The sequence below is a fragment of the Chelonia mydas genome, chromosome 2 (genome assembly GCF_015237465.2).
Source record: "Chelonia mydas isolate rCheMyd1 chromosome 2, rCheMyd1.pri.v2, whole genome shotgun sequence".
NCBI classification, from domain to species: Eukaryota; Metazoa; Chordata; order Testudines; family Cheloniidae; genus Chelonia; species Chelonia mydas.
The window spans coordinates 231,346,120-231,490,298 of record NC_057850.1 but is presented as its reverse complement, the minus strand read 5'-3'; the positions used below and the strand labels follow the sequence as shown (position 1 = coordinate 231,490,298).

The window sequence follows — 144,179 nt, the reverse complement described above, 5'->3', positions numbered from 1 at the left end:
CCATTGCAAAAACAGAAGGTGGTTGGCCCCCCCGTGTAGAATTAAAGTGTCCTCTTATGACGGGAGTCTCCAGGCCAGAGGATTGATGCCTTGGGTTAAAAAAGCTAAATGTGTTGTGGCTTTATTCTCAGTATAGACCAGCCTGATACAGGGTTGACCTCTTGTATCTTTTTAGAGGAAAATGAGTAAGATGCTCATGCTGAAGGTTCTCAGAAGTTAACTTACCTTGGGGATCTAACAGAAGTTTAAAGCCTTTTGAAAAGCTCCATGTCCCAATACTAAGTGTTTGTACACTCCCCCTGTAAATACAAGAATACTGTACAGAGTACACCTTACACCGTCTGTTGTACGGAAAGCAGCACTCCCCTCACTAGCAGCTGCCAAACTGCTAGTCAAAGAAACCACCACAGTCCACTATATTATTTGCAACAGTGTATCAACTTTTACTGTTCCCACATTTTTCTTGCCAATAAAACACAGACACCTGCACTCACATGCTTTAGAACAGTGATACCCAGACCTCAGTGGTTCAGGAGTCAAATTAGCAACCAACGTTACCCAAAAGAGCCACAAGAGTGTGAATTTATAGTTTCATTTACTATAGTACTATCTATTCATATTTAAACCGTATGACAGGGGAAATATTTATATATATTGTTCTCACCAGCAAAATGACTGACCAAGTATCATTTTATCAGCTACAACTGGTTAACATAGTAAAAGCATCCTGACTGGTTAATAATTAAATCACACAATGTTTTAATATCATGTGCTGCAAAGAGCTGCAGGAGACACATTCAAGAACCATTTTCAGCACACCAGCTTCAGTCTGAGTATCGCTGCTTTCGAGGTAATCAACATTGAACACTGCCAAAAGAATCATAGGTGCCAGCTTTTTCCTTTGCCAGGGGGTGCATAATCACCACTCAGCCCCTGCTCCACCCCACCTCTTCCCACCCCCTCCCCTCTTCTCCCCCTCCCTCCCAGCACCTTCTGCATGCCAGGGAACAGCTGATGGCAGAGCTACCAGGGAGGGGGAGGAGTTGATTGATGGGCTCCTGCCAGCAGACAGGAGGCTGGGCGGGGAAGAAGGGGGCGCTGGCTGCCAGTGCATGCTAAGCATCTGCTAAATTTTTTTTTCTGTGGATGCTTCAGCCCTGGAGCACCCACGGAGTCGGCACCTATGAAAAGAATTGTACTATATAGTTATACAGGCCACTTCCCGGGGTTAGCAAAACATTGGGGGCATTACAATGACTAGTGTGAGAGATTCTGGATAGGAAAGGGTTGTCTTGTACCAGTTTTCCCAAGGGCTGGTGCTGTGTGTAAGGGTTAATTTCTGGAGATTCGATCCGGAGATGGTTTACTGCTGATCAGCCCAGTGTGTTCTAGGCTAGGGCAAACGATGTGTGTTTCAAGAGAGGATCTTCCCTCTGCTATGAGAGGGAGAGGCTGGATCCCACTGAGAAAGCTATGCACCTGTAACAAATTAACCACAATACATTTAAGCTAAAATACTGGTGGAAAATATTATGGACACATTGATTTGGAAGGTCCAAGTTGTATTCATTGTTGAGGCTAAGGGGGGGGATAGCATGTGTATGATTTGTAACATAATGCAGGCTGCAGAAATTTGGAAACACCAGCTGTAGGGATCTCACTGGATGCCCAGAAAGGATTTAACATGACTAAATGGGGCTACCTGAGTGATATTCAGGTTTGTTTTTCACAAGACCTTTGTTGGTAGTAGGTTCTTCGCTGACTTCCCTCGCAAAGCTATAGGCAAAACTCAGCAGGGTGCAATTTCTCCTCCATTTTCATTGGGAGGAGGAACATAACAGGAACTAATTGGCTCTGATTGTACTTACTAGGTAGCTAGTCTTTAATACTTAGCCCAGTCAAGGGAGCTACACTGTCAACTTGCCAGGAGCCTAAGGGCCACATCCATTTTTGCATAAAGCAAGTAAATTGCAGCTACCTTAGTCTTGAATGAAGTGCAGGCTGTGGAGACCACAGGTTCCAGTATGTAATGCGTGATCCTAGGACTCGGATCAAGGTGAAGCATTGCACACTAGGTCCCGTAGTCCCCACTTTTTGAACCCCCTGGCTGCATTTGCCTTGAAGACATCATTTTGCTGGAGGCCGCTCTAGGGGAGTGGTCCAAAGCCCATAGAAGTCAATGTTAGGACTCACACTGATTTCAGAGGGCTTTGTGTCAAGCCTTAGCAGCACAAATTTATGACAACTATTTAGAAAGGCCAAGACATTCAAAAGCAGTTACCACTTTTACATGACACAAATTTGGGCTCTAGTGCCCAGAAGTATGCTAGGTGCTGTCCGGCACTGCCCCCAAGAGCTTACAGTCTAAAAAGGCAAATACCATAGTTATGACACCTATTAATTTTCAGCTTGTGCAGATAACATATTTCTGATGCCAGGTGATCCATAATCCTCAGTTCAAGTGGTATTTAACAGTACTGAGAGTTTTATCTGCTGCTAGCTTTAAAGGGAATAGAGAAAACAATAAGGCTATGCTTCTTAACCCTAACTTTTCAGGCGAATCTGACACAGGAAAATATTTGTCAATGGTCTGGGATCCTGAGTTTTTGCTAACGCTCCCCTCAGACTAAGGCTGGGTGTTTCATGTCAGGGTGTGATGAGCCCTCTTACCTACTCTGTGTTGGTTTGAATCAAAAGGACAAATGCTGTTTTATATTCATGTTCTATTCATGTCTTGGACAAAGTTCACACAGTGGAACTGGTTCATTATGCTCTATATTTGTTGATCTAAGCAAGGCAGAATGGATTTAGGCAAGTGATATTTAGCTGAGGTGCATATCATAGGTTGGGGGAGGCTCTGCCTCCGCAAACTGCCCTGTGTGGCCCTGCCCACACTCCACCCAGGAGGCTCCCTCCTCCTTGCCCTTCCCCCCTTGGCCCTAGCCCAGGCAGGCTGGCTGCTCCTCTTCAGGGAAGCATGCTCGGGATGGGCTAGGGTGGCTTCAGCTGAAACCTGGGGTGGCTCCGGGTGCCCAGTGCTGGGGGGCCCCTGGGCACTGGGGCTGTGCTGCCTGGCACTCAGGGGACCTGCCAGCACTGGGGTTGGGCTGGGCTGGGCTGGGCGCACTGTGGCTGGGGGAGAGGGGGGAGGTGCACCGCCCGCCACCCGCCCGGTGCTGGGGACAGGGCTGGCAGCTCTGGGGAGGAGAGGGGCCTCAGGCAGGAGCCAGCCAGGGCTAGCCTCCCAGAGCTTGCAGGTCACCTGCTGCCCATGCTGAGGTGGACTGAATGGTAGCTAATATTAATACCCTTTGATGTGGAATAGGGACATTAATACTGAGAGAATTATACAACTTTAGTAAACCTGTATTAGTCTTCATATTAACAGCACATGCAAATTCATTACCCAGGTGCTGGTCAGTTAAAGTTTAAAAAACTTAGGCACTCTTTTGTTGCTAGTTTTTTCCTTGGCAATCATGCAGAGAATAGGAGACAATTATCCTAGCTATGTGGAAACATGGACATTATTAGTAAAATAAATCACTCCACACACACAAAAAGAGGATAACTGGCAAAATGTAACTTATGCTCCACTTTAAGGTACTTTCACATTACTGGAGCCTTAATGGAGAATTCAGGACACAATAGTAATGTCTACACTGCAATTAGACAGTGGCAGCTAGCCCGTGCCAGCTGACTTGGGCTTGTGGGGCTGTTTTATTGCAGCATAGATGTTCGGGCTCAGACTGCAGCCTGAGCTCTGGGACCCTTGCAGCTCACGGGGTCCTAAAGTCTGGGCTCCACCCTGAGCTTGAATCCTTTCTACATTGCAATTAAACAGCACCTTAACCCAAACCTCTCGAGCCCAAGTTAGCTGGCATGGGTCAACTGTGGGTTTTTAATTGCAGTGTAGACATACCCTAAGAATCTGTAGAAACTGGTCATGAGTAAGAAAGTCTCCTTTTTGATGTGATTTAGCCTGTTTAAGAAACTGAGGATCTAAAAGGGATTTGTTTAAGAAGGTTACAGTAGGAGTAGCTGAATTGTGCCTATTGGTCTCTGTTGTTCTAGACCCAATTTCATTGATCTCTTTTTGGTTGCCAGGCAATAGATCACGATTGGAATGAAAAATGTCCCAGTGGTTAGAATTGTCCAAGCATGAGAGAGAAACCCAGAAAATAAATGTTGCAATATTTAGTCTCACTGTGGGGTACTAAGACATGAACAGTTCTTGTGTTTTCCCAAGTGGCTGCTCAAATATCTGTTACCTTTGTACTAGTGATATACAGCATGTTTGGACTGTACCTGCCGTTGTATTATATTGCCTCTCTCCTTTTTGTGAACTACTAGTGTGAAATAAACCCTTCTATCAAATATATTTAATGTAACTAAATCAGGTTTTCAGCCAGTGGAGAGTTTGAAAGGAGCCCTGCGGTCAGCTGACCACTAGTTTATAATGAATGGAAAATTCAGTTTAATGTGGAATTGGGAATTGGTGGGATCTCACCAGCGTGGGAAGCATCCAGGGCCATGCCCAAATCCATTTCAGGCCCTTGCCTCAGGGCACAATTTATTGTTCAAAAACACAACACTCATGACAGGTTTCAGAGTAGCAGTCGTGTTAGTCTGTATCTGCAAAAATAAATTGGTTAGTCTCTAAGATGCCACATGTACTCCTTTTCTTTTTACAACACTTCTGAGTTACAAAGAAAGCAATTCCCTGGAGGCTTTTCCCTTGCCCCTCTCAGTGCTATCCTTCCCTTAAGTCCCTTGCTGGGCCATCTGACAGCCCTTAACCCTTTCATGGTAGTTATACCCAGTCACGGGGACTTTCAAATCCAGGAAATGTAGGATGGTTCTGAGATGCTCTTCCGTTGACATAGGTACAAACCAAGTCTGCCTAGATACTTTCTAATTTTGTGCTCATGGAGAATGGTTGAAGTTACTGGTGTTGTGACTGACTTATTCAGCCCCCTGAAAATAAGCAATTGGGGATAAATATTCTTCTCGGGTTGCAAAGGTATCAGCCTCATTACTCTGGAAAGCCATCCAGCTCCTGCTCTGAAAATATTACACTAAGTATTATCTATAAGCTTATCTCCAGATTGCTTCTGGAGCCTGATGTCCAAAGGCTTCAATCAGGATCAGGGCCCCATGGTGTAAGACAGTTCTGACCCTTACACTAAGCGATGGAACCAGTCAAAAATTGTCATTCAGTGTAAAATGGCTTTTTTGTCAAAATGGAAACTTCTGTGGAAAATTGACATTTTCCATGATTTTTTGGGGTGTGTGTAAAAACTAAACCAATGAGGGGTTTTTTTTGGGGGGGGGGGTTGCAAAAAAAATTCAGCAAAAATGAAAACTCTTGTAGTTGCCAATTCTTGATCAGCTCTAACAATATAAGATGGGTGAAGTAGGAAGCTCTCCTTAAAACATTCACAGCACTTATATTTACATATAAAAACCCTCAGTTGCTACACCCAATTGCTCCTCAACCGAGCCTTATTTAGTTGGCTAATATGTTATTAATGTCCCATATCTTCAGTATACAGTAACAGCTGAATGCTGCCCCACTCAATTTGCTATACATGCTAGTGCCTGGTTTTCAGGTGGAATGTGGCTATGAAGCCCACACAGCTAGACACCGTAAGGCCAGACCACCTCAAAAAATTAAGTTTGTTTTAATCTTTTGTTTTTCCATCAAGAAATTACCTACACCAAGCAGTTAGCTCAACTGAGCAAATGGCAGAAAGAGACAGAGGCACAAACAGCTTCTCCACAAAAAGTAAACACTCACAATATTCATGATTTGAATGATGATTGCACCTAGCGAGCCCAAACGAGATCAGCACTCCATTGCACTAGTCACTATACAATCAATGAGTAAGGTAGTAAGAAACTGTACCTCTGCTGAAATGCTTGTAATCTAAATTGACAAGACAGAGACCAGGAGAAAACTATCATTATCCTCATTTTACAGATGGGAAATGGAAGCACCAACAGGTGACGTGGTTACACAGGAAGTCTGTAAGAGAACTGGGGACTGAACGCACATAGCTCAGGACCAGTCCAATGCCTTAATCACAACAGTGTTATGCTTGAGAAGGAGTCTGAAGGTTTTAGAAGATCTGTATTTATGTTCTCTCTCTCCCCGCCCGGAGTCAGAGTTCTGTCTGAGGCAGGATCAAACTGGACTTCTCCAGGACCACTTCAGAGTGGTTATCTGAAAGAACTGACCCATCAGCAATGGGGACGGAGTTACATTTCCAGCCCTCCTCAAATCAGAACTTCCCTTTCCATACTTATACATGGGAACAACTTCATTTCCTCCCACCCCCACAGTGGGTTGTCTTGTGTCTACCTTTCATGTGGAAAAAGCAAGTGTTCTGATCATTTATTTCCAACAGTGTTCAAGAAGAGAGAGGCCTCTTGTGCTCAGTGTTGCACAAAAACTGAGTGAAAGATGATCCACAGAGCTCACAATCCAGTGAAACCATTTAATTCTCTGTGCATACTTTGAAACTGCAAAACCAGGATGGGCCCGTTAGAAAACAAAGCAAAAGAGAAAAATGTGACATGTGTCCCACTGGGGATATGGATATATTTTTGCAGAAGACTGAACAAATAAATTAGTGGTTTCTTTTCTGATAATGTGAATACTCCCAGGAACACTGCAGATCCCAGTGAAGTCATCTGGATGGGGGTGTAATGCAGAGCAGATGTGCAAGTGCATGAAGAGAAAGCTAGAGAGCCCAAACCTTTCTTAAAACTCCCCCCATACTTTTATGACAATGATCTGCTTGATTATTATTGTTGGCATGGCTAATACAGCAGCCGTCTCAGCTCAGCTTCATACTGGAGAATCAAGCTACAGGCCCAATTCATTAAAAGAAGATTTATTGGTGTTAGAGGGTTTTGCTATAGATCTTGTTTTCATGAGCTGGGCTCCATCCCGTATTATGTATATGATTTACACAGGGGGAAGAAAGGAAAAAAAAATCATGGCAGAGGCCAAAGTATATGAGAAACAATTCTGAACAGGTTCTTGTGGTGTGAAGAGATTAGCATGGAAATTGGATATGGCACTGGGGGAGGAGGGGGAAAGAGAAAAATGCAACTTCCACCTGTCCATTGGTGTCTTGATACGCATGGCAGTACTGGGGTTGTTGCAGATCTCTGCTATTGTGCTGCTGCACTTTCATTGCCAGGAAAGGTGCAAAGAGTAGATCTGGCTGTACTCCCTTAACTCCCATTTCCTTCTAAATGCAACCTGTCCTCACCTTTGGGGACTGCCAGGCTAGTGATCTATTGTTGCTAAGCAAGCAACAACCTGTGTGGATTAGAGCTTGTTCTCATGTTTGAGATAAGAACATAAGAATGGTCATACTGGGTCAGACCAATGATCTGTCTAGCCTAGTATCCTGTCTTCCAACAGGATGTTTCAAAGGGAATGAACAGAATAGGGAAATTATAGAGTGATCCATCCCCTGCCAGTTTCTGGGACTGGATAACAATCAAAAGCTTAGGGACACCCAGACCATGAGTTTGCATACCTGACCATCTTGGCTAATAGCCATTTCATGAGGATAGGGCCATCACTTATCTAATTCTTTTTTGAACCTGTCAAGGTTCCTTCCCCACTTTGAACTCTAGGGTAGAGATGTGGGGACCTGCATGAAAAACCCCCTAAGCTTATTTTTACCAACTTAGGTTAAAACTTCCAAGGTACAAACTATTTTACCGTTTGCCCTTGGACTTTATTGCTGCCACCACCAAGGGTCTAATATATAACAGGGAAAGAGTCCGCTTGGAAATGTCTTCCCCCCCCACAAAATCCTCCCAAACCCTACACTCATTTTCCTGGGAAGGCTTGATAAAAATCCTCACCAATTTGCATAGGTGAACACAGACCCAAACCCTTGGATCTTAAGAACAATGAAAAAGCAATCAGGTTCTTAAAAGAAGAATTTTAATTGAAGAAAAAAAAGTAAAAGAATCACCTCTGTAAAATCAGGATAATACCTTACAGGGTAATCAGATTCAAAACAGAGAATCCCTCTAGGCAAAACCTTAAGTTACAAAAAGACACAAAAACAGGAATATACATTCCATTCAGCACAACTTATTTTATCAGCCATTTAAACAAAACAGAATCTAACGCATATCTAACTAGATTGCTTATTAGCCCTTTACAGGAGTTCTAACCTGCATTCCTGCTCTGGTCTGGGCAAAAAAGACAGAGAACCATTTGTTTCCCCCCCCCTCCAGCTTTGAAAGTATCTTGTTTCCTCATTGGTCATTTTGGTCAGGTGCCAGCAATGTTATCTTTAGCTTCTTAACCCTTTACAGGTGAAAGGGTTTTTTCCTCTGGCCAGGAGGGATTTAAAGGTGGTTAGCCTTCTCTTTATATTTATGACAGAACCCAATTATAGTTTTGGCCTTTACAACACCCCCTGGGAATGAGTTCCACAAGTTGACTGTATGTTGTCTGAAGAACTACTTCCTTTTGTTTAAGCCTGTTGCCTATTAATTCCATGGGGTGACGCCTGGTTCTTGTGTTTTGTGAAGGGGTAAATAACACTTCCTTATTCACTGTCTCCACACCATTCATGATTTTATAGACCTCTACCATATCCCACCCAAGTTGTCTCCTTTCCAAATGGAACAGTCCCAGTCTTTATCTTTCCTCATAAGGAACCTCTTCCATACCCTTAATCATTTTTGTTCCCCTTCTCTGTGCTTTTCCCATTTCTAATGTTTTTTTTGCTGAGATGAGGTGAGCAGAACTGCAAGCAGTATTCAAGGTGTGGGTGTACCACAGATTTATATAGGGGGTGTAGAAGGAAGAGAGCCTGAGACATAAGCCTGTGTATCAGAGGCCTGATATGAGGCAGGACCTGCTCACAGAATCTGGCAAAACCAGGGCTGATAATGCAGAAACACACATTACTAAGAAGTGCTAAGCACAGAGTACTCACACAAACACATCCCCGTTATCAAGTGGTACCAGGACATTCCCATATCAAGGATGGCACAAACATTCCCCAAGAATAACAGGAACACATTGACCACTCCTAAAAGATAAGGTCAGGATTACAGTACAGACTAGAGATGTTTTGATCGAACCAACATGTACAAGGTGAGGGGTAATAACTAGCCACGTCAGAGGCAGAACTAAACTTGTTCATATCATGGTATAAAGATGTATTTCAGAGGGAGTATCTTTGTCCAGCCAAGGGGTGGGGGGGGAATGGAAAGTCCCACCATTCACTGAGCTGTGTTCATTGTCATGTGTGTCTCCTCGTAGAGTCTACTAGGTGCTATTACTGTGCTTTGTCGACAATAAACCTTAGTAGCAGGTGCCTTCCACTACTAAACCAAGTCTTGTGGTTGTTGGGCAGTTCGACTGAGGTCTGCTGTGCCAACTACCTGCACAGAGCTGGGACAGCACACAACAGCCAAACATCTGATGACAGGGGGATTATGATATTTACTGTCTTATCTATCCCTTTCCTAAAAGTTCCTAACATTGTTAGCTATTTTGACTGCCAGTGCACACGGAGCAGCTGTTGTCATAGAACTACCCATAATGACTCCACGATCTCTTTTTAAAGTGGTAAAAACTAATTTAGACACCATACTTTTGCATGTATAGTCAGGATTCTGTTTTCCAATGTGCATTATTTTGCATTTGTCAACACTGAATTTCATCTGCCATTTTGTTGCCCAGTCACCCGGTTATAGGGGATCCCTTCACAATCTGCTTTGGATTTAATGATCTTGAGCAATTTTGTATCATCTGCAAACTGTTTACCCCTTTTTCCAGATCATTTAAGATTATGTTGAACAGTACTGGTTCCAGTACAGATTCCTGGGGGAAACCACTATTTACCTCTCTCCACTGTGAAAATTGACCATTTATTCCTACCCTGTGTTTCCTGTCTTTTAACCAGTTACTGATCCATAAGAGGACTTCCCTCTTATCCTGTGATTTCTTGCTTTGCTTAAGAGCCAGAGGTGAAAGTAAGCTGGTACACAGCCAACCATACCGGCAGGGGGCAGCTTCCCCAGGCGGGCAATTTAAAAGGGCCTTGGGCTCCAAGCCGCTGCCGGGAGCCCCTGGCCCTTTAAATCACTGCCAGAGCCCTGCTGCCGGAGCCCCAGGACTCTGGTGGCAATTTAAAGGGCCTGGGGATTTAAAGGCCTCACCCCTTCCGCCCAAGGGGGCCCCGCCCCACCTGCTCAGGACCCCGGCCCTGCATACCAGTAAGTCCCTTAAGTTACTTTCACCCCTGTTAAGAGCCTTTGTTGAGGGACCTTGTGAAAGGCTCTCTGAAAGTTCAAGTACACTTTATCCACTGGATCACCCTTGTCCACATGTTTGACCACCCCCTCAGAGAACTCTAGTAGATTGCTGAGGGATGATTTCCCTTGACAAAAGCCGTGTTGCCTCTTCGCCAACAAATTGTGTTCATCTCGGTGTCTGGTTGAAACTCTAGTGAAGCACAGATTTAACAATTTGACTGTACTGAAGTTAGGCTTACTGGCCTGTAATTGCCAGGATTGCCTCTGGAGTCTTTTAAAAATTGACATCACATTAGCTCTCCTCCAGTCGTCTGGTACAGAAGCTAATGTAAGTGGTAGGTTACATACCACAGTTAGTAGTTATGGAATTTCATATTTGAGTTTTTCAGAACTCTTGGTGAATCCATTCTGGCCTTAGTGACTTATTACTGTCTAATTTATCAGTTTGTTCCAAAACCTCCTCTGACACCTCAGTCGGGGAAAGTTCCTCAGATTTGTTATCTAAAAAGAATGGCTCGGGTGTGGGAATCACCCTCACATCCTCTGCAGTGAAGGCTGATGCAAAGAATTCCTTTAGCTTCTCTGCAATGGCCTGGTCTTCTTTGAGTTAACACCTGAATTGTCCAGTGGTCTCACTGATAGTTTATCAGAAGCAGGAAGTCTGCAAAACAAACAGCAAGAAAAATGTTAAGTACGAGTTTTTTGTTAGTTACTCTTCAAATTCTTTTTTGGCCTGCTTACTTATACTTTGACATTTGACTTGCCAGAGTTTGTGCTTCTTTCTATTTTCTTTAGTAGGATTTGACTTCCAATTTTTAAAGGATGCCTTTTTGCCTCTAATGCCTCTTTGTGTTTATTGTTTAGCCATGGTGGCATAACTTTCCAGAGATGGTTACAGGCATAGCCTAGCAGGTGTTAACAGTTTGTGTCCTTGAGGCTGTGTGTCCAGGGCACAGGCACTGAATTTCCAAGTGCTGGGGGTGCTTGACCCCCAGCTGTGTCCCAGGCCCCGCTCCAACTCCAGCCCCTTCCCTAAGGCCCCACCTCTTCCTGTCCAGTTCTGCCACGTCCTCGCTCCTCCTCCTCCCTCCCAGCTGCGAAACAGCTGTTAGCAGTGGGTTGGAGAGGTGCTGATCTGCAGGGCCCGCCAGTGAGATGGATGCGTTGTGGGGGGGAGAGGAGGGGAGGGAAGCTGATGGGGAACTGCCAGTGGATGCTCAGCACCCACCATTTTTTCCCCCTGTGGGTGCTCCAGCCCCAGAGCACCCACGGAGTCAGCGCCTACGGCCCAGGGTCTTTACAGAGGAAATACGTAAAATATTCTGTTTTTACTAAACCAGAATTCCTAGGATGAAAATAGCCTAAATATCTTAAATTGTAGCTTCCAAAAAATTCAGTTGGTGTGTGTAGTTTTTCCTTCAAGGATATCAGAGCAGAATGCACCAAACTAATACTAACTTCGCCCAAACTAAAACGAACAGCGATATACATCCCAGTATTATATCCTTATTGATTGGTCATGCTGTAGCCACGTGTCGATACACACCACATCTGTACTAGAAGTGTTTTTTGCCATACATATTAATGCAAAGTAGTTAAAGTTACATCTCATTTGTTTTTCTCTTAGGCCTGCAAAGTTTTATATGCTGTAGTGACGAAAGTGTGACAAGCCATTATTCTACAACAGTATTCAGAAAGCATGGGATGCCCGCTCTAAGGAGACCATCTAACCGAGGCAGTCATGTGCAGATATCGGTGAACACTACAAAATGTTGTCTGCAAACATTCATATGTTTAAAGGCAGTTCATTTTGACTGTATCCATGCCTCTTTGTGGTTCACTGTCCATGCACAGCCACGTGAACATATCAAAGGCCAGAATGGTTGCAGAAATTTTTAATGAAAACAAAGTGTGATGTGAAGCATTTCCTGTTTTTAATTTAACTGGTTTATGCTTCTCTTGTGTTCAGGAGCTGCTTTCCAGAGGACCTGCAGGTGTTCAAGGGCATACTGGAATTGTTTAGCCTTGCCAAACAGAAAACTAATCTAAAATTTGGGAATGTTCACACAGCAGGAGTTTTGAATTTGTAAGGCCTGGTATACACTTATAACTTCTACAAAGATAACTATGTTGGTTAGAGATGTGATTTTCTGCCAACAGCTATACCAGTAAAAACCCAAGTGTGGACAGTTTTACTTGAAATAAGCTATATCACAATTGTATACATTTCACAAATGAGAATAAGCTGTACGACTATAACACTGTGCAGTACTTAAGCACAGACAAGCTCAAAAGTGAACATTCATGCTATAAACCAGAATCTGAGAATTACACTCATCCAGTCAGCTTTTATTTCATTTGACCAAATCTGACTTGTTATGCTTTGACTTCTTATCACTTAAAATCTTTATAGTTAATAAATCTGTTTATTCTACCCGAAGCAGTGCTTTTGGTCTAAAGCGTGTCAGAGGCTCCCCTTGGGACAACAAGCCTGGTACACATCAATTTCTTTGTTAAATTGATGAACTCATAAGCTTGCAGTGTCCAGCGGGCGTAACTGGACACTGCAAGACAGAGGTTCCCAGGGTTGTGTCTGGGACCACAGATATTGGATAGTGTCAGTCGCTTGCAAGTAGCTGGGAGCAGCTTCCATGCCAGAGGCTGTGCGTGAACAGCCCAGGAGTGGGGGTTCTCACAGCAGAGCAGGGTAAGGCTGGCTCCCAGAGTCAAGGATTGGAGTGACCTCGCAGATCACTCATCCAGATACACCAGAGGGGAATGTCTATTCTCTATTCTATTTAGCTACCATGCTAACCTCAAGCCATATCCATCTAGCCGCACTAGACAGGAAGAGTGCTAGCCACAGCAGACCCACAGAACAGCAGCGAAGCATGCTTTCAGTAGAATGATAATAGACAACTAAATATTTACCCTTGTTTCTTGTATTTTTCTAGAGTGAGATGAAGAGGACTGCCTCAATTAAGATTTACCATTGACACATTATTGTACACAAAAAATTACTTTAAAAAGATTATTAAAGTTGCAAAGTTAGGAAATACCAGCACTAAGGTTGCCTGGGCAACACCAATACAGCCCCCTTGTGCAGTATGTATGCATTATGACAGAGTCTTTAATTACATGGTCATACACTATTTCTTTGCACAGAACCTCTGCCTCATCTAGTGCACAGGATTGAAAATACCAAACTGTGATGAGGTGTCCACCCCACACAGGACTGGAAGGGGTTAAGTTGGGGGAGGGGAATTCACTCCATGGGCTGCACCTGGAGGAGAAGCCAGGGAGCAGGGAATTGATTGGAAGCAAGATCAGCTGGAGGGCCCTATGAGCCAGAAATCTGGCAAAAGAAGGAGCTGGAGGAGGGAAGGAGCCTCCCATCACTCCCTGGAAGAAGGGAGGTGTGTCTGGGGCTAGAGGCAAGTAGCCTACAGTTACTCCCTGGAAGGGTGGGAAGTGTAGCTTGGCAAGCCCAGAGAAGTTGGAGAGCAAAAGTTGGGCAAGTATCAGGGGAAAAGCAGCCACGTATAAAGTAGGTCAAACCTTGGGTGCCAACGAGAGGGGCCCTGAGCCGGGGCCCAGAGTAGAGGGTGTCCCTACCAGGCACTGATGAAGTGGCACTGTCAGGGCAGTGAGCAAGAGTAGCTCATTTGTCAAGAGGGACTTTGATATCCAGGAAGGAGGGGACACGTATGGTGACTCAGCCAGAGGGTTGAGTTATGAAGAGGAGGCTATGGTTCCTAGAGTGAGAGGGGCCACAAAGTGAGACAGGATGGAGAAGACACCACCAATGGAGGGTGCAACACCTGGAGAGAGCTAGTCCTTAGGACAAACAGGAAAAGGCACCACAAGCATCACACAAATGATCACCTATTCAATATTTTGTTTTCCTGTTGTTCAGTGTGTGGCACCAGCCCTTATTTACTGCACACTAGTCAAATGATGCCCTGAACGGACAATTATTAATTTCCTCACAGGCTTTTCTATGGTGCTCATCTGAATCTCCAGTGCAGTATCTGAGTACTTCACAAACATTAATGAGGTCTGCACAACACCCCTGGGAGATGGGACTAACAGCACCGCCCTATTTTACAGCTGGGGAACCAAGGCACACAGAGGCTAAGGGACTTGCCCAAGGTCACACAGGAAGTTTGTGTGGAGAAGGGAATCTCAAATCCATGCTAGTGTCTTAACCACAGGGGCAGCCTGCCTTTCAGTCCCATCTCCCTCCCCTCATTCTGCCCCAACTCCTTGTCCAGCCACTCAGAGTTCCCCCCTCCTGCCTCCAACCCATCTGTTCCTCTCCCCACCACTGGTTCCCAGTACGGTCTCCCGTCCCAGGCTCTTCATCCAATCTTGGCCTCTCCCTGTGATGGGGTTTGCTCTACTCACCACTGGATGGTGCCACTTGATGGTGGTCCTGTGGATTAGTGTGGTCAAGGCCAATGGACCTTCCAGCAATTACACCCCATCAGTTTCTCCTCTACAGCCCCTCTTGGACTCTCAGGAGCCACAGCTGCCCTCTTCATGATTCCAGCTAGGTCACTATTGTGGTTCCCCTTCCAAGGGGGACTATCAAGGTTCCTGCTCTCCAGCAGTCTCAGGAAGTCTTCTGTTTCACTGCCTCACAGTGCCACTCCCTCAGTGGAGGTAATCTGGGTCTGCCCTCTACTCCAGGTTCCAGCTCAGGGACTTTCCACACAACAGCACAGGTCCATTCCCTGCACCTTGCTGCCTTTCCCTGAGCCGCTACCATACCACCTGACCTTCCCCACTCCTCTGTGTTTGCCCGACTCTTCACTCCCTCCTCCCAGGGAGTAACTTTAAGCAGCTTATCTCTGCAGGCTCCAGGCATATCTCCCTCTTTCCAGGGAATGCTGATAGCCTTTCTGAGTAGCCCCTTCTGTTGCCAGCCTCCTGGCTTATATAGATCCTGCCTGTCACTCACAGGTGAGGGTCTCTCCAATTAGCTGCCTCCAGCCTGTTTGCAGCCTAATTAGCTGATTGGAACCACCTGGCCAAACTCAGCTCTTCCAGGACCAGTGTGCAAAGTGTAATTTTTTTTCAAAGGTCAGATATGGGTGGATTTTCATGAGGATGGCAAAAGGACATACCTAACAAGACATGACTGTCACCCCACTTCCTAATTTTAAGTGCCTACTCCACAGCATGGGGATGTTAGAGCATTTATTACAAGGTCTCAAGAATTTTTTTATTATAGGCAAAACGTATTTTCCCTAAGCCTTATCCTCAGAAACAAATTAAATTTTCCAGAAGAATTCAGCCTGGGGCATACACTAACATATCAGACCAAACACATAAAGTTTGGCAAAGTTATAAGAACTGAATACAGGGTCTTATAATGAGAAGTGTCAGGCAACCTTCAGGGGCAGCAGGTTTGTAGAAATTTTGATGGTGCCCAGAATACCCAGAACCTGCCTCCCCCTTTGCAAACTCCCCCACTACCTGCCTAAGGCTCTGGGAGGGAGTTTGCGGGGGGCCTGGGGTGCAGGCTCTGGGCTGGGGCAGGGGATTGGGGTGCAGGTGGGGTGCAGGCTCTGGGAGAGAGTTTGGGTGCAGAAGGAGTGAGAGGTCAGGCTCTGGGAGGGAGTTTGTGTGCTGGGTGCAGGGTCTGGGCTGGGGCAGGGAGTGGTGGTTCAGGAGGGGGTGGGGGTGCAGGCTCTAGGATGGAGTTTGTGTGCTGGATGCAGGCTCTGGGCTGGGGCAGGAGGTGGGAGTGCAGAGGAGGGTGAGGGGTGCAGGCTGTGGGAGGGAGTTTGGGGGCAAAAGTGGGTGCGGGGGAGGGGTGGGAGTGCAAGCAGGAGTTTGGGGGGAGGGAGGGGTTCAGGCTCTGGGATGGAGTTTGGGTGCTGGGTGGAGGCTCTGGCCTGGGGCCAGTGGGTGGGAGTGGAGAAGGGGGTGAGGGGTGCAGGCTCTGGGAGGGAGTTTGGGTGCTGGGTGCAGGCTCTGGCTGGGGCAGGGGGTGGGGTGGAGGAGGGGATGAGGGGTTCAAGATCTGGGAGGGAGTTTGGGGGCAAGAAGGGATGCAGGGGGGTGGGGGTGCAGGAGGAAATTTGGGGCCGGAGGGGGTGTGTGGGGAGGGGGTGTGGGTGCAGGCTCTGGAAGTGGATGGGGGGGGTTCAGTGCTTACCTGGGGCACCCCCTCTGGCAGCGGCTCCTAGGTGGGCCAGGCCAGGGGGTGTCTCTGCATGCTGCTGTCCCCATGCACCGCCCTCGAAGCTTCCCATTGGCCGCAGGGGTGTTCGGGACAGCGGCACAGCCCCTCCCCTCCCCCCACAGGCTGTCGGGTGGCGGCAGGAGTGGCTGGGCTGTTTTAAAATCACCAGGGGGCAGCAGTCAAGGCCAGGGGATGCGTGAGGTGGGGGGGTGGGCAGGCGGGAAACTTTGCTGGAGCCGGGCTCTCAGGCCAGGAATATTCCTGGTGCCCGGGCACCACGGGCCCATAGAACTCACCGCCCATGACAACCTTAACAATAGGCAGTGCTATAGCTCTGCCTATAATAATGCTTCAAAATGATCTTTATAATGTAACATTTTTAAAGGAGTTACCGCACACGGGATTCAAAATTAACGATTTAACTGAGGAAGCCATCGGAGAACCCATTCTGATTCGAGTAACCACAGGAGATCCCTCCAGTTTTCCTATAGACTTCCACTGAGGTTAGATTGACTTCAAGAGCAGCTCTGAGCTCACTGAACAGCCATAAAGTGACAGCGTACCAGTGTTTCGTATGGGCTTCTGCTGAAATTGGATCACTAGATTTACATTTTGTACTAACTGTATAATGTATCGACTAAAAATAATCCACCTATTAAAACAAGGTGACAACAAAAATCCCCACAAATCAGGTTTTTTACTATACAAATAACTAATTTAAAAACACTGGTCCAGGTTTAGAAACAGAGCAGTGGGTGCTTGGTAAAGGTGAACCACTGGTTTGACAGGGATCGTTTCTGGGTCACTAATGCTTCTCTTTGCCTGTTTTTCTCTTTATAAGGGTGAAATTTCCAAAGCTGGGTGCTTAAAACCAGAAACCAGTGTTAAATCCCCTGGGTACTGATTTAGGTGCCTGACATTAACTCTGCTTGAAAATTTAGCTGCCAAAATGTGGTCTCTGGTTTTCTGCCTTATCCTCATTTCAGCTCCTTTGGATCTATTTTGCTGTATCTATTTTTCACTGGTGTCTCTTTTCCCTAAAGCCTCTCTCTCATTGCAGGAGAGATGGGCTCTCTGAAGTGGGCTGGCACAGAGCTTTAAAATAATAGCAACTTATACACTGAAAGACCGACCCAGCTAGAACTAAGGGCACAAGTTCTTCTGATCTTAGAGAGAGGGACCTGGTCATAATGAAAATTCATTTTATGCAAATAAAAGCCATGCAGAAAACTCTCCACTTAATTCAGTTTTGAAAAAAGGCAATTAGATGCATCTTGAGGAGCAGGGTGAAGAATCTGATTCAAAACCCATTGGACTCAATGGGATTCAAAGCCCTTTCCCCTTGTTTTTCAGTGCCATATCTCACCAAGTCATGACTGGTTTTTGTATTGACATTGGGTCTGATGCTCCCCTATGTGGACGTAATATGCACAGGGAATAGAGGCAGAAACTTCACTCAGTTTCCTTACAAATCTTTCGCTAAGCAGTGTGTGATTGGTCTCCTGAGGAAGAGGCCCCGGGTTACAATCCCTAAACCTGCAGACCTCCAGGATCTGTTGGACGGAAAGGATATGTGCACAGAGACTCTTGGCTGCTCCCCACCTCTCAGCAGCCTGGCTACAGTGGCAGGGGCTCACTCTACTTACAGGTACCCTGTGAAGACCCTCTTTGGGGTCATGAGAAGGGGAGGGGAGTTTCAGAGTACCAAGGTGGGCAGGGATGGAAGTTTGAATCTGGGGTAACTACTTTTCCCAAACCAGTGGGGAACAGCTGTGGGAGAAATCGGGCAGAATAAAGTCCCACTTCCTCCATGTCTATGGAGCAGCTAGTGAGGGGTTTCTGGGCCATCAGGGTGGGTGTCTGTGGGGACAGGGGAATGCAGTGCATTTGGCACTCCTCAGCTGCCATCCTCCAGACTCAATCCACGGCTTCAAGTTGCTCACTAGAGGCCTGCTCCGGAATCCATTGACGTCAGTGGGAGTCTTTTCATTGACTCCAGCAGGCGCTGGCTCTCACCTGTTTGTGTGTTAGACCAGGGGCTCTCAACCTTTCTAGACTACTGTACCCCTTTCAGGAGTCAGATTTGTTGTGCGTACCCCAAGTTTTACCTCACTTAAAATCTACTTGCTTACAAAATCAGACATAAAAATACAAAAGTGTCACAGCACACTCTTACTGAAAAATTGCTTACTTTCTTATTTTTACTATATCATTGTAAAATAAATCAACTGGAATATAAATATTGTACTTACCGTTCAGCATACAGTACACAGAGCAGTATAAACAAGTCATTCTCTGCATCAAATTTTAGTTTGTACTGACTTCACTAGTGCTTTTTATATAGCTTGTTGTAAAACTAGGCAAATATCTAGGTGAGTTGATGTACCCCCTGGAAGACCTCTGTGTACCCCAGGGGTACACATATCCTGAGTTGAGAATCACTATATTAGAGGACCACTGAATTAGATGGCCTTTGAATCTGAAAGATTAAGGCCAACATTTTCAAAGCTGGGTGCATAAAGGTAAGCACCCAACTACATGGTGATTCTAAAGCTGCTGAGCACCCACAGCCAATGGGAGACACAGGTGTCCAGCACCTGTGTACTCTCAAAAGGTGGCACATCCTTAGAGGAGAGGAAGGTGCTTGTAATCTGCTCCAAGGTAAGTGGCAGACTCTTGGTATATTGCCCAAGAGAGGAGTCCCTATGTGCAAAAATATGGGTGCCCAGCCTTTACTACACAACCAGGTGCAGATAAGTCACAGCACACTTCTCACTGGTGCAGCAGCTCCCAGAGAGGGCTGAACACAGCTACATTAGAACATGTCTTGTGCAATGTGGTATGTTTCCTGCTGATGTGTGGTTTGTACAGAGTTAGCAGTTTCAAGCGTTGTCCAATCGGCTGTGAGTGAGGTGACCTCAATAATGTAAACATACTGCTCAGCTCATGCAATGCTCTCACTATCGATGGATGGACGAGGCCTATCAAGGCATCTAGCCCACCTCCCTGCCAGTGCAGGAATAAGGAGACATTTTGCCTTGTAGAAAGGTGTGGAAAAGGCTTTTTCAAGAACTAAAGATGAGGAACAAGGAAAAAACACCTCAAATAATATGTTGCAGTGTAGTGGTCCCTTGCTCCCAAGTGGGGAGGGAGACCACCCTACCTCACTACAGGCAGCCAGTAATCAGTAGTCTGTGGGGAAGCTCTGGCCCTCGGGGGGGAAGAGCGCAAACAGTCTTCAGCCCACAGCCTCCTGGCTGTGGCAGACAACAAGCAACAGTCTATAAAGGAAAGCTCTGGCCTTCTGGGTGGGACAGAGCCACAAACAGTCTTTACCCCACAGCCTCCTGGCAGGGGCAGACACCAATTAACAGTCTATGGCTCCATAGCCTTCCGGCTGGGATAAGCCAACAACACAGTACAGGTCTTCCAGCCAAAAGGGGGAGTTTGGCCACCCCAGAAGTGCGGTCAGCAGCAGGGGGATAGAGGGACCCAGCCCCACCTGACTCCACAGGTTTCAGCCCAGGGCCCTAACAGTGGCAGATGAGTCCACCACTGGGTCAGTGGAGATCTTATTGAAACACACTAATTCTTTGGCAGCAAAACCAGACTAAAGTCTTGTTCCCCTGGGCTACTTCCTACCATAGTCTGGGCGTACAGACCCAGAGTCCAAACGTTCTCCATCTCCTCGGGGTACTAGGCAGCCAGCAGTCCCCACAGCTCCCCAGGACATTTGTCTGGAGGCAGTTCCGGCAGCTCCTCGGAGTACTTGTCTGCCTCCTCTGACTGCAGGGTGCACCTCCACTCAGGGCCTAGTCCAGGATCCTGTTGAGATCTCAGCTCCCTGGAAGAAATGTCTGCTCCTTCCGGTGCTTCATCACCAACTGAGCTCCAGGGTTCTCCTATCTAGAGTTCTCCTATTCCAGTGAAGGGGGCGGGGGGGGGGGGGATTTAGCTCCTCCCACCAGAGGGAGTGTCATGGTCCCCCATTCTCCAGTTCAGAGAGGCCATTCCGCCTCACTACATGTACTATATAATACCTTCTCACCTGTAGATCTCAAAATGCTTTCAAAGGTGGGGATTACTTCTGTTTTGTAGATGGGAAAATTGAAGCACAGAAAGCTTAAGTGACTAGCATAAAGTTATAAAGTCAGTGAAGCATCAGATCCAGAAATAATCTGTGTGGGACTGGGGGAGTGAGGTCATTTATACTCCTGAATCCTTGGAATAGGTGAATGGAAATAAAGCTGTGTGGAACATTCCTAACCTCTCCTCTCTTCCCCTCCCAACACAACTAATGCTGGGTGTGTTACAAATGTGACACCCGGGACAAGTTTGTTGAGTTCACAAACTTCTTAGCTAGCCTAGGGACAAATTTTGAGAAAACCTGGATTAAGTTAGGGAGCCAGCTGGAAACGAGGCAAATCTTGGTGTTCCTGGCAAAGTTTCGCTCTGTTTTCTGATAATGCAAACAGAAATGCAAAGGAAAATTTAAAGGGATGAGTGAGACAAGAGAAATTCAGTTTCCACAGGGCTAGTGATGGGCAACTTCATGCTTACTTCATTCATATCTGTTGGGGCACCAAACTGCCTCGGACAACTCTCCCTTGAAAGATAAGTGCCCAAGCCCCAGCTGTCCTCCTCCAGATGAGTGACCCCACAATCAGACTAACACACAACACACTCTTTTCCAGCTACTCTCTAGACACCCTGATTCCCACAGCCATGGAAAATAAGTGCATTCAGCTGAACATCACCATATTTACCTCCTAACTGCCTGAGATTTCTTGCTTTTAAACAATCGCCTTCAGTTTATTTCCTATACAAGCTTCTAGTGCCACATCTGCTTATCCCGGAACAGGATTCAGTTGCAGAGGGAGAAGATTCTCCTTGTGGAGTCACTGGAATGCTAATGAGGGCCTAGGTCACAGTCTCAGGGCTGAGGTGCAGTTCTGGTGGGTGGGAGAGGAGGGAACCCTGGATTCTCTGTGTTTCTGACTATGATACAACATTACACCTTGGGAGATGACGACAAGGTCTGGTTAACCCAAACCTCGAAGGCCCTCAGTGTGTTGGTTCACTGCCCTCCAAGTGCTGATACTCAGAGGAAGCAGAATGGGCTTATCCAGAGTGGAATTTCTCCAGGATACAGGAGCTGGCACTTCCAATCTTGTGAAAAGTGCTGTAGGATCTAGGCAGTAGATGCCATAGCCAGGACTTCGGTTTTATGTCTCTTTCAAAAGATGGCACCCCCAGTTAACATGGCCACTGTCTCATCCTCACCTAACTGCCCCTGCCAGTATGATTGGTGTGCGAGGTCACGCTGGAGGGGACAGAGAGGCATGCTCTTCAAAATGGTGTCCTCCACCCATGGTACCAGACAAAGCCATGTCTGGTTTTGCCTCAGTACCACATAGAGGACAAAACCTTAGAAAAAGAGGACTGTCCAGCTTCAAACTGAACAAGCGGCTTGCCTACCTCCAGTATGAGTAGCACATGACACCATGCAGAAGGCCAGGGCTGGCCTTAGGGAAAATGGCGCCCTGGACAAACTTGAATTTTGGCACCCCTGGTCCCTGCTGCCTCCCCATCCATCCCCTGATCGCCCCTGGCCCCCGCTGCTGTCCCCAGCTCCTCACTCATCCCCATCGCCCCTGGCCCCCTCTGCCTCCCTGGCCTCCCACCCATTGCCCCAGCACCCACTGATTCCCCAGGCTTCCCACCCCTCCATTGCCCCTGGGCCCTGCTGCCTCCCCACATTGCTTAATTTGTAATGAAAGAGGTGCCAGGACTCAGCCCTGGCAAGCCCCAGCACTGGCTGAGCAGCTGGAGAGCAGCTGAAACTGAAAGGCGCAGGATGCAGAAAAGAAAGGCATCCCAGTTGCATCGCTACAAGCGGCAGATCAGGCTTTCCCCAGGAGTCCCAAGATCTGCCCTTGCTCATTTTCTGAAAACCCACAAGACCACAGCACAGGGTGTGCAGATAATCCATTTATTGAAACTTCCTCTCCCTGTACCCCTCTCCCAGGACACTTCATCTCACTTTGGAGGTATCCAAGTTTTCCCAGACCAATTTGGCTCACCACTGTTTACAAAACTTCTTTAAACATCAACCCATTGGATAAAGGACAATCCTAATTACACCCACATGAACAGCTTCTGCGTGTATCAGGGACTTTCTGTACGTTTTGCACATGCCGACACCTTGCAGAGATTAGACATTCTCCACAGCTATTTCCTTGCCAGGCCCAGCACAGTGCTGTGTGACTGAACTCTGTGTGAAATCAAATTCTCTGGCAGCTGCTTTGAATCACGAAAACGGCAACATCTTGAAGCATGTGAGAGTAATCATGTGAAGAAAGAGGGACAAGATTAAGCAAAATCAAAAATTTCCTTGTCATCATGTACAACACTCAGGTAAGTCAATCTTCTCCCACCTGCAGGAAGGTGCTCTGCCCATCTGCAGAGAAGCACAGAGCGAGCAGTAACAGACAGAACCTCAGTCTGGAGAATACCTTCTGGAAATTTAGAAGAGTTCAGGCACTTTAGAACTTGATTACACCTGAGTACTTCCATCAGCCGTCCAGCAGGTGGTGCTGTTGTCAAGCCTTTCCTGCCTCAGTCTCTCTCCACATTTAGTGAAAGGATGACCCACAGGTCAGATGGAGCGGGAAACGTGCATGGGTGGCTGAACATCTGCATTGTACTTGGCAAGAGCTCTTAATCAATCCATCCTTCCCCCCAGCTGATTGGCATATATTTCTTAAACATATTAACGATGAACCTTGCTGCACTGATGAGGAAAACAGGGTGTATTCTTCTTTGTATGAAGAATTGCACAGAAAGCAAAAATTAGCCATTTGGAGAACCTTGCCCTCCTAGAAATCCTGGTTCCATAGAATCGGGCAAATACATAAATCCAAAACTGTATCTAGCAGCAGGAAAACACCAACCTTATGACTTCATTCAGTCAAACCTAGAAAACACATACCCAAGAGCAGGGAAGCTGGCCTTTGCTCCTGCCCTTTCCATGCTTATACTGCACTGGATAATACTTGGCATTATACGCACATCTATATGTATCCAATCAGACTTGAGCAATTGCAGATCCACAAAGTGAGCTACTTTGTGCATTTTCACTCTGCTCATACATCAGGGAGCCGTTATGCAAATGCAACCCTGATGACAGACAGTGCAGAATACAGACAGGTATTTGAGGGACAAATATCAACTGCAGCCTTATCTTTATTTATAATTTAGCCATGTTAGCAAGAAACTGAACCAGAGACCTCTCCTTCCAAAAAACAGCTGAGGTCAGGCCCATTATAAAGACTTATAGAATCACAGAAATGTAGGGCTGGAAGGGACTTCAAGAGATCATCTAATCCAGCCCCCCATGCTGAGGCGGGACCAAGTATACTTATATCATTCCTGACCAGTGTTTGTCTAAAACTTGTTCTTAAAATCTCCAGTGATGGTGATGCCACAGTCTCCCTTGGAAGCCTATTGAGGTGCTTAACTATCTTTATAGTAACAATTTCCCCCCCCTAATATCTAAATCTCCCTTGCTGCAGATTAAGACAATTATTTCTTGACTTTCCTGCAGTGGACATGGAGAATAATTGATCACTGTTCTCTTTATTACAGCCCTTAACGCATTTGAAGACTATCATCAGCTCCCCACTCTGTCTTCTTTTCTCACCACGAAACACCCCCAATTTTTTTAACTCTTTCCTTACAGGTCAGGTTTTCTTAACCTTTTACCATGCTTGTTGCTCTCCTCTGGATACTCTGCAATTAGTCCACATCTTTCCTAAAGTATGGTACCCAGAACTGGACATAGTACTCCAGCTGGGGCCTCACCAGTGCTGAGAAGAACAGGACAATTACCTCCTGTGTCTTACATATGACACTCCTATTAATACATCCCCAAATGATATTAGCCTTTTTCTCAACTGCATCACAATGTTAACTCATATTCAATTTGTGATCCCCTATAATTCCCAGATCCTTTTCCTTTGTCTATCCAGTTATTTCTCATTTTGTATTTGCGCATTTGATTTTTTCTTCCTAAGTGTAGTACTTTGTCTTTGAAGCCAAACCTCTCCCAGCTTGTTGTTTTCCACATATTTTATAAGCATACTCTCCTCTCCATTATACAAGTCATTAATGAGAATATTGACTAGTATTGGATCCAGGTCGGACTGCCGTGGGACCCACTAGACATATCCTACCAGTTTGACAATGAACCATTGATAACTACTCTTTTAACCAGTTGTGCACCTTATAGTAATTTCATCTAGACCACATTTCCCTAGTTTACTTACGAGAATGTCATTTGAGACTGTGTCAAAAGCCTTATTGAAATCAAGATATATCATGTCTGCTTCTTTCCTACTATCCTCTAGGCCAGTAACTTTGTCAAAGAAAGAAATTAAGTTGGTTTGGCATGATTTGCTCTTGACAAATCCATGTTGGCTATTAATTAACACCTATTATCCTTCAGATGCTTGCAAATTGATTGTTTAATAATTCATTCCAGTAACTTTCCAGGTATCAGAATTAGACAGACTGGTCTATAATTCCCTAGTCCCTTTTTGTTCCCTTTTTTAAAAAAAGATAGGCACTATGTTTGCTCTTCTCCAGTCCTCTGGCTCCTCTTCTGTTCTCCATGAGTTCTCAAAGAGAATCATTAAAGGTTCCGAGATTGCTTAAGCTAGTTCCTTCAGAATGAATTTTGTCAGTCCCTGCTGACTTGAATACGTCTAACTTATCTAATATTCTTTAACCTGTTTTTCCTTATTCTGTTCCTTCCCCTTGTTGTTAATATTAATTGTGTTAAGGATCTGGTCACAATTACCCTTTTTAGTGAAGACTAAAGCACAATGGGCATTAAACACCACAGCGTTCTTCAAGTCATCTGTTATTAGTTCCCCTTCCCCACTAAATAATGGACCTACACTTTCTCTTGCTCCTCTGTATTTATAGAGCTGCTAAATGTAACTTAGCCTTTCTGATTTTGGAGGGCAGAATGGCATATGGGGGAATTCGTCCAGTACAGAGGCTGCATCGGAGCAGTATGCAAGACCCTACACTTCCCCCCACGCCAGCCCCTGGTGCAAGGGCATGCTTTGGGGGACAGGAGAGGGCGTGGCTCGAGTCCTTGGTGCTCTTTCTATTTTAGGCTGCAGAGTGATCCACAAGCTCTATGTTAGAGTAACCCAATATGTTTACGCCACCTTTGACATCCCCAGGTCTGAGCTGTGCCTCCTGAGAGGTGCTGTATAGAATCTGGCACCGGAGCTAACTACTGAGCTAAAGGAGGACCAAGGTTTGAGAGCACGTCTGGTGCACAAGAGATACTGAGTCCATGAACTACTTTTCCCCTTGCAAGTCTCTTTACTAGGCTTAGCTGTAATAGATTTTTGAAGCCAAAATAAAATCAGACATACTTAAGCCAGCAATAGCTTGTTTTATAAATACTTCCATCACCACAGCCCTGGCTTCCTGGGCCAGGTGCTACTATCTCAGAAGCCCTAACTCAAGAGATTCCACCCACATGGATGGCTTCAAAAGTCATCCTTTACCCATGGTTGTTACCCCACCATGTCTGAGACACCCTCCTCATGTCCTGGGATGGATCTAGGAAGACACAGCAGTATTTCAGACAGCACAGTAGCTCCACTTCTCAATAGAGCCTGCTGTACCAGGGGTTAGTGGCTTTAAAAGTTTAACAGAGCCATCCCAGGGCTATGCCTAGCCAGAAGACCACCCTCCAAAGGACAAACAGTCTGTGGACTCAGTCTCTCTTGCTAGGTTTTCCCCTGCACAAAGAACAAAAGCCCATGTCACTTTCAGTCTAGAGGACTTATTTCCAATTAAGGAAAACAAAAGGGAAAGAAAGAACACCTAGGAAGTCTCCATGCAACAGAGAACAGCACACTCAGAGCCTCAATCTGACATCCAGCACCTGAACTGACACACAAAGCAGCAGCTGCCTCCACACGTAAAGGTGCCGTGTACAGAAACAGATTGATATTTTCCTTCAGTTACATCCATACATACAGCTGGAAGCAGGAAGTCTCCAGGCACTCTGTGCGGGGCGCAGGGGGGGTTTAGTTAGTTGACATTCATCTGGCACTTTGAAAATGTAAAGTGTACTATTAGCTCAAACTCTTGCCCCCTTACCTGCTGTGTTCCATGAGTTTTGAAGGGCTTAGTAAATTGGAATTTCCAATAAACCGGGGAGCGGTAATTCTCTCTTCTCTCTGGGTTTCTTGCATAAGGAGAAGTGGAGGTAGTGGAGAAACATACCGTAACACTACTGAAAAAATAGCGGGCACCGCTAAGACTGGCTGGACAACACAGGAAGTTATCTAGAGTCTCTTTTCACACTGGTGTTGTCACTAAGGAGACACAAATTGAGATCAATGGTGTTACACTGTGTAAAATTAGCGTATGTGAGAGGGGCCTCAGGGCCAGATCTTAGGTAGGATGATCAGAGACACTACCTATCTGGGATTTCCGCTCATCAGACAAACTACCTGTTTTTCTCTTACCAGCAGCGGCAGCCATCTGTAGAAGGGGCTCTTTGGCTCATCTGTTTCCTGTTGGATATTAGCAAACAGAGGGAAAGCCATCAGCTTTCTTGCCCATGATATTTTTCCATATAAGGGCACAAACCCTGTGGTTGGTTAGATCAAACCTGTGGCAGTGGGGAGGGGTGGCTGCAGGAGATGGGGGGCTAATATCCCATAAAGGGGTAAGCAAGCAACCAAAAACACTTTAAAGTTAAGCTCTAGGCTGACAGAAGATCAGAGGCAAGCTGAAGCCAGTTTCAACAATCTACTGGCAGGAAAGGGCTTTGTTTGGTTTCTTGTATTGTCTTTTTGGGAGTGAAGATTTGTCTCCCTCCCAAAATGAATTCCCTGGCTTAATAGCTCTACTGGAGTAATGAATCTCTTTAACTATTTCTCTGTTTTTAATGTATAGACAGAGCCTTAGGAATTTCTTAGAAACAGAGCGTAGAGGTGAGACAAGCTTACCTTCTCTTTCCAGCTGCCCGCTTTTACTGTGTCTGAGGTGAGTGGGGACTGACTTGTGGGTAGGCCCTGGAGTCAACCAGCACCTGTACCTGGGTGAGGAATGTTGGAGGTGATGCAGACTAACCCTACACAATAGCTGTCTGACCTCAGCTGAACAGTGGGTATGGCCCCCCAAGTGCTTAGTCTGTTCTCTCACACAGCTGAGGTGTTTCTGAAGCAGGATATGGATTTCAGAGCTGTTAGCTGGCTGATTCTTGGTGTCATAGGGCACTTTCTGCAGATCTGGCTATAGATAAGGAATATCCTGTGGGAGGAGAAGCTGGGCGGGGCGTGAGGGGTAATAAAGCAGGTTGATAAATGAAAAACTAATTTTGCAAAAAATGTTGAAACAGCAATGTTTCATTTCAAAGGAGCCAAATTGGATCCATTTGTGCTTTATTCAAATGTCTTTGGAAATTTTTCCACCACAAATGATCAAAGCCATGGAAAGGGTTACAGAAATTAAAATGTTTATTGCATTTTTCAATAAATATGTTTAAAATATACAGAAAAAGGCCCATTTTCCCTAACAACCCAAATGGGTCTATGATATTGACCACTGTCCACGATTGTTCCCCTCAGAAACACAACTTTTTATTTCTTTTGGTGGGTGAAGACATTTGTTGTTCAAAAACTGTTGACCTGCTCTAGTAGGGCGTGACTGCTGCTCAGGTGCCTGGATGCACCTTCCTGTGGTGAGTATGGATGTTGGGAACGTTAGGCAGGGTTGCTGCATATGAGATTCAAAGTGAAGGTATTGGGGCTGTCAGACAGGCCACTGGCCTGAACGCCAGGGCTATAAATGTGGGAGGAAGGGTGTTGCAGGGAACAGAAAGCTGAATGTGTTGGGAGGACTCTGTGGCAGGGGGAGCTGGAAGGTAGTTCAGGAGGGGAGTCTTTGTGGAGCAGTGGCGCTTTTCAGCCCATATACTGAGGGGATTGGCCAAGAAGGGAAGGAGAATAAGAGGCAGCTCCAGAAGTCAGTGGTGCTATGACTTTGTACAGCTGTTGAGGATTGGCACCTCAGAATTTATTCTTCTTTCCTGTGGGTGTTGTCAGAGCCCCTTGCAAGGGGATATTATCGCTCTCTCCCAGACACAAAGCCTACATCCATCCGTTGACCCACATCCTGAGAACTAGAGACCTCCTGTCTTATGCCATCCGGGATATTTATAGTCTGACCAGCTACTTGGAGAACAGAGCATTTCCTTTCCACTGTAAACATTGTGCTACAGTAACAAGGAGCTACTAGGATGAAACACAAACCTTCCTGTCTTAAGGATTTCCCAGCTCTGCTTCCCAGGATTTCAAATGACACTGGCCGGCCAGCAATTCGTTGTATGGAGCTATTATTATTTGTATTACAGTGAGGCCCAAACAAACACCCAGGAGGAGACACTTCCCACCCTGAAGAACTTACAATCTAAATAAAGAAGACAGAGCAAGGCACAGCCAAATTAAGTGACTTACCCAAGGTCACACTGTAGGTCACTGACAGATCTTGGCTTAGAATCCAGGCCTGCTGATTGCCAGGCCAGTGCCTTATCCGTGGGGACACAGTGCCTCCCATGTACAGCTAGTTTGAGTGAAGGGTGCTTTGCCAAGTGATGTTGCCTCCCTGTTTGGTCGTGATCATGAGACAATGTTTTTATTTCAATGGGAAAGCACAGGGGGAGAGGCCCAGATCTTCAGAAGAATTTAGGTCCTTAACACCCACTGACATCAACGAAGTTAGGATCCTACATCCCTTCAAGGATCTGGGCCAGACTCCCTGGTCAGTCACCCTTCCCTTTGTGCAGCATGTACGGCCTGGGACACCAGCTTTATCCCAGGGCCACGGAGCACCATTCTGTGGGCTATTGCTAGCACTTCACTGCATGAACTTTGCTGAGGGGTTGCCAGTGGCTGGGTTTTCGCTCTCCACAAGAAAACAGCAGCCACTGCAAGGTGTCGGAAGAACTGAAATGGGTTTGAGTGATCTTGAGCCAAAGTGGTATCTAGGCTCAGTAAGAGATGATGTTTGTGCTGGGCCTGGAAGAGGTCAGCGAGAGAGAACCAATGAAGTTAGCGTGGTAAAAGGTAACAGTGTGACAGTTTGGGCCCGGTGATAGGGTTGCCAACTTTCTGCTTGCACAAAACCGAACACCCTTGCCTCACCCCCTGACCCCCCAACCCCCCTTCTCTGAGTCCCCAGCCCCCTGTTCACTCCATCTCCCCGTCTCCATCGCTCGCTCTTCCCACCCTCGCTCACTTGCTTATTTTCACTGGGCTGACTCAGGGGCTTGGGGTATGGGGGTGGTGAGGGCTCTGGCTGGGGGTGTGGGCTCTGTTGTGGGGCTGGGGATGAGGGATTTGGTGTGCAGCTTCGGGCTGAGGGGTTCAGCGTGCAGGAGAGGGCTCCAGCTGGGGGTGCAGGCTCTGGGGTGGGGCTGGGGATGAGGGGGTTTGGGGTGCAGGAGGGGGCTCTGGGCTGGGGCAGGGGGTAAGGGCACAGGGGGGTATGAGGGTTCTGGCTGGGGGCGTGGGCTCTGGAGTGGGGCTGGAGATGAGGGGGTTGGGGTGCAGGAGGGTGTTCCGGGCTGGGATCAAGGGGTTTGGAGGGTGGGAGGGGGATTAGGGCTGGAGCAGGGGGTTGGGGCACAGGAGGGAGTCGGGGTGCAGGCTCCAGGCAGCGCTTACCTCAAGCAGCTCCTGGAAGCAGTGGCATGTTCCCCCTCCGGCTCCTACGCGGAGGCATGGCCAGGCAGCTTTGCGCGCTGCCCTGTCCGCAGATGCTGCCCCTGCAGTTCTCATTGGCCTTGGTTCTCAGCCAGTGGGAGCTGCGGAGCTGGTGCATGGGGCGGGGGCAGTGTGCGGAGCCCCCTGGCTGCCCCTACATGTAGGAGCCAGAGTGGGAAAGATGCTGCTGCTTCTGGGAGCCATGTAGAGCCACGGCAGGCAAGGAGCCTGCCTTAGCCCCGCTGTGCTGCTGACTGGACTTTTAACGGCCCAGTCAGCAGTGCTGACCGGAGCTGCCAGGGTCCCTTTTCAACCAGGTGTTCCAGTTGAAAACCAGACACCTGGCAACTCTATCCGGTGACTACGTGCCCAGAGAAGGGTCATGCGTGAGTGCATCAGGCATCATCAGGCATGTGCTAGAAATCATGAGAGCCAAGGAGCACTATGAGTCTCAGCTAGAAATCCTCCTGGGCAGCACTGCATGGGAGGAAAACTACACTCCTCCCTCTGCAAAACACACAGCATATGCCCCCTCTGGACCCAACTAGTTTGCTGGCAGGCCAAGTGCCCACAAAATTGCTAGGTGGGAGCAGGGACTATGTTCCCCAACAGGAGTGTGGCCAGCTCCTGTTAGCGTGTGATTGCTCTCTGTGCCCTGCCCCTCACACGCTGACAGGGGCTGGTCAGAATCTAGCTCTGTGTGAGGTAGAAGTAGGAGGAAACGTGCGTACAGGGGTTTGTACTGAATTTCTTGGACTCTCAAGGCATATTGACTTAGGGCCAGATTTTCAGACCTGCTGATTCCCTACATCTCACGCTGACTGACCAGAGCTATGGGTCCTTAGCGCTTCTGGAACTCAGGCCCTTAGCATGCACCTGAAATGAGCAAACTAAGAACCAGCCCGGTTAGTGTTCAGTGTTGAACCTGCCACTCTCCTCTTTTAAAAGGACTTTTGGTGCTCAGGAACAAGTCCAAGCAGGGAGAGCCCTGGGCACTCCCATCCTCTACCCGTCCCACACAGCAGGCACCTTAACCTTCCCCACACCACCCTTCCGGGGCGTCTCACCTTTGCTTTGAAGACTCAGCTCTTAGGATGAAAGTTCAGTCACTGTCCTGGTCTACACTACACAGTTAGGCTGACGTAAGGCAGCTTACCGCAACCTAATTATGTCAGTGTACACACTACAGCCTTATTTCTGCCGATGTAAGTGCCCCAATACACCCACATCATAACTCCACCTCCATCAGAGGCACAGGGCATATGTTGGTGTTTAGGGCAACACAGTGTCTTTGTAGACACTCTGTTACTTACATCGGCTGTTACATTCCCTGGAGAGCTGGGTGGCTGGACCCCACTCCCGGTTGGGAGCTGTGGTCAGAAGCCCACCTGGCTGGACCATGCTCCCATCGGGGAATGGGGAGGCAAGAAGCCCCAGGTGGCTTCCCACAGCTCCCGGCCATGAATGGGGAGTGGGGGGGCAGCCCTCCGGGAGCCTGTGGGGCAGCTGGGCTCCTAGCAGGGAGCTGCCAGCAGAGCTGAGAGACGGGACTCTCAGTTCCCCACTCTGCCCCTCTTAGGTCAGTGGAAACGGTCTGGTGAAGATGTGCACCACTGACCCAACGAGGGTAGCGTGGACATGCACCATTGAAATAACTACTGCAGTGGCTGTAAGTTGACTTAAGTTTTTAGTGTACGCATACCCACTGTGTCTAGTCATTCTGTGTCCACTGAGGCTATCAACTATCCAGCAATGCCAATAGGAACATGGACCCCTCTGGTCCTTTAAGAAATGGACTGAGATAACCAGCTTCTTTCATGTGGAACAAGCAACCATCAGACAGTTAATGAGACACTAACCTAGGTAGATTAAAACCCATGACCTGAGAGTGAATGGCTCAGTATTCTATATTATCATTGTCTGAGCCATTCAATCTTGAGCAGTAAACTTAGAAACAGGAAAAACTGGACAAGACACCAGAAGTACCAGGGTAAAATACTGTCCACAGAACTCTTAATGCAAGAAACACAGGCCACTTTACAAACTCTTCCAACTTAGAGCCCAGCATATCCCTAAAAAATAATGTTATTAAAATGCTAAACAGACAATAGAGTTTTAGTGGCTTTGTAATTACCGCTCTCTGTGAGTGGGCCTCCTGCACAACTGGGTGTCCTCTCCATCGCAGGTATGTTTAAGAGACATTGTATCACTGATAAGATAGTTATAGAGCTGGCTTCTTCAGCAATCAATGTATGGAGTTCTCCAAGTTCAGGCGGATCTGATAAGGTTTATTATTAAATGTCTAAAAGGCCCTCAGTCAGACTCTGTGCCAAACTGAGGCTGCCATGTGAAGTTGTGTAAAGGGAAGAAGAGCTTTTCCTCATTGCATGGGGCTGGGAAGCAAAGGTAATGTGCATGGTTGGTGCCAATGGTCAGGGCTGCTAGCTTTCCCACATAGAAGAAAGTGCACCCAGCCAGCTAGAATTCCTCCTGGTGGCTTCTAGCATAGAGTAACTTTTCTACCCATCGCTTTAGCACTGGCTACAGCTTTAAGCCACACAACAGGGTGGTGCATCTTAGAAGCAGTAACCAGTGTATAAAAAGGCCTACTAGATTCGGGCAAAGCTCAGAGTTATTTTTTTCATCAGCTGTTAGAGAAAACTAAATATCCATTCTGGCCTCTGGCTGGGCAAAGCTAGGAAAAATGCACTTCAGACCACAGGGAAGGGGTGTATGTGTGTGCGAGAGAGAACTGAACACTGGTGAACCAGGGGTGCTGGCACAATTTGTAGAGTGGGGGTGCTGAGAGTCATTGAACCAAACTGTAAACCTTGTATATAATGGAAATCACTTCAAGCCTAGGGGTACAGGAGCACCCCTAATTCCAGCACCTATGTGGTGAGCCACCAAATATAGAAGACCTGTATGTCCCAGCCATTCCTGCCACCTGTTATGCTATGTCTTCATTGCAAAGAAAGGTGTTTTTACATCGAGAGAGTTAACAAGATCGCTCTCTCGATGTAAAATCCTGTTGGAGACAAGGCACTGCAGCTTTTAACCATGGTAGGTAGCTAAGGTGAAATCTAACAGTGCCATTTCTCACCTAGGATTTTACATTGATACAGCTAGCTCTCTCAGTGTAAAAAACACACATCTTTTTTGCAGTGAAGACATAAAGTGAGACACAAAATTAAAGTGACAACTGGACTGTCATCCCGTGCATTTGGATGTCAAATGCGCTTGTTCTAATCTGGCAGGAGTTTACTCCCAGTTAGCCTAGGTGTAAATGACATGCTCCTAGGCAGTAAAGGACCACCAGATTCACACATATGGGGAGAACAGATTCCAAAGCTACAGAATAAATATATGGTGCAAAACCAAGATGGTAGTGAGCTGAATTTAAAGTCTGTTACAAGCTAGAATGCCATCCCCTAAGAAGTGGGCCAGCTTTGTGGTGCAGGAAATAATTTTTCAGGGCACATACTTTAATTACAAGGTGAATTCTCAATCCACGAGGACATAAAATGACCATAGTTTAGTGGCTGCTACCACACTCCCCTGACAAATACCACAATGCTTTACAGTTTCAATAGTCCCACTATCTATCTCCAGGTGAAGAGAGACATCAGCTGACACACCCCATTCCTTCCCAGAACAAAAAAAGCAAAGATCATCAGCGTGTTCATGCAAAACCTTTATTTGGAGAATGTCTATTGTTGGCCAAAAGCGCCACCTGACTTACACGGTAGTATGAAAACATAGTGTTTACATTGTGCAGAAAAATACAAAGAAATCCTTAAAGACATTCATCCTGCAATATTATACAAATATTATTGTAGTTGCTTATCCCTGTTTCCTCCCTTTATCCCTCTGAATCCCCTCTTGGCCTGTCTAGAGCAGAGATCAACGGCAATGACTTATTGTTGGCAGTGGAGATGACCCACATGTTGAAGCTCTCTCTCTAGAAATACTTCCCGTTTTACATAAAGACCAACACATGTACACTGATGCATATTGTCTGTATTTTACATCTTCTTGTTTTCTGCTCAGTTTAGGAATTACTTGTGGGATGTTTCTGGTTATTTTTTCCACCAGTTGAGAGTTGGACTGCTCGGCTTTCTACTGGCTAGGGTGGAACGTTCCTCATTTATTGTATAATCTCTATGTTCCTGCGGTTTCCCCCGGATAGGAAATTTCATTTTATTTCTTCTCTCTGCTCTGTGTTGGTCACTTCAGACTTTTTGTTCTTTTCACCCACTCCCTGCACTGTAACACTGGGAGGCATGTTGCAAACACAGTTGGCAGAATGGGTGGTGGTGAGGATTGTGGATTTTGGTTTTGCTAGGGATAGCAGGATTCATCTTCTTCTTTGTTTCAAACAATTTATTTTAAACAGTGGTTAGGATAAACAGCTTTGATTTACTCCCACATTGAGGCTTCTGGTAAATATTTTCATGTGAGTTGGAAATAAGAGAATTAAATTGCAAATAATGTTTTAGCATTTCAACCGCCCTAACAGTGTTTCAATGGCTTCAGCAATTTAGCCGTTGTCTGTGGGTTTGCAGGCATGAGCCTGTAAACTCGCACCCTTTGGAGTAATCCCAATTAAATCAGTGGGGCTCCTTGTGTGAGTTAATAAGGGCTGCCATATTGTGGCCCTAGTGTCTATATAACCGAATTATGGAGAGCAGTTGAGTCCAACCTAGAAGAAACCAACTGTCGCAGAAACTATCAGTTTATGGACCATGATCCACAGACAATCTACCAATTCTCTCCATTCCATTTAACACAGCTTATGATACAGTTTAGCTCATGCCTCCACTTGCCTCTTTGGTCTAATGGGTCCTATCAAGGAAAGAGTCTGTTTCCAGTTTTACCAGCTTAACCTGGGAGCCTGGAATCTGAGCTGCAGCAGCCAGTGTACAGTTGAAGGATCTTCTGCTATTCGCAATTAGTAATGCAAAATAACTTTACCTTCTGCCTGCCCCCCACACTCACCCTCTTTCTCCCCTTCCCCTACACCAGGTATGTAGGAGTTCAGTCCTACTCCTAATGAAAGCGAAGGGTAGCAAAAGTTAAATTTCGATTCCCAGCATAAGTGCCAGCACTAGAAACCCCTCAGTCAACAGGCTGCGTGTGCTTCCAAGGCAGCAGAACACTGACCATATATCTATCACTTCAACTTACTGAAGAAGCAAAAGCCTTTTTACTAAATTCAGATATTTATATATAAACAAGCCTGCTGGACTGGAGATTTTCAGATAGGCACAAACTTGACACATTATTTGTATTACTTGTAAATTTTAAACACAGAGTGTAAACAATCACTTCTTTTCAAGGTTGGTTGGGTGCTGTAGTGTATGAAATACTGTATTTACCTCTAATGACTTTGCACTACTAGGAAGTCTCCCCACTGGACCTAAATTGAGGGAGCTTGGTGGCCCTGTATAGGATACTGGTGTCTGACTCACAGACTACCCCGCTGGTACAATCTACCTTGATCTTTGCTTTGAATGACCTGAAATTGTGAAGGCTAAGTTACGGTATTTTTTACTCCTAGAAAGGTTGTTCTGAGTTAATTTAATGGCTGGGTGAGCACTCATGCAAGTACATGGCTCGGCATTTCAATTGCCAGATTTCTTTGGCCATTAACAGACTTTTTCCAGACAGGCTCCAATTATTTCAAGGAGACCTAAGGCTACACGCTCCTGTCCCTTACTCCTCCCCCTCAGCAAGGTCTGGAACCTGCGCTAGAATAGTAGTGATTCTTTAAAGGAAATGTAAACCACAAATTAACCCCAGTCCTGCAGAAGGATGGATCTGTGCAAGTGGCTGCTTCGGCCTGCAGAAAATCCCATTAGCTGCCCTAGAACTCCATGTGGAACTAGAGGATCTGCCCACTGCATAGGCTAGAAACCAGCGTGACTCCCCGTTGTTTGTGCTTGGCAAGGGAGTGAACAATGCAGAGAAGCATGGAAAGGAGCTGTGAAATCTGACTACTTACACTTCTTCCCCGACAGAAGAAAAGCGGCTGCGGATTTGGGGCTCTCACCTTCTTCCTGAAGGTTGTGTCATTGCACTGGCAATAACATGACTAGTTCTTTGGATTGATTATTCACTCTGAAGCTTGATGGAAAAATGGAAGATGATGGTGGGTTCTAGAGGACTCTTCCCGTTACTCTTTTTTTATTTTTAAAGCGGGCAGTAATTCTTTTTATACATATTTGGGAATGCCTGGAAATGTAGTGCTTCTAGAGGGTTACACAAGGCTAGCCACACCGGAGCCTGCTGTCTTGTTTACTCACAGAATGGCTGCAGCAGTGCACGCTTCCTACACCAGTACTTGGAGGGACCACCAACGAAATTCGGTGCCTGATGCTCCACTGCTATTCTGATTTGGTGGCATTTTGCACCCACGCTGATTTGGTGTAATTGATACACAAGGTGTAGGGAAATGGACAATCAGGCTCTTGGTCTTTCTGCTGAGACTACCTCCACCACCATTGTTAGTTCCTGCCACTAGTGGGCATGGTTTTAGACACCCAGTAAGAAAGGCACAGAGACAGAAACTATATTCATGGCTTAGCTTTTTATGAGGATCAGTCTGGGACTTTTGTCCCAGCAAGTAAAAGTGTCCCTATGCTGAATGCTAACTGCATCTGGCAAAAGCCTCTTGGACTTATCCACTATAGCGTTAGCCACTGGTTCCATGCCAGACAGCCATCTTCCTTAACAATGACACATGTGCTGTAGAAAAACCAGACTACAGATTTATGAATAATACACATTCAAGAGGATAGAGTATTGTATCTTAGTAGGAAAGGACATGACCAGTGTTGTTAGACAAATATACCATGTTCTTATAGCATTAGTGCTCCTGTTGTTTCAGCTGTAGGTCAGCCACAAACTACTGTACCACCAGGTTTATAAACCTGCTGTCTAGATTTTAATTTTCCACGCATAGGCAATAAATCATCCCCTACTCTCTGTTCACCTTTCTTTAAGATGTTGGCTGTTTACATGCCCTGGTCATTTCACTTTATCCACTCTCGATGGATTTACACAACAGATACATTGAAAAAATTGTTAATTCCCCCCGCCTAAATTTGCGGATTATTCCCTACAGAATAAACGGCTTATCCCCTACAGCCATGAACTGCAGGTAAGTGGACTGGTGATGGATGGCAGTTTACAGTTCTCCTGAAATTCAAGTTATTGCCAGGCATCTCAGCTTTGCTACTCAACAGTATCATTGACATCAAGTGGTTCATTTAAAAAACAAACAAACAAACAAAAAACCCCAGAGTGTGACTCTCCTGAGAGAGCAAGGGGAGAAACTTATTTTGTAGCTATTACTAGCACAGAGATGGTCTAGGTTGTTGCTAGTGATGAGTTGACAATGCAGCCTATTATGGTATTACAACCAGAGAAGCCAGATTTAGAAAGGAGCAGGCGATGGCTAAGCCTTATGGATACAGATTGTTCACAAGTAGAGCTGGAGAAAGTCTGCAAGATTCAGTTCAATAAATTATACAATCACATTTTCTTTGAATATGTAACAAAACTTTTAAAAATTCCATGAAGTTCCTGTGTAACTGAATCATGTGTTACAGATAAGAAATTCTTGCTGCCAAAGCACAGTATGTGTGTTTGGTCTGTTTTTGCCAACTCACAGACCACCCAAAAATTTATATTTCAGGAATCTGAAATGTTTAAAAGATAAGGTGGTTCTCCAAAGCAAGAACGGCTTGTAACAAAGCTCTTGAAATTCATGGATATATTGTCAAAAGAATGTCAGCAAACAACACTTAAAAAACCCCCAGAAGTGGACATAAAGGCTTTAAAAACACAAACATTGTGCAGGTTAATTCAGTATTAAACACAGCAGAATGTACAGGCCTTTTAATATACTCTTTAATGTTTGTTTAAAAAGCCATATATTTGAATGTCACAAAGAAGCTGTCCAAATCTATCCACCCCCTTTGGTGATGCCCATTGGCTCCAAGGGTGAATTTGACCCAGATTTATTTATTTTCACGCACTAGCCTAATTCAAAACCAAACCACATAAAAAATGTTTAACAAACCAACCCAGGTATTTTATCAGAGCTGCTCCCAGACACCGAGACAGGGTTCCAAACCCACGTTTTGGTAATTACAGCCCGAGGAATGTTATGGCAGGAATACCAGCATGGATGGTTCGCAGCTGTGTTCTCCAAAGAGCTGCTCCAAGAAGAACGATCCAACAGTTGAGGGGAAAATTGTAGAAATTAACCCTGTACTCCATATACATACATATACACTGACTGTTCTTTTCACAACAAAAGAAAGTGGCAGTACTGGCTATGAGGCCATATGGAACGTGCATTAAGATACATAAGTGACCCCTCCTTCGTCTGTCTTCTGTCAAAAGAATTATTCTTCTTAAAATATAATAATAATAATAATAATAATGTCTTTATACTGGCCACTTAACAATTGTTTACATCGTAGAAAAATAGACAGTATTCTGTAACAAGAAATATAGTTAACTTTGTTAAAATGGGCTATTTTAAACCAGCAATTATTGTGTCATATAAAGAATTTCTAAACAGCAAAACACAAATAGATAATACTGAGTGCAAAACAGCCAGTGGTATTGTTTGCATTGGTTCAATACATTTAGTTGCCAGCTACTGTAATTACATGTTGTGTACACTGTACTACAAAAGTCTTGCTCTTTTAGGAGCTTTGGGGAGTTTGCTTTTATTTTCTCTACATGTGGCAAATAAGTATTTAATCAAAATTAATTCAAACTGTAGAAGTCCAAACTGATTTCACAATCAATCAATCTTCATTTGCTTTATCTTGCATTCATTCCAAAGCATCCCCCTCCCCCCCCCCCCCCCCCCCCCCCCCCCCCAGTGCAGCAGCACTCATGACTCATGTCTTATGGCCAAAGATTCCTCAACTTAAGCAAAGTTTTGGCTTTAGAGATTCAGAAGTTTAGCTTATAAATTCACATTCCTTTAAAATCATTTTACTAATCTCCTGTGTTTAAATGTACACAGAAGAATAAGCTCCAAAGCCTAGCCTCATTGAGTTTACTATCCCAGCTGAAGACTGTTAAACATCGTTTAGATGAAAACTCTTTGTCAAGTGTAGGCATTAAGTCTTAATGCTACAAAAAACAGATGGTATCCAAGTAAGAGTCAGAGTTTTCTGTGATCTCCGCAAAGCAGATATGTGTGAATAACTAATTTCCTATTGGCAGTGTTAAAGGCTTTATCAGAATATCATAAACAGCACGAATGGAGGCAATTTCCAAGTGTTAAAACACAGAGCAAAAATCAGCAAAACATTCTTAGGAGAGCAGACGTCTCTAGATTCTCATCGGTGTTCAGCTCACACCCTTTCAACCCTGGAGGGATCGTACATATCTGAAAAATGCAAGACAGGAAAACCATGAGTGATGGGTTCTGAAATCTACTCAAGTTTAGTACATGTAGCTGGCAAGAGAAATAAGACACTATTTTCTTAATTTAAAAGTACAGAAAAGCCCTGGCAAACACATTCTTCTTTTACAAAAAGTCCATTTAAAAATTGAATAATGAACTTGCAATTATTCTTTTTTTACACTGTGTGGGAGAATTCAGTGCTGGTGCTGGACTGAGAGCCCTGGAGATGCAAGTTCTTGACTACAGCCTGATTCTTGTCCCATTAGCTCGGATTCCGATCTCACTTACACGAGTGTGATTTGGGAGTAACTCCACTGAAGTCGGTGGAACTATACCAGTGTAAAACTTGTGTTGATGAGTCCAGGATCGGACCCACCAACTAGAAAAGGAGTTTTGCTATTTTGCCGTTGAACTGAGCTGGGATGGGGCTTGGCCCCTAGGGGTGTGTCTGTACTGCAGCTGGGAGCGAACCTGCCAGCCCAGGTGGACAGACTCCGCTAGCAGGGCTACATATGGCTGTATGAACTTTGCACCCAGGGGATAGGGTGAGCTTGAACTGAGCTGGGCCCAAGGCTCCTCCAGTGCCACAATGGCCACACCGTTATTTTTAGCCTCCTAGTGCGAGTTTGTCTACCCCAGCTGGGAGGCTCACTCTGAGCTACAGCACGGATGTACCTTAACACTGCAGAGCAAAGAAGGGGCAGCGTACACCTCCCAGCCATGTGTCTCAACCCGGACCCATATGACCATTTCACAAGGTGGGGATACAGTTCTGTCTTCATTTTTCAGCACTCAGTGTCTCCTACTCTGCGGAATAATGCCTTTGCTTTAAACATTGGTATCACAAAGAGAGGCTGTGTTACATCACTGTGGCCAGGCTGTCTTCCTCCAGCGTGCAAAGCTCCAGGCCATAGTTTTCAGAGTTATTTTGTGTGGACAGAATGCTAGACACAAGATGTGATGATTATTATCAAAGAAAATCAACCCCAGGCTTTGGTGAATGCAACAAGTAAACAAATAGCATCATCACCCAATTATACCCATTTTTCTAGCTAAAAGTACACAAAAGCTGGTCTATTATATTTTCAATCGGTTTTAAACTGAAGTTCTTACTCAGGTTTTGATCATGCAAGAACTTACATGCAAGCAAATATCTGCATCCTCCCATGCATATCAGCCTGCAGCACTGGGGTGGGACTGCACTGAAAGTCCATGGGATGTGTGCGTTCAAGTCACGTAGGTCCTTGAAAACCACACCCATAGTTTGTAGTCATGTAACCCCTCACTACAGTGCCTGATCCCACAAACACTGGTGCATGTGAGTAACTTCACTCGTGTGTGTACAGGAATGACCATGCAGATTTACACATATGCACAAGTGCTTGCAGGATCAAGGCCTAAATCAATGGAAAGTTTTCCCAAGTAAGAACTTCTGGATTTGGCCCCGTGTAAAGATTATACGAATAAACATTTGTTGCACTGACAGATTGGTGTCGTATCATTTTGTCTCCTCTCTTGCCGCGCACTCCCTCCCTCCCTGCAGTATTTGCAGGGCAATCAATAAAGGAAACCTGGTCAGCAACGGATATATTTTAGAAAATGTGTCATTCACCTTCTTCTGACAGTGTCCAAATGTTTTTATTAACAGACAACACATGGATCAAAGTCAAGAGAAGACTACTGTTGGAACTGCTGTAGTCTAAAAGACATTGATGCATGCATCTAAGCCCTATGGATCAATGCGTGGGAAGAACCCGTGAGGTATGGGCACTTTTCCCCATGTAATTTTTTTTTGGCCATTTTTTTTTTATATACATCCAGCCTTTTGGTATGTAGGAACTACGCTTCGTAGGAGGAGATGAAGACAAAACTAGAAAGGAATTCATGGTTTTGAATCATGGTTCTCCCTAAAGGCCAGAGGTGCTGAACACTTGCTACTTCCATCAACTCCCAAGAGAGCTGCAAGTGGGCAGGCCTGTGAAAATCAGGGCATAGGATGATGGAAGCTCCCCCAGCCTGAACACTCTTTATTCTCTGAAAAGTTATCTGAACTGAAGCCAAATGGATTAGGGCAAGATTCTGTCTGGTGCATGAAGGGGCAGCAAAAGGACTGGGTTGTGGCTGGACCCTCCAGGCAGAATTCTGGTTTTGTCATACAGTTGGTGGGCAGGCTGGGGGAGCAGATGCTAGAGTAGTAGATCTGCTCCCCTGGGATGGTGCAGCATGCTCCCCTGCTCAGCACCCAGCCAGTGCAGTGCATTCATGGGAAACATGGCCAGGGAACTGTTTTACTCTGCCCAGACAGCTAACAACCATGGGGGGCATTAGCAGGGAACAGGCACTTCACTTCCCAATGGAATCCTGGCCAGTCCCTGTCCAGAGCTTCTTCCACCCTTCCCATTGTAAACCTATGCAGGAGTTGAACAGATTGTGGCCCTTGAGTTGTAGATTTGTAAATGTCCAAATCTTCATCAAATTTGGGTGCAGACTAGCACTGTCTTGCTTTCTCTGCTCTTAGGAGCCTGTTCATTCATGACAGAGGCTGATGTGCCCAACAAGCTCTGAGCACACTCAACCAAATTCACTGAAGTGGGTGGGGTTACACCAGGGATGAAATGAGCTGATTGAATGTTTTATTTCATGAGACAGGCTCATGTAATCTAAGCTAGTTCGTACTATTGCCCTCCTGCTTACTACTTAGGAGTACATTGCACTTCAATAGCCCCTTCCACCAGCTGGATCTCAAAGCACTCATCACCATTAGTAAATAAAGCCAGATCCCCCTTGCTAGCTGGGTAACTAATTAGCACCAGCACTTCACGGAGGTTAAGCGACTTGCCTATGGCCACAGCGGCATTTCCACAGCAGGACAGGGAAGTAAGCCCAAGTCTCCTGATTCCCAGCCCTGGGCTTTAACTTTTTGACTTTTCTTCCTCACATCTGACAACAAAAATCTAAAAAGTCCCTCCCCCATCCCGTCAGTTAAATAGCTCATTAGCTTACTGTATAAGACAACTAATTAGAAAGATCAACATACTAAGGAGGAAATCCTTGTCCCACTTCAGTCACTGGTAAAACTCTCACCGACATCAATGAAACTGGGAACTCACCCAAATGGTTGCAGCCCAGTAATTACAATTGGCCCTAAAACCAGTGTGTGAGAGGGTGGGAGCTCAGAGGGATGGAAAGGCATGGATATGGGTGCACACTGGACAATAGAATAAAAGCTTGGAAAGGTAAAAGATTTCAATGTCAAGGTTCCAAGGTAATTATTATAAACAGTTGGGAGGAATTGTTTTTTTGAATTGTGTGAAATACTTTTACAATGTCCTTTGAAGACAATGGCATTGATTTATTCTCATTTATTCAAAATACAGTGAAACTTGTCTTAAGTATGCACTCAAAAAACAAAAATCAGTAGCTTAAGAAGTGATCTTTTACTAATGGTGGGGCAGAAATGTACTTGTGTGTTTGGAAATACATTAGGGTGGTCTGTTGCAACGGTAGTTTGCATAATAAGGGATTGTCTCTTGTACAGTGTTTCATTTTAACTCCAACTCCCTCATTTAAAAATAACTGGTGCATTTGACAAGTTATTGTATAAAAATAGCAAAACAAGGCTTTGGATGAGAATCTCTGTTTGTTGACTCCTCTAGCATCTGTGATTGACCTAGCCTGCAACTAGGATAGACATCAGTCTTTTCCAGTCCAAGCTGCATGGCACTTTGGCTCTTTTCTCTAAAATTCTGCTGGATACTTACTGAGTCCTCACACCACCTCCCCATTCCAGTCTACCCTCTCACTAGACATATAGTAAAACCTCAGAGTTACGAACGCCAGCGTTACAAACTCACCGGTCAGACACACATCTCATTTGGAACCAGAAATACACATTCAGGCAGCAGCAGGGACAAAATAAATAAATAAATAAATAAATAAATAATAATAAAGTACTGTGTTGAATGTAAGCTACTAAAAAAAAAAAAAGGAAAAGTTTGAAAAAAGATTTGATAAGGTAAGGAAACCGTTTCTGCGCTTGTTTCATTTAAATTAAGATGGTTAAAAGCAGCATTTTTCTTCTGCATAGTAAAGTTTCAAAGCTGTATTAAGTCAATGTTCAGCTGTAAACTTTTGAATGAACAACCAAAACGTTTTGTTCAGTGTTATGAACAACCTCTGTTCCCGAGGCGTTCGTAACTCTGAGGTTCTACTGTAAGCCACCATGGGACTTTGGTGGTGTGGGATAGTAGAGAAGGCAAAGCATGAAGCCTCTCTACAAAACTTAGTTTTATACTCCAGACTACACCTCAGAGGCCAGGACTTGAGATTTTTCTATGTCACTTGTATCCATATTTGGGTGTGAACAAGTTAATGTTTTGAGGATGGGAGGATGCTAGTGGAGGAGATTCCTTCCCAACCCCTGTACATGAGCACTATGCCCTCTATTATATTGAATAAGGGGAAATGAAGATCAAATTCTATCCAGTTGTGGGAAATGCTGTTACAGGTGCAAAGGAGCAAAACTCTTCTCTTTGCTCTGTTGAAGTGGCATTGTCCCCACCAAGGGGGACTGTATCTAAATGGGAACAAACTGTACAATTCAGCAGTAGGGGTCAATTCAGCTCTGATTTACTCTGGCATAAACCAGGGCACTTAGACTGTAAGCTCTTTGGAGGGGACTGGGTTTTTTTGTTCTGTGATTGGACAGTGCCTAGGACAATGGGGTCCTGGGAAACCACGGAGGCTCTGAGGCATTATAGTAATACAAATAAATAAATCATAAAGTCTGATCTGATACATCTCTGCAGCAGTGTACACTGGAAGAGCTCCTAGGGAGGCTCAGCTGCTGCTCTCATGCCCAGCAGAATGTCTCAAAAGGAGGAAGACACACGAAACCTCTTTGAGGCACAGTAGGCCTCGTTAATTCAGGGAAGTTGAATTTGCCTACACAGTGAGTTTGGAGTTACAGTATAGTTCAACACAGAAGGAGAATCTGAGATGGAGGGGGCAGAAAATGAAACAGACTAAGGCCTGAACAGTAGGAGCTGGGGGGGATTCTGATGCTTATTTAGAATTCATGCAATTCATCCCAGGGGCTGGGATGGGGACAAATAAAATCCCTCTAAAGTATGGTTAAGTTAATCTCCATCTCCCTACACTGGAGAATTTTACATAGATTTATACTGACTGGGTTAAAGAAGAAGTGTTTGTGGGTTTTCAGCTATTAGAGAGGAAGTGGGGAAAACAAAAGAAAGATTAAGTACTGGGTTATCAACCTGCCTACCAAGTACCATGCATTTACTCTTTCCAAACACTTTAAAGTCTCTGAACAGGTGGCATGTCTGACTTTATATAGATCTATGGCTACACTTCTCAAGGATGCCCATTCATTTAATTATCACATCACTATGTTCAAAAGACCAGATGTGAGCTGTTCTGGAGAGTTGATCAATTTGTAAGTTAACTTGGGGTTACTTAAGTAGCAGACAAGACTATCCTTGACCCAAGGAGCAGAGGACTCCAAAGCATATGCTGAAAGGTTTGGCCTCATGTTTTCCTGGGGGATATCAGTTATCTGAAACATTTTGTATAATGTCTCATGAATATTATCTAGACAATTTCTACCCTGAACATTTAACCCTTTCTCCATGGCTTCAGATTAGAATATATCAGGTTTATAAGTATTTTTTATTTCTTCTCAGTCCTGATGTGGTGTGTTCCTGACTGGAGAATAAAAACCTGGACAGTCATGGAAAGGGTGGGATCATAATGTGTGCTATGTTGGAGTGCAAAACCAGGGCAGGTATTGTGAAATTTCACTTTATTTCTGACACATGCAGTCTTCTGAATCCATTAGGTAACGGGAAAGTCCTACAACTTTATGAATGAACTTCAGTAATCGGAATCCAAGTGGCTGCAATAACGTAGAGGATAATGCTCACTACAAGAAAAATACAACTCTTTATTGACAACTAATCTGTTTATAGCCTATTAAATTACTATTTAAATTACTATTACTAGCAGCTGTAGTGTGTGGCAGTAGGTAAACAGGAATGTTACTTCTTCTAAGGATACCACAGAGGGAGTTGATGTACGTTCCCTGTTAAAACAGTGCCCAACTGAATCCCAGATAATGGTAAAACTGGGCCTTACCTAAACAAAAATCTCGGTCAGCCTTCTTCTTGCCTATCGTAGTTACGTGTCCATTTTCATCGAGAGAGATAATGCGCTTGGAAACCGCACCTGTGTGCACCATTTTGCGAGAGAGTTCATTACTGCTGAGTGGGGCATAGCTTCCTCTCTCCTCTTGTACCCTTGGAGGTTTCTCCTCATCTACTTCCTCCCCTGAATCTGCACTCTTGATACTCAGACGCCGCATACGGGAAACCGAGTCAACTTCTTTCATTCGCACCAAACGATCCATGACTGTTCGGCTAGGGGGAGAGGCAAGTTTGCCTTGTAACGTCTCAATCACCTTTGAGGTGCTTCTAACTCTCTTTTCCGAGCTCGGAATGATCACGTTTCTTTCAGCAAGTTGATGTGTAACAGACTTGCAAGGCAGGTCTGGATCCTCATCTTGCCTGTTGAGACCCGCATGCTCTTCAAAACCTTGCTCAATTACCAGAGTTTTAGATCTGGCTTCTTGGTCAGTGCTCTGGTGTTCACCAGTCCAAAACGAGAAGTCTCTCTCTCCAACAAAGAGAGAACTTTCTGTCCAGCCACACTTTCGTCTGCCCTCATAAGACCGGTCTTTTGTTTCTACTTTGTCACGTACTATTCCACCTACTGGTAATTCAGGATCCTGGACACTATTTGCAGGACTGGTGTATTGGTGGAGGCCAGTTCTGTTCCCAGGAATTAGAGACTCCACTGCTACTTCTATACCCAGAATCCTTGCAGCTCTTGCCTGCAGTGACTCATTTTGGGGGATCTCCATTGCATTTGCATTAGAAGAAAAATCAGAGTTGTTAGCACCAGGTTCAGGATCAATATCCAGTCCCACCGACCTCAAATCTGGCTCAGAATGACCTTGATTTCTACTAGTTAAAGACAATCTTACTATAGATCCTCTCTCTAAAGGTTTATCACTCCTGGGAGTTGCGCTTTTGTTCCGTTTTACAAAATCTAACATATTAGCTATGTAATTTCTATCCTCTTTTGTCTCCTTTAAGTCCACATGATTGAATGGATTACTCTGATTTGCATTATTTGGACTACTGGACAAAACTCTATTGACTGGGCCTGAACTAGCTCCCTGTTTGTTTGTTCTGTTCTTGACTTCCTGGTTTCTTGTTTCTGTTATCACACTTCCATCTGCTGGCTTGATTAAACTACTGCTCTCTTTCGCATTCAAGGAGCTTTGTGATCCAACACAGATATGTGGATCATCAGACTTAAGCTCCGTACTCCAACTTTCAGACTTACTTTTAACTCTTCCTTGTTTAAATACAGGACCATCTGGTACCACAGTTTTTAGCTGCTTACAAGGTCTGAGTTCCTGGGTTGATTCATCAGTTCTGGAGGTCCCTATCTTTGTAGGAACACAGTCCTGCTTTGTTCCCTCACTCTCCACGCTATCTTCACTACTAGTGCTTTCTTCCTGTTCTTGGAGCTCCTTGTTAAAACTTTCTAACTCACTTATTGCATCCCAGGGACGGCGACCAACAGGTTTCAAGAGAAACTGACCAAATAGTTCTTTACTCTTGCAGGGAGCACTTGCTTTGCCCTTGACCACATCGCCCCTGGGAATTGTGCCAGTTTCCCTTTCCTGGGTAGGCATGGTTGTGCAGGACCCATAAGGCTGGCTCTGGTATGCCTTTGGTGAATGTACCTGAATTACTGAGGTGGCAGTCCTTGAAAAAGCACTATTGCTGGATGGATTGAGGTTCATCTGACCTTTCATATTGTATGTATTCTGCCTACATTTTCTGTCATCGGGGGATAAACCTGCCTGTTCTGACCCAACCAAAGACACTGTACAGGCTAAGAATTTTGGAGCCATCAATTTATTATTTGGTTCACCAGGTTTTATACCATGGAAAAACTGTGACCTTTTCGAGTCTTCAGTGAAACAGGTCTGTGTTTGCTGGTCTTTGTACTGATCACCTGGCCAAGAGCCAGAGTATTTGAGTTCCCTGTGTTTTGTAGGCTGAGTAAATCTGAGGTCATTCGTTTGTTTGAACTCCTCTGGTTTCCACAGCTCTTGTTTTTGTAACTCGGTTTTATTGGTCATGCTTCCTGTGAGAGCTTGTAACTCCAAGTCGGTGGAAGACATACTTAAAAGACTTTGTTCTTGCAAAGCTCCATTGTTATCAAATTCATTCTTCTTATCAGGGCTCTGTGTTAAGTTATTGTTCCTATCAGTATCTGGCAGATTTGATTCAGATTTAACTGGGATGGACACCAAACAAAATATAGTTTCATTCATTTTTTTCTTTGAACTCTTTTTGCTCTGCATCCCAGTTCCAGGTTCAAACTTTTTTACTCTAGTAACAGTCTCACAGGTGCTATCCATATGTGGGTTTCTTACAGAAAGGTTGCCCTTTGGGTACTCCTGATTACTTTCATTTTCAGGGAGGTGATTATCTGTGTCACCACTGTCTCTTTGGTCAGGCAAGGCCCAGTTTTCCTGATCTCTGTTGGATACTGCCAACCACCTGTTATTTGTGGTGCTGTCGGGAATTCTCTCACCCTTTACAGTATTTAGTAAGTTTGATGGATCCAAAAAGGCACTGTTGTATTGTAGTTCGATAGTTCTCTCCTGCAAAGCAGTAGGATTGGTCCTACATGTATTTTCAGTGTGTTTAGTGTTGTCCTGGAGGCTCTCTGGATGTGCTATTTTAATATGCCGTATTCGAGGATCATCAAAAGGAATATACTGAATGGAATGCAGGTAGTCATCAGTGTGCCTGGAATGGCTTTGTTTTCCATGAGGAAGGTGGTCATCTTTGCAGTCTTCACCCCTAGTTTCCAATGTGCTAGTGAAGGGTAGATGGCTGCTGAGGGTCCTCTCTACTGGATGCCGCTGACTGTTGTCAAAGCACAAGTCATAGTTAGGCACTTCATTGAGGGAATGCTGATTCACACTTGGCTGAGGTGGGGACTTGTAAGATGGAGGTGGTATATAGACAGGGGGCTCTAAACCAGAGTCTGGAATGTAAGTGTCTTGCTTCAGCTCATTACCTTTAGCTAAATATGAAACAGGCTCATCTGTTTGCTGGTGGTCCTGAAAGCCACTGGTTTCTACCGGTGCCCTCATCTGTCGGTGCAGTTCATAGGATGGAGGTTTAAGGGGTCTGCCATACTTGGGCTTGGCCAGAGGAAGAAGGTGGCTTCCAGTTTCCCTGGGTTTTGTGAATTCCAAAGGCAGTCTGTTTTGGGGACCAGAGGGTGCTTTAGTTCCACTTAGGAAGTGATGATTATTCACCAGGGAGGGTATTTCCACACACTTCAGGGTCTCTGGTGAAAGAACTCTTGGCAATGATTGTGATTTCCCTTTGTTATGGGAGCTAAGTACATTGTCTCCCAGGCTCAATGAGTATAGATCTTGAAGCAGTTTCTCTCTATCACCATCAGACATTTGTCTTCCAAATTTTGTAGGTTGTTTCCAGCTTTCTGTTCTTAAACTTTGCCATTTGTAATCACCGGGCACTTTCCAGGTCTCCTGCAAGCCACTTCTCGTCACACTCTCTGTTCCTGCTCCTACCTCCAGCTGACTTTCTTTAGCATGTCTGTACACTCCATGGGGTGGTGCCAATCCTTTCATTTCAGAGTCTCCTTTGTCGGTGTAATCCAGTAAGACGCTAAAGTCTTGTCCTCTTCTTCTCCAGTAGGCCAGATCTTTATCAGTCTTGGGCCCCGAAGACCATGCTAACAGAGGTCTGTCATAAAACCTGCAAAAGAAATGCAGTGTCACAGGCAAGCTATAAAAATGCAGTCTCTTTCCTTTATAGGGAATTTTATTAGAGGGTCAAATGCTGAATTATGCCAATAGGGTTTCCACTCTCAGTTTCTGTACTTTATTCACAGCCATAGGACATTAAAATCCTCTCTTAATAATTAACATACACATTTTCTCACAAGCAAGGAAGGAGGCTAAGCTATATGCACATGCACATTAGCATGGCATTTATTTTATTTATTGGTATGCTTAGCTGTTAGAAAACAATTTGCACAATGTTGTAGGCTGTGCAGACATGTAGAATCCTACTGAATACATACTATAAAAAGTGAATTGACCATGTTAAACAAGGCTTTGAACCCTAATTTCTGCTCTCATTTACATCAAAACCCATTGACTTCATCAGGGTTGCAGAGGGGTAGGCAAGCATAAGATTATAGGACTCTAGATTTAAAAAGAGAAGGCAGTAGGGGGAATTTCTTAATGTAAATTTCTGTAAGAAACAGGATTTTGCATTATAGCACAAGGGTTGAAAGAGAAGATGGTGCTGGTTAATTTGATCTTTTGTGTTTGGTTTAAGGAATAAGTCTCTCTAGATGCTTCAAATATATCACCATTGTGGTATATATCATTTTTATGTGAATATAGTTTTAATGAGATTTTAAACACCAGGTTAATTTTTGTGTGTAACCTTTTAAAATTGTTTTTAGCAAAACACATCACTGAAACATGAAAAAGGAAGGCTAAAACAAACACTTTAGTTATAGAAATTCAGAAGGCAGATTTCTGAATTAAATCCAGCAGACAATATCAGATCCTTTCCATGTTTCCAGGCATGGTGTGAAATACTTTACATACTATTCCAAAGGAAAATTGATAGTTTTCTGCATTAAAAGTTTATCTTTTAGTTATACTGTGGTTCTGCTGTTCTTGTAAATAAGGTGTCCAAAAATCTAACTGCCATTATTTTACTATGTAACTGCCACCAGCATAACACAAGAGAGAAAAATCAAAATTGACATAAATAGGACAAGAATGTAGATGGAACCCAAGAAATTCCTTCCTCCTCCCCCACCCTGAGTTCTATGTACAGTCTGCTCTTGGTTTCTGCCAAAAAAGTAATAATCTTCTCACAAAAAAGGTTTAAATAGATAATAAAGTTCAGAATTCTGAATGAAAATGTAGCAATCCACATTCAGAACACTCTTCAATAATTTTTTTTTACGTATGCAAACTTTATCCTATCAAGCAAAATGTTTAAAACATTGGGATAAAGACTATTTTTGTTTTAAGTCTGATGGATTAAAACCCATTGTCTGAACGAAAGGTTCACCATATAAAATACAATTTGCAATTTGCTTTCTGGGTTTCAATATTAAAAGCCTGTATTAATCCATGGGCTATAATGGGACATCTCCTATATTGGAAATTTTACCACAGTTAGGGTGAAAACCACTATATCTTTCAGCATGAGGGAGCCTGCAGCTGACTGTATGCTGTCAGCCTTTGGAGATTACCAAGGCCACCTCTGCTACCTTTATGTTTTCTCATAATGCTATAATGCTGTTGTGTAGCTATTGACCGGAGAGACTGAGTGACTGGGTCTAGGGAACAGACAAGCTATGCATTGTTCTGTGCAAGATCTGGTAAAGGACATAAAATATATGGAGAGATCAGTCATACTAAACTATTAAAACACACCAAGTACAAAATCACAAGCAGTATTTATTCAAGATTATAACACATCAACACCACTGGAGGGTCTTCTAGGCAGTAAATCAACACTGAGGTTAGTGATCACTGTTATTGATGATGGATCAGTGAAATGCCCTGGCTATATGAAAGTAGCGTTTGTGAATAACTACTGGAGAAGCGTTACCTAGATTCCTAGTGGGAATCCACCAGAAAACAAAGAAGAGTCAGCCTTCAATGTATGAAATTATGTGAATGTTTCCCCTAGTTATAATGCATGCTTCAGAGGAGAGAAAATCCTGCCTCCTTGATAGCGAGAATGTAACCAAATTGTTTTACAGAAGTTGTTTAAACAATAGTTTGTAGTTATAGTAACTAAGGAAGTTCTAAACATGATGTAAAACACCATACTGAAGATCTACATTATGTCATCATAGCAACTAGAATGCAGAAAGCATGTTTAAAGAAAGGTAATGTTAGGGCTTTTCTAAACCTTGTAACATATATATTAATGAGGCAGAGAACATTATTCAGTTTATATCATGTGACTCACAGCAATTAGATTCAGGAATGAGGATAGTAGAGGCATGGGTAAAGATGCATTTAGTGGTACGGAGAAAAATCCTGGGGGGAAAAAAATTAAACTACTGGAATGAAATGTTGTTCATGTTGTTATTTTGGTTAGAAGATAGAAATTTTAAAATCTTTCTCTCCTCCAACCCCCCTTCCAATTTCTCTTGTTAGAAGAAAATAGTATTAATGTAATAGAAAAGAAGACCGATGACCCTACTTTGAGTTAAACTTGAGTTGATTTCAGAAGCAGTGCAACATCTACCATGACAAGTAATAGCCTTGCACTAGTCCACATGGAGAAATAATTTTGTATCCAGGATAGTGTGGCCATATCCACAGTTGAGAATATAACTGAACAGTTATCATGGTTGAGAATGATCAAGAGGTACCTGTTGTGAAAATTTTTGCTATCTGGTGACATCACCGCTTACTGTGCAATTCTGCCCTACACTACTTGCAATATAACTGGTGATACGAACACAAAAACGTTATACAGTACACCTGCCCTCTTCAGTTGGGTGTCCAATCACTGAGGCACCAAAAATCACCAGACATTTTTGAAAATGTAGGCCACTATATTTAACAGAATAAATCAGTAATAAAGAAAGCTTATTAACCAATCCATTAAGAGCTGGAGAGTAGAGTCAGGAGACTTAGATTTTATTCTCCACTCTGCCAGTAGCTTGTAGGGTGGCCTCGTTTGAACCACTTAAGCTCCCTGTGTCTTAAATTTGTGCTAATACCCACCTTTGTAAAGCGCTTTGAGATCTTTGGATAGAGGGCCGGTGCGAGTTCTAAATATGCCTTATTCAGGACCCAGTCCTGCAAACACGGCGTACTCCCTGGTGCTGTAGTGCTTAGTCCCATAAGCATGGGGGGACCCATGGGAGTTTCATGTTGGATAGTATTTACAGGCTCACGACCTATATGATAAAAACTCTCTTCTAACAGAGCCGTTCCTATAGGTAGTACACATGTGCTGTCAAGCCCATTTGCTGTCTCTCTATTTAAAAAAAAAAACAACAACCCCACATTGGAAATATTCTAGATCAGAGTTTCTTTGATTATTTCCCTAGATGTGGCGTGAATTAGTTCCATCTGAAATTACACCGATGACAAACTTTTAAAAACAATTTTGGAAATTTTTTAAACAAAAGAGCAACTCTACCAGTATTTGAACTCAGTGCCTTTGCAAATAGGAGGCCAATACTATACGCTAGGCTGCATGGTCTCTGGTCATCATCCATCAGAATTTACAAGTGTGACTTGGTTACACTAATAATAATCACTGTGCAGTATCTGGTGTTCAAAACACTGTATGTCTATTAGCTACTTAGTTCTCAACACACCGCATGAATAATATTCTTACATCCATTTTATGGCCTCTCTCATGGAGGAAGTCACAGGGCTTTAAATTCACCCCACAACTGCAGGAATTATGTAGTTTTTTTTTTGTTTTTTGTTTTTTTTTTTACAGGTCTCCATAATCTACTATATCCCAGACTGGGGGCAGTTCTGCTAATCACGGATCAGCAGGGATCCTAAAAATACGTTCTCTGTGGAAAAACACGGAATTTGTGTTTTTACAGCGAATCTTTAGTTTGTATATTTTGCGAAAAAATAAGAACATATCTCAATTATTAATTAAACTTTACTGAAAGTCCCAGTATTGCTGAAAGTATCACACGGGGCTGACTACCCGAACCCCAGCTGCCTGGGAAAACTAAAGCTCAGCATTTCCTTTTACTTGTGGAAAAACGTGGATTTTTAGGTTGTTTTAAGTCAGAAAAATTTTTATCACGGAAAACTAGGATCCCTGCCAGTGGCATACCTATGACAGGAAAATTGGGTCGGCTTCGACTTTCGGGTGGGCAGGCAATGACAGGGGGAGGGTGGGAGAAGGGGGAGGAAGAGGGATGAAAAGCCCGCTTCTCCCCGCCCCCTCCAGCTGGCCCTTACTGCTCAGCAAGCGCCAGAATAGGAGACTGCTCAGAGCACACAGGCTGCGAGGCATGCCTATGGGGCAGATGGGGGCCCCGCTGGAGCTCGAGCTCCGCCCACCCCTCCCGCCCCCAGCGCGGTGTCTATTCATCCGGCCGCCCAAGTCCCTCTCCTGCCGACACCACGTGCTGCTGCCCCGCTCTCCAGCCCCAGCACTAGCCCTGCCCAGACCCACCCCAGCCTGGGATGACTCACCGCCTCCCAGCCCGTGGATTGGGGAGGCTCTGGCCCCGATTTGGGTGGGCCTGGATGCTAAGTGGGTGAGCCACAGCCCACCTGAGGCTATGCCCCTCATCCATGCTGATCAGCTGCAGCTTGAGAGGACGGGAGCAGCTTCCGAGCTTCACCACTATTGCTTCTACATCCACTGCTCCAGTTGGTTAGGGAGGAGCCATGTGACCTTAGTACCACTGTCCCCACTGAAAATCAGGACGGGGAGAAGAACTTCAAACCACCAGCTCCCCAGGACAGGAGCAGTGGAAGCTCCCTAAGAGTGGAGGGCCACCAGTGCCCGAACCATGGCCCCACCCCTGCACCACCCCTTCTCCCAAGGCCCTGCACCTGTGCTGCCTCTTCCCCCCAAGACCACGGCCCTGCTCACTACTCTCCGACCCCTTCCCTGCCCCCCCCATTGCTCATCCTTACAGCCAGTAAAAAGTGGGGCCATGGCTCCCAGCCCCAAGAGGAAACCCACTGCTTAACAGAGGCTTCTGCTCTACCCCATCTCAGGTTTTCAGCCAGTGAGGCCAGCTGCTGCAGTCTGGGAGAGGAAAGGGTCATCTTTCCTTAACATTGTTTTAGGGCTCAAGGGAGGGAGTCTGAAGGGGGTGGTGCAAAGCAAGAGTAAGGGGGAGCAAAGACCTTATATGGGGGGTGCAGAATAGAGGACACACACAAAAAATCATTTCCAAAGATGGAGAAACAATGACACAAGAGAAAGCCATTGCTTAATGACAGGATGGGGACGGTTTGAATTTCCATCAGCAACCAACCCAATTAGCTACCAACATTAATTAGATCAGTAGCTGAAAGAAAAAATAAACTCTGCCCTCTAGAGGCGTTTGAGTGTCCCCATTTGGAAGAGAGAGAGAGAGTCTGCAAGATCATCCCCCGACCAAGTGATTGCAGCACCGGCCCTAATATTTCTCTCCAGATGCAAGAGAAACACATTGCAAAACAGAAAACATGAGAGTTTAAACAAAATGCTTTCCATAGACAATAACTGCTAGGGCTTGTAAGATTTCCTGGTAGGGCTGGTGTGTAGTAGGACATGCTGCATGTAAAAAGAGAGGTAGCCATTTTAACAAAAGGGACACAACTACGGCCGTTCAGGCCCAATATTTGGGTCCCTATTCTAAGGGGCAAAAGGGAGCTTTTTAAAAATAAGATTTAATATTAAATACAGTGTAAACGGACAGGTTCTACTCCATTACTTCCCATTTCATGAGAGGTTAGGGAGGGACACACTGAGTGGACACCCAGTCCTGTTTTGTAACTCTACTCTTTTTTAAAAGATACCACAGCCAGTATGCCGTATTTTCCCCATCCACACTAGCATTAAAGGACATTCCCTCTACATCTTGGCTATGGCAGACAAGCAAGCTAGTATTTTCTTGTAATGCTGATGTGCCCTAAATGTACTTACCCAAATTTTCTCTCTCCTCCTCATGGGCCCAGCTCCAAGTCCAACCATGTTCTCCCTTCCACATGCTCTATCCTCCCCATTTGCCATTTTTTCTACCTCTAGTAGTATATTACTTTGCTGCTGACGACTAGTCTCTCTCCCTCCAACTGAGGGAAAGCCTGCTCTTAAAAGAACCTCCTCCACTGGTTCCCCATCCTCATTCTTTAAAGACCATCCCTCTCTCTCTCCAAAAGGGGCCAAACAAGCTTGGAACCACATCTAGACCAGAGATCCTTTTGAGCTCACCGGCTGCCTTACTGCTGCTGCCCAGCTGTTGAATCTGCTCCTTTCAGTAATTCTAGTTGGGGAGAAAGAACACTTCTGCGCCCAGATCAACAGCTTACAGGTGACCTGCAAGGGGAGGAGATGTGGAGGAGAGAGGAGAAAAGCCTGGCAGCCAGGGGGTGCAGCACTGCAGTGCTACTGAAGGCCAGCACTGGAGGAGAATGTCCCAAGACAAGATCCCGTTTGCTCACTCAGGACCTTAACACTTTCCAAACCGTTTGGACAGAGGAAGGTGGGGAGGAAACTGACCCTCTTTTTCTGATAACCACCCAGGATATTTGGCCTTGCTTTAAATATCTTCCCAGCCTCTTCCCTTTGTTCATTTTTAGCATACAAGTGGCTACAAAAACTTAACTACTGAATACGCGTTCTAGACAGAGTCCTTCCTGTCCATTTTATTCCAGTTCAAAAGTGCACACGCTACACGACGGGAAGTGCAGTGGTGCAAGCACATTTTATGAAGTGATGACAAGGGCTTCCACTGAGTCTGAGCTGCCTTAACTAGAACTTACAGACACTTTCGCATATTTGCTCCATGAGAGCTGCCTAAAAATAAAGATTGTGAGCCTCTTTGGTGAGGGAACTCCCCCAGAAGTAGCTGCATTCAGCTGGATATCCACCAGGGATCGATGCACACATGAGAAATAAGGAGCTGGGTTGTGTTTTACAACTATTCATTTTCATAAGCAAAATTTTTGCTGTGTAAACATCCCAATAGTGAACAAAAAAGGCAATGTGAGCCCAGGCTCAAGCCAAACCCCCCTTGCGACCACACACCAATTGTGCTAACCTAGGGCTTGGACCCAGGGTCCCAAGACCTGCAGGGCTGGAGGGTCTGAATCCGTGTTAAGCTGGGACTCTGCCCTTCCTGGGGCTGCGTGTGCAGGGGTGCCCAGCTGTGTGAACTGTCAGGGCAGTGAGTGGGAACCAGTCCCAAAAATTCCCTGCAGCCTCCTGCGATAGCAGCTCCAGCTCCTCTGCACTGCAGGGAAGTTTTGAGCCTGGCTCCTACTTTCTGCCATCACAGTGCGTGCAGCCCAGGTGCCCCTGCACACACTGCCCCATGGAGGGCAGGAGTCCTGGGAGCAAGGGCCAGAGAGCAGAGCGGGGACCAAGTGTTCCCCTGCATGGAGGGGGAGCAGCAGAGTTCCTGGCTCAGCACAGCCGGGGGAGGGATGACCCCACCAACACCTTGACCGCTCCCCCCTCCCTCCAGGCCCATGCTTGGTCCCGCTCTGTTCTCTGGCCCTTTCTCCCAGGCCCCCTCTGGACTTCCTGGGGCTTCGTGTGCATAAACACCTGGGCAGCGTGCACTGTAAGGGCCGTGAGTGGGAGCCAGCCCCAGAACTTCACCATAGCCTCCTGGGGATCCCCTAGCCCTGCCTCCTGGGGTGCAGTGAGGGCAGGGATAAGGGATCCCCAGGGGGTGTTGGAGCAACTGCACCCCAAGCCCTGGGGATGCACTTCACTGTTCTGCAGCTGGCAACAGCTAGGCTGGGGTGTTTGGGTGTTTTTCCTCTGAAACCTACATTTTATCTCAAACCTCAAAACAGACAAAAATAAATAAAAAACCAGCCCAACACACAAACCCCTTAACTGAGCATCCCATTTTAAACATTAAGAATTGCAAAGTTTCATTTGAACAGTTTGCCAGCCCTGGAGACTGGTGTCCTAATTGTCCTCAGAACAGGTGCACCTGGGTGTTTTCTTGCCTATGTGACTCAGCCTAGCCTGAGCTCAATTCTTAGATTACAGGGTGGTTCAGTATAAAGCCTTCTCAAACTACAGTCATTCTGCTGAGACAGCCACCAAAGGAACTAATTACGAGCTTTATGTACTGATGTGCTCCGTACGGGCACCTGAGTCCCACCAAGAGCACAGAGTGGGCAGTAGAGTTTTCCCACAATGAACCATGTTCCTAGAGCTAGGATGTCGACACTGGGGAGTTGCTAGGCGCTTTGGGATATGTTTACTTTGACTCAGGTCTGTGCACTGCAGTGTGCACACCAGATCCCTTGATTCAAGCACAGGTCAGAAAATGATTAACCTAGGGTTAAAACGCCCAGGGTTCCTAACATGGGTCAGCTAACTGAGTCCCACTAACCCTAGGTTTACATTGTAGACATAGGATATGTCTACACAGGAACTAGACACCTGCGATTGGCCCATGCCAGCTGACTCAGGGTCATGGGGCTCAGGCTTGCGAGGCTGTTTCATTGCTGTGTAGACTTCTGGGCTCGGGCTGGAGCCCAGGCTCTAGGACCCTGCAGGGTGGAAGGGTCCCAGAGCTCAGGCTCCAGCCCTAGCCCTGAAGTCTACACAACTATAAAACAGCCACACAAGCCTGAGCCCCATGACCCTGAGTCAGCTGGCACAGGCCAACCGTGGGTAGCTAGTTTCTGTGCAGACATATCCTATGTGACCTGAGCTTCTCCTCCACACCAGCAAGGCCTTTTGTAAAGGGTGTTTGTTACTGATTCATTAAACTGCCCCCTCCCCTTCCCTCTGCTGTTTTGATAAAGGCTACACACTACAAAAAGGCATGTTAATGTTAGCGTGCTGCATCATGTAACGTTTCAGTGCACTGACGGGCACGAAAGCAAACAAATCACAGGTAGAGGGTAAGGGGGGCTGAAGTCATGCTCAGTTATCTGCCAGAATGAAAGGGAAGAGAGCAGAAAGCCAAGCCATGGTGTGACAGTGACACAGACACTTACCCCGCTTCTGAAGTATGAAAAGTAGACAAACCCCGGAGGTCTGGGTGGTAACCGGGACCAGCATGCCTCCCTTGGCTCCCATGACTGCCTTCGCTGCTGCTCAAGTTGCCTTTTGCCAGTGGTTTCTTGGTGTAAATGTAGGCTCCAGAGTCTGTCTCAAACCCATTCAGCGTTCCCCGACTAGTTCTATTCTCTGTAATCTCAGGCTGGTATCCATCATTTCTGTTCTCGTACGAAGCAGGGGGGGTTTTGGACAATTTGTATCCATGAGAAATCAGGAGGTCCTCCACACTGAACATGTTGTGCTGGTTTCACTCACTGCTGTGCCACAAGAAAGCTCTCTCCAGCAGGATCCATCACTGAAAGAGGGAACAGAAGGCTGTTCTAATAAGGAAAGACAACTTTACTCAATCTGCAGGCTACTGGATGCAGAGTTTCATTCTCTCGCCTCAACATAATAAAATACATAAGACTGAAGCGCCTGCAGATGCTGATGAATCATGTGTTGACCTTCCCTAGATATCATACGTAAATTTGTTCAGCCAGGGAACAGATGCAGAGCTGCTGCTGCTGAGTCAGTCCATTTGAGTGAAGAATTTGGTGATGATTGCAGCTTTCAGATTTTGATAAGTGATCTTGGGAAGCTTTGCACTGGAGATCAGCAAAACCCTTGAGAAAGGCATTTTCTCCAAAATTCGTTTTTACTCTGATCAGGTGGAGCTGTGCTTTATGCTGGGGGGTTGGGGGAGGGGGGTTAGATTGCAGGGCAGCACAGCCTCCTCCTGGAGCCCTGCAAATTCTATCAAAATTAGCTGGTGAACGAGCACAAAAAAAAAAATGTATAACAACAAGAAAAGAAAAAAAAAGTTTATTCTGTTAGCTCATAAAGGCACCGCTGACGGTCCTGCTGTGCCCCCAATTAGACTCCCTTGTTTACAGTCTTTAAAGGTTGCTTTTCGGGAAGATTTCTTTATTGCCTAAGTGGGCCTGTTGAAATCTATAATCAGCTAATAGGTGTAATACAAATCAAAGAAGCCCAGTAAACTGCATCTGAAGCCATGCTTGTTGTTGCACAATGATTTCCAAAGCAAATGGGATCAATTCAAAGTCAAAAGATTTTTCCTCCTGTCTGCCAGCCCTACAGACTCAGCCTGAGTTCTTTACTGATGGCACACTGTTACTAGTAATAGGTTCTGCAGATCAAATTAGTTGATCTGGAACAGTTTCTCTTGGCTAGCTCACCCTTGTAACCTACTGTCTATTCTACTCTTCTAACTTGTTCTATTTATGGGGTACCAAGTCTTCAACGGTTTGGAACTTGGTAAACACTTCTGTAGATGAATAGACTCCAGCGCACCATCTCTGAGCTGTGCTGTTCTGCCACATCACTGAGGTGGGTGGATGAGACTTGAAATATGTCTAGGGAGCAAAAACATTGAGTAAGACACTCAATTGGACCCTTGATAGGGGGCTTGTATAACGTGCTCAGTGTTACAGGTCTGCATAAAGAATAAGAACTTACTATTTCTAGAAGCTAATGAAGTTTCTCCTTCAGCTGAAGTGCTAGAGGCCTGTGCTTTGGTGTAAGAAATCCTGGGTTCTGTCACCAAGAACGAGCTTTACAAAGAGTCTCTACTCTGTGCTAAAGAAGGAACTCCATTCACTGCTATCAATAGGAGACACGTTTTGTGAAGTGGGCACGAGAGGGGGAAAGGACACATTTACCTCGTGTGTTCCAGAAGTCAGTTTTCAGCACAGAACCAAACTTTAAGAAGTGCCTGTGCAGCCCATGTAATTGTTACTTAAGGGTTTGAAAATACTCATTTCTAAACCTGTTTAGAATCTACACCAGTCTCTGCATAGAGCCTGAAGAATCTGTACTCGGTCCCCTCTGCATGTGGTATTGTACACCTCTTAAAGAAATCAAACATTCCCCATTTTTGGAGAGGTGGGTTTTTTTGTTTTTGGGGTTTTTTTTTTTGCCAGAACAGGGCTCCTCAAACGCAGTAAATGCTACACTGTACTAGAAGATATCAGCAGATAGTCACAGGGATAAATAAGCCAGCCAAGAGGTACTAGACAAATTAATGGAAGAAAGGAGTGGAATCCCTTCCTTTAAAGGAAAAGACGATTTTGTTGTTTTTAAACACTTCAGTAAACAGGAGGTGGGGCCAGATCAGGTCAACTCAAATGATTTCTCTATTCCTAATTGTTTCTAGAACACAAAGACCTGGAATTGTGAGAAGAGGTAAAAGCACAGAAGACAGAACAGCTGGCTGCTAGAGCTATTTAACCTCTAAAGAGAAAAAGATCCACTGTGACTGCATGAACAATAGAATGCCCACTGGACAGCGCACAGGTGCAAGGAAGAAATGTGCTTTTCCTGTTATTATTGCTTGGGGGTCAATATTAACCCCTTCTCTCCTACTGCTGTGGATAGTGGCCAAGTGAAAACAGTATTTGTCAGAGGTTGAAGGAGGCAGTATGCAGAGGGAGAGACAGGCAATTTAGAAACAGACAAAACCTTTGGACAATGGGTCTTATTCTGATCTCACTGTCAATACTGAGAGTCACGAGTAACTTGAAATAAGTGGAGTTACCCATGGGGAAACACATGGGGAAAACCCAGTGGTAGCTGGTGCCCAAAATAACCCCTCAAGGTTAATCATATTTGAAAGTAAAAAACTGGGGTAGCCCTGGGGAGGTGTTACAGGAAAGTCCTTTGGTGGGGATATGGGGAAGTGAGGTGGGGGGGGCAGGGAGGAAGGGATGCCCTCTTCCATGTCAGTGCCCTGCTCTTCAGAGTGAAAAACAGAGACACTTCACCATAAAGCTCAGTGTGGGAGAACACAGTTCTCTCCTCATCCCAACCTCTCTCCCTCCCTCACAGCTACCTCTACCCTATCATCTCCTTGCTGTCTCCCTATTCCCACACTCACCACCAAGTCACCCCCATCCTCATTCACTAAAGGATTTCCCCTGAACTCAACTCTGTAAACCCAGCACATCTCACTCCGAGCTCAGAACCTCCCCAAACCTTCTCAGCTTCCTCCAACCCAATCAGTGCAGACCCTGTTCTCCCCCACCCCCCGAGACCCACCCTGATGGTTGCCACCTCTGAAGTACAAAAAAACAGGACGACCAGGATGATTCTGAGAGCCCATAAAACTAGACAGCCGGCTGTGCGTACTGAGCATTTCCCAGGACAGCTACTTCAGGAAAAGGGACAATCCAAGGAAAACACAGCCAGGTGGCAACCCTACCCCCATACCTATCCAAAAGCCTTTCTACTTCCTACCTAACCTCTCCACATCTCAAAACCAGCCCTTCAGCTCTGCAACCTTCCCCCCCCCCACCCCAACACCTCCATCACACCCCCACCCCCAGGTCAGAAAACTCCTCCACAAGCACAGAACCCACCTCCCTCCTATCAGACATCCACCAACAACTAAGTCAGGACTACGCTACACCCACCTGCCCACCCACATGTACACTGCTGGTCCTGGAGAAGTAGAAGCAGCAGGGAAGGACTGTGGTTGCAGGGAGCCCTATACTCCACATCAAGAGAGAACTGGTCCTACAGGAATCTGTATTCCATGCTTTGTGCCTCCCCCCTCTGCTGCCTTGGAGTCTATGGGCTTCAGAGCCAGGACGACTCAGGGCAGCCACCTGTATGACATCCTGAGTCCAGAGACTGCAGAAGTTTCAGCCTCCCCCAAAAGGCAGTCAATGGCATTGCACACTGTAGTACCTCAGCTGTGCTACACAGCTCTGTCTCCAGCATAGCTGACATTATTGATAGGGCTTAGTTCCATTAGCTCCCAGTAAAAGTAGTATAAATGAAGTCAGGATAGATTCCGAATGGAAGACAGTGCAATGGGTTGGGTGCTAGACTGCGACTTGGGAGACCTCAGTTCAATTTCTTCCTCTGACACACACCTTCTGTGTGACCTGGGGCAAGTCCCTTTGTCATTCAGTTCCTCAGATGCCCATCATAAAGTGGGGTTAGCAGCACTTCCTTCCTTCACAGGAGTATTGTGAGGATAAATACGTTAAAGAGACATTAAGACATTATAGGTACTTATATGGCTCCCATTATGAAAACAGATAGAAAAGATCAAGCCCCATGTACACATATTGTACATTTTGGCAATTTTCCTAGTGTTTCAAATCCAAGGTTTCTACTTTTCAGGTGGGAGGCCAGTTCCTTTTACTAGAAGTAAGTGGATGAAATTAAGTAAAGGAAGATGTAGGTTGAATATGAAGAAACATTCCTGACTGCAAGATCTCTAATCCTGTGGAACAGTTTCTAATAGAAAGGGATGGAAGCCCTGATTATTTGGGGCATTTCAAGTATTGCTGTCCCCTTGAAATCTAAGCAGTTTCAGAGAACGAGTTAAAAGTAGTTTCAGGTAAAGCACATGTCCCTGAGTCCGCCAGCCAATTTGTTGTGGTTTTACACTAACATTTTCTTTTTAAATGTTTTTCTCACACTTGTTTGTGTGGATGTTTTGCACAACAAAAAGGAAACCAACTGACTGACCAGATGTGAAAAACAATGAAACCGCCTATGTGCACAGTGATATCAAATGCACCAACTAAGCCAACAGGAAAAAGAGAGAGAAATCTACCTCCTCAGCTTCTTTCAGTCATGGTATCTTAGCAGCTATTTCTAACAGTAGTAGGTACAAAACTTTCAGACAGACGTGGGATTTTTAAATTTTTAAATCCCTTTAAAAGTAACCAAAATAAAACACTAGTGAATGTAACAGTGGGGACAATTGGGCACTGGCAAGGAGATAGAAAAGATTTATCAGATTATCTCCCTAGTCTATGAAAAAGTGGGGAGGGATTTTACTCCTGGCAATATGACAAAGAACTTATCCTGCTCATTCCCTCTACTACTGTGATTTGGAGGCAGGCAGGAAAGGGTGTGTCTCCCATAGCGACACTGAATTCTTAGAATCACATCCAGTTCTAGACTCTGGCTCCAAAGTGGTAAGGCAAAGAATTTGGTCCAAAAGTGTGTGAGAGTGTATTGGAAGGGATGAGGGTGACTCCTTGGCTCCATGACAGCAGACCAGGACCACTATTGATCAAGCCTTGAAGTGGATCAGCAGACTGCATGTTAACGAAGAGAACCTGTAATGCAAGGGGCTGCAATTCATTAGAGTCTAGTTTAATACACAAGACCTCAGCTTCCTTCAAAGTGTGTGCTTGGCAGGAGAGGGTGGAGCTACTGTGGAGAAGGGTTCCTGTGAACAGCAGATGATCATGAATCTTTCAGACCAAGAGAGTGAAAGCTACCATTCTGAAGCTGACTGGGGAAAAAATGGTTATCGATGATACCCCATCAAAGAGTATAACACTCCATAACAAACAATATTTCATGCATAAGGATAGGATTAGATTCCTGTGTGCATGTCATCTCATCCATAGTATACACAACAAATTAAAGAAAGAGAGCAGAAGTTCTCACTCAAGAGCAAAAAGAGAGCAAGATTTAACACCAACATCAAAATAAACTCAACTCAAGGCAGAGACAAACATAACATAAGAGGGATAAAAAGGAGACTAGCCACTGGATCCAGCCAAAATTTTTTGTACAAAAAGTTTCCTGAGGAAAAATGGCTTTTTAATGAAACCAGAACTTTTTGTAAAATACTGTCAACAACGTCAACATTTTCATAAAAGTTTGTGTGATGTTAATCAAACTGCTTATTTAAACCATGACAACATTTAAAAGTTTGATAACTATTTCAAACAATTCTGGTAACATTTTGATAGAAAAATTGATGAGATCCCAGAACTGGGTTTGAAAAATACAAAATCTCATGCGAAATGCTTTTGTCTTTGAGACAGCTCCACAGGTCACTGATGGAATCTGTTTCAGAACAGGGACATATGCTTGATCTGATCTAGTATGGTGAATGGTATCCTATGTTCACCAACGGCACATATCTGCTATGTCAGCAGCAGACAGAAATCCTCCCAAATACACCTGACAATTGTACTATGAGGGAAAGAAATTCCTTCCTGACCTTTGTGGAAATCTGCTGATTTCATCACCTGGAGCATGAGATTTCATCACCTCAATTTTAGCAGCTACAAGTATTATTGCTCATTAAATTAACCAGCTCCTTTTCAAATCATCCCATTGCATGACTTCTACTAGTCTTCAGCTTTCTTAGTGTGAAGGACTAGCCAGCACTTGGACAGTTTGGAAAATGAAAGCTGAACCCATCCATAACAGCAGCTCTCCTAGTGCACACATCTCAGCAGACGGTGGATGGAGGAGACACGACTACTGTCATTGCTAATCTTGCCTCTTACACAGGAAATAATAAATGTGCACGCTCCATAGGCGTCAAGTATCAGGGGGTAGCCATGTTAGTCTGTATCCACAAAAACAACAAGGAGGAGTCCAGTGGCACCTTAAAGACTAACAGATTTATTTGGGCATAAGCTTTTGTGGGCTAGAATCCACTTCATCAGATGCATGTGCACACTCCATAGGTGGTAGCAGTGCTTTTAATGGTCTCATTCTCCCTTTAATTTATTCCTCCCTCTTTCAGCCACGGTTACTTTATCCTTTCCTGTTTTCTCATGTCTTCCTTCTCCTTACGCTTCTCATTTGACCCCAACAGGCCAAACATCTACATCTGCCACGGGGGGGGGGGGGGGGGGCGGGGAATTAATCATAGAACGTTACAACAAGATGAATAGGAGGAAAGAAACCCAATACAAATAGGAAATGCATCTTTTTGGTAAATCTTTGGTAAATTCTTTCCATCATTCACTATCCCACAGAACCTGTCACTCTTCCCACTCTGTGTGATAATGAATGAGTACTGTGAAGCACACAACAAAAGATACAGATTAACACAAGGTGATGTCTTATGGCTCCTCTACACTTGAAAGATGTTTCAGGTTATGTTTTCTACATTAAGTAATCAGGAACAATTATTCTGAAAGAAACCACTGCTTTATTGTCCTCAGTTAAGCTACTTCCCTTTTGAATCATTGTTTCCACCCACCACTGCGTTGTTCTTTTAAATAAGTGCACAGCATTCTGGCTGAGATGCCACAGCGCAATGCTCAGCTGCATGGCTCTATGCATTCTGGGAATTTTTTTCAACTGTGAATTATGGGATCCCTACCAGAAGCCACTGAAATTCTGGGACTTGGGGTCAAACTAATAAATTCCCATGATTTTTCTACTTTTATCCCATCATTCATCTGGCTTTTGCAAGCCAACACAATTTTCAAACTGCTGTCGGGCAGCCTGGAGGAAACACAGCTAAGTGCTGCACTTCCGATGGTCATTAATACAAACAGGCGGATGCAGATGTGTTGGCCGTTGTGCAGCTGGATGGCTGCGGATGACTTGAGAAGAGATCATGGGCGTCTGGGTCCATCTCCTCCCACTCAGCGTTCTCAATGGTGTCCACAAGCTGGGGTCCTGTGGTGGCCTCCTTTGCAAAAGGTATGCTTCAGGGCCTCATAGCAGATGGTGACCATGTGAGCTCTCCCATCGTCCAGAGCTTTTCTATAACCCTGCCAGAGCACCTTTCCTTTGTTGCAGCACTGGATCTGGTGCTGGGAGTGCCCCCACTCCTCTATTTCTTTCACAGAGTCATAGAGTTTAAGGCCAGAAGGGACCACTAGATCAGTTGGTCTGACCTCCTGTATATCACAGGCCACCAACACCACCCAGCAGCTGCACACTAAGCCAACAACTGACATTAGAACAAAAGTGTTACAGTCCACAGGGGACTAGACTAGTTTGTGCCAAAGGCAGAGAATAGGAGGGACTGAGGCAGGGCCGGCTCTACCGTTTTTGCCGCTCCAAGCAGGACGTCTGAAGACGGAAGCTGCCGCTGCATTGCCGCCACAGCAGCCAGAAGAGTAAAGCTGCTGCCGAACTGCCGCCACGGCGCAGCCTGCAGAGAAAAGATGCCGCCAAATTGCCGCCGCCATGGAAAGACAAGTGCCGCCCCTTTCACGGTGCCACCCCAAGCACCTGCTTGGAACGCGGGTGCCTGGAGCTGGCCCTGGACCCAGGTGAACCTATACCCCCACAATGGCAGGGAAAGGATTCTGTGAGATATACCCAGATAACCCTGCAAAGTGACCTGCATCCACATGCTGCAGAAGAAGGTTAAACACCCCCTCCCCCTGGTCACTGCCAATCTGACCTGGGGGAATATTCCTTCCTGACCCCACATGTGGCAAATCAGTTGGATCCTGAGTATGTGAGCAGGAACCAGCCAACCAAGCACCTGAGAGAGAGAAAATGCACAGTGTCCCATCAGAACCTAGCCCTACCCTGCCCAAGGTCCCATTTCCTGCCGTACCTGATGTTTCAGAGGAAGGAGATTAAAAAAAAAAAATAATCCCAGAATACATTTTGAGAGGAAAAGTACCCCTTCCTGACCTCCGCTGGTGGCTGGCTGAAACCCTGAAGCATGAGCTTTAGGAACATAGGACATATGTTTATGTGAGGGTACCATCACAAACAGCCCTGTCATACAATCACACTCAAATTTATCCATCTCTCTCTTAAAACTAATTAAGCTGTTTGCTTGCAAATCTCCTATTAGAAGGCTGTTCCAGAACCTCAGCCCTCTGATGGTTAGAAACCTTCTTCTAATTTTCAGCCTGAATTTGTTCATGACATAGTTATACTCATTTGCTCTTGTGCCAACATTGTCCCTTAGGGTGAAGAGCTCTTCACCCTCCCTGGTATTGCACCCCTCCTGCACCCCCACATACTTATAGAGGGTAATCATATCCCCTCTCAGACTTCTCTTTGCTAGACTAAATAAACCAAACTCTTCCAGTCTCCTCTCATAAGACAGGCCCTCCATGCCTCTGATCATGCTAGTATCTCTTCTCTGCACCTGTTCCAGTTTAAATTCATCTTTCTTGAACATGGGTGACCAGACTTGCAGACAGTGAAGTCCAAATGAAGTCTTACCAGTATCTTGTACGATGGCATTAATACTTCTCTGTCTCTGCTGGAAATGCCTTGCTTAATACATCCTAGGATCGCATTTGGCTTTTTCACAGCCACACCACACTAGTGGCTCATAGTCAAACTGTGATCAAACCACATGCCCTGGTCTCTCTCTTCCTCTGCCACTTGCAACTGACAAGCCCCCAGCTTGTAGCTAAAATTCTTATTAGACGGTAAGTGCATGACCTTGCACTTCACACTGTTGAATTTCATCCCATTTCTGTCCCTCTAGTCTTCAAGCTCATCCAGCTCTTCCTGTAGATATTATCTTGGGTGTCTTGGCATTCTGATAAGTGCTGTTAAGATGGAACTGGAGTGCTTCCTCTTCCCAGAGGGCAATGAAGTCCAGAACCTCAGCATGGGACCACCCTGAAGCATGGGACATGGCTGCTATTGGCTTGGTGTAGTGCAGTATGTGACTGGTGCGTGAGCTTGCCATGTGTCAGGGATCAGGGCCTGCAGCAGAGCCAGTCTCCACGTAACCTAATGAATGCAACAGGCCTGTAGTAGGCTGCCCAATTGACTACACCGCCTAACGGAAGAGTCAGCAGACCAGCTCTTAAGCCCAGCAGCAGCAGAATGCTCAGAGCATTCACCCACCGGGATAGCTCCTGTGCCTGCATGTTCCCAGACTTGCCCCACCTTGTTCCAGCCCTGCTCCTTGCCTTACTCCAGGTAACCTCAGCTCCAATTCTCCTGCTCTAACCACATGACCGCTCATGCCCCACTCTCGGATACCATGAGTGAGAATCACAAAGAACACCATCTGGCATGTAAACAGGCTGGTGACTTCCAGTCAAGTAGGCACCAGAGGGCACACAGGTAAACAGATAGGCTGTCCCAGATAGGCAGCAAAGCAGAGGTCCGAGAATGGGCGGGGGTAGGGTCGGGGGCCATGCCCCCCCACTTTTAAAAGTCACTTTTTACTGGCCATAAGGGTGAGCAACGGAAGGAAAGGCAGAGAGGAGCGAGCAGGGGGTGGAGTATTAGGGGGAACAGGGAGCGAGGGAGCAGGGCTTTGGGAGGAAAGGCAGTGCTGGGGCAGGGGCAGGGCCATGGTTTGGGTGCCTATGACCCCTCCCCCCCCCACACTTTTAAGGTGCTTCTGCCATTCCTGCAGAAAAGTAGTGTGGGATAGCAGTAGGAGGACTACCAGAGGCAGAAAACTTGATTCAAAATGGAGATGCCGCCATCCTGAATGTCAGTAAACTTACTTCCAAAATGGATTAATATGGTTGAGACACCACATAACCCAAAACAAAAAAATTGGGTGTAGACATAAGGCAGTTTATCCAGGAAAAAAAAAACAAGATAAATCTAACACAACTTTCACCTGCAGAGAAGCCCTAAAACTGAGTTTCCCACATTATCTTCAGCTGTGTGTCGATTTTACATCTCTTTAGTTTGCTAAGCAATAGACTTTTGATTAAAGTCAAATTTACAAGACTATCTGATACGGAGATTGGATTTCCAGCCACCCCTTTTCAAAAAGAAAAAATTCACTTTCTTCCCTACCGTGATGTAGGTCTTCCCTAAAAAAAGATGAACGAGTAAAATTAGTTCAGAGGTAACATCTTCAAAAGCAGTAAGTGACTTAGAAGCCTAAATCACACTGACTTCCAACGAAACAGAATCCTAAGTGCCTAAATCCCTTTTGAATATGGGATTGGACTTTTGAAAAACTTTTCCTTGGGTCTTCAAATGTGATTTGTTACAGAAGTGTATGTAGGTTCTAATATTTGCATGGTTTTCCACAGGCACTAAGCAGTCATTTTACAAGATGGAAATGCAAGATCTAGTCCTCTCACAACATTATAGTTCCTGGATTGTGGAAATACTGTAAGAAGATGAGATCTTGCATTATTTCATCCCCAAAATGGCTTCTTGAGGCAAAAAAGTATTTAAAACAAGACCTCAAACACTGAGCTCTCCACGTGTTGCCTGAACACATTGATTTCTATTTGGCGCACACAAGGGTAACTTAATGCCCATGGACCATGAATACACAGTCCTGGTTTATTATCCTGTTAAGTTCTGGTTGAGGAACAAATGAAGACTGTGTATATTAAAAAGCAAACGACAGCAAAATAAAGTGGGGGTGGGTGGGGGGGGGGGGAGGGGAGTAGAGACTTGAACTATTGCTCTCTTTTAACGACTCTCTCAAACTGGGCCAGAAAGTGGATGTGCAGAGTTTCTAAATTTGAGGTAAGATCAACAATGCTGGAAAACAGTTTGTTTTCCCAGAGCTCATTTGGTTTGTTTGCCAACGACATCACCGTGTTCTGATAGGTTTTGCTTCCTGAGGATGCCTGTTATCTCACCAGTGTTTCCGACTTGTCAAAGTCAGCTGGTCCAACTCTAGTGCAGTGGAAACATGGGTCAAACTTTCTTTGGCTACCTCTAACCTACAATGATCAGAGCCAAAGAAACAAGTGTGCATTCAACCATGAAAAATCTGCATTAGAACACGCACACACACAAGCATAGTTAAGGATTAAAATCTCCAGTACTTGGATACAATGGAACCCCTGGAGGGGAACATTAAAAGAGTTCCTTGTTGTGTATTATCAAACACCAAAATACTTTGTTTGTGCATTTGTCTTGGGCCCTTAACGTTTCCTTAGCTTTAAAAAGAAAGAATGATCATTCTTGCCTGAAGGGCGAGAGAAGATAAATGATATTGATACCATGGTGTAATATCTTTGAAAGAACAGAAAGATGCATATGCTGGACCTACTGAGTGTCTAGAAGCATTGTTCATACTGTGAATTGAATGACTGCACCTAAGCGAGGTGGCAACACTGGAGAGTGCTGCACAGTGTATGTTTTATCTCATCATCCGAGTCTTTGATATATGTTCTCTTGTTCTCAACATAGAGCCTGAGCTGCAGAAGTGCTGAGCACTGACAACTCTAATTGAAGCCAGTGGGAGGTGCCATGCCCAGCATCTCTTTAAAGCCGACCCTTAATGAGTAGCAACCCCCTGCTATGTTACATGTTCACGCACAGCTCCCAATGACTTCAGCTGCAGTTCTGAGTGCTCAGAACTTCTGCAAATCAGACCTCAGGGTCTCAAGTCAGACACCCAGAAAATGAGGAACACACTACAGTGACCACCTGTGAAAAGTTTGGTTTAAGTGACTTATCTAATTCTTTAGAGAGAAAAGGTGGGTGAGGTAATATCTTTTATCTGACCAAATTTCGTTGGTGACAGAGACAAGATTTTGAGCTACACAGAGCTCTTCGTCAGATGTGGAAAAGGAACTCCCAGCATCACAGCTAAATACAACGTGGAACAGATTGTTTAGCATAAGTAGTTAGCACATACTGTAAGGGACCATTCGAGGTAGAGTGATCCGTTAACACTTCTGCAATCATAGGACAAAAAGAGGGAGTTAGCGATTGTTGTAAAAAGCCATAAATCCAATGTCTCTGTTCGGTCCATGAGTTTTAGTGTCTAGCAGAGTAATGAATCTAAGCTCCCAGGCTCGTCTTGAGAAAGTGTTTGCAAGTTTCCTTTGAGGATGAGGAGTGCTGTAGAGTGATCACTTTTTACGAAGCATTCACCCACAGGTGATTTTTTTTTGCTCTTATTTTCCTGTGTGAGTCTCCTTGCCCAGCTAGTTCCACTGCTCCTCTTCCGGCTCCTGGTCTGATCTGCCTCGCTGCTGCCCCTCACGGCCTCTCAGTCCCAGTCTGCCTCTCTGGGCTCTTCCAGAGGCGGATTATGGTTTTGTGGGGCCCTGGGCCACAGCAAGTGGGGGCCCCTTCCACCTGCAGTCCCTCCAACCCCTGCACTCCTGCCAGAGAAATCTGGCCAAGGCATGGGGGCTCACCCCACCCCACCCAGTGCTCCTGCCAGAGAATGGGTTCAAGGCGCACTCATTTTTCCAGGGCACCCCAATTGGCTGAGGCCTCTGGCACGGGCCCCATCGGCCCAGTGGCTAATTGGCCACTGGGCTCTTCATCCAACCTCAGTCTTTTCTCACCCTCTTCTCTTGTCCAGGATCCCCACTTCCTGTCTCTTTGTCCCAGTTTCCTTGTCCAGCCAGGCCCAGTCTCCCCTCCTCCCCTCACCATCTCATCAGTGGCCAAGGCCCCTTCTCACCAACCAGGGAACTGACTTCCAGTTCACCCCCCATTTCCCTCACTGGTTCACAGTCCCAGTCTCCCCCTGGCTCCCAGTTGCCAAACAGCCCCAGTCTCCTCTCCCTCGTCCTCCAGCTCCCAGTCCCAGCTTCCCTGCCCGACCAGTCTCAGCATCCCCCTCACTCCTCAGTTCCCAGTCTCCTTGCCCATCCAGTACCAGTCTCCCCCATTGTGCTCCATCACAGTTTTCCTCTCCTGCTCCAGTCCTAGTCTCAGCAGACTCCTTCTCCCAATCTCCTCCTCTTCATCCTCTACCCCAGTTCAGCTTTTGTTGCCTCTACATTTCACTCAGACAGCTTCCTCATAAACTCAGTCTTTAAGGTCAGAAGAAACCATCATGAGCATCTAGTCTGACCTCCTGCACATTGCAGGCCACAGAACTATTCAATGTGGAATGAATAATATTAACAATATGGAAACGGAGGCAAAGCGGTTTTGACTGACCCATGGCCACACAGTGTGTCAGTGACACATCCTGAATTAGAATTTAGGATGCCTGAATCTCAATCTCATGCTTACTCCAATGGACCACGATAACTCTAAAATATTACTCTGGTCTTTAAGTTCTTCCAGCGTATTAACAGCAACCACCATCACAACCCTGCTGTGAATATATGGTAGGATGCAGACAAGAGAGGAAGATGGGATTGGGTATATATGGTACAAATATAGATCCGGGGGGCAGTCCAGAAGAGGGACATTGATTCCACAAAAAGTATGCTAACGGGGTGGATTTTCACAGGCATGGCAAAAAGCATATATTCCTGACACACACAGGCCACAGCCCTGACAAATTTCAAGTTGCTGATCCAAAACACTGGTGCACTAGAGCTTCTCAATGAATGAAATGGCTGTAAGATTTTTTATTTTCAGGAAGAACAAAACAATGTATTTGTCCCAGCCTTGTTCTCAGAAACAGATATGCTCTTTTAGCTGAAATTTTCAAAAGAAATTCATCCTGCAGCTCACACTCAGCATGGGAAATTTCAACTCAGATGCCTAAAGTTTGGCAAAATTATAAGCAACTGAAAATGGGATCTTATATGGGAAGTGTTGGGAAACTTTAATAATGGGCAGTGCTATCTTTGGTGTTTTAACCTCTTCTATTTCTCACTCCTTTTCTTTTATGTAGCAGACAGTGTATTAAAAACAAACATTTTAAATAGGATCTGGTTTTTACCTTGACCATTTAATCTTCTTTTAAATCGAAAAATCCAATTAGACTGAACGCTTCAGGACAAGGAAGTGACCAAATGCATTTTAATGTTTTGTTGAAATGAAATATTCTGAATCAGGTGGTTGGTGTCAGATCACAGACACCCATCAGCACAAGGCTATTAGGAGAGTTTCCGTTACAACCAATACCACACTTAGGTCTGTTGCCTTTGACGCCCTAACTGAGAAAGCATCTCTGATGATTGCAAGTAAAAAAAGTGTGTGTCAAGGTCATTGTAGATTGGGAAACATAACTTTATGTTGGGACCCTGTGTGCTCCCAGGCATGCACATCTCTCTAATTCAGCTCAAAAGAAGATACAAATCTGTGAATTTTGCATTTAACCTTCACTGCGGACAGCAGAGTGTGTACATTTTTCCCAAGGAGAAAGCAAAAAGTGTATATGTTCACATTCACTGAAAATCATGGTCCATATTTTACCATCAGTTTCTGAGCAGAACTCCCCAATGAAATTAATCAGATGTTGTGCCACAATGTATTATTATTAGGCACAATATGGCTCCCAAGAAAGTTTGGAAGTGGGGGCAAAAAATAAAAGGAAAAAATGTGACCAGATAGAGACGAAATAGCATATTTCAGAGAGTGACTCTTGCCCCGCAACATATTGGCACAGTGGTGGTCAATGGAGGCACCTGAGCTGAAGCATCGTTAGAAGAGCAAGGGAGTGGCTCGCCAGGGCATTCTCCACTGGAGCCCCAGACGTTTGGGAATGGCTTCTGCCCGGGTCTGTCACAGCCTGAGTTTGTTAGCCTTCAGGGCATGCAGCAAAGCTTTCCTCCCGTGATCATGAGACGACAGGTGCTGGAGAGGGCTGTTTGTGGTGATGTGGGATTTTGGTGGGAGCTGAATGTGCATTGAGAGTTGCGCCATATCTCTGGTATATATGTTGCTGCTGGGTGGCCTGGGGGAATAAATCTGGGTCTGGTTAGTTATTTTGTGTACAGTATTTTAAAAAGTTTGCCCAGGGTGCTAGAGCACTGGATAAGTGCTCTTTTATTGTAGCATGCACAAATCCAGATAAGGTAAACACATAAAGGCAGAGGGGGAATCTTTGAATATTCACCATTATGATCAGCTCCAAAGAGCTGGTTTTCAGAATGTCGAGAGCTTGCTGCCACGGATCACAAAGCACCACATTAGTAGTCTGAAAACAGGCCAAGGGGTTTTTCTTTTTTCTGGTTTCTTTTTAATAAAGAAGGAGCGATTTTTAAACACTGTTCGCTGACATTCCATAGGGAAGATGTAACAGGTTCCTAGAGGAGTTGGCAGTGTGTGGTAGAAGTATTTCCTGACAGTTCTACTGTTGTAATAAATAGTAAAGTATTTTATTAAACAAAAAGTAAACAGCCAACTCCCTTCCCTCCGCCGCCACCCTCCCCCCGCAAAAAAACCCACCTACAAAAGAACACGTGTCTCAGTTTGAAAACATGTTTTCTCATGCTGTTCAAGCCGCTTTCCATGGGTAAAATCTGTCAGAGCTTTGTTGGAACAAAACAAAGGGAACTTACATTTCTTGATGCTTAAAATTAAGTCCTTGAGAGCCAACAGTTCCACTTTAAATACCTACATGCAAACCCCAATAAATTGTTCCCACACTAAACTATGTGGATTTTTTTTTCTAACCAGGAGAAAAAGCTCTCAGTTTGGGCAAAAAACACAGAGAAGATCACTTGGCCAATTGTATTTAATTGTATGGAGTAAGAAATGTTTTAATAAAGCGGTCCATCACAGAGCTGGACTTCTTTGAGATGACAGGGACATTGGTTATAAAGCTTGGGCTCCATGATCAAAAGGATTACACACATGAGCATTCTCCTAATCACAGCAGGATCAGCCAGCCATTCAGGCCAGGTTTCAAGAAAACAAACACACACACACACACTTTCCCCTCCTCACAAATGCAGACAGTGGCTTGTGGTGGGGGCTCCGCAGGGCTGGTCTGCCTCCCCTCCTTTCAGACACCTCCATAAAGATCATGTTTGCCAGAGTAAACAGACTCTGAGCACATCTTTGTCTGTTTTGCTCACTCACTTTCACATGTTACCAGCCTCTCTTGCCTCCCGTTAGCATACTTTTATGTGGAATCAATGTCCCTCTTCTGGACTGCCCCCCAGATCTATACTTGTACCATAGATGTCCAACCCCATCTTCCTCTCTTGTCTGTGTCCTACCATATATTCACAGTAGGGCTTTTGTTGTTGTTGGAAATACGCTGCAAGATCTTAAACACCAAAGTAATATTTTAGCGGTATCGTGGTCCAGTGGAATAAGGATAAGACTGAGATTCAAGAATCCTAAATTCTAATTTAGGGGATGTCACTGATACACTGTGTGGCCGTGGGTCAGTTGAAACCTCTTTGCCTCAGTTTCCACATTGTTAAATATTATTAATTCCACATTAAGTAGTTTAATATTTGGTATTTGACAGTAAGGAAAGCAGAACGTAAGGGCAAGAACACACAAGAAAAGTCATACCAGTATAATATACTGCTTAGGCTGATTACTTTAACCCTAATGTGGACACTTATACCAGTATAAAGCTACCATACACCAATACAGATTATTCATCTTCCCAAACTGGAATAAAAACTATACTAGTATACCTGCATCCACACTAGGGAAGGGTTTGTTATTTTAACTGCACTGGTGTACTTAAAATGGCAAATCTTTTTAGTGTAGACAAGCCATTAGAGACTGAATAGGCAAGTGATAGCCAATCAGTAGAAGAGGGACTGTCCCAAATTTTCAAAAATGGCCACAAATTTTTGATGCCAACTTTAAGATATACAACTGTCTTTTGCATGCAAAATTAGTGGCCACTTTTGAAAAGTTGGGCCAGTATAGTTAATACTATAAACATACTTCCCATCTAATATTGTCTGAGTGATCACGGACAAATTTCAATAATGTTCTAATCATGAACTACTTGGGCAATGTACATGCTGCTGTAATCTTTTGCTGTCTACTATAATCAGCAATATATTGCACAGAGACATACTTAGGTTATTCCTGCTGTAGGTGTTAAAAGATCCCATCAATCTATGTAGATATCTACGTTTGGATCTTAAAGGTGGTATAAAGTTGTTGAAAGACTGACCTACCCTTTCCTTTGTAGCTGGACCTAGTGAGTAAGCTTCCCCCAGCATTCCACAAGTCCACAGGCTCTTGAAACAAAGCACAATAGCAAGGTTTTAGCAAGTGAGATAACCCTTTCCACTCATGAAGGGGAAAACAACATCTGTTAAAACCAAACAAATTGGTGTAATGGGTTCAGCAAGAGACCCAAAGGATTTTGAAGACATAGCTCTTGGTTGGGTCAACACATGTGAAAAGAAAATTACAAGAGAACAATTGTTTCACACTGTGCTCTCCCACCCCTAACTCCCTCAAGATTAATTAGGATGGACTCTGGCCAAATTCATTAAAATAGAAGATTTGGGCAGGACCTTGCAGCCTGCTCATAAGCAGCTCGAAAATGATGGAGAAGTTCAGAAATGCATCACCCTCCAACCAGATCTGCTTTTGGCAAAACCCAAGTTTGCATGTGCCATGTCAATTGCTGTGACAGTCAGGAGAATTATTTTAAAAAGATCTTTTCTTAATTAGATAGCAACACAGAAAACATTTGCTTTTCCCCACTGAACAATAGATCCTTGTTTATTTTCTGTGTGCTCTTTAGGTCGTGAGAAAGCCAGTCAAGTTATGTATCTAACAACATACTATTGTAATCTGTTAACACTCGAAAGACTAAAACCTACAGATTCAGTCGGATTAGTACTTTCTGAGCACAGGAGAATGTGCTTTACAGCCAGCAATTTTGAATAATGCTACAGGAAGTGAGGAGACAAACTAGGGCCCCCATCCTGGAAACAATGGACTAGACTGTGATTTCACAATCTGCCTTGTGTAGGTAGTGGTGTGCTGCCATGCCATCAAGGAGCAGGGAAGGAATTGTGCCTCAAAGATTCGCCATCCCACCCTGTGTTCCAGGCGATAGTAATTTGCTATTGGTCCTTTCTAGATTACAACGCCTATTCCATGGCAATTCAACTGCACAGGCTGGTACATTGGGGAAGAAGAATGGAACCAATGTTCCTGTCACTACCCACTCTCCTGCTTTGTGGAGAACAGTGGACACAACAACAACAGTGGCAGAACCAGGTCTCAAGTGAGTAAAAGCCATGAGATTTCTCGCCAATTAGTACTGCAGTAATTTATTCAGAAGTTGCTCATTTTGCTCTTTAACAATGGAATTTAGTTGGGTCATTATTTTCCATGTAACTGTTTATAACAACAACAAATGGTAATATCTTTTTTGACTTAATGCAGACCCGTTAAAGCAAAGAAAGGAAAACGGTTCAGCTACTGCTCAGGAGCGTGGCTGAATGCTTTAGGCTAGAAGGCAAGATACGCATTGCATTGTCACTAAGATTTGGTATCCTGACAACATGGATCAAAATGCTTGCTCATGCAGTAGTACTCAGATTTTTACTGAAGAGCATGAGCTGAAGTGTCTTAACTTCTGGGACGCCTAATCATGGAAAAACAATTTTTCTGAATCCTTAACAAAAACCCAATCCAGAAGAGATTCTGCAGATACACAAAAGTCCATTGGATGGATTCGATGCCCAAATCAGGGCTATAATTTGTAGTTCTAGGACAATTTAAAATGTAATATTCAGCCTAATACCTAATGGAAAAACAACAGTTTTTTTCTTCTCTTTGCAATGGTAACTGAGTAAAGTGTAAAAGGATGCACTTATAATATACAGCACTAAGACAGATAATAAACCTTTGCAGCTTCAGGTTTAAGGCCCGGGTCCTGCAAACTAATCTGGTAGACCACCCCTAAAGTCAATGGGGCTCGCATGGACACAGGGTAGATGTACAGATCAGTCTGAGGGATTAGTGCCTATGACTGTATTATCACATGCTAACAATCAGGTTTTTAAAGGCAATTTTAGTTTAAGACAGGCATTAACTTTGTGACTCTTCATGGGAGTAAAGTTAAGCAGGAGTTGGGATGCATTTGCAGAACCAGGGCCTTTTACCTCACTAAAGAATTCATCTCTCCTGTTCAGAAAGTGGGTTACAATGTGGGAGAAGACTGGAATTAACAGGTAGAAAAGTGACATGAAAAGAGACAGAAGTCTCACACTGTTATAGGCACTTTCCAGCATGAAGGCAAGTTTGTAGCTTTAAAAAAAAAAAAAAGAGAGAAAATAGCAAAGCAGGAAAGAAATTCAAAAGCTATAGAGAGAGACAGAGAGAGAGGATTGCTTCACAGTCTGTTTTCTTATTTGGTGTGCTTAGACACAAACCAGATTATGGCTCTTCACAAAAAAAAACTTTGCAAGATTTGGGGATTTAACTAAATGTCTTTAATTTAGTTACAGCAGGGCCTGTTTTTCTCATGTCTACTGCTAATTCACCCACCATGGGGCGGCGAAAGAGAAGGAACAAAGGTTAGTTTCCAGTAGCTGCCTGGTATTAACCATCCACACATTTTGTCTTGCATGTACAAATTAGAGTAACTGATGCTTTGTTGTTATGATTCTAGAGTGGAATTATTTAGTTTTTGAAACATCCAGATGGATCCCAGGCATTAAATTTCTGTTATTCCTGGCAAGAAGCAAATGCAGTTTCTCTTAGTACACTAGTTCGTGTTACAGCAGTACCCTCATCTCTCTGCTATAAAGTACCTAAATGTTTCATTTTATTGCTAAACTGGTAACATCTTGAGAGAGATGCTAGGAAAATCAGAGACCCCGGGCTGGCTATAGTGCTCAATAAACATCTCCCTTACAGGGGGTTTAGTTTGGAATAATAAACACTGTAAGCACCTTAGAGACTAACCAATTTATTTGAGCATAAACTTTCGTGAGCTACAGCTCACTTCATCGGATGCATCTGATGAAGTGAGCTGTAGCTCACGAAAGCTTATGCTCAAATAAATTGGTTAGTCTCTACGGTGCCACAAGTCCTCCTTTTCTTTTTGCGAATACAGAAATACAGACTAACACGGCTGTTACTCTGAAACACTGTAAGAAAACTTGAGGGATGTAGCAGCAAGGCACCATAAAGGAGACCTACACAGAGGCATTCAGATTTCACACTCACAGATTACCAAACCCTAATCCTTAAAACACTAAACCCCCTCTGTGAGGGGTGGTGCTTTCCACAGCCTGGGTTAACATCATTATTTCTTTGATGGAACATTTTAAACGTCAAAAATGTGTGTGGGGGGGAGGGGGAAGTTTGTAAACTTTGCAGGGCTATCAGTACAGAAACTGAATCTGTTAGCAGTGGTCACTGAATCAATTAACCAGCAGGTCACCTGAAGAGACCACAGGCTGCAGTTTACTGCAGAAGACTCATTAGACGCATAGAGGTGATCTAAAACCTGCCTTGGAAATATGATCTCTTTCCACTGCTGCGTGGGAAGCCAACCCTCTCGCTCTGATCTCTTTGATTCCACCTACCCAGTGCAAAAAGGGTAGGGGGAGCTGCTAGCAGGGGACTTTAGGTCCCCCTATGTCCAAGCCAAATGGGGAACACATACCTCACATAGTCTTCAAACAACTGAAGGAGAGAGCCAAGCTGCTTGTAAACACATACTCTCTGGTACTCGAACAGTTACATCTGCAACTAACACCAGCGGAGACCAAATAATCTATTGCTACTCCAGCAAAACTATTCATCTGTTTGAAAACGGTCAGAGCAGCGTGTGCAAGAACCATACGCGCAGAGCTCCGGAACAGAGCAAAAAGCCTATGGTTTGACATGAGGAGAGAAACTTAGAGATGCAGTTAGAATCGTTGGCAGCTGCATGACAGCTTTGCAGTGGCTTGGTTCGTTTTTGCAGCATGTCTCACAGAGAAACAACAAAGCCACCCACACAATTCCCTTGAACTCTTAATTCAGGCTGAATAAATTAAGTGGCTTTAACTTGGAGTTGTAGGAAGAGAATGTCACTGACTTACCAAGTGGCTCCCCCATGCTTGCCTCTGTTCTCTGCGTTTGGAAGTGTTGTGAGCGAGCCCAGCCTTGCATGAAGCAGTCACTGCGGAGCATGCCTAGTGCAGACAGCTTGCCTTGCCTTTCCTCCCCAGCAACTTAATGGCTTTGAAGTGAACCTCAAGCTTCCTGCAAATTATCAAAGATTCCTCCACGACAGAAAACTTTTTTTTTTTAAAGGAATAAACCACTGTAGTTTCAACCCAAGCGGTATGGCTGTTGTGAATTCCATCGGATCTCTCTTCATTATCACCTCTCTGAACATTCTAGCCACCTGAAGTAGCTTAGCCCCCGGGATTAAGAACATTCTTGTTAATGTGCTGCAGATATTATTTATATATATATATATATATATACACACACACACACACTTCAAAAGTTAATCTTCACAAACACGTGATGCTGGGTTAAGACGAAATGGGGCCCAGATCCAATGCAATCCAATCCAAGGGCTCCCCCCCCCAAAGCAAAGAGCAGCCCACAACAAATCAAATACTCTCGGGCGCGCCGACCTGATAATCATCCCTCATGTCCCACGTCCCTGCGACAGACCCCCTGTGGAGCCCTTTCCTACAGATCTGAACTTTGGCCCCAGTCTTGCAACTTGTTTTGCGTTAAGCGGAGGATCTTGCTGTGCAGAACAAATTGTAGGTTTGGGGCTCTCACGAGTGTACGGGTTCCCCTCTAGCCCACGGCCTGGATCTACAACTCCGTGAATCCTGCTCTAATCCACCCCTGTAAACATGCTTACTTGTGCTGTGGGAAGTCGGAGTCCTGCACAGCACTTCCAAGAGGTAAAGCATACACAGTGCATTTGAAATCTAAATAAAAGGGAATGTCTGAGGAGCTATGTGGCTGGTTAGCTTCAAGCAGATATCCCCATCACTCAGCGCGGTGTGCCTTTGCAGGCCTCCTACACAGGCATCTAGCTATGAAGCCAAGTCAGACAGATTTCCAAATGCAGCATCTTCCCAGAAAAACAACACGGGGGAAGCAGAAAAGCCTGACCCAAGAGCACCAGCCACCAGTTCTGACAACAGCAGACTTGCTGGGAACATCCCTCAGCATGGGGTATATTGTTTCTGTTGAGAGGACAAACAAAACACCTCCAGCTCTCCCACAGGAGCTGCTGAGTCTGTAAGTGCTATATAGTTAATAAGAAAAACATCAGCTCTCTGTGCATGGAAAATCTGTAGGATGGAAGATTACAGTCTATCAAGGGGAAAATAGGATGCACTTTTAAAATTAATGCTGTCTGACAGGCTTGGCTGGTACCCAGGACAAGACATCAGAGGGGTCCCCTCCTCATCCAGAGAAATGCTTTTGGGGCACCTGGGAGCCAGGATGCTGGTGGCAGGAGATGATAATCATTGCATGTAAGTGATGGCTGGAGAGACAGCCCAATGCTTCCAAATCCACCCACTGGCAACTTCTCCAAAGAAAAAAAACAGAACTTTTTGGCTTCTTAAATGCACCCAGATAGGCCTGTTGTAATAGAATCCTGTCCCAGCTAGCTCTGTTTTAATGATACTATTACCAGAGTTGGCCCAATGTGATCTGAGTAATTTAGTTGATGACTTTCATGATCTCTTTTAAAGAGGAATTGGAGGAATATTTTTTCCATCATTTGCTCAAGCTATAGAGCTGGGCAAATCATTGGTGAATAGATTCCAGCTTAGTGAAATTTTCCATATTTGCGAGTCATTTCTTTCATTATTCACCTGGCTTTACCAGCTGTTTTGCATTTCTGAATGGATGCCTACCCAAGGCTCTCAAAGGGCTTTGAGAGCTCATTCTTAATCTTTCCCTGTTTGCTGTATAGGATGTTGATCAGATGGTTTTGCAGTTTCTTTGAGAGTGTGTGGCATAATCTCTCAGCATAGTCTGTGTGATATGTAGATTGTTATGGATTTTTTACCTTTAGTCCTTTTGGTATGATGTCCATCTGTTTGCATTTGGAAAGGAAGATGATGTCTCTCTGTATCTGGAGGAGTTTTTTCATGAAGTTGATGGATTTCCATTCCATACGGCTAAATTCAGTGCCTCTGAAACCTGTCAAAGGGCTCTGACCACGTTCATGAACGGAGCCTCACATCATCCTTGTCAGGTATGTGATGCACTATAGCTCCATTACACAGCCGGGGAAACAGGAAGTGACTTGCCCAAGGTCATCCAAAGGGTCTGCAAAAGAGCCAGTATAGAATACAGATTTCCTGCTCCCCCGTTCTGATGCTTTAGCCATAAGACCACCCTTCTGGCAATTTCTGTTATCTAACAATCTTTCTTTCTTATCTAACCATAGGGTTCTGATCCTGCCAGCACTTAAGCACATGCATAACTTTCCACACATGAGTACTCCCCACTGCCTTCAATGGGGCTACTCACATGCATAAAGTTATGCAAGGGCTTAGCAACTGCAGGATCAGGGCCTGTACAGAAAGAGCTGTACTCCTTTCGCTGCTAAACGTCTACACCATGTTTCAGCCAGCTACACTCATTGTAGAAAAATTACATGGTCTCACTACAACCATAGGGGTTTTATCACAGATACTCCCTAGATGAGATAACACAATTTGCCATCAGTCAAAAGGACTGACGGTGGATTGAACATTTAAATCTCTTCACTGTGTTAAGAAAACTGGAAGGTAGTTCAAATAAAAAACAACCAGAATCTGACCCTTTTTGCAAAACCCTTTCTGGGATGATTAGTGTCATTTGCATGTGTGTAATCTTATCTCAATCAGGAACTGTTTGCTATCTTATAGCAGCTGTTCATTAGGAGAACACAGTCATGGGAAGCAGCACTGTATACTTCCCCCTTCCTCCTTGGCCTCAACACCTCTCACCCGCTATTGTGGTGTTTACTATGCAATATACAAAACACCTCTTTGCTCCAGCGCTGGTAACTCTCTGCTGATTTCATTAGGGAAAGGCTGCCATGTCATTCAAGGGACTGAGAATGGGGTAAGTTGCCAGTGTAAAGGAGGGGACTGTTATTTATTGAGCACCATCAGGGTGCAGAAAAAAAGGAAAGGGCAGTCCTTGCCTCAAGGGGTTTACAATCTGAGCACAGTACAGTACAAACACACACACAATCCACCATATAATTGAATGCTGCTCACATCTCAAAGCAGCGTGGATTTTTTTGGTAATGTAATTTTCCAGAATTCTTCGACTGGGGGGTTGCTGTCAAATGTCAATAGAATTATGGAAGAAGTGCACTGTCAACTCTGGTGATTTTATTGGAAATCTTGCCATAGTTCCTGTTTTTCTTAAAGTCCCAGCTCTTGGAGCTGAGAATCTTAACTTTCATAAAAGAAAAAAAAAGTTTCTGAAAAGCCTGACAATGTAAACTCAGTGTAACCTAAAGGCTCAGAAACTGGATGGCAAATATTTTTAAAAAGGATTATTTTTAAAAAAGCTAAATGATTTTTAAGCCATGACTCCTGATGTTTTGGGGCCAGACTCGTGATTTTTAAATGCTCAGGGGTGGCAGTACTGGAGGTGCATTTGACGGAAGGATCCGAATGAGAGAGGGTGACTTGTGGATAAGGCACTGGACACGGACGCAAGGACTAAGTTCTGTGCCTGACTCTGCCACTATTTTGCAGTGTGACCTTGAGAAAAAGTCACTTCACTTCTGTTTCTTCTTTCACACTTTAGACTCTAGGTTTCTCAAGGCAGGCATTGTCTCTTACTGTGTGTTTGTACAGCATCCAGAAAAATGGGCCCTTCTCTCAGTTGGGGCCCTGTAGCTGCTACTATACTACAAATAGTAACTCCAATGAGAAGATCAGGGGGCTAAAGTAAGAAGGAGCATGGGAGATGCTGATGGCAGCTCCCCTTTTTACACTAGAAGTGGAGACAGTGATCTCCCAGGCCTGGCTGAGTAGTGCTTCCCCATGGGTCCCCCTCCACCTTGACTGGTGTAGTGCAGCTCCTCCTCTTGATTCAATTGACTCCAACCTCTGGAGAAGAGGGTAGGTGTTTGGCATTCAGGAGTATGCCGATTCAAGCATAAAAGGGATTGAAAAAAAGGTAAAAGATAGCCATGGGAGAAGAGTCTAAGAGGGGGGACATTTAGGAGAGGAAATTGGGAAGAGGAAAGGAAGGTGAAGATGTGGATGGGGGTGGCATCGTGCAGGACCCAAAAGGTGAGGGTGTTGGGGGAAGGAGAGAAGAAGCCAAGGAGGGATCCTGAGAGAGGAGTGACGTGATCCAGTAGCAGGAGAGAAGACCATGTTAGCAATAACATTTTGTACAGACTGTGGAAGTAGAGCAGGGCAAGCACAGGCGAGAAGGTTTCAGAATTGCAGCAAGACATAGCCGAGGGCTGGACTAGGACCCAGGGAAGGAGGCAAGCTGAGCAGGAGTCCTAGGTAAAGTTGCCACCTATTCACTCAGGTCACATTCTGACAGGTGTCCCGCAGGGCATTTAAAGCAGTCTCAAAATATCTGGGGATGACAAATTTCCAGCACAGGAATGCAAGGGGTTTGGTCCTGAGGAACTAGAAAGCAGTATCCATAAGCTGGAGTCAGTGGCGAGTATGGAAAGATAACTGCTGCATCTGTAACCCACACACCTCCTGGGTGTGGTGTTCTGTCCCATCTAGTGGCACCGAGACCACTTAGTGAGAAAGATTAATGAGTCTGCTCTACAGTCTTAGCTAAGAGGCATATGGCTCTTAACTGATGCAATAGAGACTCATGCATTTAGCTCCAGAGGTCCCAGGTTCGATCCTGCCCGTCAGTGACCGGGGTCTGTTGGTGTTATACATCCAAAGGTGGAACATACAAATACAGAAGAAATTGGCTGGATGGGGGAACATATAAAAGTAATAAGCAGGGAGCACAGAAGAGAGAACAAATGCAAACCATACAACAGCCAGCTCTTTGTGGCAACAGCTGTCTTGCTTCTTCAGTGTACTGGAGCCTAGGTCACTTCTTGGCAATGGCGAGTGAGTGGGAAGCACTGCACTGCTCAATGCATTTCCCTGCTGCCTTTCTGGTTCACTTTGGGCCAAATTGTGTTCCATGGAAGTCAATGGGAGTTTTACCATTGACTTCAATGGGATCAGGACTTGGCCTTTAGCAATTCTTTCCCAACTGCTCATCCCCTAAGGTTACAGTTCACGTTCCACCCTCAGCTTTGCTGATCAAGGTCAGTGCTTTCCCTCCATTTCTGCTAAGCTCGTTATTAGTGTTTTGTCTCGTTTCTGGAAGTGACCTCGTGTCAATGGTTTTTGCACCTGGTTGGGAATGTGATAGAGGCTAGAGCTGCAGGGCCAGCAAGTGTTCAGTGAATGACATAGGACTGAAAACACTTTGTAGGGTTTTTTTGTTTGGGGTTTTTTTTTTTTTTTTGAACGAGTAGGTGTATTGATTTTTCATAGTTTTCTCTATAGCTCTTGTTGCTAGTCTACTGCTGTATTCTAGAACACATGCTGAAACCACCAAATACCTGAGAGAGTTACCATAACTAACTAGCCACAGATGTAGTTTTAAATCCATGGCTATTTTCCCTCCCTCTTCTGTCCTATATAGCACACATTACAGCCATAATAGATTAAACTTTCTTGGAACAGATGCTATTCATCAGCAAAATTACTATTATACGTTTGCAGAAAAAACACGTTACACATTGCCCGTTTGGTCAGCAAACACCTGCTTATAGAGTTGGCACCTTTTTTTCATTTGGAGCATGTTAGCTTGAAATATTTTATAGTTACGTGGAAGAAAGCATCAAGACTTGCCACGGAGAGGAGATGTTTTCATTTGTCAGTTCTTTTCTGCTTCTTCAGCAGTATTTTTGACCCTCGTCACTTGGGGATTCAATTTCTTAACAGCTTCCTAAACATTCTTTAACAAGCAGATTAGAAGGGCTGCCTTTCAGTGGTGGGGAATCAGTCAAGGTATTTTTTAGTGATTATTCTTTTAAAATAATGCAATGTGTATTTAGTATTCTTGAAAAGTGCTGTGTTGGAAGCTGTGGGGAACTAAGTTCTGTGTTTAAGTCAGTGAACTAATAGAGCATGGGTAGCAGCAGTGTAGGTTCCTTGCACAGCGGAGTCAGTGTGCTTCAGCCCTGACCTAGAAGGACCACTTCAAGGGCTCTTTCAAGTCCATTCAGCCTTTGGCCTCTCTACTGAGGCTCACTGTGGTGATAGACTGTGCCTTGGACACCCGGGTCACTGGGACAGGTCAGAGCATTTGGTGCACAGATAGGGGTACTAGTGATGGAATTAATACACTGCATTAATCAAATTCTTCCCCCCCCCCCCAAACATAGGATTTCAGCTAACACTTAAGGTGAAACTGCCTGGAGCCTCTAAAACGTGAAATAATAATGGGAAAAATAAGCTCCTAAAATACAATAGAACCTCAGAGTTACGAACATGAGAGTTACGAACTCACCAGTCAACCACACACCTCATTTGGAGCCAGAATTACGCTATCAGGCAGCAGCAGAGACAAAAAAAAATTAAAAAAGCAAATTCAGTACAGTACTTGTTAAATGTAAACTACTAAAAATATAAAGGGAAAGTTTAAAACAAAGATTTGACAAGGTCAGAAAACTGTTTCTGTGCTTGTTTCATTTAAATTAAGATAGTTAAGAGCAGCATTTTAATTCTGCATAGTAAAGTTTTAAAGCTGTATTAAGTCAAAGTTCACTTGTAAACTTTTGAAAGAACCAAAATGTTTTGTTCAGACTAGTGATGAACATTTCAGAGTTACGAACAACCTCCATTCCCGAAAGCCCCAATTTTATAGCCCCATAGCCTGATCTCCATGAGCCTGAGTTAGCTGATCCAGGCCAGCTGCAGCTGTGCCATGGGTCTTTTATCGCAGTATAGACATACGCTAAGTATCTGAACAAGCCTTAGAGAGCCCTCTGTCTATTATTTATGAAACTTTTCTTTTCACCCTGTGACCATGTCAGAGAAATTCCCTGAGTGGAGTTCTCTGCCCCTTCATTTCTCACGTGAACTCCAGAAAATCCCCAATGTCAAGCAGTTGTTATCTAGATCTAATATGAACTAAATTGATTACAAACTGAGTGAGAAAGGGACCGAATCTGGTCGGAACTGGCCAGCTGAAAATTATTCTGGCATGGATTGAGGGATCTCTCAGCTGGAAAAAGTCAGCAGAGCCAGCACTTGTGCCAACCACCCCCAGCTTGGTATAGAGGGTGTCAGGGACAGAGGGACCTATTGGGAAGGTAGACCTCTGTTCTGCTGGTCCTCAGCTGGTGTAGGGGCCCTAAGTAGAGCTCAGATGCAGAAGAGAATCTGCCCTATAATGAAGTCTGTTACACTGCAGCACAGAATACTGCACCTTAGACCTATGATGTTGTTTCTAATATTTATTTTAGAAATGTATTGCTCTGTAGAATTCTGATGCCTTGAACTAGCTTCATGAGAATAATATGGAGTGCTGAGCTCAATTAATTAAAGATTTGAAAGACATGGACAGTCTTGTAGTTAAAGCAAAGGGCTAAGAGTCAGGAGATCTGGGTTCTGTTCAAAGAACAATGGCCAAGGAAACGATGCACTTAAACCAATCAGCACTCAAGCCTTGTTTACACTGGCAAAACTACCCATTGTTGACAATGGGTATCAGCAATTGCTCAGCTAAACCCATTGTCGAGACCTACTATTAGCGGTTTATCATTTTCAAATACTGACCAGGTCTCTAAGCTGATTTCCTGGTCTAGAGAGGATGGGAATAAAGTACTAGCAAAGGGTGTGGATCCCATAAGAGTCAGATGAAGGGCCACAGTATGTGTGTAGTTGTAATGAGGAAAATAAATGCAACAAAAGATAAAAAGGAATAGGCCTGGTCCGGATCTCATTTACAATGGCATAGAGTCCTGATCCTGAAAGGTATTAAGCAGCTCCTGGGAGGTGCTAATGCCTTCAATTCCCATTAACTTCAGTGGTAGTGGAAGGCACTCACCAACTCCCAGGAAGTGCTCAGCACATTGTAGGATTGAGTCCTAAAGCTGAAGTAACTCCACTGAAGTAGTAGAGCTCATCCTGGCCTCACCTGTACCAGTGTAAATCTAGTCTCAAAAGGAGTCACTCCAGATTTACGCAGCTGAAAATAGGATCTGACCAAATGGTGTTACACTGGTGTAAAACTGGTGTAAGAACAGAATCAGGCCCAATATAGCCACTCACAAACCCCCTTAGCCTCCTTTATTAAGCTAACTGTACAGCTAGTTTGAAAAGAGCAATTCCACTTTTAGAACAGGTACATACACATTCTCAGGTGCTAGAAGTAATTTAACTTACAAAGACATAGCATATATCATGAGAAACTCATCTGTTCGCTCATATAAAGAGCAACTGAAATGACCGGGATTGTGTTTCTGAGAGAGGAGACGTGATGAAAGTATACAAACTATTGAAGGATAAAGAGAAGGTATGGTAGACTGAGAGTTTCTATTCACCTGTCTCATAATATAAGAACAATCAATGAAATTGGAAGGCACCAAATTCAAAACTGAGAAGAGGAAATGCTTTTTCACACAAGCAACCATTTGGATTGTGGACCTCATTGTCACAAGATATCACTGCTGCCCAGAGCTTAGCAGGAACCAGAAAAAAATATATCTATAAAAAACATTCCTACTTACTATAGTAATTATTCAAAAATATGAGTTTGGAAGGAATACAATCCTTCAAGTTTCAAGGCATAAATCAACCTCAAGCTACAGGAGGGTTAGGAAGAAACTTTCGCTGGGGCAGGTTACCCCATAAATGCCTACTATAGGGTTTCTTCCTCTGAAGCAGCTGGTATTGGCCACTGTCAATATTGACCAAATATTGGACCAGGTAGACCTTTAGTTTGATCCAGCATGGCAACTTCAAGGTTCCTTGTTTGGTTCTGGAAAGTAAGAGATAATTATATCTTCAAAGATTTTTTCCCCACAAAACTGAATTAGGATATCACAAGAGTTAGTCTTTTCCTTCTCTAAGTCACCTAGTCCATCCACCTGCCAGATCAAGAATACTTCTCACAGTATGTTATCTAGTACTTTGACCTATGGAAGCCCAATGACATGAGATATGTGAAACTATGCTGGACAATGGGGAGTTTTCCATTCTTGAAATTATTCTTTTTGAAAAAAGAAATCAACAAAATGGCACATGTTGGTATTAAACAATGGTAAATTGGTTTGATACAATGGTTTCCTAAAGTAACATAAAGCACTGTGTCAAAGGCAATGATGCAAGAATATCTTTAGCACTGCATTTTGTTACAGTAGGATACAGTAAGAAATTAACTTGAGTCTAGGACAGTGACCAAGCCGTGACGTAAGTGCCAGTAATAAAAATAGCTTATTGTAAGTGCTTTGTGCTATAGACCCTAAATTCTATAGAATTTAAGAGGGAAGAAACCAATAGGCGTCCATAGAAATTAAATAGAATTTTAAAGATATTATTTTATGAACCAAAATCCTTTTTGAACCATCCTACAGATATTAATGAGCAATTATGCCCCTGATATAGAATCATATGGTTGGTTTAAAAGTATCTATAGAAAGGATAACATTCTATGTGACTCTTCCATGAGGAAAGTTGTTAGTATATGATAATGATGGCACGGTGTGGAGTCTATCTACTATAGACACATCAAGATAGCTCTACAAGAGACTGCAGAACTCCTTCAAACCATTAGGCCCTCACAAAAAAGAAATGCACTACCCAAGGAACTAAAGAACTACAATAATTTTGAACTGACAAGAATATTTTGAGGGCAGTTTTTGGTTTTGAATGTGAACTGCTATATTTACCTCCAAATAGTAGCCTTATAGATGCAACTGTCATCCACTGGGTTAAACAGTAGACAGAAAAATACAGATACATGCCCTTAACTGAGGAACACTGAGCATTAGACAATCCAGTTCTGAGGTGGGTAGAAGTTCTTGTTATCTAACTGATGTATACCAGAAGTGCCACAATTTTTACAAATCCAAACAAATCTTGACATGGGAGGTTATGCAGATTCTGGAGTTGCTGGAAAGAGGCCAGGGAAATGAACCAATCCAAGGGCAGCCCATCAAGATGGGAACAGGGAGAGCTTTTCTACATAGTTATCCAATGTCACAAATGATTCTTAATATTCTTGTGGGGCCCTAGGATTACGCTTTTAACAAACTTTTAATAGAAAATCATTCTAAAATGGCTGACTGGCCGGTGACACGGCTATCAAACTGTTCCGTGGCTGTACTGTTATCTATGCAAAAGCACTGGTCCACTTTGGTCCAATGTATGTTGAATATATAAGTCCAGGCAAAATTATCTCTAGATGAAGCATACCATTTGCACAAATGCATGATAGACCAGCTTCATTTTCCCTTGAACCACTAGTAACATGGAGAGATTCTGCCTTTATGTGAGCTTCTGCCTTTTAGACAAACAAACAGGTGCGAGACTCATTGCATTCAATGCATGGCCTGTGCACATAGGTAAAGGCAGAATTTACCCCAGTGCACATTACACACTTCCTCCTCCATATACACTTAGGACCAACCGCTACTGTCCCACTAAAATCTTAGCCCCACTTCACCGGAAATGCTTCCCGAGGAAAACCAACTCAGAACTGCATGATTTGGCTGTCTTAAAAGAACTTGTGTCTCCTCTAATGCCCTCTGAACACAGATTGGTGATGACTAAGAGAAATATATATTAGTAGTGAAAAAGTCATGTTAATTACACTGATTCTTCCCAAGCGTGATGGTAATGTTAGTACAGGGTATTTACATAAAAAGGCTAGGAAAGAAGTAGGCACCCTACCAAGATGAAAGTCTTTGAAATCTATTAATTCTTTATACCAATATCCTTTGGTCAGAAACCTGTGATTACAAACAAATCTTGTTAGGAGGTAAAAGGCAGCAGCACAGGGTTTGTTACTTTCATGTTATAACTGTTTTCTTTAATTAAGTTAAGGTGTTCCCCTGTATTCCAGAATGGAAGGTAAGTACCAGTGCTTAATTAACCAGGGTTAAGCATTATAACAATAAAATCCTTTATTAGGCAAACTCTCATTTGGATTAATGAGAAGGAGCCAATGTACACTTTATTAGGCTTTTTTTTAAAAAAAATCTAGGAAAATATGATTTAATGCTGCCACTGCCTCTTAACTTGCCCAGGTTATGCCCATATGGCTCTCCTGTAGGGGGATCAGAACTGCAGTTGTACCTATATACAACGCCATGTGTGCCGCACTTAGGATCAAAAGCGTAAATAAAGGATACTGTGAAAATCTTGATTAATCACTTCTTTGTTCTTATTGGTTTAAGTCTCAATCCTGACATTGGATGGGTTATAGGCACTGTGAGAAATAACCTTCAAGAACCCGTTCATTAAAAGATAGGCTGATTAAAGGCTTGAATTATGTGAGGATGCACTTGTACTATGAGAGTCAAAAATTAATCTGTTCATTCCTAACACACACATCACTGATATCACACAGAGGAAAATATCAACTTTCTAGCAATCCCTTATTGGTAGTGGACTGACTACAACCTGAGAGGGTGATACTGCTCAGAGCAAAAGAGGGTGTGAACACAGGGTAACCAATGGAAGGACAGAACGTAGAGTTCATCTCTCAAATTATGAGCCCAGTCATGCCCATGGGCAACTCCCCACTGCAGGGGGAATTGCCCAGGACGAACTCTATGAGGGTCATCTCATGACATGTCCTTCCCAGTCTCACTTCACGGGGTAGGGATGTCCAACCCCATACTGGAGGAGAGAGTGTGGCCTAGATACCACATGCAGGCGAGGGCTACACAAACCAGTCAGGCTGCAAGCTGGCAGTTTCCCAGGCAGCAGCACAGCCAGCCTGGCCCTTTCACGTGCTTCCTAGTCAGTCCACTCCACCCGACAATACAGTTCCACCAGGAGCCATGCTGTCATGGGCTCTCTCCCCCGCATCTATTCCCTGCTAACACGACATGCTCTGGTTCAACCACAAGCTGTCGGGCTAGATGCAGGAATCACCATGGGAGGTTCTACAGCCTTGTTAAGTAGCTGGTCAGACTACCTAGCATATCTTAAATTTTTGAAAGCCGAGGGCCCCTTCAGAAATATGAAACCAGTTGTGCCTCCCTTAAGCCCTGGCATGCATTGTTAAAGGTCAACGCCAAATGAGGGTCACAAGATATGTCGACGCTATGGATAGACCAGCATAGCAGTGTCAGCATAGCCCTGTAGGTAGTCATAGCCCTACACTGACAGAAAGGGTTCTCTCTCCCCCCCGGCTCTTCTTCTTCCCCCAAAGCCCCACCCCCACCCGGCCTCTTCCCCAGGAGACCCTGCCCACAGCCAAGCTGGAAGCCAGAGCGGGACCAGGGAGCCTGGACCCCCCTCTGCTCGGCGGGAAGGGTCAGAATGGAAACAAAAGCAGCCCCCTGCCCACATCTTTCCGCCCCTGCCCCCCCTGGGAGAGGGAGGGACTTTGTAGAGTTAATGGAGCTACACCAAACTAGAACAGTTGAGGCTCTACCCCAGAAAGCAGCAACTTTGCCACTTTTACAGATCCAGACTAACACGGCTACCGCTCTGATACTTGACCCCAGAAAGGTTATTCAGCTCCCTTCAACCCATGAGTATTCCAAAATGGACATGAGCCTAGAAGGAAATTCTGGGCCAAAACAGTAGTTAAGACCTCCTTGTGCATTCAAGAAAGTTTGGGGAGATAGATAAGCAACACCTGAACAAATTATCATTGCAAATAAAATTAACACACAAAATCTTGCAATATGTCAGAATAACACTGAAGATCTAACTTAAATCCACTAAAACCAGGAAATTAAAATACAGTTACATCTTCTTACTACGTCCTTCTTTTGTTGTGCCTCGTAGGAATCCAAGAGCACGTGTGATCATGCACACAATACTATTTATACTACAAAAGCAACGCAAAAATGACCTGAATGAACAATTGCGCGTGGAGCCCTACCTCTTAATTTCCACCTTTTTTAGAAAGCAAGGAACAGAGGAGTTTGTTTTCTGATCCTTAAACAATGGTCTCCCTCTATTTCTCAATGGTTTCCTCATCACAAACAGCACCACAATTGGCCTTAGTAATTGGCATCCTTATTAGTCTCAACAGAAACGGTAACGAGTGAATGGTGTGGAAATTGAACTACGCTCGTAGCCTTCGCGGTGGTTACTCCAGATCAGCACTGACACACATAAATGTGGCAGGTTGGAGAGGTTACATTGCTGCTTGCCCTGTGACTAGACAGAGGACTTCAGTTACCAGACAGGCCATTCTAGCGCTTTTGATGACCACAAACATTTCTTTTAAAAAAACCCAACCAAACAAAAAAAACCCCAAAACGTAAAAATTTCCATTAACTGACTTAAGCATTTAGTGTTTATTATTAATTTTTTCTCTCATGATTTGAACAGGCCTTCTTGAATCTCTAACAAACACACAAGAGACTAGAAGCACAATATAAGCTCATTCTTAGCCCTACATAGTTTTTTAAGTTAACCAAGCATCCCAATGTGATGCTGAATTTGTCATCCATATTCCTCTCCCCTCAAGCTAGACATAAAAATAATAAGAAAGTTATAAAAATCCAGGTACAAAGAGAGAGAGTACTTCACCATTTCACTGCACTGAATTAATTCCGAATACAAAAAGCAAATTATCTTTATGCATGGCGTACAGAGAAATAAGCAGTTGAGAAACGTGTGTAGGGAACTCATCTATTTTGATGGCAGTACCTTTTGCTAGAGATGAAATATCTGTTTGGGTGATCTGACAAAAATCTTTCAACCAAGTTCTTATGCTATAAGTGCATTACATTTGGCTAGATTCTTCTCTCATGTGATAAAGCAGTTAGGGGTCCATGTAACAGACACTCTTGCACTTCTCAAATATTTGTCTCTCGCAGGGTTCCACATGAACAATCTGTTCTTCTCATCAAACCCTTCTGTTTGGCAAACTTTAATGCAGTTTACCTAAATCCGTGCTAGACTGTAAAAGGCCTAATCGATTTAACATGCTTATTCCTGGTGATGTCAGGCAATGGTTATAACAAGCCACCAGATGAACTGATCTGCTGGCAGGTAAACTTAGGTTTGCAATCAGAGGCTTATAACTTTAAAGTCAAATGCTTATTCCTGAAAAAATGCATCCATCCTTAATTTCAGCGAGTTACACCAACACCACAAAGAAAAAATCCCTCCCTCCCTATACTGCATTCTCATATTGATATCTTAAAGAATAGCATGCAGATGTGGAGATACATTTCAAAAAGGAATTAGAAGTAAATCCAGGATTTAGAAGTAAAAGTTTCCATTTAAAAATTAAATACCACAAGTTACACTGTTATCAGCACCATGATGAGAAGAAGGATGAAGAAACTCTTTAAATATGGGAATGATGGAAAAAGGAAAAGTTCTGCTCTCAGTCTTGCACAGTAATGTGCTCATGTAGCGTCTCCTCTGCCTATGTGTGTATGTTTCCTGCTTGACATCAGCAGGAAATCTGCACATATAGGCTTGCAGAATACTGAAGATGACCACTACTGTGAGGGTCTCAGAAGAGAAATTGGCTGTCCGTCTGTATACGTGCGGTATACTGTATGTTTCCTGTAGTTGGCCACTATACTCCAGTTGCACTACAATGCATGTATCAAAGGGACCATCCTTTCTCCTGAAATTATTGGCACTGGAGGAGCAGCAGAGCTAGCAAGCATGGTTTCAGGAGTTTATATATTTTTCAACCTATGTGACAGCAGTTCAAGTAGCAATTTTATTGGAAAGCCAAACACAGAGGTTTTACTTAGGTTGGAAACTGCAAAGTATTTGTATTACAAAAATTGTTACAATGCACTGGGTATTTTGCTGATTGCAATAATTATAGCAGAGATTTCCTTTTATCTAGTTCAAAGTCTCAGTTGCTTCAAGTTTAGAGCTGTCACACAGCCAAATGAATAATACAAGGCCCACATTCAATGGAGATGGCGCACCCAAACCAGCTGCTGGCAGTGGCCTACTTTTGCAAATCTACAGGGAGTGAGGGAAGGACAGAGTACACCAGGATGCAAGCTCCCATCTACAGTTAACATTACTCTGACTCAAAATAGTCTATCAGGACTATCACAGGTTAAAGCAACAACTGGATTCTTGAGGGGGATAAGCCAGCATTTACACTGAACTCTACATACAGGTAGAAATCAGTATTACTGCAAAGCTGTCATATATGCCATCATGTGAGTGCCTTCTCATTTTAAATAAGATCATGTTAATGTGAGGAAACATCAGGCACATTATGAAATTAGTGGGAATCAGAGAAGAAAGTTGAGCTGCAGCTGATCTCTTTGAGAATGAAGGTGCACATCCTAAGCGTTACGTGACTAGGAGAGGAAATTTTTTTTTTAAATGACAGAACATTTTGTTTTAACTTTAACTTTAGAAGAAGGTTTTGTAATCTGACACACTAAAGGTAGGTAGCATTAGCCAATACTAGCTGACAAAGTCCTAGCGCAGAGGGTCCTAAATATCCAACCTCTCCTCATTTGCCATTTAAGCAGATTTATAATTTACAGAACATTATTATATCTTTACAAGCCAACCCCAGCATAGCTAGTCATAACTAGACAGATGACCACTGTAACAGGAGTGCATACAGAGTGTCATGTGTGTGCACCACAGGATAACTGCAGAGTAAGTGAACCTTAGTTTTCTAGGTACTCTTTACAAGAGACTGATGAAAAGTGTAGCTTTTCTGTGAATTTCTGATAGATCCCTCAGCAGGAAACAATTACTTGTAATACCAATTTCCTGCAGAATCTCACAAATCCGTCCCTGCAGGGATTTCACCTTTCAGTGGTCTCCACCGTACAGTACACAAATCTAATTGGAATAGTACAAAGGCAGATCTGTGAAGCAACAGATGTTTTGCACTCTCTGAAGGCTGGAGAAAATAGTCGTTCATCTTTTAATAAAACAGTGTCGCCAAACTATGCACCCTCCAGTGAACAAGATGATTCTACACAGAGCCAAGAGGTGGATGTAACGCATGGCAGGGAGGACAAGAACAAGCACATACAGCAGGTCCTGCTGCTTATGAGGTGCGAGATTATACTTCCGCCTTGACAGCAAAACCAGTAAGAATTACATCTGTGATAATTGGACACACTCGGGCATTGAAACATCAGTCAAAGGGTGCACTTCCCTAATGACAGCCCGCTAGAAAGAGGAAAGCCTCCTGGGAGTCCATTTCAACACCACTGCACTCTCCGGCTACACCATCAGGATAAAAGCGGCTGTCGCCCCAGAGCGCTGTTGGAAGGGTTGTCATTCTCCACCAGTAACAGCGAGGGTGCCAGGGCTCAGGAGATCACAGAGGCAAAGATCAGATATACGTTTAAAAACAAATCAGAGAGCGTTGCTAACTAGGAACAGATCCTCAGCTGGTGCAAATTGGGTTAACTTTACTGAAGCCGAAGGAGCTACACCACTTTACCCCACAGGAGGTTTTGTCCAACAGATTCCAGCTCCTAGTGAGCGTGCATCCATAAATAACAAACTACCACCACAATTGGAACAAACAGGTATTCTTGTTAGCAGACTCAGCAGGGAGAGTGGGGGCTGAATGGATGGGGGAAACGCACTGCCTTTGCCCCGGGGCTGACCCCTCCCATTGGGGTTGAGGCAGGGCAGCAAGGGGACTCTCATGCTGGTGCCTGTGCTGTTTCTGCTCTGTAGGCCAACAGAGATTTCCAGTCTCCAGGACCCCCAGCCTGGCAATGAAAATTCACCTGCACTAAACTCACTGAAAGAAACCAAACAAAATAACCCAGGGGATTCTATTGGATTATTGTCATAATCATCAGCTCACCTTATTATTTTGGATGCCACTGTCATTTCTAGCAGCTGCTGCTTTGGTGAATGGCTGCCAGCATGAACGTGGGCCCAGTTTTCAAAGGGCTCTGTGATTCAGCATGGCCAGAAGACAGCAGGAGAGTGATCTAGGAGAGATATGTAAATCCCAGGATGAGGAGAAGCCTTATTCCCTGTAGAGGGAAGAAAGGTTTCTATAGATTAATTAAAAGCACCTGAAGCCAATTAGAGCACCTGAAGCTAGTCACCTGATAAAATAAAAACCCTGATTCAATCAGCCAGGGGAAGGAGTTGGAGCAGAGAGCAGTCTGAAGGAGTTGAAGTAGAGGAGAGTTTAGAGAAGTGCCGTGGCTGGCTAGAAGACCAAGACCATAGGTAAAGAGACACCCGGCTTGTGCAGAGGGAGGGCAGGAAGCCCCACAAGCTGAAGAGCAGAAGGAAGTAGCCCAGGGGAAGGAAGCACTAATTCAAGTTCTTTACCACTATCCCTAGGGTCCCTGGGCTGGGACCCAGAGTAGAGGGTGGGCCCGGGTCCTTCCCTCTCCACTACCCTTCTCTGGGTTACTAGTGGGACTGTAGATACCCTAGTTCAGGGGCAGGAAACTGCACCCTGAACCCCCTCCAAGAAGAGGAAGCGTGGGACCCATCATAATCGTACCGGCAATTTGCCACAGCCCCCGCTTTCTGCACACTCAACCTTTGCTCAGGCCTCCAAACCGCAGATCGACGCAGCCAAAGTGCGTACCTAGGTAAGCGGTTTCCTGATTACTGTGTGCAGGCAGATGTGCACACACAGACCCTAGGCCCTTTGAAAACTTAGTTCTGTGTATGTGCATTTGTCTGCCTTATTCTTTAAAGCATCATAATATCTCTCGTGCAGACACCATGACCAGCTGCTAACCACACATTTGTGGCACTGGTAACAGAATTAACTGGTTAGCTTGACCAGTAGAGCTTACCTGTGAGCAATCTGACATATCCCCCCAGCAAAGGAGGATGGTAAACACAAGCCAGTCCATTGCAAGATGCCCTGTATCTTAGAAATTCTGACAGGTAAACACCAACAGGACTTGTCCTACTTGGTCATGGATATAAATATTCAACTGGGTTTTTTTTAAAACTCTTTGTCTTTTCCAGTATTGAGCTATTTATTAACTCCAGCTTAGGTGGACTTGATGTTAACACTCCAGTTGAACCTGATCTCAGTTTCCCACCGTTAGAGCCCTTATGGCTTTATCATTTAGGATGGAGTTTCAACATGGAAAGCACATCGTCACCTAAGACTTAATCTTGAGCGTTAATAAAGAAAGGCCATAAGGTATGTGCTGCTGGCAAAGTAATAATTCAAATCTTCGCTAGGATGGGACTGAAATAATGGGAGGACTCAAACAACTGAGAAAGCTGTTTGGTTGCAATAAGCTTTCTGGGTACCGGGCTGTGCCACACCGCTCTGAGGGTATGCAAGGAAGGGGATAGGGTGCCTCTGAATGGCAGCCAGGCACAAATGCATTCCCTACCTGTTTTGGAGTCCAGGAACTGTTCCCTCTCTGCATTCCTTGAAATAGCGGGTGTGGAGGAGATGAAGTTATGGATCTGCCCCCAAGCACTGACAAGCAGAGCAGACAAGGTGGATAGGGGAGAATATTAGGAAAAACTATTTCACTAGGAGGGTGGCGAAGCACTGGAATGGGTTACCTAGGGAGGTGGTGGAATCTCCATCCTTAGAGGTGGCAAAGCCTTGACTGGGATGATTTAGTTGGGGATTGGTCCTGCTTTGAGCAGGGGATTGGACGAGATGACCTCCTGAGGTCTCTTCCAACCCTAATATTCTGTGATTCTATGCAGCACCCCTGTATGTATGCCAGGGAGTTCTGAAAGGAATTCTGCCTCTGCTGGGTTTCCACCCCAACCCAATGCAGAGCGGTGCCTAAATGACACAATAGAGGGGGAGGAGGAAAGGGGAGTGTAGAAGTACAGAGTGTAAAAATCTGTGACCGTTTCAGCCTTTGACCTTCTGTGCTGGTCTCTAGCACCTGAAGAGAGCAGAGAAAGGGAACAGTTCTGCGCATGAGACTTGAAGAAAGCATGATGCTATCTGCAGCAGTTTTTAAAAAATTGTTCATTGCTTTCTAACTTGGAGGAGTTGAGGGGCACAGGGTGTTATCCCCTTCAGAGAAGTCAGAATTTAGAGGCCACTTTTGCTATGTTCAAAGACCTTAAAATCTATAAGACAAGACTCTGGCCTACTCCCTCAAGACAGAAGCTCATCTTAGTCTGGACTGGCTACCATACCACTGTCTCTTGGCTACTTGAAAAGTTAATTCTTTTCTCTCCACTACAGCTGGTCAAAAATACATTTTTCCCCTCATAAAGTGAGAAATTTTCTTTCAACATTTTTCATATGTTTCACGTATCCCAGAAAACTAGACATAATGTTTCCATCCAACATTTTGCATTTTGATAATATTTGATTCAAATGTTGTTGTGTTTTTTTTTTTTTGAAAACTAAAAAAATTCTGGATTTTGTTTTTCCATAGATCCCAAGGTTGGAAGGGACCACTGTGATAATCTCATCTGGCCTTCTGTAAATCACAGGCCATAGAACTTCCCCAAAATATCTTAGAAAATCATCCAATCTTGATTTTAAAATTGTCCATGATTGAAAATCCACCACAACTGTGGTAAATTGTTCCGATGGTTAGTTACTCTCACTGTTAAAAATTTCCACCTGAATTCCAATCTGAATTTGTCTAGTTTCAACTTCCAGCCATTAGATTGTGTTATACTTTTTGCTGTTAGATTGAAGAGCCCACTATTAAATATTTGTTCCTTGTCTAGTTACTTATGGGCTGTAATCAAATCACCCCTTAACCTCCTCTTTGTTAAGCTAAATAGACTCAAGGAGCTCAGTCACTATAAGGCGGGTTTTCTAATCCTTTAATCATTCTTGTGGTTCTTCTCTGAACCCTCTCCAATTATTCAACTACTTTCTTAAATTGTGAACACAATATTCCAGCAGAAGTCACACCAGTGCCAAATACAGAGGTAAAATAACCTCTCCACCCTTACTCAAGATACCCCTGTTTATTCATCCAAGGATCACATTAGCCCTTTTGACTATAGCATCACAGTGGGAGCTTATGTTCAACAGATTATGCCTCTCCATCTCCAAATCTTTTTCAGAGTCACTGCTTCCCAGGATGGAGTCCCCCATCCTGAAAGTATGGCCTACATTCTTTGTTCCTAGATGTCTACATTTACATTTAGCTGTATTACACTGCATGCCATTTTCCCTATTCTGCCTTTTCACTACCGAAGTCAGTAGGCTGAATAATGTTTGTTTATTTATTTCCACCTCCCCCTTTCCACTCTAACTTTTAAAACTTCATCAGCTTTAGAAAAGTTACAGTGCTTTCCTTTTTCCCTTTGCCACTCTGCAAGTTTTCCAAAGTTGGAGCCGTTTTGAAAAGAGGAAAGATAGAAAAATGTAAAAAACAAGAAAAACCTTTGTACATTATTTATTGTATTGAACTCGGTGGCAAAAAGAGGGAGAAAGGGGGGGGAAAACAAAAATTCAAAATTTTAAAAAATTTGGTTTTCAAAAAATGAAACAAAATGTAAATTTAAATGTGAAACTAAATTAAAATTGTAGTTTCAGTTCACTTTGAAATTTTTCAATGGAAAATTTGATCCAAAGCAACATCTTCCTGTAACAAGCACCATTTTTGACTAAATCCCACTTTTTGGCAGGGACATTTTTTGACCAGCTTTGCTCCCCAATATGGAGGATTCAACATTCTTTCATCACCTCTGGGCTGGGTTGTTACAGTTTATTCTTCTTTGGGTTCCCCTTGAAGTTGATCCAGAAGCTGCACCACCTGCTGAAGAAAGCTTCTCATTTGCTTTTCAGTATAGAGAGGTAGAAAGTGTGATGCTTACCCTTGGAGATATGCACTCATTGCTAATAAACCAATGGATGCACCATAAGGCTTTAATGTTGAGAAATAAAACCATGGGGCACATAGCCCAGCTTTCCAGTATCTCACCTGATATTCATGTCACCTCATCTATTTGTATTCATAATCTTGTAGATGTTGGGATATCTCTAATCCAAACACTGCATTCCCCACTTAAGATCACAGAAAGAAAGGACCCAGGGTAAACATGTAATTTACATGTTAATAGAGGTCTGCTTGAAAGGAGGTGTGTGTCCTAGACCAATTAGCCACACAACTGGCAAATTAATTTATATGCATTTTTTTAAATTGCGAAGACCACAAGATAAAATATTTGTTTGTAAAAGCAATAAAGAAACAATGAAAGAAAAAAGAAGTTTAATCCTTTCCTAGCTGTGGTATTTTGAAGTGTTAATTGATATCAGGGTAAATCCAGGATGGAAATTATTCTACTGCATTGAACACAATCGTTAAGTCATGTGTGAAAGGAAGTTGTCCTTTAGGCTATCCAAAAGCTTACATAAAGGTATAGTTTGACATAGCTGTAAAAGGAATTACCCCTTGCTGCGATTTGTGCCACATTTACTCATAATGGAGGGGAAAGATAAAGGGACAGACCTTGGCCAACACTTTATGGGTACATGAACATAAAAACAGGCATACTGGGTCAGACAATGGTCCACCTAGTCCAGTATCCTATCGTCCAACAGTGGCCAATCCCAGGTGTTTCAGAGGAAATGAACAGAACAGGCAATCATCAAGTGATCCATCCTGTTGCCCATTCCCAGCTTCTGACAAGCAGGGGTAATCAATTATTTTTTGTCAAGGTCCAAATTTCTTGGTCAAGGTCCAGACTCCAGAGAAAATAATGCAAAAATAATGATAATAAACAAATAAGATTTTGCAGTCCACCTACCGATTACGCCTGGATCCCTGCCCATCCTGGCTAATAGCCATTGATGGACCTATTCTCCATGAACTTATCTAGTTCTTTTTTTGAACCCTGTTATAGTCTTGGCCTTCACAACATCCTCTGGCAAGGAGTTCCACAGGTTGACTGTGCATTGTGTGAAGAAATACTTCCTTTTATTTGTTTTAAACCTGCTGCCTATTAATTTCATTTGGTGACCCCTAGTTTTTGTGTTACAAGGAGGAGGAAATAACACTTCCTTCTTTACTTTCCACACACCAGTCACGATTTGAAAGACCTCTATCATATCCCCCCTTAGTCATCTCTTTTTCAAGCTGAAAAGTCCCAGTCTTATTAATCTCTCCTCATACGGAAGCTGTTCCATACCCCTAATCATTTTTGATGCTCTTTTCTGAACCTTTTCCAATTCCAGTATATCTTTTTTGAGATGGGGCGACCACATCTACACACAGTATTCAAGATGTTGGTGTACCATGAATTGATATAGAGGCAATATGATATTTTCTGTGTTAACTTCTATCCCTTTCTTAATTATTTCAAACATTCTGTTTGCTTTTTGACTGCCGCTGCACATTGAGTGGATGTTTTCAGAGAACTATCCACAATGACTCCAAGATCTCTTTCTTGAGTGGTAACAGCTAATTTAGACCCCATCATTTTTATATGTATAGTTGGGGAGGGCACTAGGTATTTTCTTCTTTCTTCTTTCTCTGCTGAGGCTCACTCTTCTCTTTTTTTGGGTTGTGTAGAATCTTCTCCCTTCTATCATTCCCACAAGTGCTAGATGCCTAAAAGATGGCAGGGTGAAAGCATGTCTGCACACCATCTAACAGAGCTGGTTGGGCTCAGAGAAGGAAGTGTGCTGTGCCCTCCTCAAGAGTGGCAAAGTGAGTGCACCATGGATGATGCCCAGAAGGAATCTGGCTGAGGTCACAGGATACAGAAGAATTCTTCCTGGAGACTACTGTTGCTGTGGGGTCCTGGCCCCTCTGCTCTAACACACTGCACAAGCTAGCCACAAATCAGCAGGGTTACAGAAGAACCCTTGACTGATGGAATATCTAAGGCTACATGAGATAACTAAACACATTAGGTTTTTAACATGTTTAGAATTAGTCCTTTCATCTTTCCTGTGCAACTCTTAACACTTGCTTGTACAGTCTTATTGTAGGGCCTATTTTTAAGTGCACTGTTACCTTTAGCCAGTCTCCGGTGAAAACTGCAGGAAGTTAAAACATGGTTGGGTGTGTGTGTTTTTTTTATTTATTTATTATCTTTTGTGTTTTATTTTAATTGAGAAGCTACCAGTTGTGGTGAAGAAATATACTGTCATTGCCACTTTTACAAAATTACTAATGGTACAAGTGAAAACAATGACACCTGATATGCACTGGTATAAATAAGAGAACCAGACCCAGAAATTCTGGCATGCCTGAGAAATAAACACTTGTGCAGTATGTAATTACTGAATTACAATTGATAGCGTTTCTGATGCAGGCTCTTAAGTGGACAGGCACTCTTATCTTTAGTGATATTAGTTACCTGTCCCACTTTCATACCAGATACATCTGGCTGCCTTTTGTACTATCAGGGTGAAAAAAATAACCACCAACTATTAGCAGCATCATTCTTGGCTTGAATCCTTTTAAGCCAACTTTACGCTTGGAGCTAGTTTTCCTACCCAAGTTGCAATACCCAGTGAACAGGGGCTGACTATATACTAGAGATACAAGTAAGCCTGTAACTTCCGGTGTACAAACATTAAACAGTTACCAAAATGTTGTTTATAATACTTACTGGTATATTCAAAGTAAATAATTCTATTGGAGTCACTTCTGCCTGTGTGAATTTGATGCTCTTCATTGGCTAGAACTAAGCACAATGAACCACTCTTACACTAGTATAAATCTGGAATAACACCATTGAATTTGTCCCTGCGTGGGCAGGCACTGTTCCATTCTGGATCCTACTTCTACCAATACACCTCAATCCTGGTCTGAAACTTCCTGCTTGTGCTGGGGTGGCCTGCCCCTTTAAGGCCCTGAGACCTGGAGCTGGCCATCCCCAGCCTGTTAGCCTGCCTCATACACCTGGGACGGGGTCTGTGGTTAATGAATAGAACCAGCTGAGTATGGAAGAGCTGATTCTCCCATAAAGAGCAATAGGAAGCTGTGGGGGGAGAGAATGAGGAGGAGGGGAAAATGTATTCAGGAAGTATAGAGAGACTGCAGAACATGGGAGAGGCTCCTGCAGGGAAGACCCTGAGACTAGGGGAGTTGCTCCAACTAGGAAGGGCTGGGAGTAACCTGCTAAGGCAGGAAGGACCCTGAGACACCAGAGGAGTTTGGGGCTGTGACCAGCTTAAGGTTGGAGAGAAGACTTCTGGGTTTATTTTTGAACTTTAGTGTAATAAACCATGCCCTAAGGAGGGCTGTTGTCACTGCATTCAAGAAAGCCTATATTAAGTTGATTTAAGAAGCCCCTCAAAGAAAAGGAAAGTGAGGCAAGTCATCTGCAGAGCAACCTCTGGCCATGAGGAGGGGCTCAAGAAGCAGCTAGCGTGGTAATACTGCTATACCAGTCTTAGGCATATCTCAATCATATCAATATGTGTGGTGGTTTCTAATAGGGAGAAATTCTGATTAAAGTTTAGGTTGAGGTCATTCAAATCTTTTCCACCCATGACTCTGAGTCAGGACTGAAATCCCAGATACTCCACTCAGAATGGGGTAAATCAGGAGCTTCTCCATTTAAGTCAATAGTTATACCAGTGTAATACTGACGTAAGTGAGCAGGAAATCAAGTCTCGGGTCTCCAGAGGAAACAGGCCTTTAGTTCAGAGTCTTTCACTGAAAAGAAGGGTTTGTACTAGAAACAAAGATCCATAGTTTCATATAAATTACCATAATAAAAGAAATGCATAAGCAATCAAATAGAATGATGCAGTTAATTTGTATATGACTCTCTTGCTCCCAGCTCTTACTCAAGATAAAGTTATATAATTGGAAAGCCAGATCAGTGAATGGACTCCAGTTATGTTTCCTTCTGAAACAGTGTGTCTGCCCCTTCCCCAAGCACTTGATTTGGGAGATGCTTGGACAGGTTATTATTTATGTCAGCACAAACTGGTGGTACCAGGCATGCCTCTGCAGTAGGGAAGGAAAATACTAGCACCAGCATCTTTGCACAGCATATGTATGTGATGAGATAATACTCATCTGGCACTGAGCAGCTACTGGAACTCAGTAAATCTTTGTTTTGTAATTGTGTGCAGAACAGCTACTGCCAGCACCGTATATGATTATATAGCATGCTGTAATACATTAAAGATCTCGATAAAGCTCTAAATTGTGTAAAGTTCGTGTTATTTCCAGAACTTTGGCTAAACACTCAGGGCCTGATTCCCCTCTTACTTACATTGGTGTAAATCAGAAATAGCCACTTGGAAGTTAGTAGAACTACACAGGTGTAAAACTGGTGTAAGGGAGTCATTGGCCTCTTAAACTCAGATGGAAGACATCAGTGATGAATCACTCTAAAAAGCAGTGTTCGTATTTATAGGGTAACCTATAGTTAACCTTAACCAGTCCATGTTACTGGCATTTGTAAAGGAACTGAGAATCAATCATTCATTAGAAATTGCTTATGTTTATGTTCTGTAACAGATCTTGCCATATAGAATATTATTCTGTTAATCAAATTATGTGATTTGTGATAATGATGAGGTATTTCCAGTTCAAAACCCATCAGGATAAATATGGCCAAATTCTGCTCCCTCTTACATTGCTGTAAAATCTAGGATAACTCTACTGACCTCAGCTTGGTCCAGAGTGCATCCTTGTGGCTTTTGTTGGTAAACTGGTGGGACATTTCATCTCTCATAGCAATAACAGGAGCAGAATGTCCAGTTCCACTGCATGGTGTTCTGGAACTATCCGTTTGAAGGCCAGATTTGAGTGAAACAAAAATGAAAGAGAGAGATGTGGAAAAATCTCTTTATGCCTATAAAAGGATCACATCGAAACCACAGGATTTTGTATAGGAACCTATTTCCTTAAATAGTAGTAACTGTCATTAGATACATTCCCTCAGTTAAACAAATGGTGGCACAGAAAAAAACTACTATATCATACAGCCGTTTCCTCTCATCTTCCTCCTCCCCCTCCTCACATGTCTCCTGCCTTCAGAAACTGCAGATTTAGGACACATAAGAGGAAAGTGATTGCAAAATAAATATACAAGGAAAGGAAAATCTGCAGGTTGGGATTTCACTGCCCTCCTCAAAAACCACCATTTTCTTCATTTGAACTAAAATAACTGAAACCTTGAACTAATGCTTGCTGGACTGCTAAAATATTGTACAAATTCACACTGGAGACCTGCCATCTGAGGCATACCCAATGTCCAGAATGAACTAGAGAAGAGTGGAAAGTCAGAACTGTTAGCCCTGCCTTAGAAGTCACTGAGCCAAATCCTGCCATTATCAACCAACCTGGATAATCCTACTGCTGTCAGTCAGGGCAGGAGTTGTGCCAGTATCCCTCGTTTAGGATGGGATTCTGATTGCTCCTCAAGGGCCAGTGGTTGAGGAATTGGGGTGGTTCCATTGCAGGGAGTGTGGCAGAAGTCAGTGAAATGGAACCCCGTTTTGTGGGAGCATCCCACACATGCCAGTGGAGTGGAGTTGGCGGTGGATGAAGCAGAACAGGTAAGAGGAGAAATGGGGACAGGGCCACAGGGTCCACCATTACATGGAATGACTGGCCAATGCCTACAAGGGAGCAGCTCCAGCTACTGCAGTTTCACATTCAACTAGTACCCTGCAAGCTAGAGAGGGCTAGGAAGGGGAGAAGATTCCTGACACCTCAGCCCCTACGGAGCCCCCTTGGCACCAAGCATGGGGTAGGGTGGGGGAAGAAGATAGGCTTTAATATTTACATTGCATGAGAGACCCCTCAGCCTGAGCATAACCTTTAATATGAGGTTTGTTGGAGAGGGCTGTGGTTGTCATTCATATGGGGAGTCTGGGTGGCGATTTGCAGATTAGCATGACGCACGTGCTGTACAGAATGGTCTGTGTAGCCCTGCCCTTTCCCTGGCAGAGTGAGGATGTTATCTGTGGCCTGGGGATAATTCTTGGTAAGGTGAAGGGCAATCCCTGCCTCCCTCGCAAAAAGTCTGAATAAAGGGCTTTGGAGAGAAGTCACACCACAGACTGCATGCAAAGTATGGAGCACCGCAGCAGCCCATCAATGGCAGCTATTCCAGCACCCCATGCGGACATGAGCATTGCAGGCCCATAGGTCATGCCCCAGCTCAGTATGCAGCTCCCCTTGCTTGACCCCCAGAGAGGCAACACAGAGCAATGGCCACGGCGCCGGACTAGGATGCAGGAAACCAAGATTCAAATCCCTGTGCTGCCAATGGTCTGCTGTGGGAGCTTGGGCGAGTAACTTCATCTCTGCATGTGGCCATTTTCTCTCCCATCCTTTGACTGTTTATTTAGATGGTAAGCTCTTTGGGACAGAGAGTGTCTGTCATGATGTCTCTGTACAGCACTTAGCACAATGGGATCCCAATCTCAGTTAGGGCCTGTAATATAAATAATAATAATAAAAAGCTGGGGAGCTGACCACCCCCAGAACAGTGAATTGTTGTATTTCTTCTGCTTTGGGGGCTCTTCCATGCCTTCACTCAGTTCCACCCTTTGTGAATAGCAGGGCACTTGCTCTGCATATGGACATTGCTAATAAAAACATGAGTGCTATTAATGAAGCACATCTAGGACTCTCATATTCAACCTTTCACCCTTTATAGTGCGTACCTGAAGGGAAAGAAGTAGGTTGTGTGAATGGAGGGATGCTGCAACAGAGAGAACGCTGAGTTAACTGGTTTGTATACTTCTTGAACTTTTTAATATGATCTGGCAGCAAACCAGTGCAAATGACGTGTTATTTTTCCATGCCTTTGTCCCAAAGTGTGTATTTCATGGGCTTAAAAGAATAGTCTATTAAATGTGATAAATGAGGCTATTTGTCACCAGCCTTTTGGCTTTTCTATTAAAGCATGAAACAAGATAATGAGGAGGGCTTGAAGAAATCCTTTGTGGTGTTGGAAACCAGGGGCACATGATATATGAAGTGGATTTTATGCCTCTTCCATCATGTGAATGAGATCTGACAATATTCCCCTCATACCTCGTGAGTCTTTGACAGAGAAATCAGAGACAAGAAGAAAATCACTAATGGACCAAAAATCAGTGACAGGTTCAGGGGGGGCGGAAAGTAATAAAGATAAGAAGAAATTCACTTCGTGTAGGGCAAATCTGTCTCCACGCAGTTTCTTCAACCTCTTATTTTAGAATTTGGTCAATAGCACATGTCTGTCTCCACAGTGGTATCCCTCATTAGCCAGAGTTTCTCAATAACAAACTCAGTAAAAAGCCTCAAGAGATTTAGTATTACCTCCACTGAAAGGAATCATGGACTAGATTTGCCCCTACAGCGAAGGCTGGAGAAAGTGGTGATGCAGGCGCTGGTTTGTACAGCTGGAGACTCCTCCACAGTAGAGGAATCTTCAGGTGGGGAGATCCTTTTAGGCTCCTTTGTGCCACCAGAGCAGGCCAAAGTGGGCCAGACTGGAAAAGGGAATTCAGCCCTTTGTTCAGAACGATACATTTTGGGCCACATGTTCAAGAGAGAGCCCCATGTGCTGTGCATCTCTACAGTTACACGCAGTTACGCGGATTCTGTGGGCAAACTGGGTGACTGCACATGCAAATAGCTGCTCAGTCCCCTGATTTTTACAGTAGGAATGTAACCCAGGGCACTTGTAGGAACTAGGTAATGCCCAGGTTCATTTGGATTAACTGAACGTGGAATCTGAATGTGACCCTTATTTTCTATGCACGTCCGCTGACTAGCACTTTAATCTGTACAGTAATTGCACTTTTCCTGCATATACCTTTATACATTAGAAAACATTTTACCGTGATGTGTGAGACAGATGTATGCACATAGAAATGTTAACTGAATGTAAAGAACAATTTCATAGGCTTTATTACCATACATTAGGCACTTCAAAAATAGCACTTGTATTTTAATTCCGCCTACATTCTAAATGCTCCGTTTGTACCTTTCTCCTGCTCTCACCTTTGCACTTTCCTCCATGCTATTAAAATGCAGCACTTCCTCCCTTTCCTTCTGCCTAAAAATCAACATACATATACAGAGCAAGATAGAGATATAGGTACATATAGATGGCTGTAGCCATGAACAAATAACCAAAGAGACCAGAGTCTCTGGAAGTTTGAATCTATGTTGTATGTATCAAATATATCTACACTGTATGGTCTGTATTTGAATTAGATTGTCCCATGGATCTTCCACGGGCTCTAGGTGAGATCTACAAAGGGACTTAGGCATTGCAATGCTGAGCATCATGGTGTCCAGGCTGCAGGGAGGCACCTCGCACTGCTTAGCACTCCGGGAGTGGGAGCCAGCTAGTTGCAGGTGCCTGCACAGCTTCTTACAGGAATGAGTGATGCATTCGTCTCACTCCACACGAGCTTTTAGCCCAGTGGTTAGTGCACATGCCAAGTGCACATGCCAGGTTCAATTCCCCCAACTCTGTCAGAGGACGAATCAGGGGTTTCCCTCCCCTCAGGAAACCAGTCTAACCACTGAGCTATGGGATATTCTGATGTGGGGCTCCCTCAGTGTCTACTGTTGAAGCTGTCTAGATAAGTAATGAAGAATGGTTGGGACCCAGGGTCTCCTACCTCCCAGGTGAGTGTCTGTGACCCAAAAAACCTCTTTCTGTCAACTGCCAGAGGGCATAAGGGGTGCATAGAATCCTTGTGTCAAGTATGTACACAATAATTCACCACAGGGAGGCCTATAAGGTCCCTCCTGAGAGCCAGTAGCCCACTGGTCATTGCAATTATTGTGAAAAACAGATAATATTTACAAAAAGAAAAGGAGTACTTGTGGCACCTTAGAGACTAACCAATTTATTTGAGCATAAGCTTTCGTGAGCTACAGCTCACTTCATCGGATGCATTCAGTGGAAAATACAGTGAGGAGATTTATATACACACATAACATGAAAAAATGGGTGTTTATCATGCACACTGTAAGGAGAGGTATATGACCATATGACCATAACTTCTTAAATATTATCTGGTTTCAGAGTAACAGCCGTGTTAGTCTTTATTTCCAGCACAAAATTTCCAGCACAAAATGGCCCAACTTGATTATCATACACATTGTAAGGAGAGCGATCACTTTAGATAAGCTATTACCAGCAGGAGAGTGGGGTGGGGGGAGAGAAAACCTTTTGTAGTGGTAAACACCCATTTTTCATGGTTTGTGTGTATAAAAAGATCTTCTGTATTTTCCACTGAATGCATCCGATGAAGTGAGCTGTAGCTCACGAAAGCTTATGCTCAAATAAATTGGTTAGTCTCTAAGGTGCCACAAGTACTCCTTTTCTTTTTGCGAATACGGACTAACACGGCTGTTACTCTGAAACCAGATAATATTTAAGAAGTTATGGACCTATACTGTAAATTATGTTCTTAAAGCCTTGAAGTTAAAGGCAGGTCACCAGGAGGTGACATGCCTTGGACAGGTTCTGTTCAGGCATGGGGCAGTAGATGCTTATCTCTCTGTCTGGTCATTGTGTATTGCCTGTCTCATTATGTAAGTCTATTTGCATACTGAGCCACCAGCTAATCAAGAATGCAAAACTGATGAGATTGTGAAATCTACAGGAAGAAAACACACAGCAGGAGGGTGTCTGTTTATGACTAAAGATCAAAGGAATGTTTTGATATATCTGGGGTTGCAAAGAGACACACAGTATCCTTCACCTAAGGGACATATTGCAGCGTGTTTTGTCTCATATAAAAAGGATCACAGCCAGGCCTGGCTGAAAACCCTGGAAGGACTTTGGGGTGAGCTTTGCTCTGTAAGACATGAAAAGTATCTAGTTAAATAAATCTAACTTCTAGAATGCGTGTTATGATTTTATTTGATATGTACCCCTTTGCGTCTAACACTTCCACTTGCTATCATTTGCATCTCTTTGTTAAATAAACCTTTTGCTTGGGTTTCACTATAAACCCATAGGCGCTGACTCCGTCGGTGCTCAGCACCCACCAGGCACAGCTGTTCTCCGCCCCCGCTCATCAACTTATGGTGGGGCGCTGCCACCCAACAGCTAATGGGGGCCGTGCTGCCATCAAACAGCTGTTTGGCGGTTCGGGGAGAGGTTTGGGGGAGGGCGGAGAGTGGTGAGTGGGCGGGGGCCTCAGGGAGGGGACGGAGGGGGGCAGGAAGAGGTGGGGCAAGGGCAGGGCCTTGGGGGAGGCAGCGGAGTGAGGGCAGGGCCTTGGGGGATGGGGCGGAGCAGGGGCAAGAAGAAGCAAAGTCAAGGTGGGGCTTTGGGGGAAGGGGTGGAGTGGGGTCAGGGCCTCAGGGCGAAGCAGGGGTGGAGCATCCCCAGGGAAAAGGAAAAGTCAGCACCTGTGTATAAACCTATCTAAATGCTGTGTGTTAAACAGAGCAGTGATTGGAGGTAAAACTGGTAAGCTGGGGTGTACTGCTTCTCTGGGAGCAGTGACACTGTGAGTGTCCAGTGGCGCAGGGGCAGGACCCCCCAGGCGGATGCTCAAAGGGCTCCAGGTACCTATCACTAACCCGCAGAGGGACAGTGGAGCCTGCATAGGACGAGAGGAGAGCGCTTGTGTTGCCTGTGGCCAATCAAGTTAGGGAGCTGACTCCTCGCAGCCATAGACAGGCTTCCTCCCGCTAAGGGCAGATGGTAGTAAGGTGCCTCACAACCCTGAAGGATCACAGTGCCCTAACCACTGGACTACAGAGTCATTCTCTCTCTCGCCAGCCCAATGACTGGTCATATTTTTCAGATCAGGCCTTAAATTAATGTTTTGGGGCTCAGTGCTGCATCATTAAAGTCAAGAAAAGTTTTGCCATTGATTTCAATGGGAGCAGACTCAACCCCTATCTGCAGACTGCCCAGACTACATCTCCCTGAAAAAGTGGAATAGCATGTCTCATACTGAAGTCTTGGTGGTCTTCCCATTTCCCCTCCTCCTCACTCACTCAGTTCCAAAACAAATTGCTGTTGGAAAGGCTCAGAGAGTTTGACTTAAGCATTCCTGCTTGTAATATGATCCCCTTTCCCCTTTGTATAGGGAAGTGAACGGGTATAATGCATTGAATCCTGAAAGGAACAAAAATCAGATAGTCATAGGAAATATCAAGAAATATTTCATAAAATACCATCCTAAACCACACAGGAGATTGAATGCTGCAGATGCACAACTTGGATCAGCCTCTTTAACTGGTGCATTTTCAAAAGCACAATGGCCTGTCACTAAAACTAGCAGGCAATGGAGTTCATAACAGCACCACTTGAGTTCATAGAGACAAAATCCACCCTTCCATCACGGACATGTGGGAGGCAAAGGTAGTGGAACGGGTACCCAGTTATGCAGAGGATCTGCAGCTATATGGACCCCAAACCCTCTTTTTTCTACACTGCTCTTCCTGCTGTGGTATCTGAGCCCACACTGGAATCCGAACACTGAGGTTGTAATAGTGACTCATGCAGGGATTCTGTTCATCCCTAATGCTGCAGAGCCCCCCAACACAACCGATTCAGGATAAGAGGATTATGAGGATTTGTCTCACAGCAGTATAGTATTTAGAACTGAAGGAAAGTGGTTCTGTTGTGAACACCTTTAATTGGCTTGTTCATCTTATTAGTTCTAAAAGGGTTAGGAGTTTAAAAAATAACCCACAATGAGCCAATACTGCCCCAAGTTACACCCTGGACAATTCCATTAACTTTAGTGCGGTTGCACAGGGTATAAGTCAGGGCAACCTATCAGTTCAGAGTTGGTCAGCAATATGCTTTGCTAGTGCAGTTGTAGCTTGTTTTGGAGTTCAGGAGCTGTTCAAAATGTTTACTTATCTGACTGACAAAACGATATTAAATAACTTACACAGTTAAAGTACCCATGGTTCGGTGTAAACAAGTTATAGTGCCAAGATTGCTGCTAGATGCTATTTGGAAAATAGCAAGACTGATCTATATATTTTGGGTTTGTGTTTGGATAATTTAGTCTCAATTTGACTGGAATGACTACATAATAATTAATAATTAGCACTTATCCAGCTTTCCATGTTCATAGAGCTCTACAGACACTATAGAATTCATCACTACAGCTCCTTAGGCAACTAATATTATCCAAGCTTTACAGATGGGGAAAATGAAGCGGAGAGGTTGAGGCCTCATTTTCAAAAATGGTTTCTAATTTTAAACGCCTTGGCCAGAATTTTCAAGCATAGATGCCTAAGGTTAAGCACCTAAATACGAGTGGCCTGATTCTCTGAAGTGCTGAGCACTTACAGCTCCCATTTTAGTCAGTTCTACCCCTTGGTTGAACCACTGTGATGCACTAGGGGAGTCACATGACCATAGTGATTTTCAACCAGCTCTCCTTAACATGCTCTTGGTCTGAAAACTATGTTATAAAAACAACGGAAAGGCAAAGACTTAAACTTGAAAAGAAAGAAAAGTTCCAAGCTTCATTTGTGTTAATAAGGTACTGTTCAGATAATGTTGCACAAAATAGCAATTTAAAGAAATAACTGAAGCCCTTCTCCCTGGATATATTCTTCTGGACAGATTTAAACTCACAAGCCCACTACTACGTGACGCAAGTGAAGACAGCGCGGAAAATTAAAGGAAGAGCCTAAAGAATCAACATTGATACGAATGCAGGATGGTTGGCTGAACATGAGGAATGGCTGAATAATGGCCACAAGTTCCCTAACAGGGAAAAACGTGTTTCTGCTTAATGGATTGAGGTAATGAAGTATTGATGGTACATCTGAAATTAAACTGTGGAACATTGCATCCATTTTGCCACAGATGCCATCCAGTAATTTAGAGAACAGTATGACAAAAGGTTTTTTTGCAGTTGCTCAGTCAATGAAAATAGAATGAAAAGGATGAGAACTACTGAGGTCTAGATATTCAGCATAATATATTAACCTTATGGAAAAAACTGTAATATCTAATGCAGTGTTACAGTGCTTTGTGCAAATTCAAAAATGCTTCTGCAGCCATCATCAGGCTCATGCTTGATTGAATGAAGAGGCTGACTGACACCCCATCTTTCCTGATAACACTCAGTGGAACTCTCTGGAGAATGAGTCTCTTCAGTTAGTTCAAAACTACCATAAGTATGTTGGGAGTTGCACTCAGTACAAGAAGGGTTTTGATTCAAACAGCGCACAAGGGACTCTACAGAAAAACACTAAGTTTACAGAAGCAACTGAAGGTTTCAGAGGGGCTTGACAGATTGCAGACTGATGACACTATTATTGTAGTTTCTGTGGAAATCTGGCTTGATGCAATTAACAAGAAAGAACTCGAACCACAGAAGGACAAGATCAAAAAATGATTCAGAGAAGCAATGGACTCTTTCCATTGCTTTGCCATAATGACTAAACCCAAATGGCCTAGAACAGGAAGATAAGGCTGATTTATAGGTGATGGATCATAATCCTGTGTCTCTTCCTTCTCTTCTACCATTTAAAAGTGAAGAGTCAGTTTTCTACCCCAAATCTACGTTTGCAGAGGTTTTGTCACTGCTTGTTTGCATCAAAATGGTGGATGATTAAGGAAGTAAAATCAAGAAAGACAGGACAGAAATTCACAAAAGCCAACATGCAAGGCAGGGAGCTGCCTAAGTTAATCAGTGGCAGATGCCAACCAGAGGGGTGTTTGCTAAGCCCTGCCTCTCCCATGAAGATATAGGCATCTCCCTGCAGCCTCTCTGCTAGCAATTCACGACCTGGGACCCTCTTTGGAGTTAGAAGCCTGTGCCTTTTTTGCAAAAACACAGCTGCCTAGGAAGCTTTTTGCCGAAACAATTTAGGCACCAAGTGAGTTTAGGCGCCTACAAGTTTCAGTGGGAGTTTTGTGAATCACAGTGGAGCCTAAAACTGGGACTTAGAAACCTAAAACCAGACCTAGGCTCCTAAATCGGACTTTAGGCATCTAAGTACTTCTGTGAATCTAGGCCTTTTTAGGCAAGGAACAGAGCACACAGAGCTTGTGTTGACTTCAGTGAGAGCTGTGCGTATTGAGCATTTCTGAAATCAGGCCATTTATTGAGGTGCCTCACTTTAGTCATCTGACTCTTGGTCCTTAGTGTTCTACACATGACTACAGAAGTCAACGTGAACACTTCAGACTACAACTCAGTCTTGACGTTCCAGACCTGTGGAAAAAAAACACTAGATGATCCCTCTCTTGAAGAATTATTACTTAATCAAATTTGGTTTAAAAATTCAGTTATTTTAAGTTAAAACAAATATTTAATAAAGATGTTTTGTATTTTCACACAAGTTTGTAAGAGTTACTGCTTATTACTGACAAGAGAAAAAGAACCCATGCTGTTAGCACTGCATGTCTTCAGAAATAATTGACTGTGGACCAAAACAATTCCTCTTCCTGGAAGTCATTAAAATATTTAATTTCTGGGACAGCAATAATACCAATAGGAAACCTGGCAAAAATCGACTCTGAGAGATTGTGTGACACTCTGCATCGTGATTGTGGCAGCCCCTTGGCATGATCTGCGTATCAATAAGAAGATCGTGGACCTTTTACAAAATGAGATCCACTAAAATAACATGGGTAAAATAGGAATGGCTTAGTGGACATTATTTTGTCTTGATTCATATTTAAAGGAGGTTCCTACAAAAGGAAGGGTGCATTGTGTGAGTCAAAAGTAGACTGTTTCAACATGTGAAAAGTGTGTGTGTGTGTGTGTGTGTGTGTGTGTGTGTGTGTGTGTGTGTGTGTGTGTGTGTGTGTGTGAGAGAGAGAGAGAGAGAGAGAGAGAGAGAGAGAGATCTTCATCATGGAATAAAGAAGATGGAGGAGGCTATTTGTGTTTCTTCAAGATGCGACAACAATATTTCTATTTTAATGTTTACTTTTCACTGAAGTATATGTGAGTGATTGCAGCAAAGTTTAGTACACAGTAAATAAAGCCCTTTCTGTGCTGACATACACCCTTTTCAACCTTGTCTAAATTGGTAAAATTGCCCAGGGTGTACGTAAACAGAGAATTTAGCCACTAGTGTGAAATGCTGTCACAGATGATAGTTAACTTACAGTGGATACTGCACAAGTCCCTACTCAGAACTACAGGTTTCAGAGTAGACATTCTGAGTGAGCATGGGATGGGAGAGGGGCAAAAGGAGGCATGTCAAGTTATGCTCCATCGTGTGTTGTGGCAGCTCTTTGACAATGGCTTGGTGATTGCCCCTGATGCTAGAAGGACTGGAAGTTCTAGGTACATTTTCATTTTAAAACCTTTGTGATCTGTGTGGGGCACAGGGATGGAAACCACAAGAGTTATGTTTGTTAGGATCCTATGGCCCCTTTTGGGCACCGCACGGAGTTGGGCATCGTAACTCAGCACAGTGCAAAGTTTAACATCAGAGGTTTAACAAAAGGAGGCACTTTTTCCCCTGCAGGTAGAAAATGCCAAGAGCATAAACAGCCAAGCTTCAGTACCTGCAAAATAAGAGAAAGAGAGACAGAGAGAGAGAGAGAATGGGAACACACTGCCAAAACGCCACGCTATTAAGTAAAAGGGAATATCATTTCTGTATCAAGAGGCTTTGACCAGAAGCCAAAACTTCAGTGCTTTTGATGTGATTAGCACCCTGCATATATTCTATTCTATTACTTGCATTTGCTCTGGCAATTTATGCATTTAATTTTAAAAATGGGCCAAAACTTTAGGGGAGTTCAGAATCAAAACCAGCATCTGGATCTGAATTTCCCAGAGGGGACTTATCTCTGTAAAGTGGTGAAACACCCACTCTCCCATCACACCACCTAGAATCAGCTCCTGATCTGAACAGGACTTTGGGGTATTTGAAATCAGCCCTTGGATGAGGGAGGCATTAAAAGAGTGCAAAGAACTATCCCCTAAGTTTTGTGGCTCTAGGTCATGTCTGCTTATTTTTACCGATTTACATATTCTCAAACAAGAGGTAGTACATTAACCCCTTGTCTTCACACATGCTTCTGTGCAACTACATTTGCATTGCACTGATACCATCATGGCATACCAGGTAATTTCAACAGTCCAGGAGAAACATCTGATGGATATCCAGGAGTTGGTACGTTGGACAGCACTGGTTAAGAACTGACACAAATTCCCCTCACTGCTTATGCCCAGTGGTTTGTTCCTCATTGCTGCTTCCTTCCTAAATTCACCCAGCATCACTAGCAAGGGAATTCTCCAACCTTCCCTGACTCGTCCTCTAGATGCCTTCTCTGCTTTGAAGTATTTGACACACAGTGAAACAACCGGCTCACAGGGTGCCTCACATTTCAGAACAGTATGACATACAAGTAACTGAGGGGATGTCTACACTGCAGTTAGACACCCGCAGCTGGCCCATGCTAGCCAACTTGGGATCACGGGGCTTGGGCTAAGGGGCTGTGTAATTGCGGTGGAGATGTTCGGGCCCAGCCCTACTTTGGGACCCTTCCACCTAGCAGGGTCTCAGAGTTTGGGCTCCAGCCCGAGCATCTACAGTATAATTAAACAGCTCCTTAGCCTGAGCTGGGCCAGCTGGGGGTTATTAATTGTAGTGCAGACATACCCAAAATCGCAAGAATGAAAGCACATACCTAAAGCACCCACTTAGTGGGAGTCTAATAATTAGTTATCTATCTGCCTACTTCTACTGTTAATGAAAAAGTAAGGCCAGGTATTGTTCTTTCTCTGTTACCAGACCCCTATTCACTCCTCAGTTGGAACTGAATCACAAGCCAATAGAAAACAAACCAAGTCTTACAAATCAGGGGGTTTTTTTGTATTAACCCTGAAGTTTATAAACTTCTTTAGGGGGTCTCACATCTCCAAATGTACACATTGTTTAGTGCTGGTATGTGAAGATAACATGAGGCCTATTATAGAGTTTGATGTGTTTTATATAGAAACATATTGTTTGGAACATCAAGAAAATTTGTTACAAGAGATTGTATTGTCACCTAAGACTGTATTCCTTGAGAGACAAAATCCTTTCTACAGTTATCTGAATTCTTCATCACACATTTCACTTACCTCATCTCACTGGTTTGATCATAACACAGGAACAGATTCTGACACCTGCTGCAGTTCTTTGTACCAGTCTGCTAGCACAAAGCCACTGTGCAGATGGCAGACCAAGCTGCCTGAATAATCTTCCAGCATGAGGAAATCGCCAGGTGGAATATGCCTGGGGTAATGGCCTTTATGCTGTCTCCCCCCCAGTCTGTGGTGGAGGGGGTGTGGGTGGGAAAAAATGGGTATGGCTAGAGTGTCCCCATGCCCTGGGAATCCTTGCCCTGCTGGAACAGCCCCTGAGATTTGGGCAGCCTGAGCAACTTAGAGCAGCCATGACCCTGCTCTAAATTGTGACTTGGGATTTTTCTGTGAGGAACTGCAGAATTAGCTTCATGTCCATTACTCTGCAGCAAATACCAACTCTCCAACCAGATCCCCAATAACAGTACTACAGTAATTATTGGTTTAAGCAATAACCTAATGGGTTGTAGGAAACCAAATATAAAGAGTAACTATCTGGGGTAAGCAGTGCAGTAAGAGCTGAGTTCAAATCCCAACTGGGTTAGAAATAAAAATGAGTTGGATGGTGTCAGGTGAGTTCCTGAGAGATGTTTGTCATATGTGCCAGCTACTGCACTGTTAATACTAACAATGAAAGGACTGGGACAGCAAGTGTTGCAGGTTAGGAGTGAGATGCTCTTCTAGAGCCAAGTGAAGAAGCTTGTACCTGCCTGCACTAGGCACAATGGTGATCACATTGCTGGACTATAATCCAACTGTTATATTAGTCCACCACCTTCCTGAGCACCACATTCACCCAGTAGATAGTAAATAAACAATACTAATAATAAACATACTATAATGATTTCTTCTTTAGTAGCTTTCATATGAGCATCTCAGAGCACTCAGAAGCAGTAACTGATTCAGCCTCAAAGTCAGCGCTCCTTTGTGCTAGGTCAGATTATACAGACTTCTGTCCCTCAAACTGCCTGCACCAGGGGAGGGTTCAAACACAGGGAATGTGTCCAGAACTGGTATGTATGCTTGCAGATGGAGTTAGGAGAATGGTGGATGGAGGTGTCCTCTTAAATAGGGGGAAGGAGAAGCTGTGCTGTGGGTCAGGCAGTGCTGCAATAAAGAGGGAGACATCTCAGTTCCTCAGGTTATCCCTACAGAACTCTCAGTTAGTGCAGAGCAGGTTATTCTCCACAAAACACGTCACTGGAACATAAGCCACAAGTATCACTGCGACATTTCAACTCATCTCTGATGGGCTGGGATCCTCATAATCCAAGGCCCCCTCAGCTGAAGGTTTGGCAGCATTGCCTAAACTATCTCTGTACACCTCAAGTACACAGCCACCTTTGTGGTGAGGCACAGCAGCTGTTCAATAGTGCACAAAACTACACAACAGGATAGGGCAGAAAGTGAAAGATGCCCAACAACTTGAATTCCCAGGGGGAATTTAGACAGGCAGAACCTAATTACCTATGTTGGAAAGTAGGTGGGACCCCCAAGTGGTCAGGACCTCCATTTTACATTTCAATCATCTGCATTCATACCATGCCCATCTATGGTGCTGTATATATCACAACATTCAAACAGTAAAACCAGAGAAAGGCTGGCAATGCTATTCATTTCATGTGCATCTTCCCAAAGTCACTGGGAGAAAACGTGAATTCAAGGACATGAATAAGTCTTTTGTGCCCTTAACAGTTCTTCTTACCCTGCCAGCTCTGCTTATATATCAACAGTTTTGCTGAAACCATCTTCCCTCCATAACATTCATGCACATTTGAGCTTCTCCTTTCTTGGGTAAAGGGAGTTTACAGTAAAATATAATGGTTCTCTGAACATACGTATCATTATCAATAAAAAAATAATACAACACATACTCCTCTGGCAGGTTCCCATAAATATCTTCCATAAAAGTTCATTTTTCCACATGAACAAATTGTGAGTATGTGGGGGTTTTTTTCCTCTGAATCTTGATACGGAACTTACAATTCTTGGCACTAGCCCGTACAGTTAAAATGACATCAGCTTGACTTTCTATACGGAAATTTTATAGTTGCTGCCTAACCACATTTCTTTGTCCTGAGAATATTCACTCTCCTCTTGGCTGCCTCTTTAATATGGCTTACTGTTCATGGGTATCACTGAAAGCTGTGCATGCGTATTCACTATAATTCCCTGTGTTCCATACCACAAAGCGAGCGGTGGTATGGAGCAATAAAGCTGCATTTCTCTCTCCAAGACAATGAGGCACTGTCAGTTTTAAAGATGTGCGTGGCTTTGCCAACCCAGTGTCTTTATAGTGGCATTGCATAGTCTGTGGCATAAGAACCCTGACTTTGCTATCCCTGTTTCTCCCTAGGACCAGCGGGGTTCAGGACATACTGTGGGAGGTGATGCATGTTGGGGATAGCAGGGGCAGGTGGCGGCCACTTATTGTATGAATACAGCCCACAGGCTGAAGCTATGTAAAAAACCACTCTAGCAGCTATCAAACAGAGAAAATGGATGAACTGGAAGAGAGGGGGCAGTGGGCAAGTTAACGCCTCAAAATGTGAATGGGCTGGAGGATTCAGAGTGCCACCTGTAACAGCATTTGTTTGGTGTTGTGTGCAGTTAGGCAGAACACAAAGAGCCTGGGAATGGGGCAAGCTAGTGAGTGGCAACATGAAAACAAATTGAACAAGAAATTATCTCAGTAATGGACGTTGCCAGTATTTTCAGATGATGTGACCGCTGATTTCCAAGAATGAAGACCCTAAGGACTGATTTTATGCCCAGGATCTGTGATGATCTAAACTGTGGAGGAGAAGCAGGGCAGGTACAACTGTACAGTTCAAACCTCTGAATACAGTTCAACCTCTGTTTGGAGCACTATGTTTCATGCCTGCATTTCAGAATCAAATAGGGTTTCAAGAAAGAGGTGATCTTTTACTACACTGTGTCTTTGAAAGCAACACTGCTAATATAAAGGCACTTAATTATCTGGCAACACTGCATCAAAAATACTCCAGAATAATAGCTCTGTTGTTATTTAATAGCACTACCGTATACACTGTAAACATATCCAGTGTGATCCTAGAATGCACAGCTTTAGCCTTTTGCATGGAGATTACACTGGTCAGACAACCCTGGGAGTGACTGCACTTAACATTCAGCAAAACAGATCAGGTTCTAGTTTAGCATTAGGCTGACTCGAACAGAATAAAATCCAGTTTTGTTACTGCACCAAACCCTGTTTTATCTATTCCCTAAACACTCAGCCTCTTTTCCATGTGACAGAGAATCTGTGCTGCTCTCCTCTCTCAGTGTAAGCTTATCATTTCATCATTTCACTCCTGTTGTATTGAAATAGCCACAAGACCAGATTAACAGTTAAAGATTGTGAAGCCATTTGCCAAATGCTTCTTGCTCTATTAGTAGCAACATTTTTGCAGTTTTCACACACATAGACACACACAGATATAGATACACAGATTGCAGGAAATTTTTACCTTGCATGCAAACAGGAGAGATCCTGGTTTCCTCGCATGGATCAGAAGTAGGATAAAAAAAACCCACCAAAACCCTAACAGACTCATCTGCTGAGAGTTCTCTAAATCCCAAGTCTGCTTCAGCCAGCGGCTCTAAGTTTGTGCTCTGAATAGAGGCTGTGTTATTTTAACCACAGGATTTCTGGTCATGGGGGAGGAGAGATGGATTAGGTACGTTTGCAATCTAATGCTTCACGTTTACCTCAAGTGAAATTAACTACTCTAAGCCTGATGTAAATAAGAACTTCTGAGATATAAATTTCAAGAGCCCTCAAACCAATTATGCCTAAACTAACATGTTAAATAACTGTGGAAAATTCCAGAGGAATAAGATAACATACTTTTGTGTTCTTTCCTAAATAAAAGGCATGTGTGGAATGCTAGATACTGACACAAGTGAGACACAACAGATGAACTCTACAGACTAACCTATACAAGGTACAGTACCTTATACAGTAATGTTCCCAACACCTGTTAGGATGTGTTTCATCAGACATCAGAGCAATTTGATTGATCATGGTCCATGACAATTACATAGTTAGATGTAATATTTCAGTAAGGCAAATAGCATCTTTTTAGAATAAAAAGCAACATTTGTAAAAGGGCCTCACCAGGCTCTCCAGTTTTGTAGGTGCATAGGTGTCAGCAGGAGCAAGGAGATAATGAGAGCTCTTGAAACTCTCATTTGCACTCACAGACAGCTGTAATCACAATTAAATGCAGGAAAAAACTTGTGCCCACAAAACTTTTAAAAAAATCAAGCTGAAAATCTCTATTCATTGCCTGGTTTCTCATAACAGCACAGTGGTAAAGTATCATGGCTTGGCATGGGCTAAGTGACAGACTTCAGTGCTCACCTCAAAGCAATGATTTACAAAAATTGCAGCCAATAGGCCTCCTTTCTGAGCTGAAAGTCATTTTTGTAAATAAAACATGCCCTTGAATTTTGGACTTAACAGAGGCGAATCATTCGCATGGAAAAAAACAGTGAAAACAAGAATACACTCCAATCTGTCCTTGACAACAAAAACACCATGAATGGAAATTTGGCTCCATTTTGAGTAAACTTGAGATCTACAAATAATATCATCTTACATTTACATAATGCTTTTCATCCCAAAGCATTCCTAAGTGCTTTACAAGCATAATTGACTCATTTGTAAACTATCAGCAGATATCATTTCACTCACCACTAAAATATAGCTGCTACTGGGATGAAATGCAGAAGCTGTTTAATAGAGCACAGGAACACTACCCCAAAGTTTAGGGTAGGAAGCGGGGAATAGCATAGCCAGCTGAAACTACAGTAGGGTTAAGCAAGCAGCAAGTACTGTAATTACCTGAGTTGAAATTTGGCCAATATATCAAGATCAATACCCTAACTCTTGTGAAAATGAAATGAGGGGTGCAGGGTCAAAACTTCAGCTGGTGTAAATTGGCAGAGCTGCACTGGCTTCATTGGAATTTATGCTGATTTACGATGGCTGAGGATCAAGCCCAAGTGCCTCCCTAATGACCCCCGGCGGTCAAGAGCTGTTTTACATTTCATCCAAATGAGCTGTCTAGTGACAAAATGCTTCCTAATAACATGCTGGGGCATTTGTTCCATAAACACTACATAGGAAGTGCCACCTTCTGACTCACCAACTCTACTTCCTGAACCAAGCACTCTGTATGTTCCTTGGAAGCCTCTCTTCTTATGATTGAGCCAGCCTCACGCAATTTAGCTAATTTTTTCTGGCTACACCAATTTTGCATTTGAAACAGAAGAGGCTATTGGAACCCTAAGCATCTGACATGTGAACTAGGCAAAGTCATACATCTAAACAAGAAAATAAAATGATCAGAGGCCCCAAATTTATGTAGGATTTTGTGATACTGCTATTATGGCCCATCCTACCCTCTCCATTTTCTCCCAGTGAGTCTCCACATAATCTATCCCTTTCCTAATCCAGACACCTCTTTATTATTGCCACAATCACAGGAAAACCAATGTCATTGACAATTTCTGGAACAGTGTGGGCTTGATTGTTCCTGATCTCTGTGTAGGGCCTCAAAAGGGGAGAGGGTGCAAGGAACTTTCTCATTCCTATATCCACTGCACAGAGGACAGGTACAGCTGCAGCCAGTCCCTATAATCTCCTCAGCCCAAGGTCTCTCCCTGGTAGCGTCCCCATGAGCACTAGTCACTCAAAAGTCAGTAGGACAGAAGTGGAACTAAAGGTCCATTGACTACACGCCAGCTATTGGAGATGGCTGGGAGTGTGAGCCTCACCCTCCGAAAGTGGGGAGGGCACTACAGACTCATCCTCTGCATTCTGTGATTCTCAGAGGCACGTTTTGACTTACGACACTGTTTGAAAGTTCCACCTGGCTGGTGCAGTTCTGCATAATCTAAACGTGTACCTGTGCCTTAATGGCCTGAATCTGCAACTAGGACACATGCCTTGATAATGAGGTTATTAATTTTTCCCTCTTGGGTTGTATAGGCTATAAATGGTCACTCATCTGGCACTGTGCTGCTATTACAGTACAGACCTGAAAGCTGCATGCTGCTTCCAAAGCAAAGTGCCTTTTACATACTTTCATAGGGCTATTCCCCTCCCATCCAACCCTAACATTACAGACCGTGGCTATTTTATGAGCTTAAACAGCAACAAATTAGTGTCCAAATGTGAGACAAACATTCCTCTCAGAACATTCATTATGTTGCTTTGAAACAAATGGGCTGCTAGCTGCTCTAAAGAGAGACTTTGGGAGCCTGCATCCTGGTCACTTAGATCACCCAGGGCGTGGTTAGAGTAGGCATGGGTTTGGAAGGTGAGAAGGGATCACTTGTACATGTAGAGAACCTGATGGGCTAATGAGGTAATTAGGTCACCAGATGAATAGCTGGGAGAAGAAGGCAAACAGGATAAAAGGATTCAGAGTAACAGCCGTGTTAGTCTGTATTCGCAAAAAGAAAAGGAGTACTCGTGGCACCTTAGAGACTAACCAATTTATTTGAGCATAAGCTTTTGTGAGCTACAGCTCACTTCATCGGATGCATACTGTGGAAAATACAGAAGATGTTTTTATACACACAAACCATGAAAAAATGGGTGTTTATCACTACAAAAGGTTTTCTCTCCCCCAACCCCACTCTCCAGCTGGTAATAGCTTATCTAAAGTGATCACTCTCCTTACAATGTGTACGATAATCAAGGAGGGCCATTTCCAGCACAAATCCAGGTTTTCTCCCCACCCTCCCCAACAAACCCACTCTCCTGTTGGTAATAGCTTATCTAAAGTGATCACTCTCCTTACAATGTGTGTGATAATCAAGGTGGGCCATTTCCAGCACAAATCCAGGGTTTAACAAGAAGTCTGAGGTACGGGGGGGGGGGGGGGGTGTAGGAAAAAACAAGGGGAAATAGGTTACCTTGCATAATGACTTAGCCACTCTCAGTCTCTATTCAAGGCTAAGTTAATTGTATCCAATTTGCAAATGAATTCCAATTCAGCAGTCTCTCGCTGGAGTCTGGTTTTGAAGTTTTTCTGTTGTAATATCGCAACTTTCATCTCTGTAATCGCGTGACCAGAGAGATTGAAGTGGTCTCCGACTGGTTTATGAATGTTATAATTCTTAACATCTAATTTGTGTCCATTTATTCTTTTACGTAGAGACTGTCCAGTTTGACCAATGTACATGGCAGAGGGGCATTGCTGGCACATGATGGCATATATCACATTGGTAGATGTGCAGGTGAACGAGCCTCTGATAGTGTGGCTGATGTGATTAGGCCCTGTGATGGTGTCCCCTGAATAGATATGTGGGCACAGTTGGCAACGGGCTTTGTTGCAAGGATAGGTTCCTGGGTTAGTGGTTCTGTTGTGTGGTATGTGGTTGCTGGTGAGTATTCACTTCAGGTTGGGGGGCTGTCTGTAGGCAAGGACTGGCCTGTCTCCCAAGATTTGTGAGAGTGTTGGGTCATCCTTCAGGATAGGTTGTAGATCCTTGATAATGCGTTGGAGGGGTTTTAGTTGGGGGCTGAAGGTGACGGCTAGTGGCGTTCTGTTATTTTCTTTGTTAGGCCTGTCCTGTAGTAGACTTCTGGGAACTCTTCTGGCTCTATCAATCTGTTTCTTCACTTCCGCAGGTGGGTATTGTAGTTGTAAGAATGCTTGATAGAGATCTTGTAGGTGTTTGTCTCTGTCTGAGGGGTTGGAGCAAATGCGGTTGTATCGCAGAGCTTGGCTGTAGACAATGGATCGTGTGGTGTGGTCAGGGTGAAAGCTGGAGGCATGTAGGTAGGAATAGCGGTCAGTAGGTTTCCGGTATAGGGTGGTGTTTATGTGACCATCATTTATTAGCACTGTAGTGTCCAGGAAGTGGATCTCTTGTGTGGACTGGACCAGGCTGAGGTTGATGGTGGGATGGAAATTGTTGAAATCATGGTGGAATTCCTCAAGGGCTTCTTTTCCATGGGTCCAGATGATAAAGATGTCATCAATACAGCGCAAGTAGAGTAGGGGCGTTAGGGGACGAGAGCTGAGGAAGCGTTGTTCTAAATCAGCCATAAAAATGTTGGCATACTGTGGGGCCATGTGCGTACCCATAGCAGTGCCGCTGATCTGAAGGTATACATTGTCCCCAAATGTAAAATAGTTATGGGTAAGGACAAAGTCACAAAGTTCAGCCACCAGGTTAGCCGTGACATTATTGGGGATAGTGTTCTTGACGGCTTGTAGTCCATCTTTGTGTGGAATGTTGGTGTAGAGAGGGCTTCTACATCCATAGTGGCCAGGATGGTGTTATCAGGAAGATCACCGATGGATTGTAGTTTCCTCAGGAAGTCAGTGGTGTCTCGAAGGTAGCTGGGAGTGTTGGTAGCGTAGGGCCTGAGGAGAGAGTCTACATAGCCAGACAATCTTGCTGTCAGGGTGCCAATGCTTGAGATGATGGGGCGTCCAGGATTTCCAGGTTTATGGATCTTGGGTAGTAGATAGAATATCCCAGGTCAGGGTTCCAGGGGTGTGTCTGTGCGGATTTGATCGTGTGCTTTTTCAGGGAGTTTCTTGAGCAAATGCTGTAGTTTCTTTTGGTAACTCTCAGTGGGATCAGAGGGTAATGGCTTGTAGAAAGTGGTGTTGGAGAGCTGCCGAGCAGCCTCTTGTTCATATTCCGACCTATTCATGATGACAACAGCACCTCCTTTGTCAGCCTTTTTGATTATGATGTCAGAGTTGTTTCTGAGGCTGTGGATGGCATTGTTGTGAGGGCAAGTGATGCTGCTTTTCCACAATTTCAGCCCGTGCACGTTGGCGGAAGCATGCTATGTAGAAGTCCAGTCTGCTGTCTCGACCTTCAGGAGGAGTCCACCTAGAATCCTTCTTTTTGTAGTGTTGGTAGGGAGGTGTCTGTGGATTAGTATGTTGTTCAGAGGTGTGTTGGAAATCTCTCTGGTCACGTGATTACAGACATGAAAGTTGCGATATTACAACAGAAAAACTTTAAAACCAGACTCCAGCGAGAGACTGCTGAATTGGAATTCATTTGCAAATTGGATACAGTTAACTTAGCCTTGAATAGAGACTGGGAGTGGCTAAGTCATTATGCAAGGTAATCTATTTCCTCTTGTTTTTTCCTACATCTCCCCCCTCCACCCCGTTCCTCAGACTTCTTGTTAAACCCTGGATTTGTGCTGGAAATGGCCCACCTTGATTATCACACACATTGTAAGGAGAGTGATCACTTTAGATAAGCTATTACCAACAGGAGAGTGGGTTTGTTGGGGAGGGTGGGGAGAAAACCTGGATTTGTGCTGGAAATGGCCCTCCTTGATTATCGTACACATTGTAAGGAGAGTGATCACTTTAGATAAGCTATTACCAGCAGGAGAGTGGGGTTGGGGGAGAGAAAACCTTTTGTAGTGATAAACACCCATTTTTTCATGGTTTGTGTGTATAAAAACATCTTCTGTATTTTCCACAGTATGCATCCGATGAAGTGAGCTGTAGCTCATGAAAGCTTAGGATAAAAGGATGAGCCAGGGAGCCTGAAGTGGGGTTCCCATTAACTACTGCTAAGTTAGTGTTGTACCTGGGGTAAAGGGAGTAGATGATGATGATGATGATGAAGACAACATTGGTGAAAGTACTGTGATGGCCTGTGTATGCTGTTTAATTCACCCACAGGGTTTACCTGCCAGGGTTTCCAGGAGGTAAAGGGGAAACCCATTTACAAGGTCTTAGTCCTGCAAGCTGCTGAAATCAGCCAACTCCCACTAAGTCTACATTATAATGTGTCCTATATTAGAATATTTAGGTGTTATATTTTGCATTTCAGTCATTGACTAGAGGAACATGGATGACAAATGAAAGGAAATATGAATTACAGTGACCTATGTTATCAAGCAATGGCATGTCAGCAGAAGTGCCCACACTAGCCTCACCCCCTCTGATAACAGGATGACGAGCTCATAGTAGACTTTGTTGATAAAAACCCACAATAGGGAACAAGGATGGGTGCACCAATTTTGCCTAATTTGTCAGTCTTGTAAGGTGCACAGAGACAAAGACCAGGGCAAAACAGGCTTTTGAAGTAGGAAGCAGTTGCTATAAGTAGAAATGCCAACCTAGAAGTGTAAACAAAATCACACTTTAGGCTCCAACAATCATGAGATTGTCTTAAATGCATGAGGTTTTAAAAAAATAATAAAATTGAAGTATTTTTTATTTGCCATTTGGTTTTTAACCTTCAGGGTTTACTTGGGCCACATTTTCAAGCTTTTTTTTCTGCAATTATAGAGTCTAGAAACTTACTTTTATTTTAAAAGAAAGCTGAACTCCTCACATAATCAAAGGACTCCAGGGGCTGGGGCTTAAAAATACACAAACAACAAATAACACAAGCATCTTGATTAAAAAGTGAGCATTAGCAACAGTGCAAAGCCATTAAGAGCACAGGATTGGTTTTAGTTGATCAGACCTGGATCACTTTATTCTAGATGTCAGTCATAATAATATTTTTAAAATTTATTTTAAATTTTAAAATTTCTAAAATTGCCACCATCACAAGTGTCTTTAAGCACCTGAACTTAAAAAAAAATTGAAAACAACCAACCGACTCCCTAGTTAACAGATATTCACTAAAACTGAATAGGTTATGCAGTAGAATTTCTCATTAAACGCAATATGCTGTGAACAGCCTCTCTCCTCATTCTCTCAGGGAAAAGCCAGGGAAAACAGATGGAGCTGAAGGTCAACTGACCCAGGCTCTGTCAGACCAATGAGGGAAGCAAATTCCAGAGTCAATAGCCCTCCACTAAAAATACCCTTCCACTAGCCCTGGACATTCAAATCTCGAGACTCTTATCGCAAATGCATTGACTGATCTCAATAGAGCAGAGGGAGAGAAGCAGTCCACTGACAGCTAGGAGCCAAACTGTACAGGGTTTTAAAATCAGTTACAATACTTTTAATTGCACTCGGAAGTGAACAGGAAGCCAGTGCAGCCTCTGAAGCACTGAGTTAAGGTGCACTTTATGGCTTGTCCCACTAAAAAAGCCTCTGACTCCTGCACTGGCTGTAGCATTTGCACAAGCATGAGTGTCGAAGCTCCGTACAGAGCACATTGCAATATTCCAACATGGAGGGTCACAAGGGACTGGGTAACTGCAGCAAAGCCCACAGATCACAGAGAAACTGACACCAATACTATGCTAACCAGATAAAGAAGGCTCTTCTTCCACCATTGTCCCCTGGGATTCCAGGGACAATCAGAAAGTCAGGAGCATCCTCACTTGTAAGCCTCTTTGCCAAGGGAAGGATAAACATTCTGGAAGGGGCAGACCCCCTCCCCGTAACATACTATCCCCACCCAACCAATATCAATTCCATCTTAACTAGAGTGAACCTCAGCTAGCTCACTTGCTTTCTCAGCCCAGCAGTGGGAAAACACAGGCCCCATGCTATCCAGGTACACGGAAAACGAGACTCAGAACTGTGTGCACTGTAATTATGCAGCGTAGTGGTAGCCGTGTCGGTCCCAGGGTATTAGAGAGACAAGGTGGGTGAGGTAATATCTTTTATTGACCAACTTCTGTTGCGGAGAGAGAGAAGTTTTCAAGTTTCTCTGTGTGAGCTCAAAAGCTGGTCTCTCTCCCCACCAGAAGTTGGTCAAATAAAAAAGATATTACCTCACCCACCTTGTCTTTCTGTACTGGACATGGCAAGAGACTCACAGCAGAGTGCTGGAGGGAAGCCGACATCCTGTCTGTCTTTCTCTAGGGAAACATTAACTATTAAAACCAACCAAATGAAACAATTTACTAGGCACTAGATTCAATGTGTCTTATTAATGCATTAAAGACAAAGCCGCTCAGTACAGGATAATGGTTGTTACGATGGCCATGATGTTCAGCACTAGGCCAGACTAAAACTGAATCAGTTCAGCGGAGATATTGGGGACATACCAGGCTGGCCTGAATGCCACAACTATTCCCAGTTAAATCATACTCTCTGATTCTGGTGTCCTGAACATCTCAAATTAATCTCTTTTTAAAACAGCACCTCCTGAAATCTCGTTCAGATAACCCAGCCACATTGCCCCCTTGTCCCCCTTTTATGTCTTAAAGGTTAAAAAGGCTGCATTTTTCAAGCAAATTAGCTTAACATGATTACACCCGCCTCCCTAGGCTAAAACACAGCCAGCTAACATGGCTTCAGACATGTACACAAATACACCCTTGTTGCCCTTTAATACAGGATCTTAGCTCATGCTGGACCCAGTACCTGTCCAGAGCGAGCTGCACTGACAAAGGCTTTGCTCCATCATTCAGGCAGGTATCGGTTATGTAAGTGAGAAGGGGAAGAATTTTAGGGATCTGTGATGGTGGGTTCCAGGATTCCGCATAGGAATGCAGGGCTCCTCTGTTGAGTCACCAGAAGATCTGGTGCTAGACCCCCCATCCAAAGATGCAGAGTAATTCTGTCTGACTCATGCTATCGAGCAGTTCCTATCAGGTTATAGGAAGGTTTGGAGCATCTCTCTGGGGCAGAGAAAGCAGGCAACTGGCACAGAGAAAGTCCTGCAGGAAAGTCCTAGGAATAGCCAGGCTTGAGGAGAATGTTCAGACTGAGGGCTTGTCTACGCTTAAAGCGCTGCAGTGGCGCATCCACACTGCTGTGGCACTCAGTGAAGATGCTCCCTATGCAGATGGGAGAGCTTCTCCTGTCGGTGTAGGTACTCCACCTCCCCGAGGTGCTAGCTATGTCGATGGGAGTAGCCCGACGGGACATAGTGCTGTCTGCATCGGGGGTTAGGTCGGTACAACTACATCTCTCCGGGGGGTGGATTTTCCAAGCACTAGGAAAACATAGACACCAAACAGGCTTCATGCTTTCCACACCCCCTGAGTGACATAGTTAAACCGACATAAATGTGTAGGGTAGCCCAGGGCTGAGGTTTATGTTTTGTTCTGTAATTGGAATTACCAAGAAGGAAAAGGGGTACATTTGGCCTGTATATGCTGCGTAAAGACTGTTCAAAGCAGGGTGGGAATTTTGCTTGCTTAGCTGGCTCTTTTGACAAAATAAAGCAGTTTAGAGAACCTGATAGGGAAAATATATGACTTTCCCCAGAATGCCTTAGAGTATGTCTTTACTGCAGGGTTATTTCAGGCTCTTACTCTGGTGTTGACTGGAGCTGGGAGAATGCCTGATTTTTCAGTTCAGTGGCAGTTCTGAAAAATTGCAACAACAACAAAAAAATTCATTTGGGTCAAACCAAATCTGAATATTTGGTTAATCCAAAAAAGGGAGCATTTGAACCTGGATCTCCTGCTCCCCAGGTGAGTTCCATAACCAATAAAGGTTATAAGAGGGTAGCTGCTGCTTTTCCTCCTCCAGCCAATTTTGTGAGTGGCAAAACTATTCATGTCAAATTTATGAATAGTTTCAGGTAAACTGAAAATGCATTTTTCATCAAACTATTTGTCTGAAAAATGTTGCCCAGCTCTAGTGTTGCCCCAATTCCCATTCCCGTCCACACACAAAACCTCTCGCTTGAGTTTCGTGGTGCTGTCAACCCAAGCTAGTGGGCCTAGCTGGCGGTATAGGCTAGAGCGCAGGTGCTGCTTTCACTCAGGCCGGTAACCCACTCACTGTGTAGTGAGGATGCAGGCTAAATTACTCAAGTACTGATAGTCCTCCAACGCTTTAGTCTGGATCTGTAAAAGCGGCAGAGAGTCCTGTGGCACCTTATAGACTAACAGATGTATTGGAGCAAAAGCTTTCGTGGGTGAATACCCACTTCATCGGATGCATGTAGTGGAAATATCCAGAGGCAGGTATAAATATGCAAGCAATAATCAGGCTAGGGATAACGAGGTTAGTTCTATCAGGGAGGATGAGGCCCTCTTCTAGCAGTTGAGGTGTGAACACCAAGGAAGGAGAAACTGCTTTTGTAGTTAGCTAGCCATTCACAGTCTTTGTTTAATCCTGAGCTAATAGTGTCAAATTTGCAAATGAACTGAAGCTCAGCAGTTTCTCTTTGAAGTCTGGTCCTGAAGTTTTTTTGCTGCAGGATGGCTACCTTTAAATCTGCTATTGTGTGTCCAGGGAGGTTGAAGTGTTCTCCTACAGGTTTTTGTATATTGCCATTCCTAATATCTGATTTGTGTCCATTTATCCTTTTACGTAGGGACTGTCCAGTTTGGCCAATGTACATAGCAGAGGGGCACTGCTGGCACATGATGGTGTATATTACATTGGTGGATGTGCAGGTGAATGAACCGGTGATGGTGTGGCTGATCTGGTTAGGTCCTGTGATGGTGTCACTGGTGTAGATATGTGGGCAGAGTTGGCATCGAGGTTTGTTGCATGGATTGGTTCCTGAGTTAGAGTTACTATGGCACGGTGTGTAGTTGCTGGTGAGAATGTGCTTCAGATTGGCAGGCTGTCTGCGGGCGAGGACTGGCCTGCCTCCCAAGGCCTGTGAAAGTGTGGGATCGTTGTCCAGGATGGGTTGTAGATCACTGACGATGCGTTGGAGAGGTTTTAGCTGAGGACTGTATGTGATGGCCAGTGGAGTTCTGTTGGTTTCTTTCTTGGGCTTCTCTTGCAGCAGGAGGCTTCTGGGTACACGTCTGGCTCTGTTGATCTGTTTCCTTATTTCCTTGTGTGGGTATTGTAGTTTTGAGAATGCTTGGTGAAGATCTTGTAGGTGTTGGTCTCTGTCTGAGGGGTTGGAGCAAACGCAGTTGTACCTCGGCGCTTGGCTGTAGACAATGGATCGTGTGGTGTGTCCGGGATGAAGCTGGAGGCATGAAGGTAGGCATAGCGGTCAGTGGGTTTTTGGTATAGGGTGGTGTTAACGTGACCGTCACTTATTTGCACTGTGGTGTCTAGGAAGTGGACCTCCCGCGTAGATTGGTCCAGGCTGAGGTTGATGGTGGGGTGGAAGCTGTTGAAATCGTGGTGGAATTCTTCCAGGGTTTCCTTCCCATGGGTTCAGATGATGAAGATGTCATCAGTGTAATATAAGTAGAGAAGGGGCGTGAGTGAACAAGAGCTGAGAAAGCTTTGTTCCAGGTCAGCCATAAAAATGTTGGCATATTGTGGGGCCATGCGAGTGCCCATAGCGGTGCCACTGGTCTGGAGGTATATATTGTCACCAAATTTGAAATAATTGTGCGTGAGGATAAAGTTACAGAGCTCAGCAACCAGTTGTGCTGTGGCATCATCAAGGATACTGTTCCTGACAGCTTGTATTCCATCTGTGTGTGGGATGTTTGTGTAGAGAGCCTCTACATCCACGGTGGCTAGGATGGTGTTTTCTGGAAGATCACCAATGCATTGTAGTTTTCTCAGGAAATCAGTGGTGTCACGGAGATAGCTGGTGCTAGTGGCATAGGGCCTGAGTAGAGAGTCCACATATCCAGACAGTCCTTCAGTCAGAGTGCCAATGCCCAAGATGATGGGGCATCCAGGGTTCCCGGGTTTGTAGATCTTGGGTAGTAGATAGAATAACCCCAGTCGGGGCTCTAAGGGTATGTTGATTTGTTCCTGTGTTAGTGTAGGGAGTATCCTGAGTAGATCGTGCAGTTTCTTAGTGTATTCTTCAGTGGGATCTGAGGAAAGTGGCCTGTAGAATTTGGTATTGGAGAGTTGTCTGGCAGCCTCGTTTTGGTAGTCAGACCTGTTCATGATGACAACAGCACCTCCTTTATCAGCCTCTTTGATTATAATGTCAGGGTTGTTTCTGAGGCTGTGGATGGCATTGCGTTCTGCATGACTTAGGTTATGAGGCAAGCGATGTTGTTTTTCCACAATTTCTGCCTGTGTACGTCTGTGGAAGCATTCTATGTATAGGTCCAGACTGTCATTTCAACCCTCAGCCACACAAAGAACTCTGGCATATGCTTCCAGAACTTCTAGTGATACATAGGGGTGAGTGCAGCACCAGTGAGGACACAGTAACTCAGGTCTGGCTTTGCAGTGGCTGGCTGCTCACAGCTGGGTTAGGTTGAGCTGGATGCTAATCATCTGAGTGAACTCTGCAGTGAGCTGTACCCTAAGGACCAGGGCAGTGCCTAGCAGATCTCCCAGAGGAATGAGAAGCGTTTATGTTGCTTTATGCTTGTTTTGGACTTTGAGTGCCACAGAAGGGTAGAACAGTCAGAGACCTAGTCAGAGGGCTACGTCTCTGCAACCCAAAAGACAATGGCAGCTAGGCGTCCAGGAAGAGAGTCAGGAAACTGAGGCAATGTGTCTGCTGCACAGCATAATGCTGAAAGGAGGCGCTCTGGTAAGGGTGCACAATAACTAACATCTTTGGTTTGGTTAGGTAGAGGAAACAAAGGGATTTAAGGAGGCGAAGTCGTGGACTCAATCATGGATCACAGGTCTGGAAAAGGGGAGCTCTTGGATTCAAGGAATGAAATGACCAAAGACTTGGATTTGCCTGTACTTGAGAAGATAACTTGGCCCTAAATTTTTTGATATAACAATACCTTATTATAAGTTCCTTATTGTAATTTGTTCCAGAAGTGCCTTCCTATTTGTGGGAGGATTTCAGTTAATATTAATATGCTGAAAAAGCTCCTGTTTTATTTTGGCACATGGTCCTGGACAGCTGTGAGTACTTTATTATTACTTTTAGAGGTGGGTGGCATGAACTACCTATATCCTGTTTAAGTTTTGCATTCCCCTTCTGGACAAGGAGGTTCTGTACATACCTGTGACTTATAGTTATGGTTACATAACAGCTTTCCTCACTTTTTGGGGAAGTCCAAACAATCTACATGGAATGGTGACTATTATAACTTGGAGGTCTTCTCTTTGAGACATTTCTGGGCCAGCGTTGTTCTATTATTTCACACTGATACCCTATATGGAATTGTGGGGAGCCAGCCCATTTAATAGTGGTGGGAAGGGTTTATAGGTCATTCCGTGTCTAGGTGTTTGTAGAGCTCGTCAGAAATTTTCCAACAGAACGCTTATCTGTCAAAAACGTCAGAAGTGAAATGTTTGGTGGAAATATGTCTATTTTGGTGAATCATTTGAGGGAATACATGCAGGTTTCAAAACTTGCCTGCCAGACAGACAGCTTCCTCTCAGCAATTTGCTTAGCTCCCCGCCAGCTCACCCGCCCGTCTCCTTGGCAGCCTGGGGGACTGTCCCAGGATCAGGTACTCCAGGACTTTATAGGGTCAGCGGCTTTAGTGGAGCCTGCATGCAGACTGCCCCAGCGTCAGGGACTCAAGGGCTTCCAAGTCCCCTGATGTGGAGCCAGGAGCTGGCAGCTGAAGTTCTCGCAGGGTTTAGAGGCTCCACAGTAGGAGAGGAAAGCCTGGGCAGAAGGGTTGGGCTGGGATTTAGGTTGTATTATTATTTACCTTGTTAATAGAGTCAACTGCCAAGAAGAGGGCAAGTTTGGCCCGACAGTGTGTTCAGACTCTCAGTCCTGCCTGTTCCTAAAGCCCTGTGAGGAAGGTACTATTATACCCATTGTACAGATGGAGAAACTGAGATAGATGGAGGCTACTAGATATTAGACGTGTTCTTACTCCTATTGAAATCCAGGGCCTTCCAGAAGGGGGCAGGGAGCAAAAGGGACAGTTGTAACCTGGCATATGAGTTTGACTCACTTGCTCCTCTATGATCGAGCGGTAGCCAGGCCAAACTTGAATGGCACTGTGACCCCAAAGGCCAGGTTGCAACGCCAGGAGCAGGAAGTCGGGCCCAGCCCCATAGGCCAGGAGCTGCGACTGAGTGCAGGGCGGTATTGTTCCCCACCCCCCATTGGTCCTTCCCTCAGTGGTAATTTTTTTTGGAAGGATGGGGCCTGGTAAGAACATAAGAAAGGCCATACTAGGTCAGACCAATGGCCCATCTAGTCCAGTATCCTGTCTTCCAACCGTGGCTGTTGCCAGATGCTTCATAGGGAATGAACAGAACAGAGCAATTATTGAGTGATCCATCTCCTGTGGTCTAATCCCAGTTTCTGGAAGTCGGAGGTTTATAGACACCCAGAGCATGGGGTTGCATCCTTGACCATTTTGGCTAATAGCCATTGATGGACCTATCCTCCATGTTTCAGATTTTGCCCCAGGTCTCTCAGAACCTCTGTGCAGTCCTGTGGAAATCGGTAAGATTTTTGCCAATAACCTGAATGACAGCAAATTGGAATTAGAACTCTCAGCTTCCAGTCTGTGTTGCAGCTAGTCCACCAAGCTCTCTCCCTTTTCTTTTAAGTGTTTCACCCATCTGTCCTTACAGTTTATTATTAATCATTTGTATGAGGTTAGGAGGGAGCTGTACAAATAATGAAGCTTTTGGTTTGCTGGCAATTCTGAAAAAAATCAGGGAAAAAATAAGTTCAGGTTGACCCCCAAAGTGATTTTTTTAAAAATGTTTGGCAAATTGAAGAGTTAAAAACAAACAAAGAAACCAAAAAGCCTTAATCTTGAATCAAACTAAGTGCTTCGTTTTGATTCTGAGCTTTTCAACTTTAAAAAAAAAATTTAAAGGAAATTTAAAAACAAAGACCCATTTTGCATCAAATAACTGAAACTTTGTTTCAAAACCGTTGAAGCAAAATGTTTCAATTTTTTTGGAATTTTTTTGTTTTATTTTTCCTGACCCAAACAATGTGATGAAATTGACATGATTTTGCTCAATGTCACTAAATCAGCATTTTTCACTGAAAAAAGTTGCAGTCAAAAAATTTTGTCCAGCTCTAGTTGGGGCCCTATTGTGCTAGGCACCGTACAAATACACAGTAAGAGCCAGTCCCTGCTCCGAAGAGCTTAGTCTAAATAGACAAGACAGAAAAAAAACAAGAAAGCAAATGGGCACGGCGAGGTGAAGTGACTTGTTGAAGGGCAGTAGAATTGCTGGGAATAGCACCCAGATGCATTTCCCTGATTGTTTCCTGCGTGAAACCTTGCCCACTGAAATCTAAGTGCTACCCACCTCCTGTCTGTCCTGGGTGTTGTTTTCTCAGCAGTTTGGTCAATTTTTGCTTAGCTATCACAGCAAGACAGAAGACAACAAAGCAGTTGATATGGGTGGGGAAATAAATGCAGGCTCAAAATTTTAGCCCATACTTCTAAAAAAAGACCCAGTGAGCAGAGCTACCTATCAGCTGCATCATGAGGTGTCTTGCTTTTAGCTACTTATTTATATTATAGTTGGCCAAATTGCTGGCGTTAATCTGACCGAAGATAGTGCTGAGAGGAAATATAATTAATAAAAAACATTATGAATTAAACACAGAGAACGATTACCACCAAACCTACACTACCAAACCAATGTTTACCTCCAACACTGGTAACAAAGCATTCAGTCTTGCTGAAACAAAAGATTTCCCATACATGACTACTAAAAAACTCTAACTGCTATAGTCTCCCTTTGTTTCAGTTCATCTGCTAAAGAACTTTCTCCATACTGTTAAACCACCATCAGTTTGGAAATCCTGGCAATATTTATTCAGAAATTATCCAAGATTGAGTGTGGAAAGTGAAATATCTTATTACACCTCCATGGCTGAAGAAGAAGCTGAATCATGCCTTTCCTCCACACAAAATATGGGAGTATAGATCACCACCTCAGCACAATCTTAAACTGGGGGCAGAGTACAACAGCATGACCCCAATACAGTGTTGGTGCCATTTCTCCTGGGAGAGGCAGAATGCCTCCCAGAACTTTCCCAGTGAAATACACAGATTGCTACACCCCTTTCATCAATGGCCAGATGTGGCTTATGTCATTTTCTCTGACACAAAGATGGCTAAACAACATACAAACACAGCAAAAAACCCCCAAAAAACAAAAAACAAGGGTCAGAGAGGACTGCAACACATGCTGGGGTTGTGTCCCTGACCGTCACAGCTAATTGCCATTGATGGACCTATCCTCCATGAACTTAGCTAATTCTTTTTTGAACCCAGCGATACTTTTGGCCTTCACAACATCCCCTGACAACAAGTTCCACAGGTTGACTGTGCATTGTTTGAAGAACTTCCTTATGTTTGTTTTAAATCTGCTGCCTATTAATGTTATTGAATGACCCCTGGTTCTTGTGTTATGGGAAGGGGTAAATAGGACTTCCTTAGTCACTTTTGCCACACAATTTCTGATTTTATAGACCTCTGTCATATCGCTTCTTAGCTGTCTCTTTTCTAAACTGAACAGTCCCAGTCTTTTTCATCTCTCCTCATATGGAAGCTGGTCCATGCCCCTCATCATTTTTGTTGCCCTTCTCTGTACTTTTTCCAGTTCTAATGTATCTTTTTTGTGATGGGGTGAACAGAACTACACAGTATCAAGGAGCGGATCTACCATGGATTTATATAGTGGCACTATGATATTTTCTGTTTCCTTATCTATCCCTTTCCTAACGGTTTCTAACATTCTCTTAGCTTTTTTTGACTGCCACTGTACATTGAGCAGATGTTTTCTGAGATCTATCCACAATGTCTCCAAGATCTCTTTCTTGATTGGTAACAGCTAATTTAGACCCCATCATTTTATATGTATAGTTGGGATTATGTTTTCCAATGTGCATTACTTTGCACTTATCAACACTGAACTTCATCTGCCATTTTGTTGCCCAGGCACTCAGTTTTGTGAGATCCCTTTGTAATTCTTCGCGGCCAGCTTTGGACTTAACTTTCTTGAATAATTTTGTATTGTCTGCAAACAATATTCATGGGGGTTCAGCACTGGGTTCAATTCCCAGTTCTAACACAGGCCTCCTGTGTGATTTAGAGGAGATTACTTAAGGTTAGATTTTCAAGTGCTCAGCACCCACAGTTGGGGCCAGACTTTCATTGCATTTAAATAAGGGCCAGATTTTCAAAAGCGCTCACCATCCAGTGTCCTGAGTTCTTCTGAAAAACTGGCTGCTTACTTTGATGTCTAAGGCTACGTCTATACTACATACCACTTTTGGTGGTGTGTAGTGTACACACCTGTGGCTGAAGCTCTTCCCCTCTGCAGGAAAAAGACTCCCGCAGCTAAATGTGGTGTGTCGTGTAGACATAGCCTAAATGGGAGCTAAGCTCTTCTGAAAACTTGGCACTGATTGACAGTGCTGAGCTACTTAGAAAATCTAGACCCAAACCTCCCTTTGCCTCAGTTTCTTATCTGTAAAGTGGCAGCAACCATTTTTCCTTTCTTTCTCCCTTTGTCTGGTTCACTGGGATTGTGCACTCTTCATGGCCGGGATTAGCTCTTACTATGTGTATGTGTGGCACCTAGCACTAAGAAGCCCTGATCTCACGTGAGGGGCTCTAAATGCTATTGTAATACAACTAATAATAATAATAATAAGCAGAATAAGCATCAAATTAAAAAAAAACACCCAACAATACAAAGGGAAACACTGGAAAAGAAACAGTCTTGTTACATTTTTGCCCTCTCTTAATCTGTTCTTTCTTTGTATACTTAGACGATAAGATGGTACGCTCCTTGGGCACAAGCATGAATGTAGCACACCTAGTACACTTTTGGGTACTCTATAAGTAACAATATGGATAAACAAGCATTTTCACACCTTGTCTAAAGTTAACAGTATCTGAGAGGGCAGAAAAACAGGATCTCCTGGGAACTATAAAGGAAACACGGAACCAAAGCTCCAGGTTACAGATAAACTGAATGTCCCTCCATTTTATAGCTGCATTCCTTCTGTGGTTTTGGAAGGTTGGAATTAACATTTATGACTTTTCAGCTTCAAACACCGAAGCTGCACCTACAGGCTCTGACGATTAATTCACAAAACAATGCTGCAGAGGGAGTTGCAACCAAATTACACACTGTTTCGACTCTGGGAAAGTGAAAATCATTACTACCTGTTGTTAGTGAGAATGGGACCAGTCAAACACCGCCAGTCCGTGGAGTTTTTCATTCTGCAGCAATTCAAAGCTAGTCACATACATATAGGTTTCAGAGTAGCAGCCGTGTTAATCTGTATCCGCAAAAAAGAACAGGAGTACTTGTGGCACCTTAGAGACTAACAAATTTATTTGAACATAAGCTTTCATGGGCTACAGCCCACTTCATTGGATGCATCCCGATTGGCAGCATACAATTGTTTAGATGTACTGGAGAGAGACAAGGATATTTTGGCAGCCCTCATATTTTAAACTAGGAGTTATGTTAAAACTGAATAAAAGCAGCTTTGCCTACCAAAAATTACAATAAAACATGGTAGAATTAAGAAAAATAACCCAGTAATTTGAAACCAAGTCACAAGCACCATACTCCACTGCGGAGATCTGTATAGCTGACAGTTAGGGTCTCATTCTGCCTGAGCAGCTCTTGCATCCTACTCATGTGGGAGGGGGAGCAGGGACCCCAGGGAGGCTGCTCTCCCTCTCCCCAGATGCAGGTAACGCCTGTAGGGGAGTGAGGGGACACTCCCTGTAACCACGAATGGCTGTAGGAGATGAATCCAGGCTCTCTGACCAGGGGGTGAAATGCAATGAAGCTTCTGTCAGTAGAATCAGTACCAATCCCTCCCTCTGTCCTGTTTATTGGCTTTTCCCTGTTACTTCATCAAGTCAGCAAACACACACGAGGCCACTGTCCTCACTTGCAGCGCAAAGGCAGTGCAGAGAGGTTCAAGAAAAGATTGTAAGCTATTCCTCAGATTGTAAGTAAACTCCTTGGGACAGGGACCATGTCTGTGTATGTGTTGGTACAGACAGCATCCTAGCAAAATGCATCCCCTGTCCTGAGCCGGATGCCTCTGGGAGCCACTGCAATACACATTTTTAGTACTTCCTTAATAATAGACAGTCTGAGAAGGCTCCTGGAACACTTACAAAGAAGTAGTGAACATTCCAGCCAATGAAAAGGGCTTCTGCATACATAATAGCAATACTCAGGCTTTTGTGCATGGTACAGAGCCCAAATATTGTAATGTCATAAGTGATCCCCACAAAAGTGTGTCTTTGGAGTCTGAAGGTGATTTTATGATGTCCATGTATCTTTCACTTAGAGCAACACAATGGCTGTAAGAGAGGCAATGCGCTGTAATTCTCCTTCATACCCACCTTTAACATGCATCTCAGAGTACAGTATGTCTCTATTGACATCTTAACAAATGCTGAAGGTTGCCGATCCCTGCCCTATAAGGACTTGGAAGGATAGATAGAGCCTGTGCAGGGGATTCAGTGATATGGCACATCCCCAGGCCATGCTTTTAGGCAGTTCCACTTAGTTTTAGGGCTGTGATAGCTGGTGTTGGAACCTCCACCCTTATGCCATGGAACGTGGGCTGCAGGTGTCTTGCAATACCATAGCCACCCTCTGTGCAGACTTTCTAGCCCCAAGGACCCTGTGCCCCACATTACACCAAGATATGACTGTATAAACCATGGCTGTATTGAGACCTTTGATTTTTTAGGGGTGTGTGTGATTTTTTTAAGTGGAAGAGGATATTTACCGCTTTATCCTGAGCATGGTAGTCACCCCCTATACTATAGGGGCCAGATCCAGGGCAGGTGTAAGCAGGTGCTGCAGTTTGTTTTTTAACTTCCTAGCGGCACATTCCTTAGGGTGCACTAGTACCGTATTTTGGCCCTCAGCAGACATATTGCTGGATAGCTATATCTAACCATCTGCTGTGCTAGCAGTTGCACTGCATGTAATGGTATGTCTACGTTCTGAGATAATGGGCATTTAGCAGGCAGGGAGCGTGTTGTGTGGGCAAAGGCCGAGGGATCAGCCAGGGGGCAAATACGTTTCAAATTGCTAGCTACAGTTCAGATTCTGAAGGCTAAGGAGCTTTGCTGTGTCAGTTTTAACTCAGACGCAGCACCTTCAGCAAGGCTGGTTTCATCAACCAGCAAGGAAACACATGGCTCTGGGGAGAATAGCCAAACCCCTGACTGTCTTCCAACAGAAACACATTTTTGCATGAGGTGTCCTTGACTCTAGAACCTGGTCCCTTGCTCTGGTTCCACAGAGACTGGATTTACTGAGCTTCAGGGTACGCTGCAAGGCATATCTACTTTCCAAAGCGTTTCCTGAAGAGGTGGGGAGAGGGAGAGTGGAAAGTTTGATGAGAGAGGATATAAGCAGCTCGCACATTTCGGGGGATCCAATACTAATAAATAACACTAATTAATTGCTGTGGGACCACTGCAACCTTTAGATTAAAGTTGCTGCTTCTAGCTCTTGTGCTGCCAGGCCGATACTGCTGACACTGCTCAGCACAAGCAGCATATTTCCAGCAACCATATTCGTGTACATAAAGTATGTCTTCCAGCTATTTCATAATGGTCTCTGAAGCTTTAGCAGTGAGGTCACAGGTAACAGTGTGCTTGGCAAACCAGAATTAGGGAAGGCTGTATAATTAATAATACTCATTACCACAGTTGGCTTGTATGTGCAATGGCTCTGTTTTTGAGAAATCGCCATTTCTGTGTGCATATTGGTGATAGAACAAGTGCTTGGAGGCACCAGAAGAATGGCCTTCCGCAAGGATCAGTATTAGCTCCAATATTATTCAACTTATATTTGAATGACCTACCATATACCGGGTCTTGCAAGTTTGCTTATGCAGATGACATATGCTTTGGCACTCAGTCACATTCCTTTGACATACGTGAGAGTGTTTTGAATGCAGATATGGTGGCTATCTATGGACAATTATTATCATCAGTGGCACCTGATACCAAGTGGAAGTAAGACTGTGTCGAGTGTCTTCTACTTACATCATGCACAAGTGGGCTGAGAGATGAATATAGTTCTCAATAGTCAGTGAATAAAGCACAATTCACACCGGGTCCATGTAAGGGTCATGATGGATAGAACTCTCACATATCATGACCATCTTACAAAGACAGCAACTGAGGTTTAAATGCGCAACAACCTGCTCGGAAAACTCGCTGGAATGACATGGGGTGTCAACGCCCAAACGTTACGCATTTCAGCATTGGCACTCTGTTATTCAGTGGTGGAGTACTAGCTCCAGTATGGGCTTGCTCGTCTCACACCAGGATGATCGACATACAACTTAATCTCACCATGCGTATTATTTCAGGCACACTTAAATCTACTCCTCTACCATGGTATTGCAGTTCTCTCCAATATTGCGCCACCCAGTGTTTGCAGAGAAGAAAGTGTAGCAAAACTTGTGATAAAATTGCAAGATATGCCACATCTACCATTAATTAAAAACTTGTTTAATCCACCACATGGTCGTCTGCCCTCACAGCACCTGTTGTGGATAAGTTTTTGTGAATAGGGATTTACAGTAGAGGACACATGGCGAGCTTCATAGTCCACAGAGAAAGTGACAAATAATTATCTTGTCTCAGGCCCCACTCAACATCAACCTTGGTATGATCTACCATGAAGGCAACGGCACCTTCTCAACCAGTTTTATACCTGACATGGAATTTGTACTGCAGCAGAATTCTGGTGGCATTTTAGAGACAGTCCACTATGTCAATATGGGCAGCCACAAACCATGACACAGATTGTTGAGGACTGCGATGACTCAACTTCCTGGAGGTCTTTGTGCCTTGAACATTGTTCAGAAGAATACTGTGGCTTGGCTTGGCTTGACTGGACTGCATACGCCAAATAAATAAATAAATTACCAAGGCATCTGAGCACTTCAGAAACGTTAATGACTTTATCTTCACAATCCTCTTGTGAGATAGGACGGTACTGTCATCTTACAGATGAGGAACTGTTGATTAAGAAGTTTATGGCTGAGCCAGGAATAGAATCAAGATCTTCTGACTTCCAGCCCAGTGCATTAACCATAAGACTATCCTTCCTTTATACTTAGGGCCCTATCAAATTCACAGCCATGAAAAATGCATCACGGACCATGAAATCTGGTCTCTCCCTGTGAAATCTGGTTTTTTGTGTGTGTACTTTTACTCTATACTATACAGATTTCATGGGGGAGACCAGTGTTTCCCAAACTGGGGGTTCTAACCCAAAAAGAGGATGCAGGGGAGTCGCAAAATGGACCGTGAATTTAGTAGGGCCCTATCTATACTACATGGGACCTATTTAGAGCATTATCAATTTAATTATTTTAATGCATCCATCCCCTAGCAGATTGTGGGATGCTGTATAAAAAAAATCCCAAATAAAATATGAGCCAAAAACTCGAGCCAACTCAGATGCAGCTGTCCAATAAACCTGAGCTAATAAAGAAAGGTAATCTCTCTC

At 44.1% G+C, this 144,179-nt stretch overlaps 1 protein-coding gene across 10 annotated transcripts; it reads right to left on the bottom strand.

Moving 5' to 3' along the window:
- Window positions 1-33,981: 33,981 nt before the first annotated feature.
- Window positions 33,982-121,598, bottom strand: JCAD (junctional cadherin 5 associated). 10 transcript variants are annotated; one of them, XM_043541400.1, is made up of 5 exons: window positions 79,977-80,151; window positions 76,091-76,157; window positions 58,590-58,948; window positions 45,890-49,629; window positions 33,982-39,718 (listed from the first exon to the last, which is right to left on the bottom strand). In XM_043541400.1, the coding sequence occupies exons 3-5, from the start codon at window positions 58,886-58,888 to the stop codon at window positions 39,684-39,686; spliced, it is 4,074 nt and encodes a 1,357-aa protein (XP_043397335.1). In that variant the 5' UTR covers window positions 58,889-58,948; window positions 76,091-76,157; window positions 79,977-80,151; the 3' UTR covers window positions 33,982-39,683. The 10 variants fall into 10 exon arrangements, with proteins under 10 accessions (XP_043397335.1, XP_027682503.2, XP_043397332.1 ...); XM_027826702.3 differs by having other exon boundaries at window positions 76,095-76,157; XM_043541397.1 differs by lacking the exon at window positions 76,091-76,157 and adding an exon at window positions 59,947-60,008.
- Window positions 121,599-144,179: the final 22,581 nt, after the last annotated feature.

Excerpts from the sequence above, each read along its gene's own strand:
- JCAD (XM_043541399.1), bottom strand. The coding sequence starts at position 58,888 with ATGTTCAGTGTGGAGGACCTCCTGATTTCTCATGGATACAAATTGTCC. Across the intron at positions 49,630-58,589 it reads TTTCATACTTCAGAAGCGGG|GTTTTATGACAGACCTCTGT; the intron begins GTAAGTGTCTGT and ends TTTCTTTTGCAG. Across the intron at positions 39,719-45,889 it reads TGACCGAGATTTTTGTTTAG|ATATGTACGATCCCTCCAGG; the intron begins GTAAGGCCCAGT and ends TGCATTTTTCAG.